The sequence below is a fragment of the Tyto alba genome, unplaced genomic scaffold (assembly GCF_018691265.1).
Source record: "Tyto alba isolate M040663 unplaced genomic scaffold, T.alba_DEE_v4.0 Super-Scaffold_9, whole genome shotgun sequence".
Classification (NCBI taxonomy): Eukaryota; Metazoa; Chordata; class Aves; order Strigiformes; family Tytonidae; genus Tyto; species Tyto alba.
In genome coordinates this window covers 27360604-27504782 of record NW_024881330.1, presented here as the reverse complement: position 1 = coordinate 27504782, position 144179 = coordinate 27360604, and the positions used below count along the sequence as shown (strand labels likewise).

General features: G+C 37.3%; 2 protein-coding genes across 2 annotated transcripts in view; both read left to right on the top strand.

Annotated features, from left to right (window-relative positions):
- Nucleotides 1-1472, top strand: part of OTUD6B (OTU deubiquitinase 6B) — a 12351-nt gene extending 10879 nt beyond the window's left edge. Inside the window, exon 7 of the mRNA XM_033005890.2 lies at nucleotides 1-1472. This exon is cut by the window's left edge and continues 765 nt beyond it. The gene's annotated coding sequence lies outside the window, so the exon portion shown is untranslated.
- Nucleotides 1473-26198: 24726 nt separating this feature from the next.
- SLC26A7 (solute carrier family 26 member 7) lies at nucleotides 26199-96926 on the top strand. The gene is made up of 18 exons (XM_042785955.1): nucleotides 26199-26440; nucleotides 39243-39353; nucleotides 44174-44346; nucleotides 52564-52728; nucleotides 59798-59950; nucleotides 61313-61395; nucleotides 63003-63150; nucleotides 65235-65348; nucleotides 68403-68480; nucleotides 69958-70053; nucleotides 77095-77201; nucleotides 79416-79482; nucleotides 84110-84247; nucleotides 86004-86052; nucleotides 88609-88709; nucleotides 91341-91395; nucleotides 91485-91588; nucleotides 93688-96926. The coding sequence occupies exons 1-18, from the start codon at nucleotides 26251-26253 to the stop codon at nucleotides 93721-93723; spliced, it is 1968 nt and encodes a 655-aa protein (XP_042641889.1). The 5' UTR covers nucleotides 26199-26250; the 3' UTR covers nucleotides 93724-96926.
- Nucleotides 96927-144179: the final 47253 nt, after the last annotated feature.

Sequence of the window (144179 nt, the reverse complement as noted above, 5' to 3'; positions counted from 1 at the left end):
AAGGTTTGAGGAGTTCATTTTTTTTTTTTTTTGCTGTTGACAGTAGTAACTGAACACTTGATGCTGTTACCAGTACTGAATCTGTAAGAGCAGCATCGTTTATGACTATTCATCATACTACTGATGCAACTTAACCGTGCTGTTCATCCTTCGTAGTCTCTCATCTGTGCATTTCGATGATACAGAAATCTTACAAACAAAAAGCTCCTCCATGTCCTCACTTCAAGTAGTGAAACTCATCTGAAATAGTAATTTATGGATCTGCTGATCTAAGCACTTCGTGATCTGAAGTGTGATGTTTTATAATGCTTAAAACAGCTGGTTGCATACAGATGTGAAAATAACCACCTGGGTTTTGTCAATAACTTCAAAGGTGATCTGCAAAAGAATTATTTTCATTGCTCCATATGATGCACGTTGACTCAAAAGGTGGGTTTTTTCAAAATGGCTTGACTTTTTACATTAGAAATGTGGATTTTTGTCTTCAAGTCACCGTAAATGTGACTCCAAAATTAGCAGCATACTGAAACCAAAGTTGTAATGCAATTGTTTTTTAACAGTAGAAGTGATTATTTTATTTTCTTTAAAGCCTTAGTCAATAACATGATAATTTTATTTTAGTGCTGGTGAGTTGGCTTGGAGAAAAGCGGTTTATGTCAAGTTTAAACACCTTTGACTTTTGATTTGAGGATTATGACCTAACAGTGCATATCTTGTAATCCTTCTGTAAAGCTAGCCAGCGGATTGATGTTCCTGGGACTTAATAAATGAGAGGGAAAAATCTGTTTTTACTTAAGAAGAAGAAAATAAGTGTTCACTTTATGGATCAGATTATGTCTGATTTAAAGCACTTTGAGAGAGAGAGAGAGGGTTAAAAAAAAAATCAGACCATTATAGCAGGGGGTTTTGGACAAGCAGAACTTGAATTGTGACTTCCTTAGAATGGTGCCTGCCAGGAAAACAAAGTATTAACCAGATCAGGAGTTTTTACATCCTTATTTATCTGATACTGTATAGCAAATATAGCTGTATTTGTAACAGCTGGTTTACTGTAGAATTTGGTTTACTGCCTTGATTGTATAAAACAACAATGTTTTTAATTTCAAACCAAAAATCAGATACAATAGTATGGAAAAGTGTCTCTATCCATAATACCACTCTGAACTTCACTGAAAATAATAATCAGAAATAGTCTGTGTTGCTTAGAATTGGTGTGATATGAAATGCACATACTGCTTTTTATAGATACCCTGTGAAAAAAGTTCTTTGGTTTATTGAGTTTTCATTCTTGTTTGATTAACTATCAGAGAAAAGATGCCAGAATTGTGGAATGCCTATACCAACAGTTTGTCCTGTTGAAGATGTTTACAATTTGTATAAAGCGAGATAATGTTCTAATATTGTGAGTGAAAGATCCTTGCTCATGCTGTATGGGACTTGCCAAAAAGTAATAAATTGGTTTATTTGTGGCAGATTTTGTGGTGGTCACTTTTAATTTTGTTCACTTCTTAATTCCTCGTATTAATAAGTTTACGCATTTTTATGACTTTAGGATCCTACTATCGTATGAATTCCCCAATGACTGACCATTCATATTCAAGCAGACAAAGCTTTACTCCTTATGAAATTAAAGTTGTTTCTATATGAATTTTATCCTCAGCATTTTGGTGGTTAAATTGAACTCTTCTGCAAAGCTGTATTTGAAAATACGCTTAAACTTCTCCATGCATAGGAATAATCGAGTGAAACTGAGACTTTTTTTTCAGAATGTAGCTTTTAACTGCTTTGTTGGATGGCATTTTCTTTGCAAAATAACACTACTTTATTTTGAGTCGATAAGTATTAAGTAGATTTTTCCGCTTTTACCTGCAATGCATTGACATCAGTTTTCAGCCACTTTTTTAAATGCTGTTAGTCGGCTTTTTTTGCAAGACTAATTGAGGTTGGCCGGGCTGGGCCTTGCCTCGCTGCCACAAGAAGCGTTTAGCGTTTGTCCCCTTCACATAATTGGTACCTGCCCTCTGCTCCCCGCCCCCCATGTCCCCAGTAGTGCTGGAAGGCAGCTGAGTGGCAGCGGGAGGGATTGCAGGCCTGTCCTAAATTATTGAAACTTTCCACTACTGTAAGGATTTCTTTATTTAAAAGATGTAATATAAAATGCAGTGAAGCAGTGATGTTCCTTGTGTGTGTGTGTGTACAGTTCTCATAACATGTTGTGTTCAGGTGTGTTAAAATACTACACCAAAGCTAAAACATAGTGAAGAAGGGAATTTGTTTCACAACCACTTGTCTCCAGGCAAAATTGTCACCAGGGGCACTTTCTGCCTCCTGCCCCTCCTCTGTCCTTCCTGTGTCTTTTTTTAATAGGCAGTTCAGCAGAAGCTGTGACAGGCCCCAGGTTAAAAACAAGGCTGAAATTTTGGGTCTTGTCATGGTTTGAGCTCGGAGGACAGCTGAGCACCACACAGCTGCACATTCTTCCCTTCCACCCTAGCACTGAGAAGGAGAAAATAAGCCAGGCTTGGTATTTAAGATAGGACAGGGAGGGATAAATCACCCATTATAGTCATGGGCAAAAGTCAGACTTGCTAAGGGAAGGAAAAAAAGAACACAGATTTATTACAGACACTAGAAACAACACTTGACGGACAGAGTAGGTGTCTTGGTTTGGGCTGAAATAGAGTTAATATTCCTTTTCAGGGACTAGATGAGTGCTGTGTTTTGGATTTAGCTTTGGGTTTGGTATGGGAAAAATGCTGATAGCACACTGGTGTTTTCAGCTGCTACCGAGACTTCAAGGACTCTCCGACTCCCCATGTCCTACCCGTGCGCAAGGGCACAGGGAGCAGGGAGGGAGCACGGACAGAGCACCTGACCCTAACTGGCCAGTGAAATATTCCATATCATGGAACGTCATGCTCACTGTATAGAGGAGGGGTGGTTGGGAAGGGGCTCTCTCTCTCTCTCGCTTCTGGGATTGTGATTGTGGGATCTTGGTATCTTGGGGTCGCCGGCCGGGAACGGGCTGGGTATTGGTTAGCGGGTGGTGAGCAATTATGTTGTACATTGCCTGTTTATATATGTCTTTTTGTTTTTCCCCTATCATCGTTATTGTTCTCGTTTTATTGCCATTATTAAACTGTTCTTACCTCAGCCTGCGAGTCTCCGTTCACCCCTCTAATCCCCTCCCCCATTCCCAGGTGGGGAGGGGGAAGGGAGGGTGATTAGCTGCGGGGGTTGGTTGCCGATCAGGCCCAAACCACAACAGTAGGACAGTGAGAAGCATTGCCACATCTTGAGAACACCTTCCCCCCACCCCTCCCTTCTTCCCGGGCTCAGCTCTGCTCCCGATATCTCTACCTCCTCCCCCAGTGGCGCAGGGGCAGGGAATGGGGGGTGCAGTCACTGCTGCTGGTTCTTCCATCTTTGTGGGGGGAGCTTCTGGAACTTGTTCCCCCTGCTCCATTGTGGTCCCCCTCTCACAGGAGACAGTCCTCCACAAACTCTCTGACGTGAGTCCCTCCCACGGCTGCAGCCCTTCCCAAGCTGCTTCAGGGTGGGACACCCCCGCATGCTTCAATCTTCCCAGCACTGAACTGCAACAGCGGGGGCTGCTTCTTCTCACAGGGTCCCAGCTGCCTTTGGGCATCGTGACTGTAAATGGTGCATGTGAGACCCTTCTCAGGCCATAAATCAGTGTCTGCTCCACAGTAGAACTTCATGGGTGGCAGGGGGGGGCCGCCCTGCCGTCTCACCACAGGATACAGGGGGGTCTCTGCTCCGGCACACCTCCCCCCTCCTTTCTTCCTCTGTTCCTCCACTGACCTTGGTGTTCATGCAGCTGCTGTAAATCCTTCTCACAAGCCTGACTCCTCCTCACCAGGTCCCTTCTTAAATATGTTATCGCAGAGGTACAGCTGATGGGATTGGCCTTGGTGCAGAGGTGGCTTTGAGAATCTTCTCACAGGGGTCACCCCTATAGCCCCCTCCCTGCTACCAGAAAACAAAAGCCACCACTCACCAGGACAGGTGTATGCAGAGCGCATGGTCTCAGCTCAGACTCGTGTCTCAAGGAAAAATAGGTGCTGGCAGAGTTGTGACTGGGCAGATCTGATACTGTGCGATGGTGTGTGCCCCCTTCTGCTGTGCTATGCTCAAGTGTAATGCTGTTATGAATTACAAAAGTGAGAATTATCGTAGCTACATGTGCTGTAGAGGCAGTTGGAGTAGGGGCATTGCCTCTTGCATTTGGTATCGGGGCTATGGGTTTTGCCCAGCTCTCCAACCTTCCTCCTCCACCAGCACTGGTCACTTGGCAGCTTATTAATCACTGGTGTGACAGTTGAGTGAGCAGAGCTAGGCAGTGTCTCTTTCCTAAACGATATGGGTGGTTGCAGTGCAGACAAGCTGTGGTGTATAGAACATATTTGGTGTATAGAACATACATATGGAGGTCCTGATCAGACATACTGCTGGATAAGTAGCATCTTCAGGGGTGCAACTGCCTTTATGCCAAAAGACTGAATGCTGAGTGCCCTGGAGATACCCCAAAGGCTGTGGTGAGAGTGGATGTCTGAATATGCCATCTGCATTGTCTGGGTAGTCTACAAGGCAATGCTTTGGTCTGTGACAAGTATCCTGTGTTGATGACTTAATCTGTGTAAGTAACTGAGGAAACTTAAAAATGGGATCTGAAACATGGAAGACATTTTCTGGCCTTTTCTTGGCTTCAGTAAGAGCACTAACCCACGAATTCCTTTGTTTTGAGAGACTAATAAAAGCAGCAGATGGGTTCTGATTAATCACTAGAGGCATATGGTATATGTACTTATGAATACAACTAAAATCCCTAGTGAATTCCTCCATATGTTATAAACAGGTATACCATAAAAAGAATTGTTCGTACACACAAAAATCTTAATGAAAATTACGAATAAACTGATGTAATCTCTACATTCTAGATTAAATAAATACATCAAGGTGTTGATTGAAAAGCTTTATCCACTTCACAAACTAGAAAACTTGGAGTGCATAATCTTAAACAGTAACAGAAAAAAATATTCCTAGGGAGCTACGTTTTCTGAAAAAGCTTCCTGAACTTCATCAGTCCTGAAAATGTTTTCTCATAATATCTGAAGAGATTAGATACATGAAGAGCCTGAACATGCTGTGTTTTTCCAGAAACAAACTTAAAGACTTTCCAGATGTAAGTAATGCTGGTTTATGATTTTTAAAAGCTTTTTTTTTTTACTTTTTTCCTTTTGGAGAATGTCTTATGAAAACTTTTGAGCAATATATCTTTTTTTTGAAATTATTACATAAGACATGAAAATGCACTTAATTGCATTCTGGATGATATTTGAATGCTCTTTTGAGGAAGCTAAGAATGTGGAGATTTTAAAATAATGTTTCTTCCTTATATACATGTGTATCCTATAAAACTCAAAATATGAATGAAACCGCAGCAGTGTAAATAGGCAGTAGTTTGTTGTTACATCCCAGTAAGGCTCAACTGAGTTGTGAAAGAGCAAAGGATGAAAGATGGTGTATTTCCTAAAGAACAATTTTTCTCTTAGCTGTGTGCAGAATGTTGGAACACAAAAAGCCAAAAGCAGAATAGGGAAGGTTGTTCCTATAACTGGGGATACCTGAATGAAATGCACAAAATTATCCAGGCTAAGAAGAGTGAGGCGAGAGAGAATATGAATGAGAGCTAGAATAGCTGCAGGACTAGCCAAGCAGAGAGATGACTAATTAAGCTAGTAGCCTGTTTTCCAGAAACAAAACATGAGCTGCACAGGTAGGTTGTGTGTTATCCACAGCATCTCTTCCTATGCTAAAAAGTATTTCTAAAGGGGGAGGGAAATGAAGGTAAGGGTTTTTGTAGCTTTTACTGCTTTTTCTAGCTCATAACTTAATATATGAAAAATATCAATATACATCTTTGTACAGGTCTTCCTTTTGTGTGTCTTTACACCTCATTTGCTTCTGAAGATTTGCAGTGTGTAACCAGCAGCCTCAAACATTCAGGACTTGATGAGCTCCCTGAAAGACAGCTGTTTTGTAGCTTCACTGGAAGACTTCATTGCACCTTCTTCACTGGTTGGTGGAACTGTGGATTGCTTCTATGAATTTTTAAACATTTAATGTGTTTTAATCTCTGATAACATATATTTATCAGTATTTGGCATACTGGGTTTTATGTCACTGATTTAGTTGCAGCATTTGCTGTCTGCTTGATCTGCTGCTTGAGTATGTTATCCATCTGCTTCAGAACATTTTTTTACAATTTTTGCAGACAACTGCAGACTGAGAGTCAACATGGAGATCTTTGAGAAAATCTACATGGGACAAGAAGCTGCGGAATGTAATGAATGAATGCTTTAAATCTAACTTGAAAAACTGCTCATCAGTAAAAACAATAATGAAAAGACTCTTAAGGAAAATTACCCTGCTGATATTGCAAACCTTTACATTTTACTTTTTATGTTTTAGTTGTGAAAATCAAGTAAAAGACTTGTTTGCTTGTTTTTAATAGAGAAGATGGTTTTAGATGTACTCTAATTTTGTTATCTATAAATGTTTCAGTGCAAGTCACAGAGCAGTTTTAATAGTAGACTGTCTCAGAAGTGAGACATGTCTTGCTTCCAGTTTTTCAAATCAAAGTTGACAAATTATTTATTAAAGAATTGTACAAATTAATTATATATTGTTAGTAAATATTAACTGAAGTGCCTTAAAAATTATAGAAGCAACTTAATTTCTAATTTTCCATATAGTACATCTCACAAACATTTGCTTTTGAAATATAGAAGCTTAGGAATAGATAACCCATAACTATACAGAGTAATTAAAGTTGTATTTTAAATTATGAAACTATGATTCTGCATGTCACTCATCTGCCCATGGACATATAGAAATATATTGACATATTTAAAAAAAAATATTCCACATATTTGGTACTTTTTTTTTTTTTTTTTTCAGTTTATTTTCTAAAGTAAAACAACAGTTAAACAAATTTCTGGAGTCAGTGCTGAACAAATTACTGACACACAAAGCACACGACATTCTGTTAATTCAATTAATGGCTTCAAGGATAGTTTAACCAAGTATTTGAAGGTCTGTACACCAAGATTAGAGATAGGATTAGATATCCTTTGTTTTTTATCTCAAGTATAATAACCTGTTTTTAAAATAGCATAAATCAAAGCCCAAGGTGGTGGAAAGTGGAGTTGGAATGTGGGTCTTGAAGCTGGGCAAAAAGTTCTTGACAAGGTTATCAGTGGCGTCAGTAACAGACGTTATAAAACTGAGCAAGTACTTTCCAAATGTCAAAATTTGATCACTCTTTTTCAAAATGCAGTGCAAAACAGATGAGTAAACATGAAGCACAACATTCATAGAATATTTTAGTTTTGAAGGGATCTCTGATGGTCCTCCAGACCAACATCCAGCTCAGAGCAGCACTAGCTTCAGATAGATGAGGTTATTCTGTCTTTTACTTTATGAGCACCGTCCTTCTGTATGTGGAAAAAGGGGAGGAAAGGCTTCTGAGAACTTTGTAGACATAGACAAAAGAGAAACGCTTGTTCTGTGTGTTTGCTTCAGGCTGCAGGTCCCTTATTCCTCTGGCCATGCTGGTCAAAAGGACCACACTTCTCAGAAATTCTTTAGCTCAGGATTTCCTCAGTTTGAGCTGAGTTTTACAGCTTCTTCAGGTTCAGCGTCCAAGGTCATAGTGAGGGAGATGTTTGTTTGGGGTTTTCTGCTCACTTTGTCTTTGATAGAGCCAGCTGGCAGACTAGAACAGCTTTAAAGGTATTTCGGGTTATTCAGTCTATTTATGAAGCTGGTGTGTTGTATGCAATAGGATTAACTCACCCGATGCATATTCCTTTATACAAGCCTTCCATTCTGTGCATTTCTCATATGAGCTATCATACTTCGGGCTCTTTAGATAAATTATCTTATTGGAAAATAGCTGAAGCATTGCAGTGATGGACTGTAGTCTCTTTCTGCTGGGACTGAGGTCTGTTGAAGTTGTTACTGAAGAACTTCACCCATTTGACCTCAGCGCTTGCCTGAGACTCCCAGAGCTCTTATCTGGATACCATGGCAGTTGTGAACATACCCCATGCAAAGAGGTCTTCCTTGGGCAGACGGTGAGCAACGCACTCTTTGTTTTTCACTTAAATTTCAGCTTGTTAATTTTAATTTGTATTTCCAATGATCTTTTTATGATTGCATCTCTGTCCAATTTAACAGCCACTTCACACCTCATTAAAGCATTTTCTACTTCTTGCACCTCATTAAATGAAGGCTATATAAGACTGGACCGGACAGCAGTAATAGACTTTGTCACACGGCATTAGCCATCTCACTCAGCAGATGCCTTGTCCTTTTGTAATGCATCCTGAGTCTAGCTATGTCTCAGAGCACTAGTCTCAGCAAGTATGGAGTGTTTCTGGCAGACTATCTGTGGCATCAAATACTTTGTTAGTTGGACATAAACCATACCAACTATTACACAGAAATTACTCATTTCATAAGCTTTCCAGCTCTTTTGAAAGAACTTTTCCATCTAACGGTATTGATTTCTCTGCACATGCAGGTCTTACTGCCTCTGCTGCGACTGCCAGCAAAAGTCCCAGCCTTATGATGTTTTTTTTCAAAATCTGGACTTCATCCATGAGTATCTGAACTCAGGCCAGGGAGATAATATCAAATAGTTTGTAGTAACAACTCTCAATTATTACTCAGAGTACATAATGAAAAGAGAGACTTGGAAATGGAAGGTCCTAAATTCCATTGCCATCTCCCTCAGCCATCCAGTCCTCAAGACACACTTTCATATACATTTACTTTCTGTGGCACTGATAATCCTAGCTATTCCCTATATCCTCTTAAAGTTACAGAATTTTGGGAGTAAACTATTTGTGTGTTGCATAATGAACTTCCAACCCCATATTAAATGATGTAATGCAGTTAAAAAACTGCTCTTGAAAGAAACTGAAGAGGATATGCCTCATTCCAAATGTGTGTGACTTAAAGGATCCTATTATGGAAAAATAAATGCAGCTTCATAGCCATAATTACTTTAGCTGACACATTCAGCTGAGCAGCAATAAAATATACATCATCTTAATATTTATTGTTAATCTTGCCAATGATTTATAACATGCAAGCTAAAATTACCTCACCAGGTTAGATAGAATGAAGTCAGTGAAAAGCAGCTAAACTTGATAATTTAAACTAGACAAAGTGGCAAGTAGCTTTTTTTAATGCTTAATATATGTTACTGTAATTTATTTAAGTACTAAAAAACAACATGAAATTATTTCCTCTTAGCTATGAGTGGTCCTGCTGTGGATGTGTTCAAACAAAGTAGATACTTTATAACAGTAAATGCACAGTAATTTATTTAATTTGGAGAGCTGCGTTGGACTATGTTAATATTTTAGGTTAAGAAATACCTTCAGCCTTGAAATTCTTTGATAACTTGTGGAAGCAAAGGAACAAAGAAGAGCAATTCTCTGTTTCATGTTGGTTTTATCTGTTTGTTTGTTTGGGGTTTTTTTTTGGTTGGTTGGTTGGTTGTTTTTTTTTTTTTGTTTTTTTTTTTTGTTTGTTTGTTTTTTGTTTGTTTGTTTTGTTTTAATTTTTTAAATACGTTTCTGTCTGTACTGCTTGGGAGAGGACATTTTTGTGTAGGTGTTTTTCTTGCTCTTTTCTCCTCTGAGAGAAATCAGTGTGGTGGTGACAGAAACTGGAAATCTTTGTAACAACAGAAAAATCAAATTGTGTATTCATCTACCTTTTCCATTTGAATACTATTATTTAGATCAAATGTAGGGCAGTTATACTTATCAGGATGTTTTCAAACTCATCAGCATAAAATGTGATAATTATATTTAATCAGCTGACAATATCTTTCTTTTCAATCTGACCTTCAGGACAATTTTTGTAGCATCATCATGCAAGATGGGCTTGTCAGTTCACTAAAGTTTTTTTAAGCATTCCATAATGGAAATCAGATCAACAGATTCATTAAAAAAATAAAAGAAGTAATTCAAACCTCAAATTTGGAGGAAAAGAAATTCCATATGTTTTTAAAGTTTTTTTGTGATTGTTTGACAATCTGTAATAACTTGGAGTAGTATCTTAGTCCAAGGTTTCAAACAGCTACACAGTCACTTAAGTGCGCTAGCACTTTCTTTGTGCCAGTCAATATAGTAAATGACAAATCTCTTCAAAACAAAGGCCTTGATAACCTACTTACAGTTACTCTTTGGTTTTGGTTATCACTGGGTTGTAAATGATGTGCTCTTATGCAAGCCCAATTTTTATGAGGTGCTGTGAATTAATGGTTGCTCTTCCTATGCTATCAGTTGAACACAGGTGCATCTTTATGCTCGTTATACAGGCCACCGATTTGCTATGGTAGATAAGGTCATAGAGGTTAAATGGTATGTCTGTAATATGATGAATTGTACAACAGGAAAGAGAATTGGGTGACATGTGAATGTGGGATGAGAAACTGAGATGGAATTGTAAATCTCTAGGAAGCATTTGGATGTGCAGTACTGAGAAACAGGAAATCCTGAGCATGTATTGTTCAGTATGAGCATACATTTCTATGGAAGTAAATGAATTTTAAAGCCGCCAAAGTATTTGGATTTTAAAGCTCTGTTGTTTTTCTAGTTCTGGATGATCCTAGATAAGAGGACTTAGAGTACTTTTAATTGAAGGATTTAATATTTTGTTGTTTTTTTTATAGAGCTGCCTCATCAAAGGCCTTATTCTATTTTGTAATTTATAGGTTTATAAAGCATTTTTAAGACATCAAATATGAATGCATTTTAGGTCTCAGTGTAGGCGATGGAAATGAAGGTTGAAGATAGTCAACACCTTGGAAAAACAAATCTCTGTGGAGCCATTTGAAAGTGGAACTACTCCCAGCCAGCAACAACAGCTGGATTTCACGACAGCTTAAACAACTTCCCATCTGGATGTTGCTTTTACTTTCATTTCTGTAGACGCAGTTAACATTATAAAAAAAGAATGAGAAACCTGAGGATTTGTTTATGGCATCTGTATAGTGCTTACCTTGTTATTACTGGCAAATCATCTTTAACAGAGCCTGGAGAATTGCAGAATCATCTCGGTTGGAAGGGATCTCCTGAGATCATCTAGTGTAACCCCCTGCTCAGGCAACTGAAATCTCTTGGTATGTTAGCTATGGATAAAAATGGAGTTAGGTTTTTAAAGATGTTAAACTGAATGTTGAATAGAGAGTTATATTAACATTATCTTGATTTTTGAAGTGAGGAGTTACTGGATGCATCACACATCTGGACCTTGACGGGGAAAGCAGGGCAGTTGGCTCCTGCAGGCCACTGCCGGGAGTCAGGGTGGTATTCCTCTGTTGTCACGCTGTTCGTCTGTCCTGTCCTGTTTCTTTAGCCTTAGGCTGTTCAGGATCAAAAGCTCCTCTAGTTATATGGGTAATCAGTCCCAGGCGGTGAAGCCAAGTGGCACAGGCTGTCTGGTGTCTGCGTTGCTCTCCACAGCAGCTTGTCCGATGCTGTGTGTCACGGCAGCTGGCTTCGGCTCTCTGCTGGACCCTGAGTGGTGTACCCATGGCTCTAAGAAACAGCCATTATTCTTTGTGTGCTACTCTCCTTTTAAAGTTTCCGAAATAAATTGAGGGCTGTTTGTCCAGCTCTCCAGGGCGATGTTTTCACAGAATGGAAGTGACGGTATGTATGCATGTTTCAGAGTGCAGCATGAGGATTTTCAGGGGTTTGTGGGATGGAAAAACTTCTCTGATATAGCATTGAAGGACTGGGTATGCAGAAAAAGACAGAACTGGTGTAACCTTATCCATACTACCTTTGGCTGTGTCTTTTGAAGTGAAATCTCCTCCAACTTTTCTCAGTTACCTGAAGTAGCCAAAAGGTCCAGGGAATGAGCAAAAAATGAAGCAGTGTGGACACTGAAGGGTCCAATGCGTAAGTTCATTTCCTGGCCCTCAGTTATTGATCAGTGTGGGTGTTGTCCGTGCAGTCCAATCCCAGTTAGTACTGTACTGCAATACAAATAATGAATTAATTCATTCTTTCTAAATTAATCTCTCACTTTTGTGGTCTCAGAAAATGTCTGTTTTCTGCAGCTACATTACTGTCCACTCCTTGCTCAGTGATGCACATGACACAGCAGATAACAGTGGTCCCTGTCCTAAGGATCTTTACATATAAGTAGTAGTCTTGAAGACAAAATTTGAGTTTAAATTGTGCCCTTGGAAGCCTTTGTGCCTTCTAGACCATTTGAAAAAAACTAACACTTCACAAGATGTTTGACAGAATAAGAATTCAGCAGTATTTGTAGTACAGATTTGTGGAAAGTGATTTTGAAATATTGGTGTTGCAGCTTTTCTTCAGAAAGTACATACAGTGTCTCTTGTTTTCAGAAGAAAATGAAAATAAGATGAAATGTAAACCTGCTACCTGTAGGGATGGTGCTGTGCTCCTACCCAGCTTGGTCATGGACTGGTTGCTGTTGCTGTGCCATAGAGCAAGCAAAGAATGCACTCAGTAGATCAATCAAACTGCTCTCTTTGGTATTGTTTACAATAATTGTTAATTAGTTTCCTAGGATAGTACCTCATTTGTGGTCAAAATAAAATGTACACCAGATGGAGAGAAAATGAATTCCAAAGTAGTAATCTATTCAGATATGTAATAATTCCTTGTAACTCTGTAATGGTGGTGGTTTTGTCTGTTTAAACTCCAGCAACAGAGAGATCAAGCAGATGACATTGCTTAAACATTATTTGGGGTTTTATTGGGTAAATCATAAACAACTGATATATGATTGCTTTTTGAGTGGCTTCATCCATATGTTGTAATATGATATTGTGATTAACATTTTTTCATTTAGAGACTCTGAGTTCAAATTTTAAAGTTGCAGAAAATATTTGGTTGTGCATAAAGTGTTACTTTTAATATGTTTCAGCATTTTCATTATAAGTCTTATTTCTAAGTTTTGAAACTGACTTTTACAATATGGTGTATAGATATCTTAATATATAAACAGATACATTCTTAAAAAAAAGAAAAAACATCAGGTATTAAATGTTTGGAGGTTTTTGTTTTTTTCTGGAACAATTTTAAATTTAAAGAGGCTCTTATACCTCATGGATAACATTGAGAAATCATGAAGTAGCTTATTTTTTGATATTTTGTATTTATACTCTGCTTTTTATGGATGATTTTGTGTTTATTGTTACTTATTTTTATGCTAAAAAACTCCTTACTCATGTCTTTTCTCTCTTCCCTGAAAAGACGGTTGTTATTTCTCACCCTTTTGAAATTATCATGATGTTACAAAGACAAAGCTGACTCAGGAAACATATTCCTAAATGTAAGTATAGAATTAAGTCAGTAATTTCAGTGGGATTTTCAATGTGCTTGAATTTAAGAATATGCTTAGTAAACTTCTTTAAGTGGTCCAAAGTTACTTATTTTGAAATAATTCTACTAAATCTAATATTCCTATAGTAGATACTCGTAGGGCTGAAGAATGAATAAACAGAAGTTCCATAAACAGGTGCAGATTTTTTTTCTATAGGTTTTCTGTTTAGAATAAAGGATTGCTGGAATGCAAACATTTCTGGAAACTTTTGACTCCGTGATGGAGCCAGTGTAGAATTTTGTCATGGTCTTTTCACTTTGAACAATGAGAATGGCTGAAAGACAATGAACTTCTTTTATACTGGGGTGCGAACTGTGAGGGGTATCTCAGTAATGCTCCATATATTCTAACACCTTTCTGAATCTGAACATTTCAGCGAGTGGTTTAAAAGCACTTAATTATTTTCTGGTTTTGAGGTAGAATAAAAACGTAAACATGGCATACTAAATTCTTATCCTTATCACATTAAGAGGATGTTAAGAAGGCTATAGGATGTGCCCAAATGTATGAAAATGACAAAATGAGAGTTGGTTGGTGGATGTTAGTTGTGATATCCCTTCAAGGTCTTTAGAAAGCAATGTTTTATGTACAATGAGATTGTATTTCCAAGTACAAGATGATCAGTCAGACTATTTTCATAGCTGCCCAGTCTAAGATATAACATCACGAATGATATAAAAGCCAATTATTTAAAAAAATTAAAGAGAACTTAAACAGATTATATTTTTTACATTCAACTAATTTATGTAATGTATATAGTGCTTTTCCTTTGGGTAGGACATAAATCCAAATCCATTTACGATGAAGAGAAAAATATATTACTGAAGTTTACACAAGTGCTGTCACAGAACAAATGTCTGTGTGGGCACTTGCACAAACTTTGTGTATATGTAGAAAGACATCCAGACATACAGGTTTATCATTTAGGAACTTCAGGAAAATATGTATACATAAAGAATTTTGTAGAACTTCAGAGGTTCTTTGTAATTTATATAAAAAAAGTAAATCCTGTCCAATGTGAGGTTTATTGTTAAATGTAAATATTCTTGTTCACACTGAAATGTTTGTCCCATTTTCCTTCTCAACAGCAGCTTACAGCATCAAGTTTCACAATGTTTCCTGTTTGATGTTATATTGACATTGGTTAAAGTTGTTGACTCTTTAAATAACACACTTTACAAATAAATGTACAAATAAATAAGGCAACATCAGAGTGGTAGATACTAATTATACATGTAGATAAAATAAGTCTTTGATAGCAGATGGGGCCCTTACCAGACACTGGGCTTTAAGATGCCTTGAGGCAGCAGAAGGTAAAAGAAGAGCTGGAAAATGGAGTCAAGGTGAGGTATAGTGGGTTCTGGCACTAACAGCTGCCCAATCCTTTGGTCTGCCAGCATTAGGTCCCTTTTATAACTTTTTAGTTCTTTATAGTCTGTGTAAAGGGAGGTCATCAGGCTTCTCATGAACTTCTCTGTAACATTTCCTCCTTGCCATTATGGATGGCCAGAGAGCATCTGAAATGCAAGAGAGGAGCAGGCACAGAGCTCTTCTGCCCATGGGGACTGAAATGGTAGTTGAATATGACAAATTGGTGTTGGGTCATGTAGGCAAAATTAGTCTTGTTTCTCATTCAAAATGTATAAGTAATTACACAAGATTTCTTTGAAGTTTGAAAGGCACCCTGAATTAATCTGTGTTTCTCCCTCTCATTCTGGTAACTAGGTTTTATGTAGAAGTTGTCCCAAGATGTGTTTTAAAGCAAGATTTTGTTTTTAATTACTTTGTCTTGGAGAAAGATTCCTCTCTCTCCAGTGAAATCCTATTACAATTTCAGCTTTGGCAAAATTAACTCAAAGTAATTACAGTTTGGAACAACAAATTTGTGCTATATATGCCTTATTTTACACACTGTTCTGCCTGATGTCTAACTTACAAATATGGCAAATTTCTGAATGAAAGATTCTTTTGAGGGAAGTAATTCTAAACTGGGAAAGTACAAAACATCTGTCATAGAAAAAAATCAGTAAACAATTGCATTGTCACGCTTGAGCACATGGGACAGGTTTTAACAGGGTGGAAGGGAAATGCCTGTATGGAATATGAGAGTCAGAACATAGAAATCTTGCATAAGAGGAGGAAAATGAACTGTGAAGCAGTGGAAGACAAAATCAACACAAGAGCTAAAAAGTCTAAATTTCAAAAACAACAATAGGAAAGGAACTATGAAGGGAAAAGGCAAAAGAAAATGGTTCATGTCATTTGCAAAAAGAAGAAACTAAACAAAAACAACTGCTAAGTACCTGAATCAGCAAACTATCCAGCCATATGCTCAAGTGCGTTTTTAACAAATCAGGTCACAGTCAATTAAGCAATCAGTGGAGTCAGGAGAAATCTTTCCGTAACTGCTATTAGTTTAATCTTTTAGACTTTTTTTTTTTTTTTTTTTTTTAATTCAGTAAAATGTAGGTTTTGTGTTCCCATTGTTTACAGGATTACAGAAAGTGAGGCTGAGAAAATGATTAAAAAAAGATTCTAAAGTTTATATGTAAAATTTTTAATGCATATACAATGAAAAGCACAGTCTTCCTGATTACTTTCCAAAATCTATTTGAAAAATTTGCGTATAATCAATCAATGATTTCATGTTTTGGCAATACATCTTAAAAATACAGGTTTTAATGTATTTAAGAGAGAGCACTGGCACAGAATAATCTCAGTTTTCTGTGCTCCCTCACTGTGACAAGGGAAGGTAGTAATTTCATAAGATTTGGACCTTAGGGCAGATCTTGATTATTTTGGAAAACAACTGAAGTTCTGCATCAGTTGTTCAGTAGCAGTGGTATATTTCTCTTGCCCTGATGAGCATGTTTCAAACTTTTCAAACATCTTAAGAGAGTGTTTTAATTGAAGGGTGCACAGTTCCGTCAAGACCAGGAATTAACCATTTCTTTTTAGCGGACCACGGCTGAAGGTCTTACCCTTTCTCCCACTCCCTCAAGCAGGACAGAACGGTGTACACTGCAGCCATGCCGAACGCATTGTCTCATCTTTATCCTCTGTCCTCCACTCTCCAGTTGGTGCCATTTTCATATTCCTAGGAAAAATGAAATATACTGTGCTCTGCGATGCAGATAATTTCCCCAGAACCCCAGGAAATAGATCATGTTTCAAATCCATAAGGCCTTTATTGAGACTACTTAATTTAGTACTATCTAATGTTAAATCGTCTAATCTGAATAACAGCTGATACTTAAAGAAATCAGCAAAATGACAGCCTTTTCTTCATCAACGAGGTCATTAGCAATCACATCAGAAAAGAACAGCAATATATCTTAATTAGCATGTGAAGCAGAGGTATAAAGACAGAATAGCTCAAGATCTAGAAGAGCTTTTTCTGTGGTAGTTACAGACCAGTAACAATCGGGACAAAACTGTCCAAATGATAGCGTCCAGGCCATGCAAGTCTGATCATACATGGGATTACTTTCCTACATAATCAGTTGCATAAATGTGCAAGTAGCTGCGTTTGGTCGAGTTGTCGTCTCAATTATTCTGTATTTTTAATGCAAATTAAAATGAGCTGTGGTTTGGGAATGGGGAATATGGATGTGTGCAGTGGGAACTTTGAATAAAATATATGGACTCGTCTGGAAGGTGTCTTTGAATGAGCAATCTCTTTTTTTATGTATATTTTCATGGCTTCTTAAGGGCCTGGCACGTGACTCACTGTGTTCTAAGTTACTCTGCACAGATTGGCTTGTTTTTGTTCCTGACATTTTAGCAGAAAGTGCTGGAGAAGTAACAACTGTTGAAATTTAGGATTTTTTTTTTTTTTTTAATAAGCTGTGGATGCATGTATGAGGTAGTTTAAAATACTTTCTTTCAAACTTAAGTATTTTGTGTGTGTCTAGTTTACTAAGTGCCAAGCAAGGATGAGACTTTTTATTAAAATAAGCAAGATATTCACTACAAATGTTTGTTGTGTGATTTTTCTGAGGTCACTATCCTTTTTAGTGGTATAGCTGTTTAGGAAATGTTCTTACGCCTCTAAATATCTTTCAGGCTTATTTCTGCAACCAGTAAAAGTTGATGTTACAATTCAGATGATTATTAGCACAGACGTTTTTGTCTTCTCTCTAACTTCTTAGCCATGAGGCTAGCATTGCGTACGATATACTGGATTTTCATGTGTACTTGCTGATGATTATCAAGTCAGTTTATCAAACACCAATTTTGGGGAAGGAAAGCATTTAAGTATTTTTGGGCTTGTGTTTGAAAAGAAAGCAGTTCTTTATTTAGTACACACTGTGCATTCTTCATGTGAAACGTTCTGTAAAGTATGCGGACTACAACATAGTAGTCTCATAAAGTATCTTTTCAGACATTTTAAATTAAAATGAGGAAACACAGGACTGTGGGAATTTGTTAATGCTTTTAGATTGGGTTTTTCAAGAACTGTTTTAGCTGTCCCACAGGCTTCACAGAACTCACTTGGCTGTGGCCCTGGAATTCCATTGGTTTGCTGTTTCCGGGTGCAGCAAGCTACTAGCAATTTATATACAAATTTTAATTATTAGAGTTCACAGGCTTTCCATTTTGAATGGCTGTATTTTCTGTCATATGTTGTAAAATCTATTACCACTGTGATTTATATTATGGATTAATGTGCTGTCTTATAAATACACTGTTAACCTAGTTTCCTCAGTGAGGTGATTAAGTATCCATTTGAGCTGGCTGAAATTAAGCCAATGAGTAAAGTATATGGAAACTCTAAAATTGAAGGTTTTTCTAACTAACACTTGCACTGAATGACGTGTCCCTGTAAAATACTTTGCAGCAGCATAGTGCATCATAAGAGTGGGTAGAAACAAGGCATTTCGAAGCTTTCACACAGAGGAAAAAGAGTGTGATAAGATTATCATGGGATGCAAAAGAAGGGATTTTTATCTGCTGAAGGGCCTGGAGATGAGGTATTACTCATTATTCAGAGAGTGGTATCTTCTCTTTGTAAGGGTGCCAGAACAAAATCTTACTGTTGAAGGAAGGCTACGTAAATTGGGATAATCTTTGATTTCATATCCATTCCTGTGCCATAAGATGACTTAACACTCAAGAAGCAGAATGTGAAAACTTTCTACATTGCCCACAGTGTTTAATGTAGCGTATGTTTTTGGAAAGAAATGGTAACACAGAAGATGCTACAGGAAAGTGATTCTTTCTACACCACTTTCAAAGCAAAAAGACAATGTTACCACATTTCAACATTCTTTTTTTTCTTACTTGAAAATTGTTTAATTGATCTATTTTATGACTATTAAATCTATTATTTTGCATGACCCTGATGGTAGCTAAAGTTTTCCTGGTTTCAATGTACTAACAGGCAGTAGAGTTACTTTGGTACAGGAGTGTCTTTCTTTTTAGTTACACATTGCTACTGCTCCACTAAAGTGAAGTTTTTTGCACTTTAATATACTTTTTGTGTCTGAAGGCTTGGAATCAACTTATGTTGTCCACTGATATAGAAGACAATTACCATTTTGATTAGCTTCATGTGTGGTATACATGGCCCTACCTGGAGTCTTTGGCAGAGGGCACCAGGGGACACCCGGGGTCTTAAACTTCCGCCACATGGGCCGGGTGCGTTGGACTTCATCTGGGTCTGTGGGTAGCCGCGCATCGTCTGGATCATAATAAACCATCTCCCGCACAGCCAGTTCCCTCAGGTATTGGATACCTCTCTCCATGGCAGTCCACTTACTTAGATGACATGTAAGATCTTCCTTGAAGGGATATCTGTCCCTCACGCCTGACAGTAGTCGTCTCCAAAGGCTGAGCGTTTGTGTCTTTCTTCCAATAATTTTGTCAATGCCTGCGTCCCTGGACAGGGATCCCAGTTGCCTGGCTTCTCTACCTTCTAATTCCACACTGTTGGCCCCGTTATCCCAGCATCGGAGCAGCCAGGTAAGGAGGTGTTCACCTGGATGGTGGCTGAAATCCTTTCTCATTTCTCGTAGTTGACTCAGGGATAGGGATCAGGTGATTACCACTGGCTCTGCCTCCTCCTCCTGTTCTTGTGAGGGCCCTGGTTCATCATCATCTTTTAGAATGCGAGGGGATTTTTTAGTGTATTTCTTCTTCTGTATGGGAGCAACTGATACTGTTGTGGATTGATGCTCCAGTTCACCCGCAGTACTTATCGTAGGGGTCAGAGTGGCTGCAGCGTCTGTCGCCTGAGTTGGAGTGGCTGCAGTGCCTGGTGGGGGTGTCAGAGTGGTTGCAGTGCCGGTTGTTTTGCTCGCAGATGCAGAGACGTCTTCCTTTTGAGGGTACTGCATAGTGGCAAGCAGGGTTCGGTAGGCATGGGCCAGGCCCCAGCATGTTGCCATGATCTGCGTCTCTCTTGAGCTGTCAGGATGACAGCACACCTTTTCTAAATATTTTACCAATTTCTCAGGATCCTGCACTTGTTCAGGGGTGAAATTCCAAAACATTGGAGGTCCCCACTGTCCTAGGTACTTGCCCATGCTACCCCACACTCCCAGCCACTCATAACTGCAACCCTGGGGTAGACCTCTGGGTGGTATTCAGAAACAGTTGCTTAACCCGAAACAGAACCTGAACTACATTCAGGAACACTACAGCTTCCAGAAACAAGACAACAACATTAATATGAGCATTCCATGGATATTTAGAGTTCTCAGCATTCTCAAGTATACTTGCAAGTAGCTTGGAGAAGGGGAAGATGGAAAAAGGTATCTCCCCCTTGGGTGGGCTTTCTGAGGAGAAAAGGTGGAGGGTATAGTTACTAACCCACTCCAGTAGGTGCCCCATAACTCCCAGGACCGAAGATTTTATCATGCCATAAATTAAAGTTACATAATACAGCAAGGCAAAAATCTTAATCCAATTCCCACAGGTAATAAGCAACAACATGGGGACTACATATGGTAGGTAAGGTGATGTATAACACAACTGCAGCAACAAAATCCATGATTTTAGGAGCCAAGCAAATGACATTATAACAGGATGGGCAGTCAGCATTATAACAAACTTGATAGTACCCACAGATCCAATCTGTTATAATCTCAACCCTTCGTGCCCCATGTTGGGCGTCAAAAAGGACTGTTGTGGTTTGAGCCTACTCAGCAGCTAAATGCCACACAGCCGCTCACCCACCCTCCCCCCACTTGGGAATGGGGAGGGAATCAGAGGGGCAAAGGGAGACTCACCAGTTGAGATAAAAACAGTTTAATAACAGTGACAGAACAATACGCTGACAGCAGTATCAACGGGTAATGTACAATACAGCTGCTCACCACCTGCCGACCAACCGACACCCACCTGCTCCCAGCTGGTGATCCCCAACACAAAGGCCCCACAGCCACACTCCCAAAAGTGGCAGCCTCTCCCAGCCCTCTCCTGCCTTTATATGGTGAGCATAATGTCACATGACATGGAATATCAGCCAATCAGGGCCCAGCCCTCCAGCTGTGCTCCCCCTGCCCCCGCACACAGGTGAGGGCACTGGGACCTGGGGAGCCCCTGGGGTCTCAGGGTGCTGCAGCTCCTCCCGCTGCCAGACCAACGGGAACGCTATGCCAGCCCCAGCCAGGACAGTTGCATTATCAGATTTATTTTTTTTTTGCGTGTTCTGCACTTGCATTTCTCATTCATTCGATGAGCTAAGAGCAGACTGTACCTGAGCATTAGGAGCTCCCATCGTTCAGTACCTTGTTAATCTCTATCAGCTGGCCTCCTGTCTTAAATATCTGACCAGTAAATACATTCGAATAGTAGTGAGTAAACCTTTTATTGATGCTATATATCTTTTATTTTTAACATACTGTGTTATTAAACTATGAGATTAATATTGTTGAGTTCAAAACCCATCATGAGTCAGTATCAGATCTACACAGTGCTCTTGGAAGCTGCAAAAACCGAAAAAAAAAAATACCAAGCAAAGCCACTCGATGTCAGTGTTGCTTCACACAGTTTTGAGCAGCACAGCGTCATTAATGGTGCTGAAAAGCCCATTTACAGAGATGTTAAAGTCGAGCCCAAGCCACTTGAGTCAGGTCTGACTTCTGTGTTGCCTGGATGTTCACCTTTATCTCTTGATAGTTCTGATTACTCTGTGACAAAGGGGGTATTAGTGTCACCATAGTTGGTCCTAAACACCCTGTGTGAAGAAGGGATGGAGATTTTAGCTTAATCTGTTTTGTGCAGGGCAAGAATCATATCTTTTTCAATTTAGGTCCACATTTAAGTATTTGATGATTGAAATCAGGATTGCTTTTAAAGTTAGGTATTACTGAAAATAAATGCATTGCATCCAACTGTGGAAGATATATTGGCAAGCTTTGGAGTTTGTGAATTATGTCTGGTTTTGATGCACCAGAATTTCAGAAGGGGAAGTTTCTTAAATTTCAGTAGTAAATAATTTGCATACTTAAACGTATGCTTCTTCCGTGACTTATTTTAATATGTTATGTAACACATGTGATTGATAACCTATTTTTTTACAAATTCTCAAAATTCAGGAATGCTATTTTGAAGATGTGGATTTTTGTCACTGTTTTTGTGTTTTTCCAATTGTCAGCACTCTCTTATCATTCCAGTAGCTTATATAATATTCTCATGTGCTGTGTTCTGTGATATACAAACCGCACACTTAGGTCTCTTTGAACTAGTATGTATTACCCCTTATTTTAAATCTGACTTCCATTCCCATCCATCTGTGCTTTGCCAAACATGTAATTTTTCATAGTATTTCTCTTGGAATTTTAGCCATCTTTCCTAAAGGCACAAGCCTTGCGTTACCAAGATTTTTGCCTGTCTTTTCTTTTTTAGTCTTTCATCTAGTATCCTCCTGATCCTTTAGCCATTGTTATTGAGAGCAGTATCAAAACTGAGTTCACATAAATTGTTGGTCAGGATGGGAGACAAGAAGGAATGGAAATTAGTTTCCCCACTGAAGAAAAAGTGAGGAAAGATCAATCATTATATATCCAGTATATATTCCAAGCTCAATCATACAAATATTCTGACAGTGACCAGCTGGCCAGAAACGTGCATGTAGTTTTGGATTAATGATAGCATGTACTTTTCCTTGCCCAGAGTAGATGAGAGAACATGAGGAAGTGACTTGGATGTGCTGGATGTTCTTGGGGAGCAAATTATGTATGTCAGCAGGAATATAGGTTTGGTTAGTTCAAATCGGTTTAATATTGGATGCTTGCAGATATTTAGTAAGCTATCTGTCTCCCCGAGAAAACTTACAAAGAGCAAGTCATGTTATTTCCATCATAGCATCTATGCCTGCCTAAGGTACAAATAACTTAACCTCTGTGAGCATATGTAAGCATAAGTATAGTTCTTGAACATTCCTGTTGGTTTATGTGAAGACTAAAATCAGTTCTCATGCCAGAGTCCAGTGATTTCCTATAAAAGCTGCTTCTCTATGAAGCGGGGATTAGGGCTTCTATTTCAGAGTTTGACAGAAATTTTTCTTTTTGAGGTCTAGGTTGGAGTAAGGTGTTAGATTTTTTTTCTTTTTTTATATATACTTTGGGGCCAGAGCTAGAGAAACAAACCTCCTACCTACACGTATCCATCATGTGTATAAATATCCAATGTATGTAAAGTTTAGAGGAGCTGATGAAAATATAGACTTCCCCCATAGAGGCTACACCAATTTTATGAAACCTATTATAAATTAGGATTGAAAAGCCCACCAGATCTGATCTATGATTCAATAATTCTGTCCTTTTACATGCTCTCTGTATTCTGAATTTTTACTTATGGGAGTTCTCTTTATAACATATTACATATGTACACTATTAGAATCATACTTTTGTGTATTTGTCAGAAAAAAATTACTATATAATCACTTGAAAATAGGCTTTACTTATATAAGATCATTAAAAGTTCTAATTGTAAAATATCTAACCTTACAACAATGTGCGTGTGAACACACTGACTTAAATGTATAAAAACAAATGTTCCTCATGCCTATCTTTGGTGTCCCAGAAAACTAAGTTTTATATGCGAGTTTCAGGAAAGGAGAGGGTCTTACAGTCCTGATAGCTCAGGTACAAGTTTTCATAGTCTGGAAGTTTATAGATTATAGGTTTATAGGTTAATGAAAGCGGCTTGATGGGAAAATGTTTAACTATTGTGTGCATGTGATATGGTATGTGTTTCAGTTAGGATACTGCTGTGTTTTAGGAAAGTGTTTTTTGATCTTTCTTTAAGTTTTGAATGTTGGACTGCTGTGTAGTGAGGTATAGGCTTGCTGTTATGCATACTTGTACATGTGTTTTCCCTTAGACATTTTGATTTCTTTGAGCAGTTATAAATGATATGTTGCTTTGTGTCATTGCTAACTAAGACTACTTTATTAATTTCAAAGTTAGAACAAGGAACAATGTTTTGCAAGACTAGTGATGTTATCAACTCCAGATTTAATGACAATGCAATTTTTTACTCATCAAAGTAATTTTTGGAGTAAAACAAAATTTCCACACAAATTCCATATCAGCATAGATATCGCAAAGACTTTGCATGTGCAGTTCTGTCTGCATCTAACAGGATTTATTTTCAAGTATTTGTTGTAAGATGTTTGCACTCCTGCATGCACGCACCTATGGAGATAAACCATCCCTTGTTATTGGTGAGGGATAAAAGTCTGTTGATGTATCTAATCCTAGGAGGTCAGATACTAATCTGGGATTGGTGAATACTGTCCAGATTTACTGACTCTGAAATTATCAGATGGAAAAGTCTCAATTACAAACATTTTCAAGCAGCTTCAGAATTTTGGTGCATGAATTTTGAAAAATGGAGAGTACGTTTTGTGTGTTCAGTGATGGTTCTTTGGTTTCATAAAGGGTTTTTTTTTTGACTGTTTCAGAATATTCAGAGCTTCTAGAGAACCATGTGGGTTGTTTGTTTTGTTTTTTGAATAATGTGACTAGTCTTTTATACAAGTACCCATATTTGGGTACATCTTTGTACACACATATCTATGTGTAGAAATGTATTTTGATTATTTATTTAAGTAGCCCCTGACAGCTGAATAACTCTTGATGTATCTAGAAGGATTCCTGTCCACTTCTGATCATTGAAAGCAGGGAAAGGTCTGTGCTGTGAAACACTTGGCAGCCATAAAAGTCTTGATTATGAAGTCCTTGAACTGCACTTTCAAGCTAAAAGCAAGGACACACATGCAAAATACAAAACCCACATTAAAAAAAATAAAAGGAATCGATGTTTAGAGGTTTATTTCAGCAAATAGAAGTAAGAAAAACCTGTCTTGTGTTTCTTCTGTTTTTAAAAAAGTGTAGATGGTTAGAAGATGGGCAGAGCAAAGAGTAATTATGCCTGAAATAGTTAAAAGTGAGGGTCTGTCTTAAGCAATCTTTTCCTGTTATTTCTTTTTTTCTTTTTTCCTATTGTACTTCTAAGGGACACAGCAGTGGATACCACCTGAATTTCACTCAGTAGAATGAAAGGTGGTGCATGCACTTTTCTCCCTATTGCATTTGGAAACAAAGTCTCATTTTTTTAAAGTTCTTTTGGATGGACAATGTTTTGGTTTTGTTCGTCTTAATCTAACAATAAAATGTAAATTAATGTATATAAATAAGATGGAAATATTAAAAAAATATTTATGTTTATTGCCTACTGCAGAATAGTGATTGAGAAGACAATTCACCCATATGATAGATCTTACATTTTAAGTTTATTTACCATCCAGAGATACAGAAATCTTAGATGAAAGCCGCTGTGTCCTTGCTTCATATCAGACAAGGCATTTAAATGTCTTATCATTTAAAGCTCTTCCATGCTCTTATCACTTTGTGTGTGAGCACTTTGTATTGTACACAAGGTGCATGACGTAATTAGAAGATCAGAAGTTACTTGGTGAAATGTCTTCATCGAGAGAGCGTTTGCTGGGTGGACTAGCAAGAGCAGAAAGGAATAGCTTTGAAGAAGAGTGGTTGTCACAAGCGTTTTTGGCACTTCCTACGTGGAGCTGATAGCTTGCAGTCCATCACTGCATGTTGAGCTTGTTAAAATTAAGTCTGAGGCTTTAGCCCGCACAGAGGATCTGTGTATGTTTTCAGCAGGACTTATTGCTACTTGATGTTCTACGTTTTCTACATACATAAGCTTTTTACTATAATTTAGAAGACAAAACATTGATGGAGTATAGCAAGTTTGCTAGCAGCAGTGTTACTGAGGACTTCATGCCTTTCGACTGTGGCTAGAAAAGCTCCCCCCATGAGAGCCAAGGCTGCTCTCCTGGGCTTGGCAGGGAGATGCCTGCTCCGTTGGGCACTTCCCTCTCGTATTAGCATAGCCCAGCCTATATCGCACACACACCCACTAATACCTCATTTTGCCACTGGACTGAAGCCAAAAGCGCAAGCATTACAGGGAATATAAAGCGGGAGGTTACTGCAAAGAATCACAAACTAACATGAGAACTAGACCAAATTTTTGCAAAGAGCAGAAAATGTGATCTTTGCTATAAACTCTTCTTGCATTTCATGTAGCTGTTTGTATGACTGAAGTGTTTAATAAGTGTTTTTATTGAGTATAGTTAGAGAGCAGCTGCAGAAATCTTAAGTGCTTCTGTTATTTTTTCTTTTCTCTGTAGTTTTGGAACTGCAAAATCTCAGAAGAAAACTGGAGGCTGACACAGATCAGGGTGATTCCTCAACTGTGCACTCTTCTGAAAGAGGAACTGCTTTTTGGGGGGTGGGAAGGATGATGGGAACAAAAAGGAAAAGAAGTGCAGTCTGGAGGAAGATCCAGACTCTTCGCTTTGAAGATATCAAAGTCTGGTGTATGAGAAGGCTGCCCATCTTGAATTGGGTGCCCGTCTACAATTGGAAGGAAAACTTGATTCCTGATACGGTTTCTGGGATGATGCTAGCCATCCAACAGGTGACTCAAGGTACAGTTAACTCATTTCAGATTCGTACTTTGAAATCTGGTCATGCTGTATTGCTCTGGTCTGTTTATTATTTTTTTTTCCCCTTTCTTGTTTAATATTACCATAAATCTCTGGTTAAAACAAGGACATGCTTATATAGCTAATGTTGATTTAATTTAAATAAAAATATAAGGAAAAAATGTATGGTCTTAACTCTTATGTATCTATAGCAGATGTACAAATTTGGATAGAAATGCCTTGTGTTATTGTGCTAATTTATATGAGCTGGAACTTTATCTCATGCCTTTGACAATTTTTCAAAGACTTCATATAAAGATAAGAAAGCATTTACTCTATTCACACAGCGTATGGTTATATACAATGTTTTATCAGTTAAATGACCACCTTTTTCCCCATTTCATATGGAAAACAAAATATATCTATGTGATAATTGCACTGTAAGAGATGTTGTTCTGGAAGAAACATTGGCATTATACAGTTACCTGTGGAAGCCCAGAGTACAGCAGGAAAAATTAACAACTTTCTGTGCATAAAGGGTGCTCCTGCCAGAGACGTTACCCATGGAGAGGATCTGCCTGTAGCCACGGCTTGCATACTTCAGCTTCTGTGCTGTTTTAATGCTGTATTACATTACCTACCACGTTTCTTTTCAAGCAGCAATACAAAGCACGGGTGGAGCTAGACTCCATTTGGCAGCTTAAAAAAAAAAAAAAAAAAAAAAAAAAGAAACTGGAAAAAGTCCCCAAAACAAAAGCCTGCACAATGACCTGCAGAAACCTAAAGTCCTGGTAATCTGGGTTTATAAAGTGATTGCTACTGGGAAATTAATGCTTCTGTCAGTTTTTGATTTGTCTTTGGTAATGTCACTTTCTTTTGGCAATATTTTATATCTGTCTCAGGAAAATCACAGCTTATCTGCCTCAGATGGACTTTAACCCCTTCCCTTATGTAAACTACATATTTCTTAACAATTTCCCATATTAGCTATACTTAACTATCATTCATGTTGTTAAATTATAAGCACTCCTTTAATTGAATTATGCTGTAGCTGGAAACAAATGATTTGTGTAAGTATTTGTGCTTTTAAAGTAATCAGGAACATCTGCATCGGCATGATTTAACTTTAAGAAACTTAATACCATAACACTGCAAAGTATCTAATTTCACTGGTATGTGCATATACAAACAATTGTAATTAAAATGCTTCTAATAACAGTATTTTGAAATTCTTCAAAAATACTAAGTTAAACAACAGTTCTGCACTGATTATAGTTTCAGCCATGATTTTCTTGTTTGAGTCTTGTACCAAGAAGTAATTTAATGTAGTAATTTAATAAGATTCAGTGAAGACTGGAAATATTTGTTTTGCTTTTCTAGATTACTTTTATGTACTCTAGAAATAATTTTATCCTTATTTTGTGCTGGTTAAAAACAAATACATTGAATGTCTTCCCTCCTGCTGACCTGTTTTTCTTTTATCTCTCCTCCCTGCTTCTTAAGATTTCAGAATCTTTTAGGGGACGGAGAAAGAGAAGAGCTAGATACCAAAGCATTTTATCATGCTTGTGGTGCTTTAGGTTGAGCACAACGTATTTCTTTACACCCTTCTTGCATTAGCTCTTTTTCTAATGTTATAAGCCTTCCAGTTACCAGGACTATTCTTTAATGTTTTCATGGAGAGGGTTATGCAAGAAAACAAAAAGTCTCATTTGTTATATACCACAAAGGGAAAAGACCCCAAATTTTGAGAGGTCTTATTACGTCTGTTTCCTTTAATTCACAAAACAAACCAAAAAGTTTTATAATTAAATGAAGGACAGAAATTCTAACAATGGTAGGAAAAAATTAGTAACCAGTGATAATTGACATGCAGAGCACAGTGTCATCTGGTGTTGCAGCAACATGTTTAAGTTAATTCAAGTATATGGAAATAAACTTGAATTATGCAAGTATACGGAAAAATCTGCAGTTGTATTCGTATGCAACACTTTTCTGAGTGGTGAAATCTGCATACTCTGGAGTAGAGAGCAGTCCAGTAGCTTGAGAATAATTTGGAAAGACCTTCCAACTGAGCTGTGTTTTTCACAATTTCCTACTGTGGGATTTCTTAATCATCTGGCATTGGCCATGTTCAGACTCTTCAGGTTGGCAGCTGCTCTGATCTGATGTAATACGTCTGTCTTCCAACTTCTAATCTAAATTTTAGATGATACAGACGACTTCCCTTTGTAAAGGAAGAAAGCAAAGAGGAAAGTCACTGTCCTTAGTGTGTTGTAGTGAATGTGACAAAAATAATGCTCATAACTGTTCCTCACAGAATTTTCAGAAATTCTTTCTGGAGAGTTCCTATGCAATAGCAGGTTTTTGTGTCTGCCTTATAAGTGAGAAAAACAAAAGAGCAAAATAATATAAGTATCAGCAGTCAATGTATGCAGATAATGTTTACTTCCAAAAAGTCATTTATAAAGGCATAGGATAATTCAGAATAACTGACCTTATGATATCTTTCATTTTGGATAAAGTCTTAAAGAGTTTTAAAGTGTTACTACCATTCATCTTCTGATTTTCAGGGTCTAAATTATTAGTTTCTAAATGTGACTTAAGCCTTCAAACTCCTGTAAGATACCTTCAAGACAGCTACTTGAAAATTGAAACACTTGAGCTCACATGTCAGTTTAGGTTTAAATGTCTTCCATCATGACACACATAAGTTAGAAATTATGGCCTGCAGTGACACAGTCTAGGACAAGAAGGCATGCTACCTGAGTATTTAATTGTTTTTACTTCCATGCACAGTGTGGAAGAAATGGATCTTTAGAAGGTAAGGTGTTACCTTGCCTAACATTGAACTAAGATAAAACCACATGCCTCTGCCTAAGGTGTTGTCCTAACTCTTTCACAATGTTGTCTAATAAAGAATATAATAATTATCAAAGAATCCATAAGAAATTATATAATAATTTCTGCAGAGAGTGAATCTTTTGACACTACTTGTCAAATGCTTTTGAAGCTTGTTTAAAACATGCCCAAGTCATATTTGACCATTTGGAGGGAATCCTTCGATCAATAGCATTCAGTTCAATGGATGCTGATAATAGAAACTCATACCTTACTAGGCATTAGATAATCTTTATAGCAAAAAAAAAACCCCACCAAACCCAAACAAAAAAAACCAAACCAAACCAGACCCAAAAATCAGCCCCCACCCAAAACCAAACCAAAACCAAAGCAACAACAACAACAACAAAAAAAACAAACCCAAGCAAATAAACAAACAAAACTAGAAAACCCCCCAAAAAAGCAAGGAAAAAAACCCAACCCAAACAAACAAACAAAAAAACCCCTCGCAGCCATTGATGGAAATATTCAGTTGGAGCTTGCACTGTCTCAGACTGCAAAGTCATTCATCCACAAATCAAAAACAATAAAAGAAATTATGCTTCATTATTTCCAGCTGTCATTTAATAATAAAGAGATCAACACCTTATTTTTCAGACATAGAATCCTTATTTTTATTCTGATATCTAAGGTTGAAAAATAACCTCTGAATCTAAATTTAATTTTGTTATACAGTTTTGAAGTTTGCTGTATACTTTCACAGACAGTCAAAAAAATTGTGCTTTCATGTTTTGGTAATCACTACCTAATTCATTTGTGTTTCTCAAAAATCTGTTATTGAAAGACTAGAGCAGGACATCTCTAAATTAACAAATAAATCTTTAATTTGCTTCCTGAACTAGCACTTGATTGTTTTCTTCTCTTTCCCTTTAAAACTTATTAGAACCCCATAAATGATCATCATACGAACATTTTTCTTTCCATTTCATTCTGTGTTCCTCACCTGTACACACAAATTCAATTGCTAGATCCATGTAGATGACTCATAAGTGCCTAATCTTTTTTTTCTCTCCAAGTTTAGATTGTGTTAATAAGACAAAGGTTCTGCACTGTAGGTATCTAATTCTCAGCAAGCTGCTCTTGAGTTCCTTGCTAGTCAATGGAGATCTAGTTGATAAGAGTTAGCGAAATTTATGGTGTTCAATCTGCTTGTGGGATGTGGTGAATGACTGCCTTTACATAACATTTTTTTTTTCTTTTTCTTTCATTAACTTACTAAAACTGTCTTTATCTTGACCCACAAGTTTTCTCACTTTTGCTTTTCTGATTCTCTGCCCCGTCTTTTGAGTGGGAGTGAGTGAATGTCTGGGTGGATGCTTAGCTGCTGGCCAGGATCAGCCCACCACAGGCATGGTTTATCTGACTAAATCTAGTCACGCACTTTGTTAAGGTTGATTGATTATATTGGTAAGATTTCTACTGTGTGTAAGACAGGACTGGGTCAGGTGTAGATACTGATGATGTAGACTTTCAAATTTAGGTGAGTTGTGTCTCACCTATTGTATCTGTGGCCTTGTGGGTAATAATCAGTTCTTGTTCAACATGGTTAAAGGGAGGTCTTACTGTTTTCTAGCCTGTAACTCATCCTTTGATCTGTCACAATAATAATATAAAAATTGTTTTTGTGGCTTTTTCATGTGACCTGGACACCATCTACTTGTATGAGAAACATGCTTTGTTTAAGTTTGCGTGATAATATTAAGATGCACTATGATGCAGTATTTCCATATAGCTAAATCTCATAAAGCTGTCATTTTTTTTTTTTTTTCTGTAGCCTTCTGAACATGTGCTATAGCCCCTCATATCTCTTCAGAATGCAGCCGCTTAGATCGTTTTCACAGTCTGTGGTAACTTTTTATTACACCAAGCAAATTATTATTCTTTACTTTCAAGGCCATTCATAGGTGATCTTTCCTGGCATCATTTATTCATTACAAAGCTGTTGATCCATCTCTCACTAATCCATTTTGCTATCCTTCTTCATCCAATTCTGTCTTTTCAAACAAATAGCTTTGTGCTTTCTCTCAGGACTTAAATTATGCAATGTATGTTGCTTGGTACATCACATCTCAGTATTTGCTTTTGGATTGCTATTTAGAATATGTTTCTTTGTGTTTTTTTTTTGTTTATTTGTTTGTTTTGGTATGTTGTTTTTCTGGGGGGGGGGGGGGAAGAACTATGCATACTGTCCACAAAGACTAGCATCTAGAAATTATGTAGGTAATGCTGCAACCCATCAGTAAGATTCTCTGACTGTCACAGACTGTAAAAAAAGTAAATATGAGGTTTTTTGAGAAAGTCTGTACAAATATACTCTGCCATGCAGCTGAGTTCATCACCAGATAAATTATCCCCAAAGTTAATCTGCTTGAATATATATATCAGTGTATGTAATTTATTTATGTATGTCAGTTCTCTCTATAGTTAGGCAACAGGAATGTATCTGAAGTATTTTGATTAGGACATCATATAGTGTGAAAATTAAGTGCTCTGCTTAACACCTGAAGTTGCCTTAGTCTTTCTGGATGTAAAATTCCTAATGTAGGTACCTAACTTCAGACAATGTCAACCCTTCCCCCTAAGCTTCTTCCAAGACCTTGCTTGAGTTTTTGATAATTGTAATCCTCTTCTGCAAACCATTAATGAAAGAGACTCCTGCTTAGACAAATAGATGACTTAATTTCTGTTTTGTCGTTCTCTGGGTGATGGGAATACTTACACCCTGCACTTTTCATTATAGCATCTTGGAGCTCTTTACACTGTCCAGTAACAGAAAAATACATGGAGAAGGAAATTAGAAACACAAAAGTGCTTTTTCTTGAAACACAGAAATGACTCATCCAATACTGTATCGAGAGTTTATGGTGTAAAGGATACAGATTCAACTGTTTGCTACTAATATGAATGTCCAACTTCAAAACTGAGTTAGAATTTACCAAAAAAACCCAAACCCACAAATAATTTTCAGCCTTAGAGGGAAAAAAAAGAGGACAAAACAAAGACATAGTACTTTCTGCTTAAGTATTTGGTCTAAGCTGAAGCCTCAATACAAAATTAGTACTTTGTCTCAGTTTTTCTGAAGGGTGATGATTTTGCCCATGTGGGAAATGATCAAGCACATGGATATGTAACCGAGATTAAACACAGAAAAAGAAACACAGTCAGATCAAGGGGTGAGATGGGTAATTGTTGTCTCAGAATTCTGAAAGAATAAGTAAGTGACATTGCAGATCCAGTAACAAGTACCTTTGATTCTGTCTAATTTGGAATGATAGTGTATGACTGAACATAGTGAGTATAGTGTTATATCCAAGTTACAAGTCTGCATTGCAGATGAGGGACTGGACCAGACATAAGCAGTAGAGATATATTTCCCTTTATTTATAATAAAATAATATTTCTATGTATAGGCATAAAGTGTAACAGTGACTGATTCTGCTACCCAATTCTGAAGCAAGGCTGTAGGAGAGCTAATGGCTTTTGCTTCAGATTTATATATGCACTCTAAAGACAACTCTGCTGATGTTTTCAGTTAAGATTAGTTTTAATGATCTGCTGGAAAATAATGAACCTATTAGAAAAAAATTAATTGTTAGGTGGGTTAGGAGCTGCAAAGAAGCTGATGACTACAGGTAGTGCTGGCTGTTGATCCATTATCTGAAATGTAGTCTGTAATTTTGGCCGCCTCTGTTTATGGAAGATGATTTCAAACTTCAAAAGGAAAAGAAAAGACTAGGAGAACGATCAGAAAAACAAAGATTATATTTGGGAGAAGTCTTAAATGGCTTGGACAGGTTAATTAAAATATGAGAAGGTTTCTCCTTGTCAGGAAAGACATTTAAAGTAAAAGATAGTTGCAGCACATGAGCAAATGAGTATAAAGTATCATGAATATGTTTAGACATAAAATTGGAAGTATCTCTAAAAATGTTCCATTAAAAATATCGGGATAAGAAGACATATCTCCTTCTCACATAATTCTGGTCATAAATGTACTAAGTTACATGTTTGCCTGGCATAAGAGGGAACAGAACACAGGGCACAAGGGAGTTCCTTCATAAGTTTATACTTCCTTCCGTATCTGCTGCTGCCTAAAAAAACTGGGAAGTTTTGAACTGAGGTGTATCTCTTAATAAGTTGAGACAAATTGTGTGGGTTTTTTTCAAACTTAAATACTGTCACTGTATTTCTGGATTCAGTCTTTATCTTGCTAAGTTCCTAGTATTTGGCTGGATTCATAAGCATTAAGCTATTTGTTTTGAAATATACATCTGTCCGTGTGCTGTGCTGCTTATACTCAATAGTTGCCCATATGGATGCATAAGGGTATAAGATTTGGGCTTTGAAATGTATCAAATTTGGGACTATGGCAGTGTTTGTAATATTTTTCATAGTCAGCTAGCACGTGGATGTACTTCGTATAGAATTTATATGTAGTGTTATACATTTGCTGCCTTTCCTATGACCTATCATGAATAAAAAATGCTTCGGATTAAGCAGGTTTTGGTGGGCTGTTTTTTGGGGAGGTTGAGAGCCCTTGAGACATATTTCCTCTATAAGTGAAATATGTAGATGGCATCTGATGAAATCAGTATTGTTATTCCTGCCAACTTATTTTTTTCATTTTGAAAGCCCAAGAATAAATCCCTGAGGATTGGTGTGTTTTGTATGTTTTAATTAAGGTTAATTTAATCTCAAGATGGATTTATTGCTGAACAACTAATTCCTTAACACTGGCTGGAGACATTGCCATTAAAAAACTGAACTATACTGCCTTCATGCATTCCAGAACTGGTGCCCAGTGTTTTGGAAGGCACGATGCCAAAAACTTATATATATATATATATATATATATATATATTTCTTTTTTCTTAGGTTTTCATGGAGGAACCCCAGCTGTGTCTTCTCAAGGGTCATGGTTGCTGGGTTTTTTTTTTCAGGCTCTGACCATAAATGTAGACATAAATATACTCTGTGCAGACTAACTGGAGCTAATAATTTTATTAAGGGGTAGAGCTGTCTTGTAAATATACATTTGGCATACAAATAGCATGTATAGATGAAATTGAATAAGCATATTTAGAAACAGGGCCAGAAAAATCTCCTAGAAACTTCATTGGAGAATCCATGTAGTTCATAAATGATTTGTGGAAGAGTGTCCAGATGAACTCTGTTATAGTTCTCCCATGCAAAGAATAATGATGTAAGCTGATCATGAAATGTGACATGTTAGTAAGTAAATTTAGGGATATCTTTCATATTGATACAACTTTACAGCAGAAGAGAAAGGCACTGATGCTGTGCATGCAATATTTAATTTCTAATGTCTATTAAAATTCTTCCAAGTTACACATGTACTAATACAGACCTGTCTGACAGACTACAGAAATGTGAATTTAGCTTCTGAATGACCCCTGAATCCTTTGGAGCCTAATATCCAGGTACACTTGTCTTAGTTTGACCAGATAAACTGCACAGATGTCTGATGCCTGTGCCTGGGTGGGGCTGAGCACCATGGACAGAGACTGACAAACCCCGGAAACTGATTCCCTGAAGGAAGAAGAAGAAATTACTTCACCTAGAATATTCCAGGTTGGAAAGATCAGGAAAACTCCTATTGCTGAGATCTTTGGTCACCAATTTGTCAAAGTGGATGCCCTTTTCATAGATTTCAAAGTCCAGTTCATCTTGATTAAGACCTGTCATCAGTCATGGTTGGTCTTTGTTTCTTCACAGTGTTGGTGCTTCTCAAAAGGCTACCTCATAGTTACCTGCTTGCCAGAAGCTTCTTAGGGATTTCTTTTTCTGTTTATTCTTGCTGAGATGCAGTGGAATTTACATATAATCTACTTTCAAAATGCCTCTTTAATTTTATTTTGGAGATGGTCAGATTCTTTAGATATTACAGCTGACCAGTAGTTTATAGAATTTTCTGTTTATAGAATATAGAATAGTTTATAGAATTTTCTGTATGATAGTTTATGAAATCTCTGTGATATTCAGATATAGTGTAAAATTAATTCTAAAGGGGTCTAAATATTTAATCTCTGGTTGTTTGTCAAGAGTCATAGCTTTTTCCTGGGATCTCCATTAAAAGACAATAAAATAATAGATATTTTTCCCTGGTTTTGGGTGTGTTTAAGCTTTTTTACATACAGGAGATCAAGGTACCTCAAATAGAGAATTCATAAATGGGTCACAGAGTCCATTTGTTTCTTCTACTGTAATACTTGCATATCCTTTCTCTTGAACATCAAGATACAAGTGTCAGTATCTGGAGATCTGCAAAGTGGCAGAATAGAAAAGTGCATTCTCAAATACACCTTTGATGTAGTTGTCAGATGGTACGCTGGGAGACCTGCACTTCAGATACTGTGAAATACTGTGAATTCAGGTACTATGACTAATACAGCTGAGATGCTTAATTCTCACTGGACTGAAGGAGGCAGATGCATGGGAATTAACTACACTGAAGTATCCTTCAAAAAAGAGAGAATGGTTGCTAACTCAACATTGTGTGGTCTCTGAAAGATTTATGGTACATTTTTGCAGATCTGTCCTCTCATCTTGTTTTTACATTCTTCATTTTCCTCAGGCTTTGAATGACAGAACTAAGGAATGATTTTAAGCTCTTGGTACTTTGTTTTTGAATAAATCAGAGAGAAGGTACAATGCAAATGTGTAGCCCCAGCAAATGGTGCCATTAGGAAACAGAGATCTTGCAAGCATGAGGTGTATGTGTGCTCCACTGAGACAACTGACACTGAGATTTCCAGTTTTTGGAGGTAAATGACATTATTTCAGAAGGATTTTATGTTAATAGTTTTTAACAAGCCAGTGTCAAAGAATCTTCCAGAATTGTAGGTTTGTATAGGAAAATTATTAGGAAATAAAATATTAAAAATGTTTTCTGTGTTGTTTTTTTTTTTTTTTCTTCAGTAAAAGTTAGCTATCCTGGAGTTACAGATTAAAGCCTGCAATATGAATCATTGGGTGTCTGGTTTGTTGGTTCTCCAAGAAGGACTGATAGGAGACTCATTAAATATGTGTTAATTCTACATTTTAGAGCATCTACAGGAAATACCTTTCTTATTACATAATTCAGCTTTGTGAACAAAGGAGGAAATTGGTTTTTTCTGAAACATCCAAGAGTGACCACAACTTCAGATAGCCTTTTGAGTGGGACAAGACATGCTAATGTCTTGTTAATTAGCATAAACTATCAATTTAAACTGAGAACTTTCTCCTATGGTAAGACATGGCCTTGTCTCTATTTGTATCAGGCTTGTTATTTTGTAGTTTACCAACATTAGTGCAACTCTTGCTTTTCTGTGTGGCATACACTTATGTGTGGAGGGTTGTGGAGGTGCTAGTCAGAGACCATGGGTTTTAATGTTTTCTTATGATAAGGAGGTAGTTAAAGCAAAGAACCACAATATTAACGTACTGTATCTGAACTTGCTGTTCATTCTTTGTTTGCATTTCTTTCCATGGCATTTATATTCTTATGTGAAAACCTTAATGTCACTGCCATGGAGGCTTCTCCATATTACCAGTGAAGATTATGTGGGATCCTTATTTTATGATCTATTTCTTTTGAGTATTATTACTGTTTGGAATTAAAAAAATAAAATGTTTCATGTCTTTTGACTGGTTCTTAAGCATATGGAATGCATTGTAGTGAAGTTTAATACAAAAATTAATGACATATGCTGAAATATACAACTGATTATAACTTTAAAAGTATTTAAACCTTTAGAACATTATATGCCTAATCAGAAAACCTGAAGTCTTTACTAATTGTGTTTTACAATGCCTCTCTGCTCTTGCACACTGTTGACATGCTTCGGTATTTGGAGCAAAAAGCTAACAGAGCCAGGACTAAAGTCAAAGGCCGGTAATTTTAGCTTTGTCCTGTCTGCCATGACCTCACTATGAAAAAAACGAGACAAAACTTCTAGAAATTTAATACAAAAAGACTGTGAAAGGTCTATGTGTAAAAGGTTAAAAGCAAGGGCAGGATTTGTTTAGATTATCTGCCTGTAAACAAGAGATATTTCTCAGCAGCAAGTCTGTGAGTAAAGCAAAATTCCTGTTAGATGCTGGGGGTTTGCTGGTCAGGGTAACCTCTTTTCCAAGGTTTTACAGGACCTGTGCCAGATGTCTGCTGGCCGGTTCTTCTGACTGTGAGGGTTCATTCAGGTTGTGTCTCTCAGCCCTGCTCAAATTGCTGAACTGAGATGTTGACACAGTTTCTGTGTGCATGAGCTAGGGCTGGATTGAGCTTCTTGTGCTTTATCTACAAAATGTACATCTTATGCTGGATCAAACACAGTCTGACCATAATTGTCAAATGTTTCAGATTCAGAAGGTTTTAGGAAACATAAAAACAAAGTAAACATACGTAGGGAAGAGAGAATTGGCTTTTACAGCCAGATGGTGACAGAATATTTTGTTGTAGCTGAACCCTTGTTTTCCTTGTAACTGTTGAGAGGAAAGAACAATGTATACTGTTCTTAATCCTGGATTAATTGGAAATATTGGATAGTAAAAGAACTGGTAGTCCCACTTCTGGAAATATTTTAGCTTAGCCTGCGATGTATTATTTTACCCTTTAGTTTTGTTTTGTACGTCTTCTAAGCTAACCTCCTCTTGAACTGAGTGATAAAGTTACTTAGGGTGAAAACCTATTAAAAAGTGAAATGTGTAGATTTTATAAGGAAAACTTTAGAGTTCACACACATATACATATACAGTAGCTTAGACTGGTCACTCAGATTGAAGGTGGACTTCAGAAAGGCACCTTGTGTGTTACACAAGCCAATCCTGTCTTCCCTACTGCACAAGTTATTCACCAAGATTTATGGCACAACTCTGCCAGACAATTTCTCATTCTCTTAGTCTCTAGGAGTAAAAACTGTGAAATGGCAGTAGAGGCTGCTGGTCTGAAGCACAGTCTGGTGAGTCTCTCTGCTGACTTGAAAGAATCAATGCAGACTTGCTTGCCATCCCAGGTATCTAAAGTTGAAGAGCAACCAAAGCTGCTGGTTTGCAGGAATGTCTCTGTTAAAAGATGATTTCTTGGCATATTCTGAGACTTTCTAAGAAAAATATGGATGCTGTCCTTTATAGCTAAGCAATGAAGGTAACTAGTAAGTCTGTAAAGTTAAATACTGACCAATTCAGCTCATTGTCCATCCCAAAACACAAGTCAAATATTTTCCATTTCTGGACTGACAGCTTTAAATAATGAAAAAAATGTTAATATCTGAAGGATTAAAAACCCCAGGCAGCTAAAGACAATGAACTCTGGAATACTTTTTTGTTCAACAAATTAGAAGAAAGCAGACTGAAGGGGCTCCATCCAAACCAAAATTATAGGTTTTGAACTGTGTAAGAAATAACCATCTGACCGCCTGGAGCCCTGGCAATCTTAAACCCATGTTTGCGAGGCTGGGGGTGAAATAGTGATGCCTCCCCCTGTGAGGAAGGTCTATTAAAAAAAAGTTTGGAGCCACTGATGTAGATGGAACCTGGAAATGTTGTAGCTGGTGACATAGATTGTATCTGTGGCCCGTATGTTTCTGCTGGTGACCGAGACTCAGAAGAAAGTGTGAGAACTTTGATGAGATACAATAGGTGAAAAATCTTCCAGTTCTTCCTGATCCTTATGGTACAGTTGGCTTATGCTCTAGCTTTTTGTAAACGAAGGTGGGTTTTTTCCTGTTCTTAATAAAGTTGTACACATTTCCTCATTAAAAACAAAACAAAACAAAACAAAACAAAAACACAAAAAACCCCACAAAACAAAACAAAACAAACAAACCAAAAAAACCAACCCAAAGCTGAGTGCAGAACAGTTTTATCTTCATATAGTTAATTAATTCCATTTAACTTTCTATAGGGTTGGCCTTTGCGGTTCTGTCTTCAGTCCATCCAGTTTTTGGTTTATATGGCTCTTTCTTCCCTGTCATTATATATGCCATATTTGGAATGGGACGTCATGTTGCAACAGGTAGGTGTCTATTTGCTAAAATTTTTCAGAAACAAGGGATTGGAAACTGAAATTTTGTTTTTATTGCTGATATAAGATGAATGGAAGGAAAATTATTTAAGACTGAACAGAAATAAGATGTTTTTGTGCTGCTTTTTACAAATATTTTTTGCCAGTTTAAGTACTTTAAAGAGCCTCATTAAGAATATATTGGAGTTACCGCTGCTATTATAATTTAATATTGCATTGACACTTCCTTTGTAAATGTAGTTTATTAAGGGCTTTTGTATTTTAACTCTACTTTAGAAATCTGCTTCAGGCTAAGATTTTAACAAAGGACTCAGCCAACAAGATATATGCAAACAGGAACGAAAAAGGCTTGGCTGCTTCTTAAACTGTAGAAAACACACATTGCTTCTCACCTGTCTAAAACACAAACCGCGTATTTCTCAGAGAAGAAGCTGTCTGCACCTTTTACCTGCTATTGTATTAAAGCTAGAGATTTTCCCAATGAGTTCAATACAACTTCTGTCCACTTTCAGAGTAATTAGGTAGGCAGCAAAAGTGCTCCCTGGCTACTGTGCTTGTAGTTATGAGTTACTTGATTACTCTCAGCAGGCCCAACAGCAGCTGCAAGAGTTGAATGACTTTGATCTCCTCATAGGTTGGTGAATGCTCTCTTTCTGACTCCAAATAACACAAGTTATAGATGGTTGCCAACTGTATCCTGGGCTGCATCAAGAGAAGTGTGGCCGGCAGGCCGAGTGAGGTCATGCTCTCCCTCTACTCTGCTCTCATGAGACCCCATCTGGAGTGCTGCATTCAGCTCTGGGACCCCCAACATAAGAAGGACATGGACCTGCTCGGGTGGGTCCAGAGGAGGCCATGAAGATGCTCAGGGGGCTGGAGCACCTCCCCTATGAGGACAGGCTGAGAGTTGAGATTGTTCAGCCTGGAGAAGAGAAGGCTCCAGGAAGACCTTAGAGCAGCCTCCCAGTGCCTAAAGGGGGCTACAGGAAAGATGGGGAGGGACTCTATCAGGGAGTGTAGTGATAGGATGAGGGGTAGTGTTTTTAAACTGAAAGATGGCAGATCTAGATTAGATATCAGGAAGAAATTTCTTCCTGTGAGGTGGTGAGACACTGAAACAGTTTTCCCAGAGAAGTTGTGGCTCCCCACTTCCCCCGGGAGGGTTCAAGGCCAGGTTGGATGGGACTTCTGAGCAACCTGGTTAAGTAGAAGATGTCACTGCCCATGGCAGGTGGTTTGGAGCTAGATGATCTGTAAGATCCCTTCCAACCCTAATCATTCTATGTTTCTATGATTTTATGATGGGAGTTGAAAATAATAATGAGATTGAACCACAAATTATTTGGTGTGTAGAAGTGGGCACTTGGTGACCTCTGAAGTTTGCAGGAATGATGAGAAAGGCCCAGCAGTAAAGCACAGTAGGACTGGATAAAGGGAAGCAGCATCTGTGGTCATCAGAAGATTTCAGCCAGGGGGAGGTATATTTTCCTCGTGGAGAATAAAAACTCCTGAAAGGAGGAAAGATGGCTTTGGATAATCACACACAAAATGATCTCTGCAGAATCTGATTGCTCGAGTGTATGCACTGACAAATGTTTTAGTACGAAGTTAGCAAAATTAACCACATATTTTGAGCACCTTTTTTGCTTATAAATATTCTGTTAAATTATTAAAAATTGCTGAACAGCTATAACTTGTCTTACATCACAAGGAAAACTGAAGGTTAGTTTTCCCTGAAGGCAGAAAAATTATTTGAGCCTTTTGATGCCTGAGAAGGATCTGTGGATGCTGTTGCTGTTAGTGGCTTGATGCTGTAATGAATGATGGCATGTACTCAGCTCATGTAAGAAAGAGAAGCATAAAAAAAAAAAAGTGAAAATTTTAAATTTGGAAAATAATTTTGACACTTAAGTAGAGATAGATAAGTATACCGTTTTAAACTTTTAAAAATTAAATATATTAAAACATGAACCTATGTTGAATATTAATGATTTAGCAGTATATTGTCAGCAGCTTGTTGGTGTATTAAGAAGACAAGAACCCATCATATGATCATATGTAGGAAAGTGAATCAACAAGTCTCTGTCTGACATAAATTCTAGTAATGAAAACAGATCATAAAATGGGTAAGTATGAGAAACTAGTCTGATGTTTTATCCTTGGTAGGGAACACTGTTCAGAGAACAATTTGCTGAGAGTTGCACTGCTCCATGGCTGCAGATTCCTGCACAGTCCCTGGTGTGGAAACTTGTTCCTTTCACAGGTGTCTATTCCAGAATTCAATCTTAAGAAAAAGAAGGAAATAAAGCAGTTCTTTTGCAGTCATGAAAAGTTTTTAAATAAATGTGTTTGGCATATGCTGTTGATCCTTTCAGGAGAAATGTCTCATGTACCCATCCCACCAGCCTCGGTTAAGGCATTATGGTGTGCAGGCTGAACTGGAGCTATACTGCCTGCCTCAGGTTCCCAAATGCTCTGTAATTCCACGCATACGTTGGTGACAATCTCTTCTCCTACCAACATTTTCTGTAAGATCAGCAGGGCTCTCCATATATACACAGGCTATAGAATTGCCCTTTGTTAGTGAAGTCAGTTATGTTTAATATGAAATGGAAAATTAATCAATGGCCCAGTTCTGTCAACTTTTACTCATTTGAAATGTCTCTTCGGTGACACAGCTGATCTACTTTTAAAAGATTACTCATCTGAGCAATTAACCTCTACACCTTTTACTTGTCTGTTTTTAGTATAATTGATATTGAAGCATCCTCTGAGACAGCCTTATCTGTCATTATACCACATATAGATCTTTGATTTCAGATAGAATTTTATGTAAACTGTTTTCAAATTCAATTTTATGTAAGCTGTTTAAATAAATAAATAAGTAAAAATTTTAAAAACAAGTTTAAAAGCAAAAATGAGCAATCTGAAAAGCAAAATAAGTACAACTCTCCTGAGTGTTGCTTGAAAAAAATGTGTTATATGGCCATGTAAAATGTGTATCACGATTCAAATAAGAAAATGTAATCCAAGAAAACCCTTCCTGGCTCAGTGGGAAAACTAAGGGGACTGTCATAGGGAAGAGTTTGACACCTGAAAAATGTAAATCTTGATTAAATAAGGTGAGCAGGAAAGCCATGGAATGTGGTAGGTTAAACATATGCAGGAAGTTTAGAAGGCTAAAAAAAGGAATTTGAAGAGTGCCATGGAGAGGATGACAAAACTGATAGTTAAAGTTTTTTAAATACATTAAAATCTGGAAGCTGGGAAAGAAACTGGTGGGACACCTTTCTGACAAAGGTGTAACAGGGATATTCTGTGACAAGGCCACAGGACTGTCAAGTTACCAGAGTAATTTCATCTGTAAGTAGGGCTGTGCAGGGAATCCTGGGAACTACAGACCTTCTTGCACCTCTATTATTGTAGACTATAGTAAAAAAGAATATCACTAAAAGATATATATAATAAGAGTCTGTTGGATAGGAGTTAATGTGATTACTGTAAAGGAAAATCCTACCTCAGTAACATCCTAGAATACTGTATGAGTGTCAGTAAGCACATGGAAAAAGGAAATACTTTGAATATAAGATATCAGAGTGGTCAAACAGCTACTGATAACGTTCCGCACCAATGGTTACTAAAAAACCTAAGTTGCCCTTGTGATAGAAGAAAAGTTCTTTTATTAATTATTAGCAGGTTAATGGATAAGAAACAAAAGATAGGGCTTATTGATAATTTTTCAGGGTGGAGGTGTCCCTGGTAGGTTCCCAAGGAATTCATGCTGGGAGGTTTACTCTATGAAGGCCAAGGGGAAAGTAAAACTGAATTTACCAGGTTCTGCAACAGTAGAAAATAAGAAGAGCTCAAGGAAACTGATGAGAGATCACTTTAAAAGACTCCTAAAGTACAGATTAAAGAAAATACTACAGCGGATGGTAAACTTCTGGAACCTGTTCCCAGAAGACATTGTGGAGGCAGAAAGTATGAACAGGTTCAAACAGAGATTTGACAAATTCATGAATGCTAGTCTATAAACAAAATTTAAAAGGGATAGATAAGGATGTACTTCCCTAAAACAACAGTTATGGATGTTCGGGGATTATGAGGGAAATGGCCAGCAGAAAGTGGCCAGGTTTGTATGCTTTTCCTGGGTAACACCTCCGATTGCCACAGCTGGAGGCAGAGTACGGGGCATGATGGACTATTGGTCTGATACAGTAGGGCATTTCTTATGCTCTTAGAGCTCTGTATGTCTTGTTCGTGCTTTTTAATATTAAATCATTATCCTTATTTATCCGTGTGTAATTAAACTTGCTTTGCCTCTCTCAGCAAATAAATGTTTCCCTCATAATCTACCTCCATTTATTAGCATGCAGACTGTTTTCAAATGTATATATCTGCTAACTATAACGGACTAGGTACTATGTGTACAGCATGAATTAATTGTCCTAGAAATTGAATGGTAAGCATTTGGGATCCTCAGACAAAAAGCTGTTTCATCACACCCAGGGTGAGTTAAATAATTTCTGATAACTTGAAATCACTGTGAATTGTTATGTTTAAACCTCTTTTGTTAATGTGTCTAAATGAATGTGCTCACAAAAAAAAAAGATATTTAATGCATATATGCAAATTGTATTTTACATGAAGAAAGGCGTGTTACATAAAAGGATTACCTTAAAAGGTGTTCTTAGCATGACAGGAATGCACAAGATGGTGCTTTCATTCATAATGGCCAAGTTTTGAAAAAGAGACCATGAGTACAGACAGATATTGAATTATTAGTGACTAATGTCTGGCTTTTTTTATAGGAACTTTTGCTTTAACTTCTTTAATATCTGCCAATGCAGTTGAGCGTCTTGTTCCTTCAGTCAGCACTAATTTCACTACAAACAATAATTCAGGAATTTTGGGCCTATCAGAGTTTGAAATGCAAAGGATTGGAGTTGCAGCAGCTGTTTCATTTCTAGGAGGAATCATTCAGGTCAGTGGCAAATACATATTCTGTATGTTACTAATGCATTGCATTTGTAACAGCTATGACTCTTGTAATAGTTTTTTTTGACTTCTCTGAGAAAAACTGACAATGGGCCCTGGTCCGATGTTCATGAATTAATGTGTTTTAAGAATTTATTTCTCCTTTGTTGAGATGTAGTATTTGTCTGTATACATGCTCCTAGGGTGTTGCAATATGAAGTAAAGCCACATTCAGTCATCTTTAATATAATATTCAGTTGCTGCTGGTGCTCCCTTTCCTTCTCCTTCAGAAACAAAACATGAATCAGCTCCTGGTAAACACTGATACATTCCTGAGGTTTTCTATTGCTCTTGGCTTGAAGAGAAATATTATACAATATTCAATAATGAGAAACAGCAGGGAAAACATCTTTAAATTCTCTATAGATTTCACATACCTATCATTAAAGCAAGACAAGTTAATAAAACAGATGTCTTCAAATGGTCCTCTAAATCTTATTCAAATGACCTTTTAATGTCTTTTAATTTTTTCTCTTTTCCTATTCTGAGAACAAGCACTGAGTTCCTTTATCTATTGCCAGTTGCTTAGGTCTTCAAAGAAGCCTTCCCTCTTTCCTTGTAAATATTAAAATGGAAGAAATGTTCCAACACTTGACTTTGCAACACCTCCTGGGTACCTGGCCACCTGAAAGAATCTTGGACCCCTGCACTTGATGCTTTGGATCCTCTACCATTCCAAGGATGAGCTAAGGAGCCCAGAACAGGATCTCCAATGCCCTGCAGGCTTGGCAGGAACTGGGGCATATGCTTATGTTAGTCAGTAGGATATATTAAGAAGCATAGTAATTTCTGTTTCATTTTATTCATTCTTCTATTGGTTACAGAATTATGACTTGGGGTAGCAGCACGAGGGAAACTCTATGAACATACAGAGTAGAGCTGATGCTGATTGTGCCTGGCTGCTGCGTGAGTTGTCCCACTGCACCCTCATGTGCAACATGACACTGCATTGTGTGCAGGGCACTTATAACAGGAGAGTCTTCTGAGCATACACAGAGCTCTTCACATGGGAGTGCTGTGCTCACAGCCTGGCAATCTCTTACATCGCCTCCAGAAAGGCTTGAGTGTTAAAGACCAAAATGTCTCAAGGAGGAAGTTGGTGCCTGCATTTGACCTAATTTCATAATCTGATGCAGAAATTTCTTGCTTAGATGCTGCAGAATCCCATTAGGTGTGTAAATTCTCTGGACCTCTTACTCTTTCATTCCGAAAAGTTCTGCTTTTTCATATACCTTCAGTTGCACCAGCTGACTTATCTCAGCCTATGTCTTGTTTAAGCCTGATTGGAATGGGAACAACTAGAAAATCCTCTGCCTGCATCTTCAAAGCAGGCCTGATATGAAACTGTGCCATGCGCATGGTCTACTCTCCCAGGTCAGTAATGTCAAATGAATTAGAGCCATACTAATACAGCTGGTGCTTGTAGAGCTGCCACTAGTCCTTTATGTGAGTTTAATGGTCAGAGACCAGATTAAAATACTTATTTCCTAGAGGAGTGCCTTGAAGATATTGATTTGTGATATTCAAGTGAAAGTCTGGATCAAGGCTGTGATTAAACTTTGTCATTGTCCCAGATGCTGTTAAGTGTAGGAATCCATGTTTCTCATCATGATTCCAGTCTCCTGGCTAATAGCACTGCAATTCCCAGATAAGGTGACAAGGAACATCTTTCCAGTAATAGAGAGCTCAATCAGTGACCTGCTTCTACTTATCAGGCTAAACTAAAAGTTATTGAATAACCTGGAATAGATGAGGTACTCTGGGACAAGAACAACAATATGATGTTTTTTGAGGCAGCAGTTTTCTGTTGAAGACATCTGGAAATACAAAGTAGAATTGTCAGTGTAGTTGGGATGGTACTCTGAGAAAGGAGCCCATAACACTGTTTATACTAAAAAATAATAAAAATGCAGTGTTCTAACTAGCCACTAATTACACAAAAATGACTGATGCTTTCACTATTCCATACCTTGGGCAGCTTCCACAGAAAGAGTAGGTAAAGACCTGAATCTCCTTGACCAGAAAAGCAATTTGATACTATTTTTCCAGTAGCCTGGCTAAGTACTCTAATTAGCAAATAATGTTAAAGAACAAAAAGGAAAAAACATATAAAATAAAGAGTCACAGAAGGAAGGCAAACTGCTTTTGTCTGCTCTGTGTTTTGTGAAGACTGTGAGTGTGCATTTGTGTGCGAGGCAAGCTCTGAGCAGGCTCTGTGAATCTCAGTGCCGTCAAGACATTAAATAAGTTGGGTTTAGTTTCTGATCACCAAGAGCTTATGAGATTTGAAATTTGGGGCTTAGCTGCCTAAATTTTTAAAATAATTAATTTCAGATTCCTGAGTGTTCATAAAAAGAAGATATTTAGTTATCTTAAAATGCATCCTGATGAAGATAGCATGGTATTTTAAAAAAAAAAAAGTAATCATAAAACAAAAACTGTGATTACCAAAAGCGTCTAATATAATGCATTCACAGAGACTATTTCATTTTTAAAAGCAGAATGGAAAGTATAATGCAAATTTTTGTTTTTACGTTTATGTAACTACTACTCTATAAAAATAAACAGAGCATAGAAAGCTAATCAGGTTAATGGAATTATTCCCTGATATTAAACACCTCAGAAGCATGGATGGAGAGAGGAAATGATGGAACATAATAGATGCCTATGGAATGATTTTGTAATTACAATTGGGTGATGCCTTTCCAGCATCAAAAAAATCTCAAAAAAAAAGTTTTTAGGTAAGATTTTTTTTTTCCTACTTACATTATATGTGCAAGAATGTTTTCATAAATATATGTGTCTATAAAAAAAAACAACATACTAAACTGAAATTCAGCGTTACATTTGCTGAATAAATAGAGGAAAGCTGCTTAAAGCTCAAATTGAGAAAAAAATAATTTTTGCCCTAGAAAAAAAGGTTGTATTTTCTTAAGAACCACAGTACTACTGACTTCAGTTGTGTTACTCTTCTGTAAATGAGAAATGGCTGGTTATTGCATTCCAGTCTTTTACATTTTTACTGGCAACTTTTTCAGCTGCTGTATTTTAAAAACTTACATATAATTAGTTGCTGATGTACACTATTAGAAAAAAAATTTCTGGTTATCTGGAGAACAAGTTTACATGGTCTATTTTTAGTTTGCTTAATAATGAAGGAGCACATTTTTCTATGAATTGTGTTTTAGTAAAGCTAATATTCTTGTCCTGAGCTTTGTTTCCTGTGGGGAAAACTACGCTGCACTGCTCTATGTTATACATAATTATTCATGAGGTACAAACATGATTACACAGTGACAATCATGAAGAGAGTTCATTTTTCTTTCACAGTGGAAAAAGTTAACTTCTTGCAGGCTCATATTCTGTATCTTGAAAAGGGCAACTAGGCTGGATGGGATTCCTGGTTCCCAGAATTACGGTACAGCATGCTACCTCTTGGTCCAGGAAGACCACAAAGAAGTCTTTTTCAGGTCCTGGAGTGAGGAAAACTCACTCCACATACCATCAGAAGCTACTAAACACTCTTAAGCCACCCACAGTGAATTTAAGAGCTGTAATTCGAAAGACCAAAAGGCCCCAATTATAATGTCTATTGAAACAGGCCAAAAAGAGTTTTAAATTGGTGTCTCAGTCAAGCTGAAGTGTCTGTGTCTGACAGCTGGTGTCCAGACAGCCTATAGATGTCCTCACTTTTGCAACCTCCAATTTTGAGATAACCAATAAAACATACTAAATGAGAGGTTCACAGTCTGTACTGTTTCATTCCAAGACAGATTCCCTGTGGCTGACCTCATCTTCCTAGCTCATGCAGCAAATGATCAGAAAGAGTACCACCACTTTTTGTTTGGTTTAGTGGTGAAGAAAATCTTCACCTTCCAGCATGTGGAGTTTTGCGGGATTTCAAATTCATTCTCAAAAACTGAATTCATGCAGCAGATAAACATTATATCAACCTTTCAATTACTGTGGATAGAAAGTTTGAGATTAGTGATTTACAAAAATGCCTGTTACATGATAAAAATTTTTACTAGCCATAAATTTAGAATGACTACACAGTGAGTGGCATTTTAACAATAATAAACTGAGTGTGTTGTCATGGGAAGAAAGTATGGAAAGTGGACAAGAACCAAAAGGGCTTAAATTAATGAATATCAGAGCTTTGCTTTTTGCTTTTACTCATCTCTCTTCTCCTAGCTAAATCCCCATTCTCTTTTTCTACTTGTCAGGGTAAAATTATGGAGCAGTAAAGACAGCTGCAGGAAAAAGTTCCTCTTGTATTATCTTTCTTCCATTCTCAACTTTGGTTATAATTCTTTTTTTCTATTTTTTTTTTTTTTTTTTTTTTTTTTAGAAATCCCATCTTCCAACACTTCTTTCTAATCTCTTGGTTTTGTAATTTGTTTCCATAATCTTCTCTCCTTTACTTTGCATTAAGACAAGGCTGCTTTCCCTTACTTTCTCCTGTGGGTTTTTTTCCCTTCTATGACAGGTACCGATTTCATTCACATGAATGTAATCAAGACTGTATGCCTAGTGAAAGCAAAATTCATCTCAGGAAAGCTATTTAATGAACCTTTTAACGTAGTGTAATGTACTGAAAAAGCTACACAAGGAAACTGTAGCCATGCACCTTACAAGTAACTTTTATTATTGCAATTGTTCTCTCTCTTAAATATTCCTTCATCCCTTAAGAGCTAAATTTTGAAAAATGAAGAATTCTGGAGGCAATCCTAAAATATGTGAAAATTTTGTTCCTTTTACAATTTAAGAAAATCCCAGCATTAGTACGAATAATGAAAAGAGAAAACTCTTTGCCTTTGGCATTTTTTGGTAATTTATATTTTTGCTGTTCTGACACTTCACTGTCAGATTTCCCTGTAATTTTTCTGAATCAAGAAGGAAGAAAAATCATATAATATATCATAAAATAAAATGGGAAGCCCACATCATGACCACAACAAGTAGATTATTAGAAATTTCTTTAAGAATATTGAATTTTCTCCATTTTGGTTGTTACTTAGTGGGTGAAAGATATTATGACATAACACAATGTGATGCAATTGTGTGCTGTCAGTTCAGCTTAGTTTCAACTGGCGTTTATGCAAAAAGCAGTGGCAGCCAAGCTTAGAGCTGTATGTCTGTTCCTGAGCATGGAGGGTTAACTGAAGAACTGATCTGGGCCTGTATAAGTGCTAACATTATTAAGTACATCTGTCAAGAAAACTCACATTCAACTAGATTTGGGAGGCTTGTTTCAAAACAACATTTTGCTGCCTCTTCATCTAAACAGTTTCTGTGTATTGCTCATGTTGCAAGGACAGCAGGAGTTTCCCATACTAGCATATCCTGAAAATTACACCCTCCTCTTGGGATATTTTCTTTTCTCCTTGCTTCATTGTTAGATCTTCTCCATGGAAGATATATAGATGTACATTATATCTATTTAACTATAATGTACATAAAGAGTAGGATGTATATGCTGATAAAGCATTGCCATTGTTTCTCAAAGTCCTGAGCTACCTTCTGCAGTAAGAGACAGGGGACCCACGTAGGCTGCTGCTTGTTTAACTGAGTGACTACAGAAATTGTCTACCTGAAACTATACTCACGGATTGGATGTATTTTATATAACTCATGGTTATAAACAAACAATAAAAAGTATGCTTGAAATGTGACCTTTTAGTTACTATCTGTGAAATAGGGTGACATCCCCCTAAAATGTTGGAGATTTAAACTAAAAAAAAAAAAAAAAAAGTAAATGTGAGAGTAGTGTTGAAATTTCTAAGTTCTGTAATTGTGACACCATTTCCCTGTAATTCACCATAATAACTTTCTCTGCAATGATAATATTAACTTACCTTTCTCTGTGATACGTATTTCACAGAACTGTCTCCATTGTTTTGAATCCACAGCTAAATAAACATCTGTCTCATTCTCTGGGAACATAGCTGTTACACAGTTAGAAATTTCACATCCATACAATACAAACTGATTTTAGAAAACAAAAATTCACTAGGGAAGGGAGAATTTGTTTCTTATTGAACTTTGCTACTGTGAACAATATTTTAAATACATGAATAGGCACATTGTTAGAACAAACAGCTAAACAAACTAATGAAGTTAGTAATTATCATTTTTAGGCCTGACTAACTAAATTACTACTCACTGAGGGTATAACAGTAATTATCATTATTGGGGTCCAATCTTGAATGGCAATCAATGATTGTTCGTAGTACAGAGCCATTCACATACTACTAGTGGGAAATAGAAAAAAAAAATCTCAGATTTAATCTCTCAGATGGAAGAGGAAATTGCTTACTAGAGGTTTCTGTGGTAAATTAAAATCCACTCACTTTAGTATTTTTATTTCTTTTGTCCTATTATAGCTCACTGCATACAGGTGAGATATCTGGTGAAAAAAATAAATGGTGTTCAGGCACAAAGAATGATAACATTTGGAAAATATTCTTTTAGCTTCAGAACAAAACAAAATAAAGCAAAGGAGGCTGTGATATATTCCAAAAGGATATTTAGTATGGTAAACACAGAGTAATCCTCTTAGAAAATAAACAGCTCTGTGCCAAGAGAATGTAACTTTTCAGGCAGAAGGATAACAAATGCAAAAGATTATAGAAGTACGAAACTGATTTTTTATCTAATAAATCTGCAGAACTCATTGTAAGGGGAGATAATTTAAATGTAACTTAATATCTAGATATGGATCAGAAAAAAAATAAGCGTTACGGTAACCACAGTAGCATTTGTAGGTATGTAGAACTTTGTTCAAGGAATTAAGACCTGTCAGGTCTCATTTTTCAGAGAAAAACTGTGATTGCAGCCTGTGATAAAGGGAGAAAACACCATAGTACACAACAATACTTTGGGTATTTGTCCTATATTCCTACAAAGTATCTACAATAGTTGTAGAGTCAGATGTAGTCCAGATTCCTGGATTAGAGGGGAATATTATTCTTTCATTATATGCCTTTACTCTGAAATAACTTCTGTAGAAATTGCAACAAAGCTCAAAAAATCTTCAGGGTTAAATATAGTTGAACCAAAGTCTACTCTTTTTTCTAGCAGAGAAATCCACTTTGTATATGAGATTGTTCTTATGAAATCGGTTGTTGAATTTTTCTTAATGTTTTAAATATTCTGGTTGTATACAGGTATTCTACTCTAAGTCAGTTCAAGTATTTTGTCAAATGCACAGGAAGTAGATTTTAAAGGTTTTAAAAATAGTTTACTTTTACTATATTTTTATAAAATTTGTTCATACAGAACACATAGCTATATAAACATCCCTGTTTCTCTGTAAACAAGGTAAGTATTTTTATACCCTCCACCATCTGAAGCAACTTCTGTTTGTTCCTTACCTGAATACCTGCAAAACCAGAAACCCCAACGTATGAAGCTGATGTAACTAGGGGTAGTGGACTGGCAATACTTGACCTATTTGATATTCTTATAGTGTAGCACAAGAGCACCAAATATCACAGTATATTGAACCATATGCACAGGGTCAGGGGGATGCCAGGGGTCTGAGGGTCCACGGGAGGAGCAAAACAGTTGTGTGACTGCGTGGGAAGGGAAATCTGATGGTGCATCAGCCTGGGGCAGGGAAGGGCTCTGTGGGATGATGGAGCTCTCACTATGAGACTCATCTCTCTGTAGTGTTAGCACCTAATAAATTTGGTAGCTGTTGAAATTACTAACATTGGAAATCCTGATATGGACATGTTGGCAATAAGTAAGCTGGACCAGGATGTGGCCCTTTGCATACTCAGGCTGAATAACAGTGGAGTAGGAATGAGCCTTAACACCACCCTCACCTTTTGAGTTTCTTTACTTCATGTTGTTGTGTTGAGTTAATGTTTTTATAGTGTTTAATGTGCTCACATATTTGATCAAGAAAGAATACTAAGCACTGAATGAGCACAGTTTCTATGAGTCCGCTTTTGTTCCTAAACTAACATTAGAGTCTGGTAAACTGTTGATGTGAGTAAGATAGTGAAGGTAAACCCACAGAGCTTCAGTGGGTTCCCTTTTCAGCTATAATTGTTCTTCAAAGGACTTTTGGTTTTAGTCTTTATCTGACTCGTTGTCCTATCACCAGGAAGCTGCATTTATCATAATTGCTGATACACATGCTTTTGCCTCTTAGGTAGCGATGTTTATGCTGCAGTTGGGCAGTGCCACTTTCTTGTTAACAGAACCAGTGATAAGCGCAATGACAACAGGAGCAGCTACTCACGTTGTGACTTCACAAGTGAAATATCTGCTGGGAATGAAAATGCCGTATATATCGGGACCACTGGGCTTTTTTCATGTGAGTTCAGTAAAAGAGCTGGGTTATTCCATTAGCTAATATTTTCTTAAATAAATATGCTATTTGGCTATATATAAGTGTAAGAAATTTGTTATGAATGCATGTGAATGAACAGAAGTTGTAATACCAAAACCTTCACCTTGCTAGGTCTGTTTGAAAGAACAGATTAGGAAAACTTGATGAGGAATTAGAAAGAATGGGTCTTATTTGAAAGGATACGGTGATAAATTTAAAATATGTGTACTTCAACACCAATAATTCTATTTATTATCCCGAGCAATTATGCACTTGTACAAGGATGATCTTTCTGGATCATCATGTAGGAAGGATATATCCAGTTATCATTCTAAACGTATTTTCTTCATGTTTTGAAGAGTGAAACTTCACCATCATTGTGGTAGAAGGAAAATTACCCATGATTTGTGCATCTACTATGCAAAAATTACCCTAGATATGTTACTTATTGCTTTATGACATTATATTATTTATCCATAAGCACAGCAAGTGTATGTCTTTAAGGTAATTTTTATAAAATGCATACAGCCTTTCATACAGTATCATGGTTACTTCCTTCGGAAAGTAGATATTGTTGGCTGAAACCTTAAAGGGAAAAGTTGTATAATCTTATTGCATAAAAGATATGAGAACATATAGTTTACAGTAACTTCTTCCAGCGAACCCTAAGTTTAGGTGCTGTGAGCATAATCTCTTGGCAGGAGCATTAGTAGTATTACAATAACATATGTCAAAATCATATTTTGCTCATAATGAAACTTTATTTACTTCCCAAGGTGATATTTACATTGCACTGTTAGCAGTAAATGAATTGATTACCAGACAAAGTGAGGCTTCATCTAATTACTCACTAAATCAGGACAACTTATTTAAAAGCACTGACTATATTTTCTTGCACTGCTTTGCTCTTTTTTTTTTTTTTCCTATTATTTTGAGGAATTTGTTAATGTGAACTCTGTCATAAGAAGATGCTGCTTTTTAAAACACTATTTCATAATATTTTATAAATTTGATAATATTTTGTATGGATAATCAACTGTTAAGTTTTTTACAGGACTAATTTATTAATGAAAATTAAGGGCACATAATAAATGCACATAATTTATTGGTAGGGACATAAATAAAAGTGTTATAGCCATTTTATAAGTTGTCAGTTGGCCTGTGAGACTATTACAAATGATTCGTCATATATATTAAAAGAATTTTTAAGTCTTTTTTATAAATACTTCTTAATATAAAATGTGACTAGCTTCTTTTTCATGGAATTTCCATGGAGACTATACTTACATATAGGAATATTGTCATCTTGTAGAGATGACTGGTGTTAAGTACCTCAGCCAAGACATAATCAAAATATACATTATGAGCAATAATAAAGAACAGCAGTGATATGAAGAAATATTTCCACGTTGGTGTGCTGATGATATCATAAATGAGGTCATTGAAATGCTTTGAAAGAAATCTATTCCCTTATCCCTTGTATTTTTTTAATGTATCTGAAACAAGTTATTTGCCCTTCATTTCACTTTTGAAATCAAACCGCTTTGAAAATTTTCCAAATAAAAATTTTCCTGATTTTTTAAGGTTCTGAATTGCTCTGTAGAATTGTGTGAAAACAAATGAACAAACAAAACCCCTCTATAAAACTTAAAAGAATAATTAAAAACTCTCCATATTTAGAAGGAATAATTTTACCATACAAGTACTTAAAAAGTTTCTTGTATCTGTTCAGACTTATGGGTTGCTTTAAGAAGGTCCAGTATCTCTGTCAGAAGCGCCAGATTTAGATTCTAACTTTTTTTTTCTTTTTTGCTGTGGTGGTAGTTCTATATGAAAAATATACTAATTAGATATCTGTTGCTGTGCACATGTAACTAGAGAGTAAAAGACAAATTTGGCATGTCTTTCTTGACATGTTCTTTACTCTAAATTCTTGAAACCCAAAGACTGGTATTTTCACTTACTTTTTTCTTTCTCCACTCCAAAACACCTCCCACTCACAAAGCCAATTGCTTCGCCTTAGGCAGCCTTTGGGTTGGCAAAGCAAAATAAGAATGTTTAATAAAGTGTGATAGGAGAGTTGAAAGTAAAGCAAGCCAGTGAAATGGATTCTTTATAGCAAGTGAGATCATGATTAAATATGTAAAAATGAACTTTGCATATGGAGAACAAATCTACTACACTGGTGTTGAGCCTATGGGATTCTTTGTGTTTACATAGAGTTTATGTAATTTATTAAATTTCATTTTCCCTGTACATGGTTTGTAACACTGCAATTGATCTGCACGCTGCCACATTAATTGGTATTTTGTGAATGAGAAAGGCAAGGTGAAGGTGAAGAAGAAAAACGGTGAGGGAAGACTACATGTGAGATCTAATTTTTACAAGGGACAAGAAAAGCGTCATCAAGTTTTTCTTAGTATCTGAAAATAGAAAAACATATCTATATTTGCCCTTTATTCATGTGTAGATATATTTATCTTTCCACAAGTTTCTGAGAAAATGCAGCACTGCAAAATGAACTGCAATGTAACAAAACTAATTTGCAAAAGGTTTTTTTGTGGTTCTGTTACAAGCTTATTGCAAAATCCTTGTGGTAAGCTTCAATTAGATGAAAAAAACTTTCATGTTCCCTCTATCAGTCCTTGTTTTTCCTTTTTTTTTTCTCCCAGTTTGTTCCCTATACAGTTCTCAATAGGTGCCTCTACTTTTTTCCCCCAGTGTGATGTATTTGTCCAACAAGCATCAGAATGAAACATTTTTGAAGATGCAATGATGTCATCTACACTTAAACTGTATCAGTGCTTTAACTAGTATGTTCCTTTAATTCTTTTGTTTGCTTCAGCCTCAACACTCATTTTAGAACTAAATTTTTGGAGTTTCATGTATACATTAAAAAAAATATCTCAGAGCATTTTATTAATACATCAGAATGCACATATTTTCTAGAATATAAATGATTACATTGTATATTTTTACCCTATGAAAGTATGAGAAAATATAGTGGAAATCAAAGACATTGATTTCCCATAGGAATGGGGAAATTCAGTGTCTGTATATGTATGTGTGCAAAGTTATAATATTGCTTTTTTCACTTATGTGCAAATTTGCACTTACTGACAAAAGGTTCGATTCCTCATAATATTGCTGGATCTTTCCCATTAAAAATCTTTGCACAAAACTAGCAGTAAAAAATAAAAACTAAGAGACAAACAGCTCAATATATTATTGCTGTATTTTTAATTTTTGTTAATTGTATAATGACACAAAAAATTGCTTCGTACAGTGCAATATCAAACAAAATTCTACTACATAGTTTCTAAATTCTTTCAGTAAGTGCATCAGCAAAATATGTAAAATACTGAATTTGTAATGATGTTTGTGATGAAAAAATTTGTAAACATTTCTTTTGAAACAGATGCCAGTGCTGTTACAAGCTTGAGATTTAGGTGTTTACATTTAGTAATGAGTATGAGTACAGTAACTGACTGGACAGTATAACATGTGAACTGTATAGTGTGTGGTTAACATACACTATAGCCATCTCTCTATACTATACAGTTCACATGTATACTGTCCGGTCAGTTACTGTACTCATACTCATACAAGTCTACTGTATAGTATGTGATTGTGTCTTGAGTGTATGTTAAAAGCCACACGCTCTTTCTTTCTGAAAGCCCAAGTGGTTTGTGAAGAGGCCTCCTGGATATGCTGGTCATATCATGAAACGGGTGTGTTCAGGTTTTCAGAGAATGGTCACCTGGGAACAGAGTAGTCAGTGGAAACTCTTCAGTCTGATGTAGTAATTGATTTAATATTTATGTATTACTGTCAGAATTGTTTCAGTGTGCTACAGACACTTTGAGGATAGGACTGTTGGTGCCGCTAAACTCATATGAGCTATGAAGAATTGGCAGTTTCATTCCTTCTCGTTTATTGGCTGATGTAGGCTACGTAGTGAAGGGCACAATTTGAAGAGAAAGACCAAAGAATACACTAGGCAGTTCATATAAAGCTTTTGTGGCAAATTCTGAAAAAGTTGTGACAAAGGTCTATAAGATTTGACTATATACTTTAAAAATTAAATGGAAGATTATTATTTAGTCAATTTGTAAAGAAAGAAATTCTAAAAGCTTATGTATATTCCTTTGTCATCTTTCATTAAAATTATATTTATTTACGAAATCTTATTTCTCACTTTGTCTAAGAAAATTAAATTAAATGCCATAAACACAGATGGCTAATGCTGACACTTCAATAGACACCGTTCATTTCAAAACAAGCCAACATCTCTTTGACTTCGACAATTAAGAATCAGTCATTTTTTTCCCTTTTCTTACCACTTCACCTTAGATCTAGCTCAGCCTTTGGTGAGCTTATGGGCACAATTCACAATATAGTTTTCCAGATTGCCTGCTTTTGTCCTAATTAATCACAGCTTCTGCTTGGGCACTGAGCCAAGTCCTGTCCTCTCTTGAAATTGCATTCTTGGAAAAGTATAGGTACAGAGACTAGTCCCAAGACACTCAAGACACAATCCACATATTGTCTGATTACAGTGGGGCAATACGTGGTTAAAAACCATGGTTTAATTACCATTCTTCGGATTTATGACATATATAGATCATATTATTTAACATGTTGATTTTAAAATGTTTTCCTGGGTTCTGAGAAATGTTTGATTTGGGTTATGCTATACATCCTTAATCAAAAGTCCAAGGGCTAAATTTCAAAGGACTGGACTAAATTTTCCTCTTTATGTCTCTTTTTCTGTAACCATTTTTAGTTATTTTTTTGTTTGTTTGTTTTAATTTATGGTTTTTTTTCCTTATTGATTACAAAAATAGAAAGTGCGAGAGAGGAAAAATCAGGAAGTTAATTTAATCATTCTTCAAATTGAGCATCATCTCTTCAAGGAGTGACAGAATCAGATCAGTATTAAAAAAAAATATCATCATATTGACCACCTTTCTGCTAGAACAGGGTTCTTTCTTAAGATAATTTCTCTAGTACTTTTTCCTGTCCAATATAAATATCTGTACTTAAACTCCAAACTGTCAAATCTTGTTAGCAGTATACACGTATTTGAGAATAGGTTTTCTGGGACAGAAAATTATTAATCTTTATTTTGATAAAAATACAAGTGTCACTTTTCATTTATTTTAAGGGTAATCATAGTCATTGCCAGAGAAAATACCTTATATATATATATATAATTATATATATATTATTATTTAAAGCCTCAGCTGCTTGATTTTATTATCCTTAATGTTGTGGTTTAAAAAGAAGTTACTTGTGATGCAGTCTAAATCTACATCCTAGATTTTAACTTCTGTTCTTTCTATGGTTTACATTTTAGGCTACACAATAGTTTCCAGAATATAAATGCAGGATTCAAGGGACTAAGCTTACCTTTTTTTTTCCCCTCCGCTGTAGCTTTACTAAACATTTGTATTATATCCATTTTTGTGCTTCTCTGTTCCTCCAGGCAATAGACTGTTGTTTTTATTTCTGAGTCCTGAAAATAACTCGTAATAGGGATTTGATTATTTCTTTGTTTGTCAGGACAGAAGTTCCCTCTAACTAACTTCTTTCAACTCTTCTAACTGTTCTAGTAAACCTGTAATTTTTTTTTATTACTTTCAGTTACTTTGTTATCATACTGATTTATGCCTCATTTTCTGGATCCTCAAATTCAGAGTGGAACTGGAATTACAATTCACTGTGTCATCTATGCTGGTGTGAAGGCAACTGCATTCTTCTGAGTCTGTTACAACATTGTGTTCATCATCAGAGACCCTTATTAGTCATCATCATTGGTCATTCTATTCCTAATCCATATTTCTATTCTATCTTCCCTGTATTCAGTACCATATTTCATTTCTTCATCATAGACCCAACTATATTTTTCTAACTATGTTCTCACAGCATGTTGCACCACACCTTAACCTTTGAAAATCTGAAGGCTTCCCATTTGCAGCTCCATAGCTCTACTCCAGTCTCCTCTTTCTCTTTTAACACTGTAGTCTGCCTCTTGTGCAGTGATGTAGCCTTTCCTCAACATCCCACAGCCAGCTGCAGCAGGACTCTGAACCTCATGGTCCACCCCCCCCCCGCACCCTTGAACCTGCAATTCCTGCACCTTGATGTGGAGACTTTCTCCTGGAAAGCATTTGCCACTGATGTGTGAATCACCCTTTCTTCCCCTACCCTCTTTTTACCTCTTGCTTTGCAGCTTTTAATTTATAAGTTTATGCTAACGAAAGAAACTGGGCTTAGTTGATAACATTAGTTGTTTGAATAGACAATAGCATGCGTACACAAGCTTGACAGCTAATTAGTATGGGCTGCATCCGGACCTGATCAAAGCGTGCTCCATGGAGCACTCTTTCTGTAATGGGCAAAAGCAGCCAAGAGGGAGACTGAGTGTGTCCTGCTGAAGCTATACAGTTACTCTGGAAAAATATTTGGATGGGCACCCTCATGCACTGGAGAGGAATACCTGAAGAGGATGATCATCTAGGAAGATTGCTGTTGCTTCTCTTCCCATCCAGCTATTACTGCATTTTTCTTTTCCTTTTTGTTATTCTCTTTCCTTCTCTTTCTCCCTCTTTTCTGTTTTTTTAAAGTTTTTCCTCAGAAGTAATTTTTCCTATTAGAGTTGATGGATATTATAAGCTACGGACACTGAAGATAAATCTGCATGGAAGCGTCTCTCAACATTTTTGTGCAACGTTCATTTATCTCACTGAATTTAATGAGACTGAATAAGAAAAGAATACATATCACATTTACTGGAATTTTCTTGCTTTTACCAACAGAATTTTGTAAATTCATATGTACAAATATTCTCTGCATTTTTTGAGTTTTCATAAGTCCCTAGTAATAGTAAATTGTCAAATGACTCAGATCCTGTAGTACTGATTCAGATCTCACAGGTTATTTATCATATTTGAAGTTGCGTAGAATATGCCATAGCATGTATTTATATATTTATGTATACGTAAAATGGTGTATTTTTTGACCTGTGATTGTTATTTGCTAATCACTGTAGATTTATGCCTACATATTTGAGAATATCAGATCAGTTCAGGTGGAGGCTTTACTTCTCTCCTTGCTGAGCATTGTGGTGCTTGTACTTGTTAAAGAACTGAATGAGAAATTTCAGAGAAACATTAAAGTTGTTCTACCCATCGATCTATTTTTGGTAAGTACAAAATCAAATATCTGACTTTTTGCTTACAAAGCTTTCAGTGGTTCAGTTAATCTGCTGAATTTTACTGTGTTGTCTACAGTTACCCACAGCCACACCTGCCACTTATTAAACGGATAGCTAATTTTCATGGCTGTATGTTAAATGTAAGAACAGGAAGGAGTTTGGCTAAATAATTAAGAAAGAAGTGACATACGTTCCCAATTTGTATAATATTTTTCATGTGTTTACTACTTTTTACATAATCGAAGAACATGAAGCCTAGAATGTTAAAGTGTAAGAAGTCTGAAATAGAAAATGAAAAGTAACTGGCACGTTGTAACTCCAGGCAAGTCTTGTGGGGGCAGCTGTGGCTTAGATGTTGCTTGTTATTTATTTGCAACAAAGTTAAATAGCTATGCTGTTGCTTTCTGTAATTTTACTTACAGTTTTCCTTTCACGTGTCATAGGCTAAATTGAAATAAGATTTTGTATTGTAAATTCCTGTTTTAAGGATTAAGATGTCGTCAAATAATAAGAACCAGGACGGAAGATATCTGTTTTTCTCTAGACCTCTAAAAAAAAAATGAATGGCAGGTGCTTTTCAGAGTGGATCATCACAATCACTCTTCTTTTGCTGGAAAAAGTTACTTACAAAAGAATGATTTTTCTTGGGAAAAATGCTGGGAAAGGAGGTTGTGTGTTTCTAGTCCCTGCTCTAAGATCTGTTCCTGTGTTACCTTTTAAACAATACTAGATAAAATGTACCAGCCAGCTGAGGATCATGGACTGGACCCTGTTCCTGTTCTATTGGGATTTGTGTGTTCATCTCATAAAAAGAATGGGAAGTGAGTTTGAAACTCCTCAGGGCCAAACTTTCCTCTCCCTCAGCAAGATTTATACCTGCTAGAACACAAAAATAGGAAGCAGCCACATATTCTGCTGTGTTTTGTGCCAAAGTCAACAGAGAACATAAGCTGAATCAGACCATCAGGAGCACCTAAACTATGATTTATGTTAAGCTGTTCCTGTCAATGGCAGTGGTCTGCATAGAGGCAGTTTGGACACTGGCAAGGTTCCTGAGGTTTTACAGAGACTTGTATAGATCCTTTTCATTAACATAGAATGTATAAACTCCACCATAGTCCTTCTTCAGCCATCTTTTCTAAATTCATTATTGTGTCCAGATTTTAGTTTCTTTTGACTCTCTTCCACATTTGCAAAAATTTTCGTAATGATACTTCCCTGTCTTACTAGATTGATTTAAGGATAAATGTATGAACACTGTCATGTGCTTAGGTATGGAAATAATAGGGACTATGTGAGAAGCTAAAAGCAATAGAAACATAACATCTTTTTTCTGTGTTGAATCAATAGATAATCACTGCATCTGTTGCTTGCTACTATGCTGATATGGAATACGTCTACAGGCTAGAAGTTGTGGGACATATTCCTAAAGGGTAATGTGTTTTTTATTAGGTTGTGGCTTTTAAATATGTTTACTTCTGAGAACAGTCTCTGAAGAGGTCAAAGTAGTTTTCTGAAATAAGAAATGGCAAAAATCTATTATGTACACTTCCAACCTCCTCAAATACTGTCTCACAATTCAACTGCATGTTAACAAGGTATATCTGTGTAGATATCATCGTAAAAATGCAGACTTTCTTGTACATTTTCATAGTTTTTTTATTACTTTATGGAATAAATTATGGGTACTAAATACCTGATGATGGCTGATGGTATGACAGTAGGGCAGAGCACTCTCTACGAGATTATTGCAACCTGCTCTTTGTGTGCTGTCTTGGGTTATTAGCAGAAAGGACTTGCAAGGCTTGTAGATTACTAAACTTTGTTCTTCTCCACTCACTTATACAGTAATTTTAGAAAATGTGGTTTCTGATGAAATGTAAAGGATTTAGATATGCTTAATCTATAAAAGAGCATTCTGACTACAGATAGTGATATATTTTTCTCCATGACTTTGAAGAGAAGGAAAAAAAAAATATTCAGTATAGTTAGCTGGAAAGAGAAGTGAGATTAGATGTCAGAGAGAATGTTCAAACTTGGAGGGTTGGTAAGGAATAGTACAGCTGCTGTGTAATCTTCCCTTTGGAAATTGCATGGTTTCCCTAAATTTCACAGAGTACAAGTCCAAGAGAGCATGAGTGCATGTGTGGCAGCTTGCACTGACATAAATAAAATAAGGAAAGTTGCTGAGAAATAAAATTGTTTTTATGTATTTAGGACATTCTATTGCATGTTATGTATTTGAGATTAAAACACTGCTAAGTGTGCCCTTTCGATATGTGTTATGAACAGTTAAATTATATTCATGCAGCTTTAATTAGGAGCTTATATTCTGTCTAACCTCATATGAGAATATTCTGTAGTATTGAAAAACAGAAGCAGAGCCTGGATCATCCCTATGTATTTTTAGGTATTTACCTGAAATAAAATAAGTGGAGAGCATTAGAAACAATTTGGCTCTTAGGAGGTATGGTTTGTGTTCTGGAGTGACAAGTCTTTTTGTGGAGTACAAAGACAATGTAGGGTGGTTCAGTTCTTAACTGAGGCATTTCTTTGCAGTCCCCATTAGAAGGTCTCCATTAGATGGAATAAATGTCCATACTGTCCATATCCTACATGCATACTAAATTGTTTATAAGGCTTAAATTAAACATTACGGGAAAGTCAACTATAGAAAAGAAAAAATATACAGCAGAGTCTCTTTTATTGACTATTACAAAATTAGGGAATGTTTGCTGATTTTATCTCTCAATGAGGGAGCTAATTTATAAGGATCCCTTCATAATTTCTCAAATTGAATTTCACAAATGGAATACTACATCTGAAACTGTTTCATCACCTACAAATTCTCCTCTGCAGTTCCCCACCAACTGAGATCCTGTTAATCTAAAATATTGAAAAATGTCACCTTAGAAGTATTACAAAAATTAGCTGTGCATGCAAAGATTTTTTCTCTCATATTTTCATGAATTGCGGGTATATTGAGGCTATGTACCAGGCTTTGCAAAAAGGACTGAAGGACTGTCTTTTTCTTTTATAGGTTACCATCACCGAAAACACCACCCATGAATGTCCTGACTGAAGTAGTCACTGAAGCTTTTGGAGTAGCACTGGTTGGTTATGTAGCATCACTGGCTCTTGCCCAAGGCTCTGCTAAAAAGTTTAAATACAGTGTGGATGACAACCAGGTAAAGTTCTTTCTTCTTACTGTCAGTAAGCTTTGAAATTGCTTCACCATTTTGGAAATGTGTTATAGATGAATGCCCAGTAGGAAAGGGCATGTTGCATATGGCATCCTGAGGCCTCCTGGTGATTACAGTAAAACCCAAATCTAGTCCAAATCAGCCCTGCAGAACACCCTGGTTGGTTTTGCCGCTTCTTCTGGTAAAGCACTTCCTTCAAGATAATCTCGTAATGCTGCATTTGGTGTAGTGTTTGGGTGTTAATAAGTTTTTCAATGCTCTAAGACAAGACAGCTTCTTCTCTGGCAGCTGAGCTCTTAAAGACAAGCTGAGATGTTAAATCAGCCATTGATTAAAGAAGCAAAGCAGTTCCAAAAACAAACCAGGTACTTGTAGCCCCAGGACATATCTGATTTTATAAAATGAAGCTTATGCAAAGAAGTCTCATCTGAAATAAAGGTTTATTTGTATAAAAGAAGCAGGATAGGTTCACAGAGTGCTGCCAAATCTTCATCCATAGGAGCTTTCTGTGCAGAGTTCCACTTTACAGTGTGCATGCTTAAATGAAAGTGGGAAGTTACTTTCTGCATTACCCCACTGTTTGTCATGGTAGATGGGTAATTCCAAGCCAGCTGGAGATCCATGGAGACCATAATTCAAGCACTGTGGTAAAAAAAAGCTCAATTTTAGATAACTGACTAGTACTGAGTGGTGAAAATGCTGTCTCTACCTTTTTCTTAAGTGGTTTGGGATAAATGATGCAAGGTTGCATAAAGCAGCTGAAGGTCTATTTGGACACCTATCTAGACAGGTCTTACTACGTCAGTTCATGTCCCTTACAGCTCTTATGTCATTGGAAAATACAGTGGGAATATTCTTGTTTACTTGGATCTCTCAAATATTTTTCAGAATTAATACATTGGGCCATGAATTTCTGTTGATGCTTCAGAGCCATGTTTTCTAGGGAGCAAAGGGAAAATGCTTTGAGCTTAATACAGGTCAGACTTCAGGGCAATATACTGCATTGTCTCAAGGGAACTAAACGGAGCACAGCAATCTATATGTCTCTGCACCTTTGGAAATCTGGTAGCTTACACAGCTTAATTGCTGACGTGTTGGAAATGATGTGTATGTCTGCATCAAATAATGGAGCAGAAGTGCAAAACCTCCATGAGAGCAGAGACTACAATGGCAGCAGGGTGGTGTAGCTGTATGGCACTCAGGGGCCAGGCATAGTGCTCTGCATGGTGGCATGTGGGTGTGCAAGGCTGGCTGGGGAGCTTTAAGGTGGTGCTGTCCCATGCTTTGAAGACAAACTTATGTTCAGGTGTTGCCCTGGCTGGATACAACACCATTTGTGTCCTAGGCACTTTTAGCAGTACTGAGGTCTTTTCTTACACATTGCCCTCAGCAGACAAATGAACTTCTTACAGTCTGGGGAAGAAGACTGATGGTAGGTAGCCAAGTTGGGCGTCTGTCTTAGAAGACACTGTTCAGCTTAGACTGAAGATACAAGGTGGCTTCTCCACTTTTTCTTCTATAAATCTTCAATCAGATGTGTCTGCATTTTGTCTGTTAGTAAACACCAAATACATCTGTAATGAAAGACAGCATGCAGATAGTATTGCTACCATGCTTCACTTTCACTAAAGCACGCTCCAAAAGAAAAAAAAATCAGTGGCTGTCTTTTTCCAGTAGGGTCATAAGCCAGAAACAACCTGGATGCTGTCCAGATCCCACTATTTGAGACTCTGGTCTGTTAAAAAGCAAATGTGGATCAAGATCTAAATATTTTGGTTGAACTTCATCTTCAGAACTTAACAATACCATTTATTCTGTGAACAAAATATGCCTCCTGCTTTTGATGAATCTAGTTCAGCAGCTCTATTATTCAAATTAGTTCTACGTTGTGAAAAGATATATTCTGGTGGGACATCTTTTATCAAATTTGTATGTGATTTTTTTCCCTCAAAAAATATGGTCATCCTTTGTCATTGATAATATTTATATTGGGGGCTCCTTTCTTGGCAAGAAGAAATGAAATGACAGAACAATAGGAGAAAAACATATTCTATTTAACAACTTTACAGGAATTTTTGGCTCATGGCCTCAGCAACGTGATTCCTTCATTTTTCTTTTGCATACCAAGTGCTGCAGCGATGGGACGGACAGCACTTTTATACAGTACGGGCGCCAAGACACAGGTAATGGGTTAGAGTGAAATATGTAGAAGAATTAAGGTTATGATACTGCTCACTGGAACTTGTACTGATTTATCCATTGTAATCCCTGTTCTGCCTTTTTCTCTGTCCCAGGAAATTACTCTGCCCTGCTATTTTTAACAATCTGCATGGAATTGCATCTGATCAGCAACTGTCTTACTAGAAAAGCTAATGGTTCCACTTCTTCATTTTTATCTATTTAATTCAATATAAACTCTGAAGTCTGTCGCAGTAGTGAAGTTAGGAATTTTGTTTTCAGACTGCAGGAACATATACACAAGGTGTTTCTGTTTTATGTGAATTTGTCAGCACTGTAACAAAAGTGCCATCTAATGGTGTTTAATAGATTTAATGGTACAAGCTAAGCTGAAGTTTTAGAAAAAAGTCAGATTTAATTTAGTGCTTCTATTTGATTTTCAAAATACATTGAAAGTAATCGTAAGAGCTTCTTGTTAAAAAAAAAACAAAAACAAAAAAACAAGTAATCTCCCAAATTCTGACATGTGATATGGTGTACTTGTTCTGTCCTTCAGTATACACTGAGCCCACAGAGATGTCTCAGATTTTTGAGGAATTTTTGGCCTATTTCCTACTGTTGGAAACTGAACCCACAAGTTCTTATTGCAGTAGCTCAGAAAAGAAGGAACCGCAATTGCCGAAAATGATAATTGTGACCCTGTGAGGCTGTTACCTGTCCGGATAGTGCTCATGAACAAGAGGGGTAGCACACCACTCATCTGTGAGCTTTGCGTGTGATGGCACCACGTGGTTCACTGCAGCTGGGAGACCCCAGGGCAGCCCCCTAAGCACTGCCTCTCCCTCCTTCCTCTGAAACTCAGGGGTCCACCAGTGGCATCCTGCCATATAAATGTTATGTCCTTTGGAGTTTGTTGCTACTGTCTTTTTATAACTGTTGCTCTTGCCTGTGTAAAGAACATTAATTGCAAGGAACAACCAATAAGGCTAAGCACAGTCTATAGGTACTGTTTCTTCTTGACAGTGTCCTACAATTATTTCTTATGGAGATACCACAGTACTAAGAAATGATACAGGGCTTTATTTCAAAACTCTACATGTTAATTACTTGGTAATTAGCCTACACAGTACTCGGAACTTGATTAATCATAATGAATATTTTTTTCGATAATAATCTTTAAGAGCATATATCTGCAAACAGTTTAGCTACAGCTATCAGCTATTTCATATCTTCTAGTTGGATTCAATGTCATGCCATGTGCCCTCATCATCACAGACATCCTCTTCTATTCCCTGTTCACAACTGCACAATTTGCAGTTGTACCGCATCATGGCTTTTCCAAGGAAGCTTTAAGGTAACCTGAAGACCCATACCTGAAGGCCTATACCCTGAAGACATAGAGGGTATTCGAGAAATTTGGCTCTGATACATGTAGGCAAAGGCCTCAATAGAAGGTTATTCAATATATAAAATGGGGAAATAAACCACCATAGTTGGATTTCAAGGTAGGAAGTGCATGGTAAAAATAACAAGTGTCTGCTGAGGTTTATCCATTGGTTTCACAGTATAGCAGAGCCTGCATCCAAAAGTTGCAGTGTGGCCATGCGTAAACAAAATTCTCTCTCCTACCTTCTTTTTTTGGAAAGCAACACATCCACTTAATCCTCTACTTTTGGGGCTGTCTAGGCAGAACAAAGAGATGAAAAGAACACGCTAATAAATGTTGGTCAGATCATAGGCATAAAGAAGAGTGAGGGGTTGCTTTGACTACACAGAGAGAAGTCAGTGTACTTTGACGTACATCATGAAAGAAATGCAGTCTTTCAGGGACTCAGAGCAGCCCTTTTTTTCTCCAGTGGCTATACCTAGGATTCAGTGATGTCATTTATTCCTCAGTGATATCTTTTCCTGGGATCACACAGAAGTGTGGGACTGTATCATGAGCTAGAAATGTTCTTCACATAGAATCAACACTTTTTTTTTGTTTCTTTTTGAGAAGGCTAAAAGAGGGAAAAGTTCCTTGTGACTTTACCACAGATTTTGTGTCCCTTTTTCTGTAAACACTCTGTCTATCCTTCTTGATGGTATTTTTAAGTATTCCATGGCTTTAATTTTCTAGTGTTTTAACAACTTGTCTGGTTTTGTTTTTAACAACTTGTCTCTTAAAATGAAACCTAATTATTTTAGTAAAGAAACATATTATCGATATAAAAATAAAGTGAGCATCTGTCTACTTATTGTCAAAAACCTTCTGTGAATCTGGACTGTATCTTAATGAGACCAGAAGTACTCTACTTTATGAGCAGTCAGAGTGAAGTAGGAGTCTGCAATTTCACTGTAGTTTTCCATCAGATTAATACCATATAATACTGTGAAGAAAGATATAATTCTTAGACCATATATTTGTCTGGACTTATGTCACCTGCATTAATTATGATTTTTAAATATATATTAAAAATAGTTACTACATTTTCTGAAGTGAAGTCCACTCTAGTTAACAGGAAATCATTGTGGTTTCTGTATTGACGCAATAGTTTCCTTTTAGTGTTAATCCCAGTAAAAGAAGTTAGAAATCTTGTGCAAAAATAATGACATGGTTCTCTATATATTATTTTTGCTCATTGCTATGACAGACGTGTTATTTAGTGCAACATAGAGTGCATGGCTATAAATATACAGAATATACAGAATGACAGTGGGTGCTGCAAAACCTGTGGGATGAAATATTGCACACACATGCTCCATTTAATAACCAAATGTGTAAGTGATGTTGTGATCTGTGTCTGTGCACGGTCAGCAGGGTCAAGTACAGGTGTTGAGATCTCTTACTATGTTTTCACTGTAGTTGTCTGAAGGTAATCACCAGAGATTAAAACTGAAATCATATGCACCTGCAACCCATAGGTATGATAATAGCTAACATCTTCAACATCTCATTCTTGACTTTGTCTACAATATTTGATAATTAGTCCTTTTCACACATTTTATTGTTTGGTTGTTTGTTTGTTTTTTTTTTTTGGTTAGATTAAATGATCTGTTTTTCTTGTCTATTGTTTTAGGTGGCTTGCCTTATCTCTTGTGTATTAATTCTTGTGGTGATCTATGCAATTGGACCAATGCTGTACTGGCTGCCTATGGTACAGTACTTCTCTTTTAAAGATTATGTCAAACATTTTTTAATTACTTGTTATCTTTAAGGGAAGGATAGTACTACCTCTAAAACAGTTCTATTTAATTTCAATGAGAGAAAGAATAGAAAGGTCACATCAAGTCTCAGAATCATAAAATACAAAGGTGACAACATAATACACATAGATTTGATACATACATAATTGCATATATAGGCTATCACATAAGTATATAAGAAAGCATTTCTCTTCTACTTACTTTTGGCATGTGGTTTATAAAGAATATATATCCAGATTACTGTGTATTTGTAAATTGACAAACTGTGGTAGAAATTAACGAAGATCCACAATTATTCTCTGGTTACACATATGATGTATGACTTTGCTTTTCAGATAAATTTGACACAAATGATTGTAGGTAGTGATCTAAACTTAATTACAGAAAGTTTATGAAGTATTCTTATATCTCCATCATGGAATACATCTTCTGCACTAAGACTCTGTAAAGCAACAAATGTGCTTTCACATAAGCTATATCTAGCTTTTGGTAATATAAATTAATAGTTTTAACTAGAGGCATGTCAAAGATGCAAAATAAAGCTCCAAAATTATCCATAATTTTGCCACGTTTGTACGTGAAATGTTATCACAACTGTGTTTTAAATTTACTTTGTGTTATTGTTTATATCATGTCACATGAAGGTTCTCACTTTTCAAACACAGATCCTTTTATAGTTAATTTTAACCATGCAAAGTAAGGACACTTGAAGAGAGGTACACGATATGTCCTTTTTCTTACTATACTGCTTTCCTCCCTTCATTTTTTATATGGATTATGTGTAAATTTTGACTGGATTTCTGTATGCTTTTTTTCCCCGTATTTAAAAAAAAAAAAAACAAAAAACAAAAAACTTTCTGTATGTTGCTTTATTGATATTGTATTTATTTTCTACTATGTTTTTACAGCCCTCTCTGACTATGCATTTTAAGTCCATCTCTTTGTACTCCATCTTATTTGGCTCCAGATGGCTTTTCCATCCATCTCCTCCCCCTTTCCAATTTGGAGAACAATAAATTATTTTGTTTGCCTCAAACTTAATGTTTGTTTTTACTCTAGAGGCCTTCTCTAGGTGGTGAAGAAGGGGAATTAAAATTCTTCGCTTTGTAGAAGTTGAGTGCTGATTTGCTTCTGAGTCCCACAGACTATGGCTGAATGTAGTTGGTCTGTGACGCATGGACAGTCTTGGGAAGTCCTGAAGTTTCTGCCATTTTTCTCACAATTAGGTGGCTTATAGATTGCCTTCAGGAAAAAAAAATGCATTTGATACTGTTACATTGTGTCACAGACACCTGTGCTTATCCCAATTTTTAAACACTAACTTATTTTTTTTGACAATTTTTATAATATTGACTGATAAATTGAAGAAAGAACACTTGTTTTCAGTACCAGTTCTGCAAATGGCTTTTGTTTTTTATTTCTTTGCAGTGTGTGCTAGCAAGCATTATTGTTGTGGGCTTGAAGGGGATGCTAATGCAGTTCCGTGACTTAAAAAAATATTGGAATATGGATAAAATAGACTGGGTAAGTGAAACTTAATCTAGGAGGTTTTCCTGAGACCTGCTAAATAAACTTTAATAGTTCTGTGGCCCCAGAAGAGATAAATACAAGCCATTATTATTAGGAGTTTTTGTTGGCATTTTCTGTCTCAGAACAACAGCATCTGTAATGTCAATTGTATTAAAATAATGGAATTTTAACAAATGATAAAGAATCAATTTCATGCTAAAGATGTGTATACAGACAGGTCAGGTTAATCTGAGCAGCTGTGTATCTAATTTTGTATGCCTTCTCTAACTGGTTAACATGCTTTTGCTATTGTAGCGTTATTGAAGAGATTCTGGTATCTTTGTCCTCTGGGGATGTGGAATGACTGTACAGGACAAACAGAACTGGAAACACTACACATCCTAGGGTGCCTTAACTCTTTCAGATTTTGCAAACAGAGTATCTATTCTTTGATCATAATAAAAGATTCTGCAGTATGTGAGGAAGAATACATCAGAAAAAGCAGATAGATGGAAAGAGATAGCATGAAAATCTAGTTTAATGCAGTCTGAATAGTCTACCATATATTTGCACAGAATTCCTAGCAAAGATTAAAGATGAGTCCGTGTTTAGGAAGACTTCTAGATTTCTCTTCTGAGGGAGTTTTTGAATGTATTAGACTATTAGTGAAACCAAAACCTCTACAAATATTCAGAATGGTATTTTGGCCATATCCTCCTCTGTGGTGGGAGATATAGGTTCCTGGAGGTAATATTGGACTTTGTTGAACTCACCAGTGACAGTATTCTACAGCAGTAATGGTAAGTATAGACTGAATAAAACTTTTTTTTTTTTTTTTTTTTTTTTTTTTTTTTTAAGAGAGTAATGGATTTCAATATGGAAAGCAGAGCTGAGTAAGCATCATCGAGTTTGTCTGTGTGAGATTTTTCACATTTTGTCACAAAAGACTAGTTTGTTGGGGGGTTTTTGAGTCATCCAGAAGAAAAGCTCTATCTTTCATGAAGTCTTATGTTCCTCAAGCAGCAAAGTTCTGAAAATATTTTCTACCACTTGTACTGTATTTCATCTTCAGTTTAAGTCATACTGCCAGTGACACAATTTGTGGATGATGTGGATCAAGAATTATTTCGGGGGCAGTGGACTTAGAAAATTGGTAGTTATGGGAGAGAGAAATAGCTTCTCTATCAGTGTATTGAGATAAGTAGTTAAGTTTTCCAGCAGGATATTCTGGAATCTCACTAGACTTGATGTATCTTCACAGATAGACTAGTCTGATTGATTTTTGCTTTTGTGGTTTTGGCAGAAAAGGATGGGTGAGTAGTTAATTATTACATCTCTGACATCTGTTATTATTTCTAAGAAACGTTATAGAGAGGGGGAGTTATCTGGGTTTGTCTTTTTTGCTGAATATACTTGAACAATGATTTATTTTTAAGTAGTTGTACCATCAGTCCTTAGTCTGACAGGGTAAATCATCTTGCTTTGAAACACTGATCTTACATTGCTGCCTGGTCTGAGGAGCCCCACCAAGCCCAATGATTTGAATAACTACACTGGTGTTGATTTTGGCCCCAAAAGAGTCACACCGGCAACTGACAGCACATTAGAAGTGAATCAGTTCCTTTACCTAGGTTATCCAAAGTGTTTTGAAGATAGACACTCAAACAAAACATTTGGAAATAATTAGCAGCTGTCTTTTCTGGAACTGATTCTTTGAAGGGTGTGTGTCCTGTAGCATAGAAGTCAGGTTTGTTATGCTTATAGGTCTGGCAAATGACAGTGCATGGAAACGGAATATTATGGGCTTTGTTACCTTGTTCCTTCACAGTTCTTTAAGCATCTCATTGAACACAAACAGGATGAGTAATAATTATTTGTTGATTAGTTCTTTATAAAATATAATCTTTTAAAATATAAGAGGTACAGCTTTAAAGGTACAGCTCAGGAGGTGGACTAGATGATCCTCATGGTTCCCTTCCATCTCAGGATATTCTGTGATTCTATAAAATCTCTCCTTTCATCAATGAATTACTTTTTCTTCTAGATTTAATGTTTAGGAGCAGCTGAGTTCAAGAGGCAGCTAGGCTGACAAACTTAAGTAGCTAATATTAAATATTATTAACTAAATATTATTGTATATATTTGTTTTAGTTTTCTTTCAACTTGTTTTTTATCAGCTCTCAGAAATGTCCTGGTTTTACATCCTTCCTCTCAAATCATATTCAATTTATTTCCAGCTAGGACCCCACTGCCCTTACTCCAAAGAGCCCTTTCCTGTCATTCTCAGCATTCATATGAACTTCAAAGGTCTCTTGCTTCAGTTAAGGTCTTTTGTAAGTCCCTACGCCTTCTTGGATGACTTCAACAATTTCATATTAATAATTGATCTATTCCACTATATATGTAATATACATATTTGTATGCATAACAGTATTTGTCCTCCCTCTGCTGTCTTCATCTTTCAGCTGTTTCCAAGGTGTCAATTCCTGTGTCATCTGTTTTGTACATTAACCTCAGGATGATTTGTCTTGAGTTTTTGCCTCCTGTTTGGGAACTACCAGGAAGTTGATCTGGAATTTGTCTATAAGTGTATTTCAGTTTCCAGGTCCTCAGATCAAAAGCTGATTTCCATATCCTTCCTGCAAACCTAATTTCTTATGCAGGCCTACTTCCTGACTAACTTCCCTTTTCTATTCTCCAGCTTGACAGTGCACTTTCCTAGTATCAGTAAAAAGGTCAGTGAAGTTCTTGTTAACTCTTGTTTTTAAGGCTGAGCATGCCAGATAAGCTGCAGCCATTTAATCTAGGCAGACTACTGCCTGGTAATGGAGTGATGAAGAAAAATTTTCTTTTTGCTATTAATAGTTGGACATGAAGATGACCGAAGAAGAGGAAAAAGTATTTCAGAAGGTGATGCTCTAAGTGAAAAATGACAATAGAATAAAGATTATTTTAATTAGTTAATTATATAACAGGGACATGGGGTATTCAACAGAGAAACACTATGATATTTAAAGAGAAAAAAATGTTAAAAAATTGTACAAATGACTTGGTGAGGAAATGACTACAGCTGAGACAAAGCTAAGTTGTATACCTGACTTGTAAAGCAGAAAGAATGACAACAATTTATGGTTAAATTTACATATTCCTAGCATGGTGTTGTGATGTGAGAGGCAGTTATGGATATATGAATTGTAAGTGTATACACATATATTAATATGTAAATATGCAAGGAATTATACTAATTCAGCAATTAAAGTAGATCCAACAAGGAGGGTCTCATTTTTGACAGTTATCCTCCAAGACCTTGCCAGTGTGAGTTTCTGAGACATGGATCGATCACACTGTCCATCTATTTTGTCAAAATAGTTTAGAAGAGGGGGCTCAGGGAGGGTCTTCCATGGAATTTTGGAGCACACTGGTGCAATTTCATGTATTTTTAGAACTTTTTAACATATTATGCTGATGAGGGAGGTGGTCTTTTAGATTTGTTTAGGTATTCATCATATAGGGGCCCTGATTCATGAGGGGGCTCTGAGAGCTCTGAGTGCTTTGCTATATAAGCAGTTTTCCACAGAGTAGGAAGCCATCTCTTCTATGATAATACTTTTACATGAATGCTTCTAGCTTATGACATCGTAGGAAGATTGTCTATCTTTCCTGTATTAGTGAATATGTTACCCTGAGCTATATTACTTTTGCTGTAGTTAGACTCAGTGGAGTGGGGAGGAATTTACAAATGCTTAATCCATTGAAAGAATGATTGTCATATAAATTATTTTTTAAAGAATAATATTTATATCAGTCCAGCTGTCTCCAGGGTAGTTTGCAAACAAATACCCTCTAAACCATTGTTTATGGGATGCTTGTGAAAAATTATATTAAAGAACCACCACACCACTTTACTATTAAGCAGTTACTGCTCTATGGCTGTGGTGGTCTTCACTTCAGCACTTGAATTGTAAGTTTTGATGAAGGGTGCCCTGAAGTTATATGCATGCATCAGTTATTTGCCTGCAGAAGGACGTGGGAGCACAGTAATGCTGCTCGATCTACTTGCAGCCAGAGCCTCCTCCAGGACTCCAGCATCTTCCCTGCCAAGGCAATCTGTGAATGAACAGGACTTCAATAGGATTCTTCTTCTGGCTACTTGCTGGTGACTGCAGCATGGGCCTCTATTTGAACAAGTCACCACATCCTCACTTTATAGACAGTACAGAGCTGGTCAGTCGAGTCATGTTAGAGGGTATGATTCATCTCTTCCTCAACTAGGCACCAGCATAATCAGTTAGGAGTTAGATGAACTCTATCCTGAATTTCCCTCACTTCGATAACCAAATATCCACTGATTATGGTGGGAATCTAGCCAACTCACCCAGCTGTACACATCTGTGCTATAGATAGTTAATGCCAAGTGAAAGGACTCCTACCCATTCGGACAATAGCTGAACATCTCCTCAGTTTGCTATGGAAATGGAAATTTATAATCTAGTTTCAAAGTGGTACAGAAACATTTAGCATCACAGTACCTTAGTATTGCATTGTTTAGCCATTGGCAGAGAGTATTCTCCCACTTCTGTTTATATGTTTTTTCCTACCAAGTTCCCCTTTCAGACTCCCCTCAGTGGTGGATTTGTAGACTCTATGAAATTAAAAAGGTCTAGATGGAAACACACTGTCCACAGAGTTTTGGAGGCAGCTGCTATATATATACACTCAAGGTACCTTTCAAAGCCTCTGATACTTTCTAATATACACAGGATTCAACATAAATTCATATATTCTGCTTATTTCTTTTCTCCCTCTTTAGGATTTTTTTTTTATTATTATTAATACAGTACAAATATACTGTGAAGGTGGATTTTGTTTCGACTTTTGAGAATAACACGTGCCTATCACACATTATTGCTAAGATTTGAAGATTAGATTCTATTTGTTCAGGAGTATATAACAGCCATCCTGAAGTAAGCTGGCAAAGAAAACTTTGATATTTTTATGACTTCTCTGTTGAACCTTGCCACAACCCATGAATTAAAAAAATTTCTATCAGATCAACATAACTTCTTTCTACAAGTTTGATGCTACCCTACCTAAAAAAGTACTGACTCCAGGCCAATACAAAGCACTGAAAGGGTGATTGACAAATGAGAATATGACTGTTTTGGCTCATCCTCCACAACAATGGGATTCTCTGGTTACAGTTAAGATGTAAGATACTAGGCTTCTAAAGTGGCACTAAACTAACTTTCTCAGTACTCGGCAGTACTTAAACATTTTTGGCTTTGATTCTTCCTATATAGACTTCCTATTTTTTTTTCATGCTTTCTGTTTTCTTCTGAGACAGAAAAGTTCTGCAGGTCTTGCAGCAGTGATTTAGTTAGATGTGATGAGGCTCAGATCTGCAGCCGAGGTGGATGGCCTGATCTCAGGTGTTTTCAAGGGCTCAGCCTTATCAGAACGGGCTAAATCTTGATCCTACCTGAATTTCAGGTTCATGGTTAACCCCTTTATGTCCAGCTAGCTCCTTTATAAATACATATTGGAGCTGTAAATCTTAGAATTACTTTCTCACTGATTAATTAGAACTCAGTGGTTGTTGCTCATAAAGGTATTATTTGCAAATAGATACACAACAATAAGAATACACAATAAGAAGTCATTTTAAAATATAACTGAAGATTGATCACTGTTTCAGAGAAAGAACTACCTCTTTACTTAGCAGCCATGCCGTTAAAGAGACTGAAAAATCTTTTGCAGTATTTTAGAATTTTGAAGATGAGGGAGGAAAGGGTTTCTTGGTAGACTCATGTAACACTGTCCTCTGTGAAGCACAAATTAATACGGTATGACTTACATTTTATAATTCATAAAATAACAGTTCTGAAATTTGCTCAAGCAAAATTCCTGTGGTTAGGCTGAAAGTATTCTATTGTCTCTGGCTTTCCTGAGCCAAGTGAAAGCATCGGAGAGGATAATTTTAACACTGATTGTGCCATTGTAATGTGATCTGTTCCTCTGCTAACATTAACAAGAATCATGGTAATTGTTGAAATGGGCACCTGTGGAGATCAGTATATCTAGAGGAGTGAAAATACTTTCCATACTTCTTTAGCACTTTAAATATAAAGATTAAGTGGCAGTCTTTGCTTAAGTCTCCCTCAAGGAAAGAAATATGTGATGACATTAGGTTGGTATAAGGAATCATATAATTTGCACTTTTCTTCTTTTAATTGTAAAATCTGGATATCTCAACCATACACATCACTATAGTATGGAAATATAAGTGATCATTTCTGTTCAGAAAATAGTTAAAAAAAATGGAAATGTTAAAATATTTTTGGTTTTTAATATTTTAAATCCCTTTTCAAAGTAACTGTTGTTTCAGATATGAGTCTTTTTATTTTTAAAAAATTGTACTTAAAATGAATCCAAATATTTTTATTAAACAAATATTTAAAGATTGGTAAGTATTCTGAACTCTAGCCATTTCCATATGAAGAAATTAATTCCCCAATAATTTTTATTTGTTATAGAGTTGGTTTAGTCATCTGTACTCTGATAAATGCTGCTTTTTAATTAAAAAGAGTTTAATTACCTCCTTACAAATTATGATTCCCACTTACACAATTAGTGGGAGAAGAGCTCTCTGTATGTGGATTTTTTGGTACCTCATTGTGTGAAAGGAAAGGAGGATTTTAAATGTGTGCAGTGAAGACGATGACAAAAACTTGCAATATAAAAAATAAAATACAGATTTTACAAAACAACTGAGTTAATTCTGAATTATGCTGTGAGTGCAACTACATATGCTATTTTAAGTAACTGAAAGGAACCTCTGTGAGCACTGGAATGAGTAGTGCCATGTTACCTGTGTTCTCCCATGGGGAGGCATTCTTTTAATTGATAATTCAGCCTTCAGTATTTGCCAGTTCAAAGATCCAAATGTTCACCTCTGAGACACTATCTTCGTTTTAAAAGTCTTTACTTCTGATTCATAAAATGCACATTGTTACAAAATTTAAAACTAATCACCTCTTTTTGTTTCCCCTCTTAAAGAGCATATGGGTTAGTACCTACGTGTTTACAATATGCTTCGCTGCTAATGTGGGACTGCTGTATGGTGTTGCCTCCACTATAGTAATTGTGATTTTCCGCTTTCCCAGGTGAGAAACAATTTATTGAAATGTTCTAGTAGCACATCACTATGTCTTCTTTCTGGTGTATTGCTTCACAGTCAGGATAGACATATAGTATACTAAATTTAACAATGAAACGTAAGGGTTTTAGTTGCAGAAAATTAGAAGATAGGACAATTCAAAAGGAAAAATCACACCTGTGCTTTTACTGTAGGCTAAGGTTCTCTAAAAAATTTCGTACTGTGAAGTTATTTTGTGATTTCTCTTAGTATTTCACATCTGTATGATTCATTAGGTGAAGGTAGCATAAGATCAACAGAAAGGTCAATAATATAATTCTTTTTCCATTAAATATTTATTTGCTCTTTAAGGATAAATTATGTCTGGCAAGCCTTAGTACTAAGTGCTTTTATATACTAGATACTATGTTGCACAGGAGTTGATAGTTGACAGTTGCACTGTTAATATATATTAATGAAACATAACTACAAATACTCTAATGTCTAATGAAAGGTATAAATTCTATGTATGAATTAGAAAAGTGAGGACAAAGAAACTAGAGCTAACACAAATTCATATATTCTTTCACATATATTAATATCGATTTCTACTTTGGATCATGAGTAAAAGTTAAATATCAGCTGAGGTTCATGATCATTTTGTACTACAAAATTAATCCATAGCTCACTAGTCCTGGAAATCACTTGCTGCTTGCAGGCAGTTGTTTCCATGAACATTGAATCCCACTGAAATTAAACACAATATAGACATCTGAATTTAATGCTTGTTAAAGGTAATGGTGTTAGCCATTTCTGCACAGCTCTGTTCTCATAGAATAAGTTGCAGAACCAGAGTGAAAATAACTCAAAATTTCAAGGCAATTACAAATTATGGAAGATGGTTTCTGCTTGGATAAATCAGTACCTTTTTGGTAACCTTCTGCTACTCAGCAAACTAAATTTTTGGTAAATTCTGCTACTAAAGGAAAAGGCAAGTTTTCATGTTGTTTAAACCCTGTTTCTGAATGTGAGGTTCTCCAACAGCAGAAAATGAGGGATATCTGACACAAAAGAGCACAATCCTCTGTTATCTGATCTAGCAGAGACCTCAGTTTAAACTGGCACTAGTTGAAGTAAATAAGAGTCTTCCCAGTGACTCCTTTGATCTTCAGTCAGGTTGCACATGATTGTCCATGCAATTTAAAGGCACTGAACAAGCTAACAGCCTTAAAATATGTACTGTGCAGATGAGGTTAGCAAGAGAACATGTAGTAAGACATCCAGTTGTGGGCAAAAGTGTCAGCAAAAGTGAAGCAAGAAAAATACCATAGATGATTTATTGTGAAGTTCCTATTCAAATGCCAGAGTACTGGATGTGGAACATGTATCACAATGTATTAAAACCAGCAGCAGCTACAACTCAATTTATGCAAACAGGAGAGAACAGCTGAATTTTGCAAGCCTCATTTAGCCAACCCCAGTACCTGCAAATACTCCTTGCACACTGATGCATCTAATAAATGTTTGTATCCTGGGATTATGTCCATTGCTTAACTTTAGGCATAGAGCTTATATGATAGATAGTTTCATGGTCTTCTTGTTCTGCAGTTAAATGTCTTCCTGCAAATGATGTATTGAAGCAGAGAGTCCTACACTGAGCTGCTTTTTCGAGGCAGCTTTTACTTTTCACTGACTGTGTAGAGAGCATAGGCATACTGGCTTTTCTAGTTAAGTCCCCCACTTTGATAGCTGGAGTGCAGAGTTCTGCTTCATCATACAAGGATACGTCAATTTTAATGACAAATAAAACATCCTTAGTTTTCATGACCAATACCTACTTGATATCTTTTTTTTTTTCTCTTTTCCTTATAATATGATTTTGCAGGTAAAAAAACTATTAAACCTCTGTACTTTTGAAGTTGTAGTTTATATACTATCTACTTTGACTTGAGAATAACTCTCTGGCTAGCTACAAAACAGTAATGAAACTTAAGATTTTATTTACCAGAAATTTTCATTATTTATAATTTCAAAGTGATATTCTATAATTTTAAGATGTGCTTTTACTCTTTAACTGGATCATTATCACAAAAATAAGCTCTATATGCACAAAAGTACATACGGATTGCATCATCGCAACTTTAAACTTCTGCATTGTAGTTTTGAGGGTGTGTCTCTTCCTGTTTCTGTTCAAGACTGCTAATGATTTGCCTTACAGATTTTCTCTGTGTGTTGATTACAGAGCAAAGACACTGAATTTGAAAAACATGAAAGAAGTGGAATATAAATACAAAACAGAAGATAATTGTGTAAGTTTATTTTATTTTGTTTTTCTGTGTTCCACTAGTTCAGATTTGTTTATTTTCTCTAGTTGGTTACCAGACTGTAATCAGTGAGTCAAGGGAACATTTTTATGATATGACCACTTGAAATCTAAAGCCAGTATGATGTAATAAATACAAGACTAGTCTGGGCATCAGAAATTGGAATGTTTCCTGTTTCTGCTGCTGGTCTGCAAGGTTAAGTTAGGCAAGTCCTCTTAGATCTGTCTATCTTACTTTATTTGGCACTTTTAAGTTAGGATTTGCTTTTGTAAAAGTTTCCTAATTCCTAAGTCTAAGGAAATCTCTTGGCAGCGAGGGCAAGGGCCATCTGAGCAGGCAATAGCTGTCTCTAAATTCTTATCAGATTTCCTCATTTCCTGAAAGTCCTTTGATATTTTCATCATCCACAATCTCTTTTCTGACTGGTCTTCTGCCACCAGTCCCTTGTAATCGGACTGTTCCAGAGGACACCGTGTGTGGCCGGGGAAGGAGGGACAGCAGCATGAAGTTGTCACAGACTACTCCACACATCTCACCACCCTGTACCCAAACAAGGGTACCCTCATGAGAAAAATAGATGGAAGAATCTCTCACAAAGACTGGGCTTTTAAAATTTTGCTTCTTAACAAAATTAAAACTACCAGTCAGAGATTTTAAATTCCTTCAGTTATTCTCATTACGATTATTATCAAAGTTGCTTGTGGTCAGGCCCATGGTAAGAAGAGAAGGGTAATGACCCAGAGAGGTGAACTCCCTCCTCCAATATGAAATGGTAGATCAGCAGCCAAGAGAGAAGTAGAACCATGTGTTCTTTCAGCACTGAGTCCCATCACTAGGACATGCTGACTTCTCAGCTGTGACAGTTTCTACTATGTCCTCTTTCCTTTCCTAATGCTTATGAAGGGTCTTATGTATCAGTAAGAAAAGTGCTCGGCAGTTATTACCTCACCATTAAGAAGCTCTCTAAATAATTTATTTTTTCTGGCAAAAGTTTTCCATCAGAGCTATCTTGGGCACAAAATCTGAACTTGGCTTAGGAGTGTTTACTGTTTTGGCATGCTGAACAATGCTGGAATGTGAAAGGTACATGAGAATGGGGAGGACTCTGTAATATGAATTGAAAACATTGTTGTTGAGGCTGGCCCAGCTGTCAATTATTATATCAATTTTCATTCTTAAGAAAAATGCTGGAGTAACTTTGTCAGAGATGGGTGACCAAAATTTGATTTGCCTTCTTTTTTTCATATTAGTTCATAAGATATTTTGTACAAATCCCTATAAGTCTTTTTTTAAAACTAACTGTTCCCCTTCTTTTTTTTCCGTAATCATTAAGACTAATGCCAGTAACCAAGTAATAATAAACTAGTGTCTGCAGACAGTGGGGAAAATAACATTCTGTTAAGAAAGCAAATTGCTCAAGAGCTTATTACACAAAACAAGGAAGGAAAATATTTTTGAGATTTAGAAAAATGCCTTTAATTGAATTTAGAATCACTGGGTTGCAGCAGGCATTTAGGATAATTTTTAATGTATGAATGTTAGACTGATCCAAGTTCTCTTGGTAAATAAGAACTTAGACATAAACAACAGGACTTTTAAACATGAAAATATGCAAACTTAATGATCTACCCTACCATTAAGGTCTGTGGATTTATAGGCGTTATTTCATCAATAGGAGAAAAGACACTTTAATGTGGAAAAAGTCAAGAGGGTATTTAGAATCTTATGTGAAACACATTGCATCACGGGCGTTCACTGAACTGAACTCTTACCCAAGCATAGATGCTGCTGTGCAGAGTGCACAAGGCAGTTGCCAGTATCCTTCTAAGTGATAACAGGGATAAGCCGCCTGAGATAATTTTATTTCTTTCTTAGCAAGGACACGACAAAGAGGAAGTCTGTTTTTCTCAGAACAATTCTTATCAAGAAAAGAGCTAGAACCAAAACAGAGCTAGGAATAACAGCCAAATTTGGCACAGTTGTCCTTGCCCATCCTGGACAAAAGATTATACCTAAATCTGCCATCTGCCTGATTTTGTCTTATGATTTAAGCCTTTCAAGTTCTCCACCTTATATTTTTGGAAGCTTATTAGATTCTTTATCATCACAGGCTTTAATCTTTGCACATGAGTCTTCCTTTTACTTAGTTTTCATCTTCAGATTTGCCAGTTCTAGTATGACACTGAAGTGCTCAGTTGTCTCCACACCAAGCTGTGTAGAGCATAATTTTTATGGGAATCTGTGGAATGTCGGAGTATTTCTCCATTCAAGCATATATTGCCCTCTGTTTAGCCCTTATTTTAGAGCTTTCTTTCATACCATCTTAGCCATTTTAATTGCCAGTTAGGCTTTGCAACTTGACTGACCGAGGTATGTTGGTGATGTGATATTTACCACAGTCACATTCATAGGTAAATTGTGTAAAGCCCCTATACATAGTCTGGGGTCCATTGCCTCAGTTTTGGATGTTTGAAATATTTCCTTAGTCTGTATGATGGTTGCTGCGGTGGTGTCCGAGAGATCGTCTGGTTCCCAGAAGTCTGAATAGCAGTCTGCAATAAGGAGGTAGCTTGTGTGGTTTGTGGTGAAGATTTCCATTCCTGTTTTGCTTGAAGATCTGTTGGGAAAACTGCGTATCCTCAATGTAATCCCATGTAATTTGTTATTACTTGTCTTTGAGTGTGACTTTGTTACATGTCTCTGACTTCTGTTGGGAAGAAGATAGGCTTTTTGAGCCTATATTCTTGTGAATTCTTGGGGTTTATTTCCTGTTGCACGTTGTCACAAGTTGTCCATTTTTGAGAGCTGATGATCACATAAATCAGATATTCCATTTCAGTAGTAAAAAGATATTTTCTGTATCCAGACCTCTTTTTGCACTTAGTGATAGGATAGTTTATTGCATATAGCATTTTTGTGGACTGAAATCCTTTTGGAGAAATTTTTGGAATCTGTTGATCTGCCTTCACAGCCTGATGCTGACCTGCTGAGGTGTTGCCACTGGCAGTATTTGTCTATTAAAATCAGCAGAATGGTATCTCATCCTGTTTTCATTCTTCCAAAGTGGGTAAATTTTTTTATGAGGCTGCTGAAGTTGACATCCAGTGATATTGTGTTTTGCATGTGAAAATACCTAGTGGGAATCATTGCTGTACAGCACATTCACCTAGAAACAGAATGCTCTGAACTTCCATGTGTAATCTAGAGATTGCCAGCCTCCATAAAAGACATGCCAGAAAGACAAATTAATCCTATTACTTTTTGGGTAACTGGCACTTATGAACAGTGTTACTGTGGCTATTTAAGATTCTGTAGTTGCATGCATGCTTGCCAGGTGGAAAAAGGAGAAAACACTACTGAAAATATTGGTAACTTCTACAGGCCACACATTATCCTGCTTATTCCTATTTACAACTCTAGATGTATAAAGCTTAATATACTTATGTATTGGTATATACAAAAAGAACTTTATAAGTAGATGTAATATCTTTTACTAGTTCAAACAGTACAACTGGAAAAAGGATAAGATCCTAATGACCGACAGACTTTTCCTCGGTTCTGAAATAGAAGCAGCAGAAATCAAAGCAACTGTGCTTCACACTGAATTTAGTCTGTCTCAGATCAAATTTTCCTAAGGAAAAGAGAGACATGGTTCACAACCTGTGGAAAATGGAGAGCTTGGTAGAATTAACTTATTCTTCCTATCTACAAAACCAGTATTTCAACTGAGCTTGTGATTGATTATATCCAATATATTTTTATGCAAATATTAAATTTCTTACTGATTTTGACGGTGTTTTATAAGGTCACCTTGAGTTTAAAAGAAATAGTGCTTGTTTTGTGGGTAATACTCCCCACTGGTGCCTGGGGGTTTCTGACCTTTATCTGATGTCCTTCAGAAATTGTTCTGCTGTTTAACATTTATGTTTTGAGCTACACAGTTTCATTGAAGCTACCCGGTGAATTGGTTGAAAATTACTCAAGGTAATGGAGAGACAGATCAGAGGCAGATGATGATTCTAGTGTAGATTATTTATTGTGTTGGTTGTATATCTGTGCTGGCAAAATTTTAAATGTGTTGCTCAAGATTGGTCTGGTTCCACTATGTATTTCCATGGAGAAATATCCCTGTTGTACTGAAGACATCTTCAGATGACCAAGATGAACATTTTCAGTGTTCCTCAAACCACCTGCAGTGTTTTCCCCATAACTGCATGTACTTTTTCCAGTACATGTGTTTGTCTAATAAAAAATATTCCCTGTCCGCAAACTTTGTGTTGCCCATGTTTGGGGATCATACCAACTGAAACTATGCTGCTATTATTTGTCAGATAACAGATCTTAGTATTATATATCTTAATGAATATGATTTTTCTTTCATACTAACTTGAATTAAACATAATTTTCCTTATAGTTTACTTACATTTCCTTTTTAACTTCAGTTGTGTTTGAAAGCTGATCAAGAGAGCTATCTGTTCAATCACTCTCACAATCCAAAGCTCCATTTAAGTTGATTTACAGGAATTTACAGGATTTTTAAAGAAATTGGTTTGGTTTTTAGTCTCCAAAGCCAAGATAATCTTTTCAACATTATGTTTATTTCATTCCACAGGAATCATTAAAACAGGTAAAAATAGTTTCAGTCAACAGCCCGTTAGTCTTTCTGAATGCCAGGAAATTTCACGCTGATCTGATAAAGATAATCCAAAAGGATAGCACGAGCAGCCAGGCATGTGAAGATGTAAACAAGGTAGGATGTGCTATATGCTTCAGTAATCATGGTGACAGTTTTGAAGATCATGATTGTTTTCCTTGCATTTCCTAGAGAATGCAATCAGATACTGAAACAGATACAAAAAGGTAATATTTCAAATTATTAATTTAGAATAGAATAAAGTTAATCTTTATCTTAATCAGATTAAATATGGATTCTTTTCTTTTTACTGCTTGAAAAGAATATCTCTACTATCTCTATATATGAGCCTGTAAGAGACATTAAAGTACTGATCCAAAACTCTTCAAAATTTCTGGCAGAACTTACCTTAGCTAATATAAGGCTGTGATTTTAAAAAGACAATGAGTAGCTGCAAATCTACTTGAATAAAATATTATTTTATTGCTGGAGGTGAGTTTACAAGAGAAAGACACTTCATTTCTGTTTCTAACTATAAATAATTCCAGGAAAATTAAGAAGAAGATACAAACTGGCTAAAGTTTTTCTCAGAGGTAGTGCTTCTTTTTAATTTTTGCACTGTTTGTATTAGAAACATAAACAGTGTACAAATGATATGTAACTTAGTTGTACAGAAATTCTCCATAAGTATAGTATTTTTTGAGTTTATCTGCACATAATTACTACAACTTCCCACAACACTCCCTAAAAGGGAAAAAAAAATATTCTTTTTCTATCGTTACAATGAAGACATTCCGATACCATACAATGCTTACTGTAGGCAATTGCATCCAGTTTGGCAAACTGGGCTAAGAAAATCACAGCCTTTTCTTAGATCGATTATTAAGACAGTGTTCAGCAATCTCTGCTGTCTCTTGCCAAAGAGCTGTGCTATCCATACCTACTGTGATGGGTGGCTTCTCCTCATCATTCAGAAATTCAGCTTGAAAATTGAGCTACTTTTTCTCCTTGGTTCTGCTAGGCTAACTGATTTGGATTAGTATGATAACAAACCCCCAAACAGAGAGAAATTATTTAGGTTTTTCATGGAATTAATTTATGAGTTAATTTAATAAGTGTAATAAGTTAACAAGCTAATTTAATAAGTTAATTTATAAATTACTTAGGAGGGAGATTTTATCCTTTGTTTCTTCTGTAAGGTACTTGTCAGTACAGCTGCCTGAAATATTGTGCATAACTTTTTTTTTGGTGGAATAAAGGTCTTTCTGCAGCACATAATGGGAATGAAAAAAATTGCACTTTGGATTTTTTTTTCTATGCTGTATTTCTGGTTCTAACTCATATTTTTACTGAGAACTTAACATTCTTATTGAAATCATTATAAAAAAAATTCTCCATATAAGGTAATTCTTTTATAAATCTACATGTCAAAAATGTTCTCGCTAAAATATTAGTGTAACAGATGAGATTGCAGCAAGTAGGGATGAATCAAAAGTTAATCTTATAAAATCACTGGCTAGATTTTATCTTTTCAAGAACATCTTTTCCATCTTTTGATCACTTTTTCACCAACCCCTGCTTCCCCAAAAGTATTGTGTTCATAATATGCTTTCTAGTGTATCCATACATGACAGAGGTTGAGTCATCTAAAGAAAAGTAAAATACCAGTTTGGTTAACTTTAGAAGAATACTGAGAGACGTACTCTACAAGAATTATATATCCAATAAGCTGTTGCACAGAACATGATTTTGGAGAAAAGGAGATAACTTCGATATAGAGAAATAGAATTTTTATGTATTGCATTGATTTTCTCTGTTTACTATGCATTGGACTAGTTTTCCTTGGTATGTTAATAGTTTGTTTTTATTTCAGTGTGAGCAGAACACATTGCTCTGTTCATTTTCCAATGGAAGCTGTCATGGTGAGTTTATTATCTATAAATGATATTAAACCCATGCATGAGTGCTAAACAGTGTTAAACTCTGTTAACCTTGGCCTAACGGGTCCTATCTTTATTCTGTTATTGACAGACTTTTTAAGATTTCAAAAGCAGGGAACCCATGAAAATAAATTTTCTGCATCAGTCCCTACTTGTTTCACAGGAACCACTGTGTGCATACTGAGACAGGTACACAGTGGGGGGAACAACTTCCCTCATTACTGACTGGATTGTTCTTTGGACAAAGGCTGTTTCGTTAAACTCCAGTCTTGGGTATTTTTTGCATTCACAGTGCGACTTGACTATTAGTATGCAAACATAAAAATAGGGTAAGATTAGAGTCATGTTGTGATCATTGTGATCTTTAAAGACATTTAGGAGAAAATCTCAGAAAATGTCAACTGAATTATCAGTGATATGATGGCCACTAGTATTGTATAGTATATCAGTACAGTATAGAATAAAGAAAAAAAAACATAAGTGTTTGCTTTCAATTAAGGATTAAGCTGGATAATTCCACTCTTTCAACATTTTATAACACCTAAAACAAACCAGAGCACATTCCCTTGGGAGAGCTGCAGCAACCTTTTGCAGAAGATACTTTATACAGATGACTTAATTGTGGATGGAAGTAAAATACTGTGTTTATTTAAAACACTTATAAGCATTAAATCCACAGTAGAGAATCTGATTTGGAGGCTGTTGACTGAATGTTTGCATTTATTAACTAGACTTGTGACATTTTTATGATACTGCAGTGTTTAGATTACTTGGGGGTGAGAGAGTACTTTGCTGTAACATATAGCAACATAATGATAATGGCTGCTGAAGACTATACAGAGTTATACTGTAAAATACTAAAAGAGTGCACAACACCTTATGTGTGAGAAGGTCTTGCCAGTACATATTTCAGCCTTCTTTTAGGTGAACTGATTTTTCATTTTACAGAAGTGACAGAGAGTGCAAGGCCTCTCTTCTGGCTGCTTAAATCCTGACTTGAGGACTTAAATGTTCCTTGTATGAACCAGTCTATGATGACTCTTCTTGGGGGCTTTAAAATAAAAACCAGAGAGAAAAAAGAAAAATATATATTAAAAAAAACAAAACATGTGGCTTAAGTTTTCAGGAAGGACATAATCCTTAATCCTTACGGCAGTTGTCCTGGAAAGCATGACAATTTACATCTTTGTCAAAATCTTTCCTTTCTCCCTCTGGGTAATACTGATTTGCCATTGGTCTGTATCAGCACCAAATTATACAGCTGCTGTTGCCTTTGCCACTGGTTCAGAGCAGGAGCAGGTCTGTACCTACCTCCCCATTTAGAAGCCAAGCAGCCTCTACTGCAATGCAGGGTGCCAGCTGGGTGGGAAGGTAGCAGGAGTAAGTAATAGGGAGAAAGACCAAGTTCTTTTGTTTTGGAGGCAGAAGAGGTGCATAGACAGTATTATGGTGAGCAGCCTAGCAGATCTCACAAATCCTTTCTGGGTTTCCATCACAGTAATGTCAGGCAGGAGGTTTCCTTTATATTTCTGTATTTTTGTTTGGTTTGTATCTATTAATGTATGTTGGACAGTACAAAGACAGTAAATCTCTGCAAGTGCAAGTCCAAAAGGCTCTGGCTCTCAGACTACTGTCAGAAAGGAATTAGCAGCATGATAAATCTACACCTTGGGGAAATTCTAAGTCCCCTCAAGAGTTTAAAATCTTCACCTCTGCTCTGTCAAAACCATTTAGTTTAACCAATCTTTACATTAAGAATTCCTTTTCTTCAACTCTTTTTTTTTTTTTTTTTTTGAGTTTTGTGCATTATGATAACTAACACTTGTTCACAAAGCAATGTAAATAAGATGTGCATTATTTTCCAGGTTTCCCTTCATGAAAGTCAGGAATCGTTTATTTATGTGCTAGTTCAGGACACATTTAGTGTGCTTAGTTTAAGCACCAGATGGCCTGAGGTTGAAGAATGAATGTTAGACCTTCTCAGATCTTACCAACATATTTTTTCTCTCCAGCATCAATATGCAATAATATATAAAAAAAAAATTAACCAAAAAACCCCAACACAGTAGAAAATGAAACACTTCATTTTACATATTTTATTTTCTCATGGGCAGATATTATTTAAGCCATAGACAAGCGTTTAGGTACTACAGAAATGCATGTCAGATCAGAACTTAAAAGAGAGATATATTCTCTGTGTATCTCGTGCAAAATTTTCCAAACAAGCCAAGATATTATCCTGAATCATTTAGAAATTAAAATCTGAAGAAACAATTCTTTCATTCTTGAGAGACTATTCCTGTCGAAAACTTTTCACTAATAATATGTTCTGTCCATCATCACTTCATCCCATCACTCTAAAGGTCATTCATTTGTGCTTCTAAAATATGTCATTTGCTTGACTGGTACCCAAGTACATAATTGTAAAATTTTTATTGTGATAATTTGGGCTTATTTTGTTGAACTATCATTATTCTTATGCACATTTATTGACTACTCTTCCTTTTAATGAAAGTTTTACATTTATCAAATTTGTAGGTGACGTGTTGCAGTCATGTCACAGTGAGAGACGTGTTTTGGTATTAGACTGCAGTGGATTGAATTTCTTTGACTACACTGGAGTCTCAGTGCTGCTTCAGGTATTCATGACATCAGACAAATTCTGTACATAGAAATATAATTACACATATGCGTTACTGGGGCCAGCTAGTAGTCATCTCACCTATATAAGTGGATAAACATGTCACTCGTGGAAAAGATGAACACAGATTTGGTGTTAAACTCAACAGTGTTTATATATAAAGTTATATCAAAAATAATTCTAAGGATTTTGGGTGATATTCAATGCAAATGTAACTATCTGTATGTAATGGAGATGAGTTTCTGACTTTTTTTTTAAATTATTTTAAAGCTGTTTTAGATCATGTTTGACCCTGTCATGTTAGTTGTAGTGGAGCCCTTTAAAACTGTCCTGCTTTCTGCTAAGCCAGAGGTCTTAATGATCTCCGTGTTTTCTCCTGTGGGTTACATACCTAACAGGCTGGGTTTCTCAGGCATTGCAGGAGCACCAAAGATCTCTGAGAAAACTAAACCCAGCAACCACTTGTTACTGTGGTGAATGGAGTTAAATCCAGCTGGCAGCCAGACATGAGTGGTGTTCCCCTGGGTTCAGTATTGGGGCCAGATTTGTTTAATATCTTTATCAATGATCTTGATGAGGGGATCGAGTGCACCCTTGGTAGGTTTGCAAACGACACCAAGTTGGTTGGGAGAGTTGATCCGCTTTAGAGTAGGAAGGCTCTACAGTGGGATCTGGACAGGCTGGATCAATGGGCCGAGGCCAGTTGTACGAGGTTCAAAAGTCTCAGTGCCGGGTCCTGCACTTGGGTCACAACAACCCCACGCAACGCTACAGGCTTGAGGAAGAGTGTCTGGAAAGCTGCCTGGCGGGAAAGGACCTGGGGGTGTTGGTCAACAGCCGGCTGAATATGAGCCAGCAGTGTGCCGAGGTGGCCAAGGTGGCCAAGAGCATCCTGGCTTGTATTAGAAATAGTGTGGCCAGCAGGACCAGGGAAGCCATTGTCCCCCTGTACTCAGCACTGGTGAGCAAGGTAGATAGCGAGGCGAGTGTCGGTTTTTCTCCCAAGTAAAGAGTGATAGGACAAGAGGAAATGGGCTCAAGTTGCACCAGGCGGGGGTTGGACTGGATGTTAGAAAAAATTTCTTTACCAAAAGGGTGGTCAAGCATTGGAACAGGCTGCCCAGGGAAGCTGATGAGACACCACCCCTGAAGGTATTTAATGATGTGTAAATGTGGTGCTTAGGGACATGGTTTAGTGGTGTGACTTGGCAGTGCTAGGTTAATGTTTGGACTTGATGATCTTATAGGTCTTTTCTAACCTAAATGATTCTATGATTCTGTCATTCCACATAATGAGCAGTTCTATACAGTTGATGAAAAAATATCTTCTAAGGCTATATCTTACATTTCCATTGGGTCTGTCATTTAATAGTTGTGTAGTGGGTACAGATTTCAGTGGGTATCCAAGGTTTGTTCCATATAATTTTTCTGAGTGGGGTAGACTAGAGTTGAACTTAGGTCTCAGCCCAGGCCTTTTCTGATCCTAATCATTTTCTCAATTTACTGCAGTGATTAAGCAGTGAAGTAAGTGCTGCCTTAAAAGTGTTCAATTAAAACCACATATATAGGTGGGGATATGGTCAAAAAGAAAGCTGTAAGGAAAGGTTAGTGGGAGTTACTCTTTGTTATGTCTCCCCTCAAAATATAGGACATTTACTAAAGCATTAATTAAAAAAAAAAAAAGTGAAAATTATTTCCAAAAGATCTTGGAGACATCAGAACTACAAATTATGTCCAAGAAGTGTTTGACAAATTTCTGAGAGGTAAGTCCATTATGGGCTGTGAAGTGCACAGGCTGGGAGTGCAGTGAATGACTGGTCCAAAACTGAGTTACTCAGAGGAACACACTCAACATGTCCTTGTTGTTACACTCTTTCCCAAAATATCATCACTGCTGAGTTAGAGGGATTTTTAGACCGAGTCAGGCTTTTGGTTTATTTTTAAAAATACGTTATTCTGATGTGGTTCTCATTGAATCTCTTCTCTAAGAATTCGTCCAGTTTACATGGATTATTTAAACATTATCTGAATCAAGGGCTGTTCCACATGTTCCTCATTTGCCAGAAAAAGACCCTACTCTTGGTCTAGAGTTATTTTCACTTTTTTTTTTTACTTTCTAGTTTATTGAATATTTAGTGTCTGTGAAGTTGCACAATTTCAAAGAAAGAATAAAGAACAACTTACTGCAGAATGTGGCATGATGGTTATGGTGTTTTTCTGATAGACTGCAGGAAGTCTCAAAGTTTCCTAGATTGGATTCCTTTGGTTTCTGTCTGTGTAGACTGGTAGGTAAGCATATGGAGAGGAGATGGGAAAACTTGCTGAAAAAGGAAAACTGGAAAAAAGCCCTGAAAATATAGTAAAAAATGCAAAATTGTTATCACATTCAGATTTAATTCTCAGCTGAGCTGTAGAGTACTTTGAGGAGGTGGGAGGAAATTAGTGTGGGTTTGTGGTGTTTGCATTATAGAAGGGCTCACTCTGGTGGCTGCTGGCAGTATAGCTTCACCAGCATGCACTGCCTGCTTTGAATATGTTCTCTTTTTTGTGTGTATTTTATTCCCTGTTGGTATTTTAAACAGGGTTTTTTTATTTTTTTTTTTTTAATTTCATGTTTTCACACATATAGATTTACACGGACTGTAAAAACAGACACATGGATGTGTTGCTAGCACACTGCAAAGGCAAGTATCAGCTTACAGGAAAATTTTTAACATGATGGTTTATATATCCTCACTACCTTATCAGTGCTCATATGTTTGTTTTATTGCAGCTTCCTTGGTAAAAGCAATGCAGTACGGTGGAAATCTTGAATCTGAAAATCCTGTCTTCTTTGAATCTATTTCTTCGGCAATTGATGCCATTCAAATTCACAGGGTGAGACTTACAGCAGGGGTAGGTGAAGTCTGGTGGGCTTCTTGTATTCTCACAGCAATTTTTTAAAGTCTGGGGAAATCTTATTCACCCAGTGAACCCTCTGTGTAGAAATATTTCATTTGTCTATTCTCTACAACTGGTGCTCAGCCTCTGGACCGCAGTTACCAGGTTTTTCCTGCTAGCACTCCCTTCCTGTCGACATCTCTCCTTTAACATCTTCTCAGTCTCCTATGCTATAACCAGAAGCTCTGTGTTGTGGTGCATTAATCTGGGTGCATTCTCCACTGGAAAGTGTCATGTCATCTAGAAACACCTCACATAGCTTCTCAATGAGGCAATTTAACTCATCCCCAGGTCTGTATTACTGAAACTACACTCTGTTCCTCAGCCTGGGTTGATTAAAGTTACTTCACACAGCGCTGCACTGTTCTAACTGAAATGCTTCTGGATCCTTAGCAAATTTTTTTTTGAGCTAATAAGCTTGTCTCTACCCTGCGCTGTAGTTTGTTGTGTTGGCTCACTGGTAGAAAGAGGGCAGAGGAATTGCACGAGGTGGAAGAGAGAGCTAGAGGGAGAAGGATGGCTTTGTTCAGAAATTGAGGCTTGAGGCTTGAACATGCATTTGCTTGAACATGTATTTACTCGCTCAATAATTGTTGCATTCCTTGTTAAAAAGCTGTAAACCTGGGCTTTCATAATAAACAGTGTGAGCCTTTTCCATTGTAATCCCAGTGTAACTGAGCATGCATTACAAGTAGTGTTCTTTCCAATGGTTTTATTTATGATTCCAAACATTGCTAGAGCTTGGCTAAGAGCCTTCTCCAGGAGACATTAAACTCATAATGGTCTGTGGTTTTGTTGTTTTTTTTTTTTAGTTCACTTTATATTTTACTAATTAAATTAGAATTACCTATGGACAAAATCACTTTCCATTGATTTTTCCAGGTAAGGTGAGTTCACACAGTTGGTCTAGTGGATTGACCAGAAAAATACGTTCTCTTCAGAGCTTTTCAACATTTTTTATTTTAATGCCCTGCAAAAACCAATTTACTGAAATGGTAACTGCAGAGCAAGCGTAATGGGGATGGCTATTTTATATTTTGTCTGGGTCTGATTGGATGAATTATGATGATTGTTGTGTTGTAAAATGTCTGCATTCTTTATAGACATTAATTAACCTTCCTAACATTCTTGTAAGATAGGTATGTACTAGCATTCCCATTTTATGGAAGTGGGACATGGACAGACCAGGACAAATGTTCAAAGTAAAAAGGGGGAGTTAGTGCTCAGAAGCCCAGTTTTCTAGGAACTGATCCCATGTTTCTACCAGAGCTGCTAGGCAAATCAAAAATCTGGATAGTGTCTCAGCAGATTAGTCTGAAAGGCTTGCATGCAGACTCAAATTTTAAATGTAACTATGAACAGTGTATATGCTGCTGATGTTTCTTCAGAGTATTCAAAGTATGTGATCTGTTTGGGGTTTTTTTTTGTTTGTTTGTTTGTTTTATGTGTTCTTTTCATTTAACACCTGAAGATAAGATGATCAGGAATAAAGAGGCAGGGTGACCACCATAGCAGCACCACACTGTAACTAACAAAACCTGTCTGTGTAGACTGCCTATGCTTTTTTAAGATGCTGAGGTCAGTAGAAATTTGAGGTGTTTACATGACGGGAAAGTGCCAGGATAGGATGAACAGGATAGGATAGAAAACAATAGGAACAAGGAGTTGGAGATTTACAGAAAGTGATTCATTCTGATTTACATTTCAACATCTCCTCACAGCAGGAAATAGTCTTTCACTGTCAGAGAGGTAGAGGCAAGAGGGCTTCGTGTTTCCTTTTTGTCTCTGCCACTATTTGAAATGCTCTTATCTACATCCTCCAAGGATAATGTTGTGTAATTCTCATTTTTGTGATGATAAATTAATAAGAAACTCATCTGTTGCTTTATGCAGTTCATCTTCATCATAAATAACTTTTTCATTTTTTAGTCGCTATAGCGGTGACATTTTCAAACTAGCATTGCTTCATCTGTTAATTTTATGTTATATTCTAGAAAAACTTTATAATACATTTTTTTCTGTTTCTCCCAATTTAGAATTACAGCAAGTTCAGTGAACAGAGTGAAGTGTGATGTCAACCCGTTGAATATGAGTAGTTTCAACTGTTCATATTCAGAATGAAGTACACCACGGTTTCTCCTTAGCTTTTTTTTTCTCCAGGAGATCTCATAGATGATCTCTTGTATGCCATATATATTTACTACATTCAGTAAGGACAGATCTGCCATTCAGAAAAAAAAATCTTTCATCTGCCATCACTCAGAGAATGTTCATGCAATTGTTCTATAGTGGTTTTATATAATATTTTTATATACATTTATCTACAAAGTATTTGAAGCAGACATGAAGTACTTACTGTGTTTAGCAGTGAAGTATATTCTTTTAGATATCTTCTATTGTAACATTAGTTGTAATATGCATCTGTAGTTTTGTGTATGGAATAATGAGATATTATGAATTCTAAAAAACAGTGTGTTATAACTGATATGATATATACAGGAAACCATATACCAGTGCATACGGTTTCTAGTGGCTTTACTTACCCTTTCTTCTATTTGAGACAGCCATTTGCAATAACAGCATCCTATCGCAGCTAACATATGCTTACATTTTTTGTACCTGGCTTTGTATGCTTTTTAACAGCTACCAAGTGGGAGCACTATGTATTCAGAGAAAGCAGATGTATGTTGGTTACATGCACTGCATTGTGTTCCCCTCTAATAGTTGTCATGAGTTATTATTATGGTTTGCTACATTTTCAAAGCCACAGGTATACTTTAGCTCAGATTGAAGAGGAAAAACTGGTAATATTTTCCCCAAACTTGTTCTTGTTTTGAGCATAGAGTAGTCTGCACTTCCAGTTTGAGCTGTGATATGTTTGGTGTTGAAATCTTCAGCTGTGGCAGCTGAGAGATGGCAGTGGAGAGAAACATAAGGTATGTGCCATATTTCAGCCCCAATCCTGATGTGCAGTCCTGTGTGCAAGCACACAAATGGGGTGGAGGAATTCACGGGTTGAGTTATTTGGCTTGTAATTATGGATTCCCAGCACTCACACTAGATTATGCTATCATATCAGTATCATGTTATGTGGCAACATGTATGACTTTTTTCCTCTTGCCTTTTTTTCCATACATGAACACTAGCAGTAAAATGTGAATTGAGCAAAAACTAGTTGAAAAATGAGGAAGGATGAGGAAGTACAATTTTTCCTCACTGACTTAAAAAAACTGTGGAAGCTAAAAGGTAAATGAATATGGCACAGCCGTAATGGCCATCTTAGAACTACAGAAAAGAGAGAAGTACAAAGGTACTTTGTGCAGCTGGAGTATATAGGCAAAATCTAATGCTAAGCATCCTGTTTTTAGCAGCAGTTACACATGTACGCTTGTCTGGAGACTCCTTGCTCCACCTGCCCAAAGCAGCTGCCTGCAGTAGATGAGGTGGCTCATGGAGTGAGTCATTTCCACACCTCTGCATAATTCTGTTGAGGCATCAATAGGCTTTTCTTCTGGTCTTGGAGATTCCACACTACTAGAAGACAATAGGAAAGAACCATGGGGATTTTTACCCTTTCAGCTATAGGTGACTATTTGAGTTATTCCCCACTTTGTCCCTGGATGACCAGAACTGTTCTGTATGCGTCCTTCTGAGACTGCTTTAAGAATTGCTGGGCAAGATGTTGATTAGTAACTGTGAGAAACTTGACATACACAGGAGAAATAAGTTCTGTACATTGTCACAAGCACATTCATTTCAGATGCTGTAGTTGATTGCATATGATCCATTACATCCTCAAGCTCAATAACAAGATATAATATTTGATTAATAATTTCCTCAAACAATTTTAGTAATTTATTAACACCTTATAAACTATTTACTACTATTTACTACTTTCATTGTAGAAACATCAATTTTATGTCACAGCTGAATGAAGATCTCTACTTAAGTGCAAAGTGAATAAATAAACGGTATCTTTTCTACTAAGTTCAGTATTTATTCTTTGATGGCTAAATGTTTTTTTTTTTTTTCTGAAAATTTATAGATGAGTTGATCAATGAAATTTTTTAATATAGGCTCTTTAGAAAAGATAGCATCTACCAGGATACTTTCGGTTTTGTTCTGAATAATCTTGTAAATGGAACAACACAGATACTTCTAAAATTCTTTGTAGTATTAGCCCTTGATGAAACCCTCTTCACCTCTGCATTAAATTAATAATTCTGTAGTACTAATAAAAATGTCTTCCAATTTCCACTGCTTTAAATACGAATAACTTTTTCACAGCTAAATGGCTGGTTTGGGATGGACAATTATTTCCCATTAGCTCAAAGTCTTGTGACACACTGTCATTTTTAAAAGTGTTTAATCACTGTAAGGCTTCAAATTCAAAATATCTTAATTCTGTGATTACTGCTTGATGGTGTCTCAGGGCAGAATCAGGGATGAAATATATTTCTTCCCTTAAAACATTTAATCATAACTTTAAATTTCTGAATATTCCAACATTGGGCTTTGGGATACTTGTAATATTCCTGTAATTTAATTTACCATATATAATTAGCCTGAATTTCTTTCTATTTCTGAGAATATACATTGTTACTTAGATTCCTTTTCTGGCAAGTGGCACCACTTTGGATTGTTGTTTCTCAGAAGAACAAAGCATTCAAGGGACCCGTGAAGGTAGCTGCCCTTTCAATTGCTTCTGAAGTACCTGTACTTTGTCAGGCCAGAACTACTTTACAGAAGCATGGTTAGTGGGGTGTGGGAGGGTCACTTCTTTTTTACCATTGACCTAGGAGGACAAATTGCTTCAATACTGTTACAGTTTCTGTTTCTCCACCACTACTCCTCTGAGCCATTCATGTTTTCTAAAACTGGTAATTGCACATTGGCTGTCTTCAGATGACCTGGATGACATGCCATCAGATCTCATGCACCAGTGACTGATCGCCTGCAGATCACCGGTCGCTCTGCTGGTGGGCTGAGAGTTGCTTAGTGTCTTGCCGGAGTTGCTCTGCAAATCTCTGGTGATGTGTTTGCTTCACTTGCAGAGTCAACTGACAAACAACTGCTTGATTCTTTGGTGAAGATTTAAGGAAGCACCCTAAACCTTCTAAATTAAGTTCTGGAGTTTACTGTCAATTTCAACCCTTTCCTCAGTGCTTCTTTGTATAGACTGTCCACTGGCTTCCCTCTGGCTCTCAGGAAGAATTACTATAAACCAAATCATCCCAATTATCTTTAGAATAGAATAGAATAGAATAGAATAGAATAGAATAGAATAGAATAGAATAGAATAGAATAGAATAGAATAGAATAGAATAGAATAGAATAGAATAGAATAGAATAGAATAGAATAGAATAGAATAGAATAGAATAGAATAGAATAGAATAGAATAGAATAGAATAGAATAATAACATAGTTCTGTTGAAAGGGACCTACAACAATCATCTAGACCAAATGCCATTATTATAAAATAATAGAATATTATAGAATAGAATAAACCATATTTATTCTTCTGATTGAGAAGGGCAAAGTGAGCCAAACTTGCCTGTGACAAAGGGACTGCACAAAGTCCATATCTCCTTACAGTGGTGCAGGACTTGGTCTTGTATCCACACGGAGGTGATCACAGCCAGTAAGAATAAGGATTTGAGTTATTGTGCTCTCCTGAGGCAGACATCCATCTTAGTACCTTCCAGCCTTATTTACTTGAATGTCCCTTAGGAGTTTTCAGAATATTGTGAAGTTTTATTAATTGTGCTTGCATGCATAACCTTGTGCATCATTGGCAATAAGGGCAGAGTCATGAGAAGTGCGGATCTCTCTCTGTTCTTATTGATTTCTATAGGTGTGAGAGAGAAACTGCACCCTCCAACAGAGGCTCAGGAAAGTCTCTCCTTTACTAATGGGTTTCAACTAATGAAATCAATGAGTTTACTACTCTGAGTAGTAAGCATTCTGAAAACCTAACCTTTCACTTTGATTCCTATATGTATACTTGAATGCTCAGATTTTACATTCCTAAATTCAAAATGTAAGAATTATCCATCTTTTGAAAATCAGTGCTTCAATTCTGCACACTTTTGTGTATTCTTCACTTCATAGCGAAACATCAGTACAAGATTGTTTCCAAGAGGTGGGCTAATATTTTCAGACATTGTATTTGCTTGATGTGTTCAGGAATTTTTAGTTATCTTTAGGAATTAATTCTAAATGTTAGAAAGTGCATTATGTGAATGAAGTTTTCTGCAAAATTTAAGATGTTCTAATCAGAGTATATTAAAATGGGGATCTGATCATATTCTTCTTACAGAATTTGTTTCACACGTTCCAAAACAAAGTGAACAATGAGGAAAAAAAAAAGAGTGCAAACTGATGTTAAGAAATTAATATAGTGACAATTATAAATTAGGCATAAAATATGTAATAAGGAAAAGACTGTTAACATTATATTTATGCAAATTAAATGTTTCTAATTCTCATCATATGTCTTTCATTTTAAAGGTTATTTTCCCTGATTCTATGATTCAAGTGTCACAAGTTCTGACTTTAGATGCTTTGACATAATTTACTTGACAGCTCTGTGTGTCATAAATATATAATGTAATAAGGAAAGGTATCTTCACTGTTGAATGAAAATATTAATGCGTCAATACTGTGTATGAATACTGTTTGACATTTACTAGTTACAAAAATAAAATATACAGTATGCCTTCAAAATATGGCACTCTTATTTTTGGAAGATACTTTCTTTGTCTACAGAAAGTAGTGTCTCATAAATAAATGAAGGAGTGCAGTTCCAGAGTGGATGCTAAATGGTGCTTTCATCACTAAGATGGATTTTTAGCAAAGATCACATAATTTGTATGTTTCCATATGTTCTACAATGCATTTAATTATTTTTTTCTTGTTCCAATTCTGTGTATTAGCATATGCAACAATAAATTTATACGGAAATAAATTGGAATATGAGACAATTTGCACATAGAAGGAGGAAAATGCCCTCATTATTTCAATACTTAAGAGCTTTTTTTTTTTTTTTGCATTCTGTATTAACCAGACTGTAATGAGATATGTTGCCTTCTCCAACCTCAAAATGTATTAAATCTTAATAATGAAAGAGGAGAAATTATATTACATGCAGAAGTTTGACTTCTTCACAGTTCTTAGGGGAATATGGCATCTAACAGATGTTTTTACTTCTATAAGAGATACAGAAATCTTGGGCCAATTTTTCCAATATTGACCCTATGCATGTGCAGTCATTTGAGTACTTATTTTTTAATTGTTATTTGCATCTGCAGATGGTACACCTCATATCCAATTTGTGTATACTGATGGTATTGCTTATACATGGTCCATGGCTTACTCCAGTAAAGAAGAGATGAGGGGTAAACCCTCTCACCCCTCCAATAACTGTGGTGGCCTTAATGGAAAATAGATTGACATATCATTAAAAGTTTGGCCTCAAAAGTAGCAGCTTAATTTTTCAAGCCTAGTAATTTATGAAAACATTTGCCTTTACCAAAATTAATGCAACTTCAACATTTTTGATTTTACAGTGGTTTGCAAACATATAAACAATTTGGAGTGCCATAAACTCCTAGATTCTATACAGTTAAATATTTTTAATGCTTAAGGCTATATTCTAGAGTTATGTTTCTCAATCACACTCACATAATAGTAAGGAAACCACTTTGAAGAGAGGTGCTGAGCAACATCATTCTTTTCATTCCCAGAACAGGCACATAAAACTCCAAGATTGACTTTCACTGGGGACTTGAAAGGTAACTTGAGGAGCAACTTCTTTCCTAATGGAAATCCTCTGGCTCCATGGCATTTCTGGAGAGCATGACATGGAAAAGCAGAGAAATGGCTGTTTGGTTAATTTTTTTTTTTTTTTAATATGTTTTCCAATAAAGAGGTCTTTTGAGCTGAACACATTCATGTGGTTAGTAATTAATTATTAGTCCACAGAGTGGTGGAGTGTCACAGTGGATGAGCCATATCCCTTGGATGGCTTCAGATTTGTACCACTTGCAGCTTCTGGGTTGATTGATCCAGTAAACCAATAGAAAAAGTATATGATTTTAGAAACAGAGGACTGAAAATGACCTGTTCCATCACTGAGTTGCATTTTCCATGTGATCTGGTAACCAGAGTTTATAATAGCAAAGAATGATCTTTAAACTCATGATTGCTTGGGATATGACTTGTTATTTCAAACATTTGAAGCCTGAACAGACTATAACGATTATAGCAGGAATTCATTTGGGGTAGTCTATGGATGGAGAGATTTTTCAGAAATGAAAACCCTAACCATACCTCTCCACCTTGAAGTACCTCATACACTTCCACTTGCAATTATCTGCCTTATTCCTGACTGACTTTCATATATACATGTTCCTCATGCAACCTCTTCAACCTGTAAACCGCTGGGACAGACTGTGAATGGGCCTATGAGCTCTAGGAAACAAAATCCCTGTCTTCTGTTCTGTAAAGAAGCAGAAAGGAGCAGATGATATTAGCTAATTCAGTCTTGAGAATAAAGTAATTGTCAGATCACATCCATCCTGCATGCTCTCTATGACAAAGGGAGAAGTGCAGTATTTTGTTAGTCCTGCAGTTTTGAGGACTGTCTATTTCAATACATCGTGCCTCAGACACTGAACATCATGTTTGCCTTAGGATCCAGGTCATCTGTGGTATCAGTGGTCATTATTTTTCTGTAGCATTTATAGCTGATTTTCCATTCTGCTTCTATGGACCTGCTGTGTTTACACATATATTGTTATAGTCCTTCTAAAATATATTTTTAAATGACATCATGACACTTCCTGTTCAAGAGAGTTTAGTAGTCACATTACTGGAATTGTTAGCTGATACCCTGCTGTGTTTAGTTTATACCCCAGAATAAACTAATAATTTCAAATGCTCTCAACATTTTGTTTCAAGTTCCTTTTTCTCTTAGCTCTCTCTACAACTGTTTTCAAATGTCTGGAACTTCACTCCTTTCTGTTTTAGCTTGGTTCCTAAAGCCAAATTCATAATTCAGAGTACCTCCATAAAGGAAGACATATTTTGAAAGAATGAGAGCAATCCTAACCGATAAGAAAAAAAAAAAATGCACTTTTTTTTCATGGAGTGCTTCCAGATTTGAAACAGGTTTTGGAATATTACATTTGCAATCTGCAATTTGTGATCATTTTCATTTTATTTTCAGTAGTAAAACTGTGTTTAAATCTACCAAGCACAGCTCAGGTTCAGCACTGACCTGGTTCCACTGTTGTCCCCATTTCACACATTTCCAGTATCCCTCTTCTCTTCAGTTCCCAATCCCATGAAACAGGGGTGGTGACCTGTGGAGGACCCGTGATGCTCTGCAGACCAGGGGATTGCTTGCTTCTCTCCTTCCTCTTTCCCACCCCCCCTATCAGGAGATAGTCTGCTCTACAGACTGCATAGCACAAGTGCTGGTGGGTGCAGTGCTGACAGAACTACACGTGAGATGGTGCAGATGTGGAGCTGGAGACCAGCTCAGATGCTGGTGGGCTGTGAGGCTGTGGTGCATGGGAATGGGAGGAGAAGGGCACTGGGATGTGCAGCAGGGTGTGGGAAGAGGGTATACGGGGGCAGAAATCTCAAGCGAATGGGATTGTGTGATATTGCATATGGATGAAAAAGCTGAAGAGCACAGGGTGAAGCTGGCAAGTCGGGCTGCATGGAGGCACTGGATGAAGGAGTGGCAGACCATAGAAGTTCAAACCAATTGCTATTGGCAGGCCCTTGATCTGCATGTGAGGTCATTTGTTACAGAAGTGCAGTTCGCCTCACACAAGGATAGTTTCCCCACACTGCCATTGATCCTGCTAATGTGGTTTTAATAGTATTTCAATTACTTTGTATCAATGAAAGAAGGTTGTTATTTTGGGGGTTGTTTTTTTGTCGTTTTTTTTTTTTGTTTTGTTTTTGTTTTTTTTTTTTTTTTTTTTTTTTTCCTAGAGTAAGTCTCCTTTTTCAGACAAAATGCAGCTTTTATAGGTGTTTCATCCATATAAGCATGAAATACATGTATAAACAAGCTCACATCTGCCTCTTTTCAACCTCACAGACTACACCTTTTCAGAGACAGGTGGTCCATAAGGAGGAACAGGTGTATCCTGAGCATTACCACCTTCATGTTATGGACAGTCATTTGCAAACACCACACAAACATTTCTCCATCAATGTCACCACTCAGATACTTCATCAGGAACCAGCAGGGGCAGTGGCAGCTCCATTCACGGCATGCATCCAAGAAAATTTAGGATAGGACTAGAAGTGTGTTAACCAAAAAAGAAAAAGTAAAGGAGAAATACTTTCAGTCAAAAGATTAATTTGAAGCCTGGATAATAATTTTATAATAACCAGTCAGTTAGGACTAGTCAAAAGCTAGCTATGAATGATGTTGATAGAGTTTCACAGGGACATGGCACCCTGTGCCTTGGTGTGTGTTGTCACTCTGCCCATGCATGGGAATGCCAAACCAAGTGGTGCAGTAGAGAGATGTTTTTAGTACCCTCCGTGCACCCTCAAAACTGCACTGAGGTACCCTGGAGATGTGCTAGCACTACACAGAGGACTACTGTGACCCACAGCACAGGGAAACCAGGCATCAATGTAGCCAGAGGCATTGCACTGTTTATCAAGACAGAGATATCCATGTGGGTTTGGACAGCTGCTGAAACTGTCTTCTATATGGTCTTCAGATTAGAAAGGCAACATCATGCCTGCCTGGTCTGTGTGCACCAAAGTGTGGTCTGAGAGCTTAAAATGAGTATTGCCAGATCACTTAAATCTACTGTGCCCAGATCTGGGCTCCCCGGTAAAAGAGCTGGCCGTATTGAAGTGAGTTCAGCAAAAGCCACGAAGCCTGATATAGGAGGAGAGACTGATAGAGCTAAGGACTGTTCAGTCTGGAGAACACAAGGCTCAGGAGGATCTTATCTGTGTGTATAAATACCTGATGGGGGAGTAAAGAAGATAGAGACAGACCCTTCTCAGTGGTGCCCAGGAGCAGGACAGGAGGCAATAGGATCAAACTCAAGTACAGGAAATTCAATACAAACATATTTTTACTGTGAGGGTGTTCAAACACTGGAGCAGGTTGCTCAGAGAGGCCATGAAATGTCCAGGCCTGAAGGTATTCAAAACCCAATTGAACATGGCCCTGAACATGCTGCTGTAGCAGACCCTGCTCTGAGCATGGAGGCTGGTCAAGAGACCTCCAGAGGTACCTTCCAACCTCAGTGACCCTCTGATTCTATGTGCTTGGGGGACTGCTATGACTCTAACCAATTAAATTCTACCTTTCTGCTACATGTGCCAGCTTCTACCCTGCCTCTTACCATCCCCTGTACAGGCACCCGCATGGCAACCCTCTCCCATCTCCAGACAGGCAGCAAAGGCTGATGTAGCTGATACTGTGGCCTTAAACACTGGCTATCAGCCAGTATGGAAACAAGCACACAGGAAGATGAGGTCTGGACAACCTTATGTGAATTTTGCTGAAATATAAAACACATCCTGGGTTGTGGAAGCCATGGTGCAATAGCTTCCATTTTACAGTCCCAGCTTCATGAAGGTAGGTACTGAGGATTTTCTCTTATCAGAGTAAAAAAATCTCACTCTTTCCCTTTCAAAACAAGGCTAGAGAAGGGCTTAAGCTTTATGTGCCCTTTTACATGTTGTCATGGTTCAAACAACCTCTAGAGAGCTGAGTTATCCAGACTTAATCACTGTTTCTGGCTGGATATTTTCAGCCACACATTTCCGGTTCCTCCTTCAGGAAGGCGCCTTAAGTTTTCTATGTTTTCTCATTTCTATGGATGTTATTCTGCTGCATAGAAAGACGGCAACAAGACTCATTGGAACTAAAGACAAAGGCAACAGAGGGCACGAGCTGGCAATCTAAGGTGAAATTCCTGGGATCTGGTCTTTGTAGTGGTGGTTTAACATTAAATATATAGATTGTCCTGGGAAGAGGGATTAGTGCCCAGTTGCTCCCCACTCATATGACTTCCCCAGACACTAAAACAGAGTTTCTCCTTTTCCCAGACTGCCCAATTCAGGATTAAACATTTATTGGTTTAGCTATGGTGGAAGGTATCCTCATCCATCAGTGGGAAGGCTATTTCCCTGAAGGTAAAATGGTAGATTTGAATCTTACCAGCTCGAGAAGGAGGTTGTTTCTGGATTTCTCATCTTATATGGTAAAAACTGGGCGATTCTATTGAAGGAGCTGCCCTAGTTTATGGGGCACAGCTATGTTTTGTTAGGTTTCTGCTGTCAAAGTGGTGGAAACACTGAAAGATTGATGGAGGAACATCTTTATATTTATGCAAGGAGTAAGGGAAATGCCTCGCTGCTTGGCCTTGTCAGTGGTGGGACAACTCTGGTGCCATAAGAGCCGCAAGCCTGGGCACCAGGTAAAAGAAAATAAAGTGTTCTAATACTACACCCCCACCACCCACCACCACCTCCCCAAAGTCAAAAGCAGCTGTCAAAACCTTTAGCAAGCATTGGAGGTGCTGCCTCTGCCCATGCACTTGTCAAAAAGGATCTTTCCACAGAAATACTATTTCCTTTAGCAAGTACCAGCAACAAAAAAAGAGTGATGTTTAATTCTGTAACATGTAAAGTGTGTCTGCATCAGTGGTTTCTTCCCCATGGAAAACAGCAGGTAAATTTTGGTGGCAGTCAAGCTTAGGCTTTTTCTTTTCCCTCCAATTTCCTGGCATTTGTAATTTTAAGATAGGTCCTTAATGTTATATTAACAGATTTTTATGTGTCAATTAACAGATAAATTCATTATGAAAACTCATTTAGGAAAGGGCTGACACTAGACAAAGCCTTGAGGCAGCTGTGGAGTGCCGTGATGCAACATCTGCTCCATCAAATTGCACTCAGATGCTCCCATTCCTCGGCTGTTTGCCGCTGTTCCACGGTGTCTCAAGCAGCTACTTACCTCCCCGGGACATACAAGTTTGGACACAGATCCACAAAGGCCAAATGTCTTTATTAATTCTCCAAGGCATAACGAGCTAAAGAAAGTTGTCAAGATATTCAGCCCTTTGACATTGTGAAAGAAAAAATCTGAACAAGCTACATGCCATGTTCATTTGTCATGTGAGATTTGCTTTTATTGATTTATTTACTCAGTATTGAATTTGACATCCATCTGAAATATTGAATCTATCTTTGGAGCCCACCTATTTACTATGTTATGATGAACATCATTTGGTAATTTAGCTAATGTAAAAATGCCTTCCATTACTAGTGGTGGTGCTTCTCATGACATAACAGAAACTGACTCAGAAAGTAGCATATGCTGTTATCACCCATAATAGATCAGCCACATCTCAAAGATTGGAAGCCAAAATTACCATTTGGCATGTCTGTAAATTCAAATATACCGTCTGTCCCAAGTTGAAAATTAATGGAATTTTATCTATTTTTTTTATATATATCAAACACTTTGTTTTCATTACTGCCATAAAAGATTTTTCATTTAGTATTTGTATTATAGTAACTCTCCATGGGTGTTTAATATTGTTGAAGAACTTATCAGGCTGCAATTTGTAATAAACATCCCCTTCTACCTCTCTGCAGACTGCTTCCTCCACATCAAGGTTCAGTGCTTCCAGAAACACAGGGCTGGGAGAAGGACCCTGAGAGACACTTTGTCTATCAACCTGTCCAAAGGCAGCACCCACTAAACCATTCCCAGTGGGTATTTGTTAACGAAATTAAAAACAATACTAAAATATTATACATATATACATATACACATCTCTCCATATATGAATAGTCTATGTCAAAATTTCCTCCATATGGGCTGGCATTAATTACCTTTAGTTTTAAAGGTCTGATAATTCAGAAAAGGACAATTACTGAAGAGGAACCTTATCTGCACACTTTCAGAACAGAAAACTCCCTGACAGCAGGCAGATTTCCATGCATACACATGGCAGGATCAGACCTTTCATGGGTAGCTCATTTCTGTACCTATAGTTGTGGTACATTTTCAGCCAGCACACAAGCTCCTTTTGAGGGTGTGTGTTGGGGTTTTTGCCCAGTTGAATTCACAGACTTTTTTTTTCCAGGCAGCCTCTGCCACTCAAGTGTTTTTGATGAAGGCTTCATTTCGACAGCTACAGTTTCTAAAAGGGACAAATTATGCGTCCAGTCCTGCAAGCCTGCCTGCAATGAATGCCTTTAGAAATCAGTGGAGCTTTCACATGGCAGATGGCTCCCTAGGATTGAGCTCTACATAATTTTGCGATATTTTAGCTAGGGATATTTTAGTGGCTTTTTCCCTATGCATGACAGCATGATTTGCTGGCTGCTAGAAAATGTCATCAGACCCTTTCTCATTCCACAGTGAAACCTTTGGAATTTTTTTGAACAAGTAAAAATGTTTTTTTTCTCTGATGTGCAGGACACTTCTATCTGATGAAAAAATATTTCACGATAAATACAGTGAGAATAGAAGGGTAGAAGGGCAAAATAGCTGTGTTATGTTTCAAAATAGACCTAAATCCAAAAGAACTGGGGGGATGTTTTTCTAAAAGTCTTTAAACAAAGGTCTTACTATTAAAAATACTTCTGTCTCTTAAAATCCTTGTGGAGGACTCTCTCATGATTTCATCTGTGGTGTCACCTGATTTCTCCTACAATATAATAAATACAAAATGTGATAAATCTACCAGGTTGAGCTTTTTTACATTCTCGCAAAAAGGGTAATTTCTTAAGTGTAAATTCAATGGTTATGGCAAATCTGTCCACAGCCAGCGTGCCTCCTACAAAAACACAGAAAAGAAAAAAATCAGTGCAAACCTCTCTCTGCTTTGCCAGCATTTGTCTTGGTGCCAGAGAGAATTAATTCATTATCCTTGGCCAGGCCTATATCCTTATGCAGAGACTGCAGTGGATTACTTTGCACTGGTTTTGTCAATAGAATTTGTAGTGTAGATACTTCTCCTTGAAGTTGGTCACACAACTGGTTAGTGGTAACAAGACATATTCTAACCAGCGACTAAAGTGATTAAAATGAACTTGCATGCCCAATAGATATTTAAGTTCAAGACACTAGTTAGTAAGTGAAACAAAGGTTGTCTGGATCCCTGGGCGTAGCAACCGTATTCAGACAGTTTATATTTCCCAGTGTGTCATTGCCATTGAATGTACATACAACTGTGAGTTACTGGCTCTGGCTAGTAAGATTGATTCTGTCATCAATTTTTCTGAAGGTAGGTGTAATTCTAAGCATCTATATCTGAACTGTAGACAAAAACAGGTAATCTGAATACATCCCAATCCTCCCTAGATTTACTAGTCTGTAACATCATTTACAGCACACAAAAATACACAGTGTCCTTTGTAGTTTTTTTCATTCTGCTGTTTGTGAATAATTATTTCATTACAATATCTCTACTTGTTTTCATTAGACTTTCATTTTTCTTTGACCCTTCACTATGATGGGTATTCAACAAAGTTAAAATTAATGTGACTTCCTTGTTTCCCTCTTCATACAACAGTGTAATCAATGACACCAGCTGATATTTGGAGACAAGAACTGCTAGTTAACTTTCCTTGCCACTCTTGGCTGAACAGTTGCCTAGCTTTGCAGGTTGTCAGACGTTGTAAATGACATAAAAATAGTGGCTATCCTTAAAAGTATGGTGATACAATGGTGATATTAACAGCATGATGTTTTGATTCATTGTTCACATTCATTGTTCATATAAACACTTCAGGATTTGAGTCTGGGCTATTAAAATTGGTTTTTTGTTAAAAATTATTCTTAACTTTTGGACTAACAGTACTCTGAGCCAGATACTAGATCAGAAAGGTCTGGAGATTTGGAGGAGTATTCAGAACATGGACACCTGAGGTGTCCATGCAGATTTCATGTGCCACCCTGCCTGAACCTGGAAATACAAATGGGAAAAAGCCTCCCAAAAATACAGTACTAGGCATGATAAGGGATCAGTCTTTCCTTTGCAGGATGATACTGTATAAAATTGACAAGAGAAAGTTATAAGAAAGGTGAATGTATAACACATAATTTGCTTTGGCAGTTGAGAATCATGAATGTTCTTTGCATCTGGTAACCAGCACAGCCAGGAAAGGAAGCATGCTCATTACTGCATCAGTGACAATGAGTCAGTACATGAGGAGTTAAAAACCCCATGTTTAGAAAATTAGGGAAATGGGACCTTGAGGAAGCACTCCAAGGCATAACATGCAAAGCCATTTTTACTAATCAAAGAAGCATTGCAAACTTGGCTGGCATTTGCCTCAATGAAAGGCTTTCATTGTTGTCCAGATCCTCCACAGAGTTCAAAACTGTGTAGCTGAACTCCAAATTGACTAATATTTTGTGCTGAAGGACTGGAAATCTTTTGCCAACAATCAATGGATTATGAGTTCCAATTTTCCAAACTCTAGCCATCCAGTGTGGGTGACCTCTTACTTGTATTCATAGACTTGTAGACCTAATTTAGTTTATGAGAATGAAGAGGGAATTAATTTTGTTATAGGATGAATACATCAGAATTAACATTTTTTACACAGACTTACTGAACCAGACCAGTTAAGGTCCTCTATACGTTTCACTTCAAAATGCCCACTATTTCCTAAATACTCAAGCACTCCACTCTGTATTTTGGAGGAACCTGTTTATTGATATCTTAACATATTGTCATCTACATAGTAACTTTCACATACACATGTGCTAAGAAATATTCCAGAAAAGAGGCAGTGTCTTAGTCTCCTTTTATATTTCAAAACCTAAATTACATATCGGATTATAACATCGACACTGATATATCCATTAAAAATACTCTCTGCCAGGGATCCTTAAAAAGCTTAGTTAGGGAAACTTACATCAAAATTCAGTCACAAAGAAGAGAAAATAAGGGATATTTATTAACACAAGTATCCTTTTTTGGAATTGTCATAATTTTTATAATAATTAATTTTATAGAGTCACATCTGGAATAAAGATCATAGTGTTGTCTTCTCCAATCTGGGATTTGAGGGGAACTAGTCCTTGTAGTGGCAGAAAAAGAGAGCATCTGTGAGACACCAAGGATCAGTTCACTGGTCATCAAAAAGTATCATTGAAGAGGTGCCGGATTCACAGATTGACCCCTGAAGAGGAGTTGATGTACCTGAGATATATCCTGCCCTGTCTAGAGGGTGAATTCTGACACTACCCAGCAACATCATAAAAGAGAAATGGTTAAAGTGAAGGTATATATGTCAAAACAAATTAATTCTTATATTTTATTCTAAAAGAAATCTTTATTTTCTTTCTTTTAGAATGGATTGAGGAGAGGAAAGAAGCTGTTCTGATAAAAAAAAAATCAACTTTGTTCCACCAGTTATATTGATTTGGTGTCTAAAACATGAAAGTAGAGCACTTCTTGTCCACCAGTGACAGAAAATACACTTAGATTTTCCATTTTAATTGTTGTACCATTAATTAAAAGGACGAACATTCTTGAATTCTTTTAGTAAAACTCTCATGTTAATTTCAAAATCATTTTTTCACAGGGGAAAATATTTTGATAGAAAATTGTAAATTTAGCCTGATGTAAATGAGAATTAAATCCTTCTACATTGGTGAAGAATAACAATGATGTAAATAAAATTATAATCTACTGGGGAAAAACAAGTTTAGTTTTTGGGAAGCAAGAGCCTCAGTGGCTGTTCAGCTGAAAATCCTTAACATCCTTCCAAAGGCTCAGTCTGAATTGCATCCGATGTTTTAGCTTTTTACGAGATCCAGATTTTAATTCAGAAGAAGAAGCTGCCTTGACCAAAACTTCTATGGTGTTGTGTTTCGAAGTTGTTTCCCATTCCAGAAGATGCTAACAGGGGCAGATTGTGAAGGGCTGATCCATGTATTTCATGGACTGTCAATATTGAAGAAAGATGAGTTTTGGTCAATATTTTGCATTTAGTTCTTATTATCATTTCAACAACAGACGTGTACAGATGCTCTGCTACATTGATAGTGAGTTTGAAGCAAGACCCGGTATATTTGGACACTATTTCCAGGAATGAAATGAAAAATAAAAATACTCTTAATCTATGAACAGAAACAATGTCATTTGATTGTTTTATTTACACTAGATATTTACAACAGTAATACTGATTATACAATTCATGCGTTATTATACAATCATAATTAATATTATTGATTCCATTAATTTGTTAGTGTTTAAGTAGACTCCTGGTGAAAACTGTTCACACTTGATCTCTGTTTGAAAATGTTTAAAAATAGTTGAACTAAAACTGAATAACAAACTGTATGGGAGTTTCACTGACTAACCAGACTTGCGATTGGCTATCTAAGAGCAGTACTGTCTGAAAACACTTTATAGAACAGCTTCTTGATAAAAGTGCAGTTTCATTATTTTCAAAATATTTAATCTATTGATTTTGAAAAAGTGTACCATGAAAAAGTAAAACCAAGATTTATTTCTTCAATTGGTTTAATTTATTATCCTATTCAAATGCATTTAATATTGTATTATATGTAATGAACATCTTAAAATAACATCAAATCCAAACAAAATACCTAAAATGATAACTGAAAACTCAGAAATTTTACAATTTAAAGTTGAGGGATTTTTATGTTATTAGATGATATTGAAGTCAGAACAAAATAACACTAAAAAGATTGCTGAAATATATTGCTTCAATGAGCATGTACTAAAATATTCTGGAGCTTTTATTCCATCAGAAATTTAGGAATTTCAGCTCACCATTTCAATTAATTCAGAACAGAGAAAAAGGAAAATATTACTCAAAATTGACTGGCACTGCACAACAAATGGAATTAAAAACTATGAAATAATTAAAATGGAAAATCCTGGTTTGTGAGGATGCATTTGTATGCACAAGGACTGAAGTTACTTCTTATATTAACAGATCTGCATGTGTGCATATGTTAAATGAAACCAAGGATTTTGACATGACAGTTAAAATATTCAGGGGTTCATTGTCTGTATTACCTTAGCTTGTAGAGTGTATTTATCACTTTTATGAGGACACATAATTTATACCTACTCTTCTCTTGACCCAAGCCACTAAAGCAAACGGATTACTATCAGTTCAGGTCAGTTTATGCAAAGACTCTTTTCACTGACAATGCCCTGCTCCAGCACAATAACCTAACAAAGACCCCACATAAAAGACTTTGTAGTGTATTTTTAGGATACTTTGTATAATTTTGATCTACTTCAGTATACATTGAATACCTTCTCTGTGTTGATATTATTTGAGTTTTAACTACAATGGACTTTTTACAAAACTACAGAGGAACCAAGCAGGGAATTAAAGAAAAAAAAAAAAAAAAAAAAAAAAAAAGAAAAAGAATCCCGTCTATTCTTTCATTTGTGGTCAGTCACCACTGTACTCCCTCTCATTTCTTTTGAGATTTGTAGCCAAGAGCAGATCTATGGCCATCTGTTTTTAATCTGCTATTCAGAATGATAGTCTGTGGATCAATGAACTCTACTCATAGTCTATAGAGAAACTGCAAATCTTTTTGGGATAATTTCCAGAGGATAATAATATTCACAAGAGACTTATTTTGCCTTCCTTATCTCAACTACAGTTTTTCATAGAAGAATGGTGTCATAGCTGCCTGTTCCAACAATTGCTTCTGTCATGATGCATTATTGCCAGCAAGCTAAACAATTGAAGTCATAAATCTTTGAGCTTTTAACTATGCTACCACTGTCCATAGGAGATTTTGTGAGACAGAAGTGAGCTAGAGTCAAGTGACTAAATGCAAGAGGGTGAAATGGGACAGACAAGCTTTCCTTCTAAAATATTGTTTGATTTTCTTGCAAGAACATAGCATGAAATAAAGTTCTTCTGCAAGTCTAAAGTTAAACAGGGTGCACTTGCTTCAGTTAATGCCCAATAGACACTAACCATACTGACATAAATGAGTAATTATATTGGCTGTACGTTACACTGAGAAAAACATTTCGGCAGGAAATAAAAACTACTGCTTGCTGTCCTGGTGCTCATTGACTTTTCATCTGATGAAAATAAAATGCACAAATGCATATGCTAAAAAGTGCTAATCTCCCTGACTATCGTACGGTTCACCCGATTAGCACACCTCCACACACACACTTTTGTGCATGACCTGCAGCCATCCTGACAAAGCAAAAAAAAAAAGGTGGCTTAGTAAACCCCTGAGAGAGGTCTGCAGTGCTTCTGCTTCTCCCCTCCCCATCCTGAAGAAAAAGTAGAGAGAGTTTTTTGAAGTGAAGGAGTTACAGGTTCTCCACTCCCAAGCTGAATTCAGTTCAATACTGCTGGACAACACAGTACTCTCCCCAGAGTTGACTGAAATCCCTTGACCCTGAAGACGCTCATTAGCACATATGCATTACCATTCCTTGCAGAGGGGCATGAAGGCATGACAAGTCAGCCTACAGAACTGCTTCAAATAAAAATGAATAAGCAACAGTCCTTAACCATTTATTCTCCCAACATGTTTTGTTATTTCTTTCAGAAATCTGTCGGAAATGAAATCAGCATAAACTCAGGAATCTTTTCTGATCTGAAATGCAGCCCTCCAATCCGAATTGCATCACTGTACTTAAAAATCCTTGTTGATGTGAATACTCATCTTTTCATATTATTGGTATATACCATGTGTAAGCTGCAGCATTCTCACGTCTCTTGATAAAAATCTAAACTGACCATTCTTTCAGGTTCTTGAAACATTATTTAAGTATGTTGAGATTCTGCATTTTAAATATGAACAGCTGAATTCTCCCCTTAGATACATAAATGCAATTCCCACTGAAATCAATTAAAGCTATCTCAAAATCTCACAGAGTACCCAAAGCTTTATGACCATGTATATCTTGGAAGTAATTGGAGATATATCATGTGAATTGTCTAATGGAATGATGAATCACTTCCATTTCACTATCTGGAAGGAGAGTTTGAATAGTTGATCCACAGCTTTTCACTTGCTGTAAATTTTCAGAACCGCAGCTTCTCAGTACACTTCCATTTGTATAAATTATTTCAATTTCATGGTGCTAATCCTCTTTTTTTTTGTGAGCCTTATATGGATTTCCTGCCAAGAGAGAAAGAACTATAGGGAAAAAACTGTATTTTGAGATTTAACCAAGGTTACTGTTATATAAAATATTTCTACTCTATAATATTATGGAGAAGATTTTACAACAAAACAGATTTTATAAGAAAACAGAAAGGCTATGGTATTAACCTGGGAAGTATATACCAGGAAAATTACTACAATAATGGAAATTCAGAATGTTGGAGAGTAGTGCTTGCCCCATCCAGGTCAATACACTGTTTGCCACTGATTTTTGTGCTGGGCAGGATTTTACTCTGCTCAAAGGGTGAGACTTCTCTCTTGCCAGCGGAATCTTTAGAGCATCTGAGAAAAAAACGGGAGGGAAATTTCTTCCAAAATATTATTTCAAGAGTGCCTTGAAACACTGATAAGTATGTTGCTGATTCTAAAATTACTTTTTACTTCCAAGCTGTCTCTTTTTTCTACTAATATAGTAAGGATTCTAATCTTATACAAAATAATTCAAATTAATTACAAAACATTTTGTCTGAAGCAATTTCTGAGAATTTACTGTCATTGTTTTAATAAAAATATTTTATTGGTTTTAATGTTTTTAATTTAGATTGAAGTAAAATTAGGTTGGGGTGAAAAATATATTTTTCAAGATATGTCTGACTGGGAGATATAAGTACATGTCAGAATCTACCAGTAGCCCTTCTAGACAGCTAGTGCAAAGCATCTTTGATGAGAATGGGAGTGTGAGGAGTCATATAACCAGAAGGTAGCACCTGGAGCCAGGGTCCGAGAAAGCAGCTTTTCTGTCTTCCTTTCATTTCTACCAGAGAGCTAGTTAGCTTCATCTTTCCATAAAAAATTGCCTTCCTGACCATACTTTTAATAGAAGAGCCATAAACCTTTAATTAAGAGATAATCTGAATGAAAAAGTATATTTTCATAGAGTAATAATCTCCTTCTGTCAAGCAGGTGAGGTGTTTACTGAAATTAGATTTATCTTCAAAGCTCAAGATATCGACCATGTGCTATTACAATAACAGTATTATTTTCTTTTACCAGGTGATTGATGGTGATGCAATGATTTTGACTGATGGATGTCAGTACACAGGAGAGACAGTTGTTCAATGTGGTTACTCAGTAGCAGACCTCTGAATAGTTCAAATCATAGTTGCCCCTTCTGGGGTTCAGAAAGCCAGGAAAATTTTAGAAAACAGTGGATATTGCTTCCAAAGAACAGATTTTCCACTTAAAATACCATATGATTAGGATAATTCTTAATCAATGGGCTTATAAGTACTTAATTACAATAATTTAAAATACTTTGAATAAATGTTTCCTAGCAATAAAACAATTTTACTAATAAAGCGTAATAAAGAATGAAGAATAATGTTTTACATTCATCCTCAGAGTTTCACCCAAGTTTCGTGAAGTGTTTCTATGAACATGGAACACACCTGCTACAGTCACCCAGTTGTGTATTTTGGGGTGTGACGTTATTTGTCCATGAATTTCCTACTGGGGTTTCTGGTTCCCCTCACCCAGGGATGTGAGAATGTGAATTATCTCTGAAGACCAGTGAGGAACTGTGTGTGTTTGTGTGCATGTATGTGTGTGAGGTGGAGCAGACTCTCCCTCCTGGTCATCACTTCAGGCACAGCCCTGCCTAATCTTACCAGTGTGATCCATTTTCCCCTTAAAAACATCCGCATTTCATTCATTCTTTCTCAACATATACAGAAAGTATATGAATATATATTCTTTTAAAGACAGGTGGGAAAAAGAAGTTTTCTTTTATGTTGCCCATTTTGTGCTGAAAGCTGTAGGCAGGATATCCTTTTCAAGAAAAATAGTAGGAACTCTAGTTATGGTTTCCCCTCTTTTTTCAATTTATTTTATGTCTTGTTTCGGAGGACTTGGTATATCTCACAAACCACTAAATCTGACCTAAATATTGTGATTTATTAGTTTTCCAAAATTTTGGTCCTTTCTGACCTGAACAAAACTATACAATGATATTTGTTAAAAGTGCTTAAGCATTTTTATCTTTATTTCTACTTCTTTAACTCATCTGCTGGGGTCTTAGCATCTGTGGGAAAATGTTTGTTTCTTGTAGCCTGTTAGATATTACAGTGGGTTAGGAGCCTTGCAGAAAAGAAGAGAAATTACGCTCATCTCCATTTTCACAAGTTTATTTGGTTGACTCCATGTCCTCTGTGCTTTCAAAGAAAAAAAAAATATATATAGGTATAAATAGGAATAAAACATTTTTAAAAGATTGAAAACAGTATTTTGTAAAAGATGGGCATAACAGATCTGGAACTGTCTGCCAAATGTAGATCTATGCTGTGGGGACCTAGTGAAACAGTCCTGCTAAGCTCAGTGCTTGTATTCCCTAAACAGTGGACCAGGAGAGGTAAGGGGCTTTGAAGATCTCCAGAGGCAGATTTTTTCTGGCAAGTTGTGGCATCTAATGAGGAACAGACTCCCCTCTGGGGCCCTTAAGAGGCATCTAGGGTTTCCTATTGATTATACAGGACGTTGTTTTAGCCAGACAGACTGTGCAGGTGCCCATCTTTGGTGACACTTTTGACCAAATACTGCATCTCTCCTGCTCTTGTTGTAAGGAGGGAAGGACAAGGACAGGGACAGGGTGCATGCACTGGAGTTTTGGCTTTCACCAAGCATTGTCTTGTCACACATCTTGCTCTCTGTGTCTACTCTGGTATCGACCCCAGTGAGTGTGGGCTTGTGTTGCCACATAGTAGCTACGCTCCAGTGGGATACAGGGAAGTACTGAAGTTTAGGCACAAAATGAGGAGCTGGGATACAAGTGAGAATGAATACGGGATTTCCCTTCTATTTTTAAACCTGTATTTGTTGTCTTGCTGGGTAGGACTGAGCAACTCTGATTTTTCAGAGCCTGAGAGCTTCGTGTTTTACCTGCCCCCTTGCCTGGCTCACTGAGCTCTCCCCCCCAGTGACGGTAAGGATGCTGCCAGACTGCAATGGGGCTTGGGCAGCCGCCTGTCCCCTGAAATCCCACAGCCATCAACCTTGTCCTGCTCCTTTCATCCACAGGGGAAAGGCAAAGCAGACAGCTCTAACACCCTCAGGGGGCGGTGAAGGCGAGCCCCCTCCCCACTCCTTGGCTCCTGCCCGGGCAGGGGCCCTTGCAGCCCCCACCACCTCCCGCGCTGCCGGCTGGGAGCAGCGAGGGGCATGTAGAGGCTCTCGCCCGGCTGCCTGGCAGCTACACCGGCTCTGGGGGGGCCGCCGGGCTCTGCGTGGGGGCACAAATGCTTCCTGGCACCCTGTCGTTCCCGTCTCCATCGGCGCCGCCGGGCCTCTCCCTCCCCAGCCTCTCTGCTGCTTGCACTGCAGGCGCAGCTTGTCCTTCATTTGAATAAAACCATCATCAAAACCATTCGGTTGAGTCAGCTATTAAACCACTTAATTCCAAAATCCATACCATGGGTGATTTAGAAAGGACAATTAAAAAGCCAGAGAACGGTCTCTATGGTTTTTTTATTGTGAACTTCATCAGCCCGGAATGCCGCCTGCCATCCGCTTTGCTAATAAAAGTGTTGATACACAAATTGAAATAGTGTTTTATAGGTGCCTGCTTTGCTTCCCCTCCTCTACCCCAGTCTGTCAGAAAATGCTTTCTTGGATATAAATCACTATTTTATTTTATTTTATTTTATTTTATTTTATTTTATTTTATTTTATTTTATTTTATTTTATTTTATTTTATTTTATTTTATTTTATTTTATTTTATTTTATTTTATTTTATTTTATTTTATTTTATTTTATTTTATTTTATTTTATTTTATTTTGTTCTGAATACAGATTTAGGGCTAGATTAAGAATGGCCATGACATAATCAACAGAGAGAGAAAGACAATGAAACAATTACCCAGTGGGAGCTGTGTGGCTCTTCACAACTGGGTACAAGACCAGCCCTGGCTGTGTTGTGAGCTTAACACCTTTCTCCTGGTCAAAGTAAAGGAGCAGCAGGGCTTGGGAATGAGCCAGATCCATCAAAGCACTGCTACTGTGACAGCAACCCCTGAACACAACCCCTCCTCAGGACCAGGACCAAGGATTCAATCTCACCCTTGCCAGTCAAAGGCAAAGAAGGTAGGATTTATATCTGCAATTAAACTGGACAAAATTCTGCTTTAATTCCAGAGTAACAAAGCTGAGAGAAGGGCATATAAAACAAGAGAGACACAACAGGATTAATCTGAAGTTAATTTTTTGTTCTTATGTTGTCCTCCTGGCTGCTCAAAAAAAATCTAATATCATGCTAGTGTTCCTTTTCATAGACTCTGCATGAAACTTGCCTGTTCGCATTCTGCAGTGTCTGAACAAGAACCTGGCCCAGATCATATGTTCTGCATCTCCATCTGTGCTGGTGGGTCAAACTGCTCTGTGAAAAGAGCTCTCCCATATCTCCTCATATTCAGCTAAACAAGAGAGAATCTGAAGTGCCAGGAATTTGGATAGGACTCAGCTTTCCTTTTGATTAAAAAAATCCAGACAAATACACAACTGAAAACTTCCCCTCTTTCCCCAGGTGAAAAGGAGGGCGAGTTGGAGCAGTAAGTGTCAAGGGCTTTGCCCTCGCTGCTGGAGCGGAGTGTAGGGGGACGTAGCTAGAGCAGCAGGAGTGGGGGCTGCCTCTCATGCCTGAAGTGAAATTTAGCAGAGAGAAGTCCCCCAAAAGATCTAATTTAGCCCACAACAGAAATCCCTGTGATGAGTCCAGTGTGTGGGCCTCTATGAAGACTTTCTCTTGTGCTCTTCTCTTTGACTATTTGCCATCCCAGACAATTGCCAAGGCAGTGCTCCTTGCTGGATAGCATTAGTGGAGGTGTGTTTCCTTGCAGTTTCTACAACCGTCTGGTTTTCTACTTCTCTCCCCCTTTCCGTTTCCTGTTGGCACTGCATCCTAAACTCCTAACCTCTTACACACATGCACATTTTTTTTTCACTTGCTGGGAGGTGCTGCACAATGAGATCCATGTAGTGAGAGTTCAGTTGCTATATGTCGGAGCACCGCATATGCTAGCCAGTTTTCTCACCCACACCCTTCTCCGTGGGATTTCTCAGCACACTTGCTTCCCAGCTCCTGCACTCAACATGTGGTGCAAAGTGTAGTGAAATATCCGGGTCTGAGGTCCTGCAGTGTACAGGAGGACTCTTCCTGACTTGTATTAATATTGCTGCCAGTGAAATCTGTGGCATTTTGATTGCTTTGGAGCTCCAGTGTCGAAACGCATTTCTCTCTGCTTACCCATATGACTCTTCTTTCAGCTTTTTGTCTTCACATGAAAGAGAGGGCAAAAAAATTCTTTTGATGTTTTTGAGAATATTGCAAGATATTCTCAAGAAAACACCATTTCAATTGCTCAGGCTCTTGTTCATACAGGCTTTCATGATTTCCAGGATTGACTATTTTAATTTGTTCCTGGTGGTGTTCCAGATTGTTTGCTAAACTGGCTGCAGATGGTTTTGAATGTTGCTGCTGCCAGAATTGTTACTAGGACTTGATCTACAGATCATATTTCTCCAGTCTCACGTTCCCTCTACCCTGGTGCCTGTTAAGCAGCATATGGCTTTAAAATTCTTTTACTGACTTATAAAGCTTGCACTGGCCCTAATTCTCTTTGCCTTCTTGACCTTTTAACTCTTCAGACTTTGGCTTAGGCTCACGGCTTATATGATGTAATGTCCACTGACAGTTCAGAGCCAGCATCCAGAAATGAGAGTCAATTATAGTTTTGGGTTTTGCCTCTTGTGATGTTTTTCTGTAACTTCAGTGAAGTGAAGAAAGTGGGTTAATTTTTTGTTTCTATTGCCTAATAATCAAATTATTATCCCAAGCTTTACACTAAGTTTCTCTACATAGATTTACATACAGACACAGCCACACAAAAAGTCAACATATAAACAGTATGCTGCTCATTTAAAACTTAAAAGTGCAAGCAAAAGCAGTTTGATTCCAAGCTGACGTACAAGAGAACTGGTCTAATAAATTCTGGAGACCCACTTCCTGACTACACTGGGTGAAGAAGGAAAGCTCCTTGTATGTTCATGGCATGAAAAAATCAGGAACACCACCTTCTTTTATTTGAGTGCTCTTCAAGTATTTTGATTGCTGAAAGCTCAGGAGTGTCATTCAGCTTTCTATCCATTTTGTGTCACCTCAGATGAAAAACAGGTCTGCAAAAATACTACCAAGCCTGGGTCTATTTCATCACATGGTATTTGGTTCCCCCCTAACTAGCTAGACTCTGCTGTTGGTTTTCATCCCTGCCAGATGCAGAATCAAGGACAACAGAAGGGAACTGGGTTCTTTTCACCTGTAACTGGATGTTCTCATAGAGCTTTTATTAATAGTGGTACAGCACAAATGCACAGCCGGTGAAATTTTGTATTTACTGAAATTAATGGGAATTTTGTTGGTGGCTTTGCTACAGGCAAGGTTTTAAGGAGTGAGGTTTAGAAGCCACTTGAATTGCTAAGATTGGCAAGTATGTGGAAGGAGTTCTTGCTCCCAGTAACCTAAGTCAGAATTGCTCTGGGGGCCACTGAGATGCAATCAGAAGGTGTCATAGTTTTAGAGCCCCCTTCCAGAGAAGAGCCACTCTGCAAGCCTAACCATGGGTATTTATTCTTCAAGGGTTAGTTCAGGGTGAATTGCTGTCCTCTTGCTATCTTTGAGCCCCTCTGGAGCACTGAGATGTTTGTCTCCATCTGGAAGGAATTCAAAGTGCTCCCTTCTGTTCCCACCTTGATTTGCAAGACCAGACCAGGGCCCAATGTATTCCATTCCTCTGCCTTCACTGACTGCAACTCAGTTATTTCTGAGAAGATACATAAGAGTTTCTTTCATCTGAGTAGCTCTGACTTTACAGATCTCTTTTTCTTGTTAGTCTCCCCAATTTGATTCTCTCAGTGAGTTCCTATATCTTTTGTACTTATTCCTTTTTATTCTGTCTTTCTACAAAGTAGAACAAAAGTTCTACTTGCCCCATGGAAAATCATCCCAGACTTTTTTTTTGCTTCTTCTAGAGTTGATCATAGTTGCATATTGTATTATTATGTAGAAATTTTTAAAAAAATAGGAAAAATGGAAAAAAAAAAAAGGAAAAAATAGAAGAATTTGAGAATTTATCTCCACTGCCGTTTAATCTGACTGAATTTTGGCTGTTTTGTTTTTGTATTGTTCTGTCAAAAAAAAAAAATGGGGAGAAGAGAGAAGAAAGAATGGACACATCAGCACTTCTTCATAAAAATCCTTCTCTCCAAAGAATTGTATATTTTATGGGAAGAAAAGTCAAAGTTCAGATTACTTTTTGCAGTATAGAATATATTAAGTTTATTCCTGTATGGCAAATCCGTCAAGGGAGAATTGTAGTACTCTATAAAAAGTTAGAGTGCCTTAGTAGAGTTTATGAAATATATGGAAAGGAACTGTAGCTATAAGGCAGGGAACATAAGACATAGGACATGGAAACTCATTAAAGTTCATGACAATTTACTGCTGTAATGTTGAGGCCAAATAATTTATGAAGTCCCAGGTATACACATAGGTCAGCGATAAGTAGAAATTAGGAGTTACTTTTCTCTTGTGTGTGCACTGTAAGACTAATATGAGCACATGGCACATGGGACTACAGTCAGATTTTTAAACAAGATGTTGAGCAATTGGAAAAAAAGAGTAAAGGAAAATGAAGACAAAGAGTAAACAAAATTATCTGAGAGCTAGAGAAGTTACTTTGCCTTTACAGACTTGAAGCTCAGTGTGTTTATTCAAGTGAAAAGATGGATGTTGAAGTAATCTTTAATCAAACAGATATGACTACAATAAGAGTTATGGCTGGAAGCTCTGGCCAGATGAAGTCAGAAGAAAACATGAAACATATTCTGAGTAGCAAAGGCAAGTAACTGCTGCAACATGATACCAAAAAAAACCAGTGATATTGCCTAAATAAGTCTGAATGCTTTCTGGAAGACTTGTGTTTACTCAACACAAGTTTTACTTTAGTCACACATATTACTGAGCTCATTCAGTATGTGAAGACTGGATAAAACATTGTACTCTGGGATGTGCAGGAGAATAGACTAAAAGAGATGTTGGTCCATCCTGACCTTAAAGTTTAGAAACCTGGGAGATGACTTTCTGGGTCAGGCCAAGTTTCTGTCACTCCTTGCTTCACTCATAAAGGTGGAAGAACTCCAATAAATTATTTGTCTTTGTTTATAAAAGGAGGAAAACATTGAATACCAATCTTTATACAGAACTAGTTAAAATGTATTTCAGTAGATCCTTTCAGTTCCTTTGACTGAAGTTAAATTCCTTAACATTAAAAATGTCTAATTTTGTTTTGTTGACTCAAACATTTTAGTTCAGGAGTAAGAGGGACTCTGATTCTTTGTAGTTCAAATGCAGCATTCCCATTTTTCCACTGTGGTTTGGGGTCTTCAGCTCAACAGGAACTTGTCTGATGTTTCAACTTCAGGAATGTCTATGGTGTAGCTCAGACAAGGAAGCTTTTGCAAAAAGAGGTGGAGGATGTATTATCTGGACTAAACTCCTGTGTGGCATTGCTATGACTTTTGTTACCATGAGGTAAAGTCTAACTGATATGGTCTGAAGTGTTTTAACTAACCAAAATGTTTTCCTTGGAGTCAGCATTGCCCAGTGAAGATTCAGAAACTTCAAGGAATATTATTAATATTTCCTCACAGTAAAGTCCAGTTTTGAAGAAAATGCATTTTCTTTGAGAAAATATTCATGGAAATTTCCTGACTAGTTTTATTTAAGGACTACAGAACCAGCTCTTAATTGAAAGGGGGAGAGTGCCAGATATTAACACCCCCAGGGACAGCAAAACTGATTAAATACGTGTCTAATGTTCTGTTTTTAATCCAAGGGAAACTGCATCAATGGCATACATGTTGTTTTAAGTTTTTTTCATTTTCCTGAAAAAGAGTCTAAGTAAAACAGCATGTTCTTTATGCTGGGGTCCCATTCCCTCGGGTTACTCTCATCGTGCTCACGGCACATAAGCACTGCTCTTTATTCTGAGTGAACAGACACGCTAGCGCCATGAGGGCTAGAAACAACAATGAAGAAAACACTGAAGTGGTCCTTGTGTGCGCCTGACTAACTGCTAGGTTGTGAACCACAGTGATCTAGAGACCTGAGCTTTCTTACAAAGGCATGGTTATAGTTTTCATTGACTTCCCACACAGCGCTCACTCTTACCTCTTACAGTGCTGGCTGTGGCAGTGAAACAATCAGACCATGGTACGGCCACAAAAAGATAATTGTCCTCAGTTGACTTATCCCTTCCCAAAGCTAAAGCTCTTATGAACAGCCCCACCTGATGACTAAAATGAATGGTGTGGATACTAAAAATGGCAAAGTTTTGCTGCTGAAAAATTCAGCTTTTTTCAGAATCACAGAATGCTTGAGGTTGGAAGGGACCGGTGGAGGTCATCTGGTCCAATACCCCCTGCTCAAGCAGAGCCACCTAGAGCCAGTTGCCCAGGACCATATCTAGACAGCTTTTGAATATCTCCAAAGATGGAGACTCCACAGCCTCTCTGGGCAATATGTGCCAGTGCTTGGTCACCCTCACAGTAAAAAAGTGTTTCCTGATGTACAGAGGAAACCTCCTGTGTTTGGGTTTGTGCCCATTGTCTCTGTTCCTGTCACTAGTCACTGCTGAGAAGCGACTGGCCCCATCCTCTTTGCACTCTCAGGTATTTGTACACACTGATGAGGTCCCCCCTGAGCTTTCTCTTCTCCAGGTTAAGCAGTCCCAGTTCTCTCAGCCTTTCCTCATATGTGAGGTGTACTAGTCCTTTCATCATCTTTGTGGCACTTTGTTGGACTCTTTCCAGCATGTCCATGTCCTTCTTGTACTGTGGACCCCAAAACTGGACTCAAGACTCCAGGTGTGGCCTCACCAGTGCTGAGGAGTAGGGTCACCTCCCTTGACCTGCTGGCAATGGTTTGCCTAATACAGCCCAGGACACCATTAGACTTCCTTGCCCCCTTGGGACATTGTTGGCTCATGTTCAACTTGGTGACCACCAGGACCCCCATGTAACTTTCCTCAAAGCAGTTTTCTAGCTGCTTTTCTAGCTCCCAGTGTATAGTGGTGCATGAAGTTGTTCTTCCCCAGGTGCAAGACTTCGCACTTGCCCTTGCAGAACTTTATGAGGACTTCCTTATAAAACTGGTGTTGCCAGATAATAATCTTTGCTGGACAAACACAAATTGCATTAAAATATAGTAGATAATTTAAAGAAAATCATTCTGATTGTCTATCAACACTTACTCCTTATGTATCCACCAACAATATTATTAAAGTCATTAAAATATAAGATCCACCTTTTCCAGAAAATGTGCATGTCATTGATCAATATACTCCAACAGTGATGAAAATCTAAAGACGTGGAGCTACTGAGACTAACTTTAACACTGAAGTAACATTACTAAAGCTTTAAAATCTCTGTTGCCAAGAGGAGAAAACAAACATCTTGGGTTTTATCCCTTAACTTATTACTATTGCTTCACATGCTGAGAGGCACAATGTACCATCTCTGAAAGCAAATCCACATCTCTGTCGTACAGACCCTTAACTTACTGAGAGTGATCAGATGGTTATTGCAATACAGCCAGGTGACTCAAGGAGATATGGATCACAGTCAAGATTGCCTTGGTAGCTCTAGTTTCTCAATGGTTTTAAATTTGTAGAATGAGTTATAGCGATGTTACTGTAATAACTGTAATATCAGCTGTCAGGGCTTATTAAGTCATGTCAAACTGCATGATTTTTCTTAAAATATATTGCGTATTTATATACATATGTGTGCATCTGCAGTTTTTTTCAAATTTAATTTGTAAAATGGCCAGCTGACATAAATCTAGATACAGTGCTACACTCTTCACTGGTACTTATTTCCTTGAAACACTGATGGATAATGGTAACTCTGGTAAATATATTTGCCTAGGTGACTAAGGCTGAAAGTCATCTTTATAATCTGAAGTGTTAAATACCTTTTAAGAAAAAAATCTCATCTAAAAGTCACATGTAAATGTAGACAAAGGTTAAATCAAATCTGAACCTCTTTTGTAGTACAGAAATACAGAGCTGAGGTCACATTGAAATCACAACCAGTTCTGCAGAGAACACCCTGAGTAAAAGCAGAAATTCTGAGAAAAAGTCATTCATCCATAACAAGCAGGTTCTTCTCATCAGTAAGCACAAAAGCAGAGAAGCAGAAAAGGCCATCAAAGCATTAGTTTACTTTTATCACTAATTTGTGGATGACTAATTGGAGAGCACTGTGTGACAGAGAGCAACAAATGCTCAGTGTTTATATCAAGTAATCCAGTGAAATGGTCAAAGACAAGCCAAATCATTTACAGGAGGCTTTCAGTGTGGCAAAGGGTTTCGGAGTGGCTTTGCCAATACACAGCTAAACTCTGCTGGAGATGTTGTGTGTAACTGATTCTCATCAACTGATCCAGGTCTCCACATACAAGAGTAGTGACCATGTCTGCATAAAAGCATTAGGTTTCCGGCTGCTGCTATCTCTCATATGGATTAGGAACATGGAGTTGGAAACCCTCCCTGGCAATGTCAAATACAGTCCCTAGCAAATAAATGCATTAAGTATTTCCTTTCATAAAGACACCTTTAAAACATGATAGAGAACTAATAAATTGTGAAGTCGCTAAAATTTAAAATGGGAAAATTAAGGAAACCTCTTGAATAGCAACATTAGAAGAAAGGTAAATGTAACAGTTCAGCGTGAGGTGGACAGGTAGCACATCTCTGATCTGCACTGGGGAAGACATGCCTAAGGGAGGAAGCGGAAGAGCTGCAGTGATTGGCACTTGTTTCCAGATCTGCTCCTGGATTAGATTAGGACTGCCGTATTTGTGACAAGGGTTTCCTGGCCAGAAATACGTGTGCCTGCACCACACAGATGGCCTACACATGGACTGGAAGTGCATCCCAACCTCAGCATGTCTGATGTACTGTGCATGTGTTGTGCAGCTGTGCACACATAGTCAGTCAGATGGCTCCAGTACACACTGCATTTACACTGTCATCTATACAGTCTATAAACTACCGGGGGAATCAGGCATATGGCACATGTACAGAGTGTGGGATTTCTGGTTGCTTTTGGACTTCCTACATCCTAAGATTCATCATGGGGGTATAAAGAGGACATGCCTGGGACAATCCAGACAAATGGGGAACATTCTTTCTTACATACAATTTACCCAAAAGGTGATTTTGTAGAAGTTGGAAGATACCTGTTGTGCATTTATGGACTGAGACAGACAGTATGAGCAAAACCAATGCTTTGTTCATCCAGTGAAAGCAAGTGTTTAATACATGACTCCTGGACCAAGCTGAGAGTGAAATAATATCAAAGCAAAAATGCACCATTCAAGCAATGCAACATAGCTCCCAGATGCATAAACCTCTGGAGTAAAATAAAACCACATGATCCCCATTCATAAAAGCAGCCTTTGGTGGCATTTGCTCTGCCTTTGACTTGCAAACATTCAAGCATGAAAGCTTTTGTTCGTGAGGATATCTGCAGGGTTGTGAATGCTCCTGCACGTACACCGCTGGCATTAAAAAGTATATATGTATGGAAACCTCTGTGTAAATAGGCATCTAACGTAGTGATTATCTTGAATGCTTCTCTTAATTTTGGGAGTCAGGAAGCAGGCAGAATATGGTTTTGATGAGCAAATGCAAAGTTGGTAGAACAGAGCAGTTCATATAAACTGCTATTACACAGAATTATTTGAATAAATTTGTGAAAATTAATTCTGTACTTTGGTACAGGAATTTGGTAAAGCACTGTCTAAGAAAGAGAATATAATGGAGATGATACATTGCTCATTGTGATAGGTGTGCACAGTTTTCAGCTGTGTGTAAGTTAAATTTTATTGTGCACAAGGAGAGAGGCTTGAAAGATTTACAAAAAGGAAGTTCACAATAAAAATGCAGTGAGCATTTTGCCAATAACCAAGCCCCTTGCAGAATGATTCTTTCCCTTGTCGTTTCAATTCAAGACCTAAATGTTATTCACTGACACACAAACTAACAATGACATTTTAAAGCTTGCACAGTGCACACACCTCCAGCTCCCCTAGGAAAAGTCAGGCAAACACCTGATGCCTGCTGGGAATTCCGCTGTGGGTGCCAGACAGCTGCTGCCCATCAGTGTTTCCAGGTGTGCTTATTCGGTTGGGAGGTCGCTCCAGCTGCAGACGCAATCATAGCAGGGACCCAGGCACGCTGCAGAGACAGAGGACATGCTCAGATTTTGCTGCTTGGGCTGCCTTGGTTTTGCCCTGATTTAGAGCACCTGGCTTGTTGCAGGATGCAGATGTTTGCTCTGTTGCCCAAGAACCAGTACTTCATTCCCTTTATAATGAGCACTGTGACCTGGGGGAGTTATTAAATCTCTGGTTCAAAAGAGTCTAGTTTTCCTCTCTTTTTGTTTCTCAGCAGACAGTCTAAAGTTCACAAACAGATTAGTGAAGGAGTATATAGAAATTAAAAACTTAATTTTCAAACTCCTCTGAGTCAAATCTAATTGACAATTTGAATTATAGCCTGTGCTGTTCTTTGTTTTAATTTTCTTTTGGGAAATCCCTGGTTATAGTTTTGCTTTGTCCTTTACTATAATTTTACAAGCCTATATTTAAAAATTATTCTGAAGCAACATCTAGAGTCTGAAGCAATTTTAGGACTACTGCAGTGCTAGTGTGAAACCAGGCAATATTTAAAATTGAAGAGATTATACCTTACTCGGGAGACTAGATACCTTTTTTAAGACCATAAATTTAATTAAAAAACACAGGCACTATATTAACAGCGAGCTTATGGATCACCATATGCCAGTCAAACATAATGAAATACATGCAAATGTTAGATGGCATATTCTTTTGTCTCTGAAATTAGCAATCTCAGTGAACACTTTCCACACCATGTGTGAGGATTTTCTTATTTATTTGGCTTTATAATAAAAAAAAAGTCCCTACCCATGTGTGTACGTTTTGAATGATAAGATAGTTTATAAATAAACCACTGGCAACAATGCTTTCTTTATAGCTTTTGGTTTGGCATTCTCACCTTCCATCAGGGATGTCAGCATCCCGCACAACACTGACGTCAAGTCAAAGTGCCTCCTTTTCTATAAGCATGTTTTTGCCTTTGGAGGTTATTTGCATTGAAGGGGAAAAAAGTAATGAAATTGAAGCCCTGGAGAAAATCACTTATACTCAAGAAACACATTTCAACCTTTCTGTCTGAACAGGTTTGTTTTCTTTTCCGACTTCATTCTTCATCATTGTCACCCATCCACTCGGCCATTTATATTTGGGAAGTCAGGGACAAGAGAACATTTGCTCTTTGTATTGCTGCTTCTGTCAAGAGCTGTAGCAGAAACTGGAGTGCCATGATGTAACGGTTCCAGTGACTAGGACTCTGGGAATCTTAATAAAAACCCCTACATTTAAGGAAGGGACAACCTCACAATTGAGAAATATGCAAACAGCACAAAATATATTGGGAAAAAAATGCAGACTCTGAATCTGATATAAGAAAAACTGCAGAAATAATCTTTCTGATGTAGAGATCTGAAAGGAAAATAGAGTGTTAAGACAAACTTTTAAGGATATCACCAGTATATGAAATTAAATTAATGCCAAGGGGAAGGAATTCTGCCGTTCTTTTCTCCCACAGAAATATGATTTTGATACTATTGCAAGGTCTTTGTGGAATTCTGTTGGAATAATTTTTTTGTACATTATCTTAAATTGTTACAGCTCTGTCTAAAGATACAATTTCCATCAGTACAGGATCATCAGAAGTTCCATAATGGCCAAAGTAATATAGTTTAAAAAGGTCTCCTGTGAGGAAATTAACTTTTAAATCAATGTATCAGAATAATTTCTTTTTTTTTTTTTTCCATGAATATGATATTCTTCACTTAATTATTACATTTGTTAGTGCTCTCAGCTTACCCTGGAGATATGTCAACATATTCTGATTAAGGTTTATTCCTTCAAATACATTCTGGTAACAGTGGTAATCAAAGTATTTCCAAAGATGATAAGTCCTAAAGGCATTTACAAAAGAAAGGGTTAGGTTCTAGGCTCGATGTGACTTTGTTTTTCAAAAGTCACTTTTCACATTGATTTTAAAATTATTATTGTCTAAATTATTTTCTATTATCTATTTTGAAATAGCCCTATTCTAATTAACATGAAACTGAAACTAAAACTAAAATGTCACATTTATTAAATGTCTTCAATTTCCTGATGCCTGTAATCCTATTCATACAGAAGGCTTATTGCACTTGTACTGTTTGGGACTATCTAATCAATACTTTTTTCCATAGCCAAAATTTATATAATTCTTGTTAAATTATATAGAAAAAGTGAAATTACATCCAAGAAGGGTAATGGTAAAATAATACACTTTTCCTGCAGTTGAACCACAGGATGTCACTGTTTCTCTTTCACAAGAAACAAGCTTCCAACGTGAAAGTAGACCAGATTCTTCTAAAAATGACAGAAAGGCACAGAAATGACATAAAAAGCACAGAAATTAAGTCAGACGTTTCCTTTTGTATGTGTGAGTCAACCTAGGCAATGTGTTGCCTATGTAGAATAACAATTTAATATTCAATTCAGTCTCATAATGTACCAAGATTGATATATTTTTGGTACATCCCTCCAGACAGAACTGACACATATCAATATGTCCCATATTGCATAAAGAGTCAGGCAGAGCTGAACAGAGTTCAAAAGAAAGTTAATGTAAGACATTAAAACTTCTTGTAGCCTTCCCTATTTAGCACTGAATTTCTAAAATTTAGCACCCTTTGCTACCACAAAGCTGGATCTTGACAAACACATGCTGCCTCTTGAGATTTAATATGATCCCTCTACAAGATCCTTGGTTTCCTTCGTATCTAGGGTTGCCCATCCTAGATGTCCCAGTGGGATGCTGGAAACTAACACAGAGAGGCTTTAAGAGGGTGGTGTGCTTCAGGCAGTATTTTTCAGGAGTCTCTGAGGGAATTGCAGAGTGACGTCCTTTCCACACCATCATCTTGATGTTTCCTTTTACACATGGAAGTCTTTCCTCATTACACTATGTGGGGGAACTCCCTCACTCTTTCCAAATCTCCTGCCAAATTACCTTGTTCAAAACTCCAGTAATATTGATATCCCAGTTCACACAAACCAAAATGCTGTTTATTTACTTACTGTTGGCTGTTGATTAGACTTTTAGATTTCTTTGGCTTTCTTGGGGAGCAGTCTTGTTCTTTCTGATTTTTTTCTCTATACTGAGTGCATTGCTTACACAGGATAAATAATGAAGGCATTGTATTGGTATCATAGATTTTTGTCATAGCCTAAAATCTAATGGCATAGGTTTTAAGAAATATTGTGTGTGGGAGACAACTGCTCCCTGTTTTTTCTGGGATGGTTTGTGTAAAATGGAGGCATTCTGGCACACTTTACTCACCTCTCTGATTTCTATCCTCTTCTCACAGCTTCAGTAAAAGGGACTCTTCTATTTTCATTCCTTTTGTGGGATGACATGTGAAATATATGGAAAATGTGTAGGAAGATTTTTCACAATCGCCAATTTCATCCTTGCAACCCACTGAGATCTCGAACTGAATCACACCCCATCTTCTACATGTCTGAAATAATTCCCATGTTATTCTTTAAAATGGCAGCCAGGAGTCAGTGAGAGGCGGGTGCAGTGACATGAAACAGAAGAGAGTGCAGTACCTGCAGAAATCTTTTTTCTGAAGTCAAGGACTAGATCATCTGGCATCTCCCTCTGAAGTCTAAAATTTCCTATCACTGAGGAGCTGCTAAAAATAATTATGCTTTTAATCTTCATTATAAACAATGAGGGTACTTTGCATGAATCAGTCTCACTAGTTCTCCTTCCAAAAAAGAGAGGAGCTAGCAGTCTGGGGTGAGCGATTGTGTGGTGGTTAGCAAGACATATGGTGTGCAGCATAAGGACCATACTGGATGCAACTGAAGGCAGTAGCGAAATTCCCACCCACATCAGCAGATCCAAACCTGGCCCATAAACGCTTCTTTATTTGACAAACCATAGTATAAATGACTTTCTATTTTATAAATGGACTTTAAGGAGGAATTGTGAATGCCATTGAGCTCTCCCATGCCAATGGCATTCTCGTTGCCATAGGAACTATTGTACTTAAAAGGTGGGGCAAATGTACGGAGATTAAGACAGGCTTGTAGGACAGGTACCTATACCAAATACGTGGTGACAACCATTTCCTAAGAAAATTTCCACTGGGGAATATTTAGCTGAATTAGGCAGAGGATAGAGATATGGTATTTTATCTATTGATGAGTTGGCTCAATGACACATTTGTTCCTTAAAGTTTCCTGTTTCCACAAACAGCAATGAAAACTGCCTCCAAACATTAAATCTGTGCTCCCACTGGGTCAGCATGTGCTACTCTTGCAGAGTAACCGGAGGTCTGACAGCAGTGTGGACAGACACATCTTCAACAGCCTCAGCAAGGCTAAAACATAAAACAGCAGAAAGGAAGATGCAGCAGCATGGGCATCTGCATAGGCTACCAGCTAAATTCTCTTCTTGTATGACAAAATGTAACCCATGGTCTTCACTGCAGTATTACTGGGACTGGTTAAAACATGGTATCTTTGCTGCAGTCTTTCCTTTGGGCTCAGTAGTAAATTGCTCTGTGACAGCACTTTCTTTGGAACTTCTCTCCACATACACTGTTGGCAGAATATGCAAACAAAAACACAAACAGCCCTAATTCACTCCAGACAGTAGAGTTATGGCAGCGATATTTTTTGCCTTTTCCAGACCATGTGTCAAATTTTACTTTGCTCTGAATGAAAGGAGGATTTCCTCCAGAAGAAAAGATAGAGGAGATCTTATTAGATAGAAGATAGAACACCACAGGGAGAGTTAGGAGGTTACAAAGCTCTCCAGTGTCTGCTTTTTAGCTGTATTGATTTTTTTTTCCTAATTTTTATTTAATTTTAAATGAATAAAAATAATTTGTAGGCCCTAGCACCCTCAGGGATACTGAAGCCTGCAGCAAATTCAAGCATTCTTACCACTTCAAAGTGAACTGGGCTTTCTCTTACAACAGAGTAGTTAGTATTTCAGGGGGAAAAAATCCAGGATATTTCTCACCGGAGATGACTGTGGAGGAAATATACTTGGCTTCCAGCAGAAATAAGATGGTTTTGAAATGTAACCTTTTTTTATATAGGGCTTTTCCCTTTAATATCTTCTCAATCCTCCGTTGTCCAAATAGTCACAGCTTCAGTCAATACTGAGCTGCAACATTCAATATCTCTCCAAATTTGGGCACGGGGACTCTCTGAGGGCTTTCAGATCCAATGAGTTCAGCTTTTGGTAATCTTAGGGATTTGTGGAAAGTTGTTCTGATTTGAATGGAAAATTACTATAGGGATTTTTGGCATGGCTAGCAGGTCCCAGCAGAGATCTGTGCCCAGCTGTGCCATGTATCTCTCTGCGGGGACAGATAGTAGGTGTGAGGTCTTCATCAGAAAGGGATTGTCTGAAGCCATGTACTTAGGGCTTTCTGCATTGTTTACATATTGTTCTGGTGGTGGTGCAAATTAAGATCTTGGATGGAAAATCCTAAATTTAACTCATAGTCTAGCTGAGATTGATGTCTGGAAAAAAAGATTTAATGGAGTTTTAAGTGGCTGAAATTGGAGGGCCAAACCCCCTTTTGGGCAGCTGGAGAAGTGATACACACCAAGGCTACAGGTTATTGATTGCTTCTTCCGTGGGGAGTTCTGCCGGAACTTCAGAGACAGAAAATTTATTTGTCACTGACACAGCATGTCAGCAATTCCCAGTGTCAGACACTTAGTAGCCTCACTACCTCAGGCACCTCCCGGATAAAGCAGCAAATGAGGAGGAAGTCTAAAGGAGCAGAGATAGGTGCCAAGTCCCTTCATGACTCTACCTATAACTGAAAATTTCACAAATAATTTTTCCCGACTCCTTTTTCTCCAATACCAAGACTATACTGTATTTGTAAGTGGTGTCTTAAAAAATATGATTACTGTTTAAATCCGTCTGAATATCTGAAAAAATATCATTTCTATTGTGCTGAATGAGATCAGCTCTAAACCAGGGACAATTAGCAACGAGAACACAGTGAACATCTTGGTTCACTTCAAAATCCATGGTGAAGTCATATCAACAGTTTCTCATTTTCTCTCCACTCAGAAGTACACAGGCTACATTTCTGAACATCAGAACTTCACAGGCTTTCTGAAATAAACAGGTTGCAGAAGCGAAGGAGAGAAAACGGGTGGCTGGAGACTAATGTCCTTCTTGCTTAAACTAGCAGGTCTCATTATGATTTTGCATAACTTTCAGTTAACTCTGAACAAAGTCCAGCACTCACTGATATTGTGCTCATTTATTTTATGAGCTAGATCTCTGTGGGCTCATAAAACAAGGACTGGATAATGCTTATTCTTAGATTTGTTATATTTCATTTTCTAGTACAAACGTACAAGAAAATACATGTAGTACTCCAGGATTCTTTGTCGTAAATCTAAAATAAAATCAACCTAAACCCCAAATAATTTCAACCATCAGCAAAAAATATATTTCATTCATTCTTTCAAGGCCTTCCCTGCAATAACCCCCAAGTCTTTAAAAGCAAGTACTGCACTGGGAGGATCATTAAAACACTTTTTTTCTTTTCTTTTTTTTTTTTTTTTGACCAAGTGGAGGAAGCAGGTTCAAAGGAGAAGGCTTCCCACAGAGAACAAATTATTCTGTGAGTATCTGAACTACTGGAGTCAGAGTTTCTACTAAGCTGTGTCTTGAGGTTGACTTTGGTGTCTGAAAAGGTGCTATTTTGATTGACATTTGGAGGAAAATGATCTCTTGTTTGTTGGGTTTTTTTCCCCTTTATTCCCCTGTAATGAGAGAATCATGAAGATTCTCTCCAGAGTAGATTGTGGAAGAGTGGCAAATGGGCAAATAGATGGAGGAGGTGAGCTCCAGGAGGAGTATCTCAGGGCTGAGCATTGTAATTCCCTGCTCTTAAAATTACATCCAGCCCAGAGTGACCTGTTTTGAAGCACTTAAAAATGCAACTGACTGGAAATTGCTGAACAAAACATGTTATAATGAGTGTGGGTGTTTCATTGAGGTGATAGACATGTTGCACTCTGTTTTGTCTACTGAGTAATGCCTCAGTTTAAGGGACAGGCATCACATCAAACAAACGAGAACAAGAGAACTCAGTGGCAACCCCCACTCACGCCAGCTGTGCTCTCTTGGCTCTGTACTGAACATGGTGATCATAGGCTGGCAGAGCTGTTGTAGAAAATGAGATCTGGAACATTTAAAAACATTTTTGAGTGAATTCTGTTTATTAAACACCACTGAGACCTTTTATATTAATTTTCAATCCTTTCAATAACTTGTTTTGCAACAGCACTAAATCACCCACCTCTTCTTCAGATCTTAATTAGGCCGTCAATTAGGTAAATCACATCTGCTTGTCCTTTTCAACACAGTTCCCCATGTACAGTAGCTCTGGATATTTTAGAGTATACATCCACATTGGCAAGGCAAGATTGGCATTGCTCCCACTGCTATTGCCACCCACCCTCTGTTTTCGCAAGGGTGCGCACAGATGCAGCAGGGTTGAGGATCACTTCTGCTGCAAATGAGTTGGGTTTGAACAAGGGAGTTACTCTTGGCTGAAAACCCCTTAGTATACGCAAGTATAAACAAAATCAGCAATAAACGTGATCAGTTTGCATGACTGTGTATTTAGACTAACGATGAAATAGTTGCCTGGGCTTAAACAGCTGCCAACTGCTGCCACTCTGCATATTCCACGTTGTGTACAACTTTTCCATAGCATGGAGAAGCAGGCACTGTTTCAAAGAGGATGCAGGTGTGGACTCACACCTGGCATGTTAGGAGGATTTCCCTCCTTCGTCCTGCAGACCCACCATAATGCTGGCAGATGGAGTGTCATGAACAACTCCTTCTGGTTTCTCAGTCAACATACTGTATTCTAGGTGCTGGGGACATCCCTGCAGAGCAGGCACTTGGTTTTGCCTGCAGCCGTGTTGCAATTTGCTCTTGCTGTTGTTTCAGGGACCCAACCATTTGTCTCCCTTATTGGCAATGGGCTGAGCCCACCCAGGGTCCTTCATGAGTTTATTAGTCTGGACCAGGCTTACATAGTGTGTCTTAAACTCTTGTTGGTGTAGATGGTATCAAGAGATCTTGAATCTTCCTGGACTGAATCTTTCTCATTCATCAGACAGCTTTCACTTCAGTACCTCACAAATTCAGGTTTCTTACATTAGCGGACACAACTGTGGAAAGAACATTTAAGTGGGTTGAAGTTGCAAAATCTGGCTTTGAGGTCCTGACTCTTCTCTTCCAAGCTCCTTATAGAGTCATTGTCACTAGTATGGAGTGGATGTAAACCACTACTACTCAGAACTCCTCCCTCGGAAAGAAATGTACTTATTACACTTCCCACACTTGGAAATTACTCACCTAACATGAAAGGCAGCATGTAATTGGTCCTTCATAGTTAATTTTCTTGTGGAACATAATACTAGTGTGCATATTACTGAAGAAGGCAGATTTTTCAAGTATTCCTTTAGCAACTTAAAACAGTTGGATGAGATATTTTAAAATTATACTACACTTCTCAAAATCCAAAAAATAGGTTTAAAATTCTAGCTTTCAAAAGTTAAAAAAAATACTGTATGAAGATTGCATCTAAGACTATTTTGCTGCTATGTGTGTGCACTTCAAAGCAGACTACTTATATGAACTTACAACTTCTCTGCTAGATCCATTGCACTTGATGAGCAGGATCACATGCTCTGGTGTACAGTTATGGTGCTGTAGTGAAGGAGGGTGCTATTAGATGGAGGATCATTGTCAAAGAATTTGGGAATCTGATTCAGTGGGTTGCAGGCAAAGAAATTATTTCATCATTAGTTTAGTGAAATGTAAATTTAGAGAGTTGGATCCTAAATCTATCACACAGGATTCCTCTGTGATGCTAGACAAGTCCTGTAAAACTTTATTTTCCTCTGATGCTCACTAACCTGTCTGCTTTTTCTTTTCTGGACTCCCAGTAAAAGTTTATAAAGGCCAGGCTAACAGAGATACCAAGTGCTCATGAAGGTACGACTGGTGGATTGGAGTCATGAGAGAACATGTTATGGGTTAAAAATTGCTAATTCATCTGAAATACCAGGACTTCATCATCTTCAGTGTTCATCCAAAGGAAGGAGCTTGGACTCATCTGTGATTCATTTTCTCAGGGGTTAAATAGTTGGTGCAGCAGGAATGCCATGTAACAGGTTGGTAATGTCTGTAGAAGAACCAGAAAGAAGACCTCTGTGAGAACTAGAGCTGTATTCAGTATCTAATTTGAATAGTCCTGGTAGTGCCTGGCTATGGGGAACACTGCAGGTACTGAATGGGATCTTTCAGAGTGAAAACCATGTGGCTGCTTCGTTAGAATGCTAAACCTGTGCAGTGAGGAACGTCACACCTTCATGGGCAAGATAGACATCCTTGGTGTTCCTCTGGGCAAGATCCACACCTCAAAATCATCTGGCCCTGAGTAAGCTAGGGAATATCTAATGCACTACCCAATTTCTCTTTCTGAGATAAAAGAATGACACACATATAACATATGCCAATCACATCACTCCGTCATCTTCTGGAAAGCAGCAGGAGATACTGGGATCGGGGAATGAGCTCCACTGGGAGCTGCAATGCACTAATGGTCCCAGGGATCATGGCAGCATAATTTTGGTGATTAATTAATCTCTCATTTTATTCCATGTTTCTGCCTTGCTGGTTACCACCCTCCAGTCTTCCAACTCTTCTTTTGTGATGGAATAGATAACAGGACCAAAACCCACACACAATGGGAAAGTTACCAACAGGTGATATGGCATCAAAAATGCTTTTCCTTCCTCTCCTTTTAATAAAAGAAGCACATTCCCAGCAATCCTTACCTGTCTCATGAGGGGGCTGTGAGGACTCTGGGAACATCCCCCTCTGGTGGGTTTGGCTGCCAGCTGAGGGCTGGCTCAGATATAAGGCAGCCTCGGGTGGTCCATTCCTTTGGTGACACGGGACAATGCTCCCAGACAGCCTGAACTTCTGTCCCAGCCTTGGCCATGCCCTGTCCCCAGCCTGGTGCCCAGGTCTGGGGCTGCCCTGGCTGCTCCCTGTCCTGCCCTGCTCCTGGCTGGGGTTGGGCTGTGAGGGAGGTCCCAGCCCATACAGTGTCCTCACAGAAAGAGAAAATTTTTATCAAAATATCTTGCTCATCTCTTCATGGGTTTTTTGTTTGGTTGGTTGGTTTTGGTTTTGGTTTGGTTTGATCTTTTTTTTTTTTTTGTTTTTTGTTTGTTTGTTTGTTTGTTTTTGTGTTTTTTTTTTTTTTTTTAATTAGATATCCATTTTAAAATACCAGTAAGAAAACGTTCCGAGGGTGCTCCCAATATATGTAACATACAATTAGGAGCTAAATGTGAGAAAGTAATTTTCAACAACATTGCCTCAGTCTCATTTTCTGCACCCATGTATAAAACCAGTGTACAAATGTTGACCTTTTCTGATAAAATTAAGTCTTTTTTCCACTCTAAATCAATTCATCACGCTCTCCTGAGCACAACTGTGTCTGGATGAGCTTCTGTTTGCAAAACTGGACACCCTGAGACCATTTATTCTTCTGGTGGCGACAGCATTCCCCAGCTCAGTGGCTTGCCACAAAAGTTCATGACTGTGCAACAAGAACCATTCAAACCATAGCCTCTCAAAGTTAAGCCTAGACTGCTGCACTCTTCCTAGAGGGGGCCACAGAGTTCTCCTATCTCCAGATCAGATCTTCCCTGGTGCCATTTAACAAGCATTTTTAAAGAAATACAATTAGCTTTAAATGCTTTCACCTTCTTCCCACCAAGCTCTCATCCTCATCTGTCTGCCTCCTTGACCTCACTTGATGCAATGGGCTGTGGGAGAGTGATGTTAAATCAGGAGAAGGATTCAGGACAAAACACACACACACACACACACACTTCCCTAAAAGATTTTTAACTTTTTTTGAACTCAAATTCTTCCCATGAGCCCCAAGCTGGGAGCATTGGCTTCAGCATAATTAGTGTCACAACCACAGAGATGTTGCCTTCTGTAGTGCCGTAAAGTAGACTCTGCTATGCTCAACCATTAATTGCCTTCTTGTGGTCATGTATGAGACAAGCTCCCCCAAGAATCACTTCCATCTAGTGTTAAAAACCCTCTGCAGTAATAATGGGAAAAGTCAGGGCTATACATAATATTCACAGAAGTGCTACAGTCTGTTCTAACACCCTTCCTTCACTAACTAGTTATATGCTCAAGCCTTTTTCGTCCCTTGCCTCAGTATTTACTCTACTTTCCAAATGTTAGAAGTTATGAGTTGCACAAAACCAAAATGTTTCTCCAGCCCAGCTGCTTGAATTCTCCAGAGGTTTTTCCCTGGCCTTTCTCAGCTGCAGAAGGGAAGACTGTCTCTTCTTTAAATTCCCAGATGAGTCATGATAAAAATAGTGTGACACTTGTATTTGTACTAATGCACCTGCAGTATCATCTGTCTCCCAGCCATGAGGCTGCAAATTTCTGCACTTATCTGTGCATAAGTTAAAATGGTTATAACTCTCTGCCAGAATAAAACGTGCCTGCAACTCTGCAAGCTCTGCAGAAACTGTGCAGAGAGACAGGAGAAAGTGTGTGTCCTGAACAGTCCTGAGTGATGGGTAATACATATAACATTATACAAATTATTTAGATTCATATTATTAGATTTAGATTTAAAATCACACGATTTAAAACTTTTCAGGCCAGTCTCCAAAATATTTTTATGCTCATACAATGCTAGTTCCAGAGTAATGAATTAGTTTCAGTTATTCTTTCTTTGTTTGCAATTACTTTGTTCTAGATCTAATTTGTCAGTGTTAACTCTATTTTCATCTCCAGTAAAAATATTTAATTATAATTTTTATAACATTTAAAATGAATTTTCAGTCCACTGTGACACAGTAAGACATCAACCATGAATATGTTTATTTAAAATGTAAAAATACGTAATTGCTGAAGTTTGCATTTGGTTTGATTCTCTCTAGTCAGTGATGCACTTGTTCTTTCCCATCCCCACAGGCCTCAGGCTGATGACTGAGGTTCTGTTCCCATTCTGGCAGCTCTGTGCAGCTCTCTCCCTGGGCCTGTTAGCAAACTGCTTAACTTTTGTTTCTAGTACACAGGTTATGCTTCTGGTGGTACTTGCTAACTTAAATGACATGCTGGTTCTGGAACATATTCTGAGGACATTTTCAAAACCACTGTAAGTTAATTTGGAGCCTAAGACTAATGGGAAATAAAAAAAGAGTTGGGCAGTTCTGAAAAGTCATTTCCTCCTTTATCTTCTAGGTAATCTTACTGCTTGCTTCAATGTCTCATGTTGTTATTGAATCTTGATACATGCAGCAGAAGTGGATGTGGTGACAACTGGTGGACTCAGTAAGTGTAGATCCTGCTTACATAAATGAAGATTCAGGGGGGAAAAGACAACCAAAAGCAGCTTGGGGGGCACTTTAAATGTATGTCACGATCTCACAATCTCCTCCAAGTTAACAAATCGCATTTTAGAGCTGTGTTTGGTAATTATTGCATTCATACCTCAGAAGTAAGACCCAGGCATTATGGTTGGTTGGAATTCATCTGAATAAATAGCAGTTTGCCACATTCTTAACAAAAACATTATTCATTAGAACTATTACGTATTAGCAGCACTGAATAACATTTGGCAACTGCTTTGGGTATACATTACTAAAAGGTCCATAGATGCATACAAATTGCTCAGTGCGCTAATATAAAACAGGGGCAGTAATGAAATAGTAGAGTAAGTATTAAGCTCCAGGACTGCAGTTTTATTCTGCAAAATGTTCCTCTTGCAATTTGTAAACATCTTAGAAACTTGAACATTTTTAAGCTATTTAATGATTGTTAGTCATAAGACTTGATTTGTATTTGCTGCAGGACCCGCCTGCACCTTTTCTTCTGCAAAAGGCATTAGTCACAGGCTGAATTGGTCAAATGATTTTCAGGCGTGACAGCCATAACCCCTAAGGTCTTTAGAGTTTTTTCAACACAGCAGTTAGTTATCATAAAAAGAGGCTTTGGAGAAAATAGCCAAATGGGTGCTACGGTTAGTAGTACTGACTGGTAGAGTAGTAGGAAGTACATAGATATGATGGGAGACTTTCTTGGCAGCTCCTTAAAAAGAAATGGCATCTCTACATATCATGTGTGATCTGCCTCTGTTCCTGTGCATGGCTCTGGATTGTAGGAAAAGGAGAAGAGAGTTCCAAAGAGCCAGTAAATGACTACTCTTATATGAAGTTTGTTTTTTATCCCACTCAAAAGAGGTGTAGCCAGGAAAAAGGAGTTTTTCTGTACATGCAGAATTCTCTATATCATATACAAACATAATTTCACAAAAAATTAAGGAAGCTCTTACAAAAGAATTTCTGGGATCTCAGTATAGTATCTGGACACTTCTGAAACTCTATAGAATTTAACTGTAAACAGTGCTGTGAGATGGCTCTACTGTCCCAAAGAATAGAAAAAGCTAGACACACTTTCTCAAAGGTATTGGAAATGCTTAATTTCCATATCAGTCTAAATTGCTTGCTCAAGATCTTGCAGAAAGTCTCTGAACAAATGAGAAGCTTGATATTGTTACCTCCAGTTCTAGTTTTATGGCTTATGACTCCAATCCAAGCACTGAAATCTGCACATAATTTATTAACCAAATAAAGGCTCCTTCCTTTATTGAAATCCAAATGGTTTCCAAAGCATCTGCTTCCAGTTCTGTCAGCAATCTGGAGGATAAATTGCAGCTACTTTAAGGCAGAAATAAGGTTCAAGAGTCATAGATTTGTATACATGTTACCCATCACTGTGACAATGTATGGGAAATGAATCTGTAATGGAGCCAACTTTAGAAGTTGGAAGGAACAATATATTTTCTATAAGAGAAGAGGACTAGAAAGCAGTTTCTTATGGTATCCATTTTAAAATGTTTTATAGAAAGTTAAGACTTAACTTGATTTCTTAACCTGATTTCTTAACTTGATTTCTGATTCATTGGTAAGAGATGATCCTTTGAGTGAAGGGAAGGACTAGAGGAGGGAACGTGGAAAGAAAGCATAACCACAACCAATTGTTTCTTGTGTTCTGGGTGATAATGGTCTATGGGCATGGACTTGTGGAAATGCATTTGGGAGAACAAAAATTCCAAGAAAGAAATCTGAACTGAGAGTGCTTTTCCTCTGGTGTTTGTAACAGTCTTTTTAATATATGTTAGGATGCTTTCAAGACATCCAGAATTTCCTTGTTCTTAAAAGCAATGTACCACTGGGGCTTTGGTGTCTCCAGACCAGTTCACAACCAGGCATCAGGAAGATAACATTTATTACAAACACTTTCTCCTTTATATTGGAAGCTATGATTTGCTCTTATAATCAGTAGAATAAATGGCAAATGCATGTGTCTGTGTACATTGCTCTAATTCCCTGATGCAACTGTATTGTTTGCTTACCATCAGCATATTAGGAGAGTGCTTAACAGAATCCAGAAATTCGCATTTCATAACCAACACTTGATTTCTGTTAGGCTTAAGAAATATTTTTATAAGGTTGTGGTAACAGAAGACACTTACTTAGCCTTGAGAGAAAACACATTAGTTCCACAGCAGAACAGTAATCATAAAAAGGGATGGGGGTGTGATAGAGAGCTGTAATTTATTGCCTTTGAGCATCTACTGTGAACTGAAATTAGCACATTCTTATTATGGTTTCCAGTGATGAAGTATTTAATTACTGGGAATAGCATCACCTACCTATATTTTAGAAATGGACATAAACTTGCCTTCTGTGTTTAAATTATTTGAAAGGCTTTTTGCTTTCTAGCAGCCAATTTAAATAGGAAGAAGAATCTACAGTTAAAGGCTGGCCTTCTCAGTTCTTCACAGGAAGCCAGTGGCTTCACCTGAACTTTTGCACTATCATAATTCAGCTCTAATTCACATGTACAATATTATACACCCTTTTATAGTTAGGCCATAGAATCAACAAAACAAATTTTAAATGCAGTCTTGAACAGAAGAGCCTCACTGGCTCTTGAAAAGGGGAGAGAAAAAGGGAAACTGCTTGATCATATGAGACTGCCCTTCACTTCGAGGTGCTCTTTGGAAATGGATATGCAAGGCAAATATGTGACACACGGAGCTCAACTCTCATTCCCTATAGTCTTGGGTAAGCAGGCTAGGAGAATCACAGGTCAGAGCTGCTTCCAACAACAGCTGGCAAAGTCATTGCTTATCTTTTTTTAGCAGGGGCTGACAGGTTTCTCTGAGGATGAGCTCGTTCATTCAAGCCTCTGTCTCTGCTTGTTCAGTACCACAACACATGGGAAAATGGGAGCCTTCCCTTCCTCTCCTAGGTGGTGATAAAAGTACGGCTGGAAAGCGGAGATCTTGGATTACATGCACAGTAAAAATGGCAAAAGGATCATGTAGTTTTTCTGTCTGGTGAAGATTTATAATTATTGCTCTGGGATCCCGTTTTATTTAAGGAATAAAAAAGTACCAAGAAGAAATGCTATTCATGATATTAGATATTATTTCTTTATTATACAACATTGTTAAAATGTTGGCATTGGAATTCATTTAACTGAAGTGTGGTCATTTAGAAAATTCTGAGAAACTTGAGATTCCACTTAAATAGTACTAGTTACATGCATCTATATTCAGTAAAATTGCTGGTAGGCATATTTGTAGCATATATAACACATCACCACTGAAAGACTGGTAACCGTATAGAGAATATGAACAAGACCATCAGTGTATTTTCTCTCACTGTACTGTGAGGCTAAACAAAGAGCATTGTGCTGCATTGACTAATGCTTGAAAAGACTCTGGGTTATATAACAAAAGCTATATTTACTGAGTTTCAGGTTAACATGGGGCATCTGAAGAAAAGGATGATCACAGGCTTGCTTGTCTTTTTGCTGTAGGTAAGAGGGCAGTAAAGAGAAGGCTGCTTTCATGCTTTTAGCTTGAGTATCATTGAATTTAATGAGAGATGAGTGGCTAAAATCTCACGCAACACTTTGACAACACAGGGGTCATACTGTCTTCTAGTCTGTTGAAATGACTGATAAACCAGCCAGGAACTATATATAGATTTAGAAACAAGTAAATAAGTCAGTATTACAGTAACAATGGTATTTTTGTCCAAATAAATAAAAATATTAGGGGAAATTAATTATGCAAACATAGGGTAAATTATAACTGACTACATGACAGCTGAATTGAGCTACTATAGAATACTTCTGAAGACATCTCCATCGATTTACAGGATGACAATAAATGAAATGGCTTGTTTAGATGTAAATATGATATTAGAAAGCACCTATCTGATGTGCCCTTTGATATTCATTCTGGACAGAAGTTGACAATGTGTGTTCACAGGCCAGAAAGCCAACCATATCCTGGGTTGTATTAAAAGAATCGTGTCCAGCGGGTAGATTTAGACTAGATATAAGGAAGAAATTTTTGACAATGAGGATGACAAAACACTGGCACAGGCTGCCCAGAGAGGTGGTAGATGCCCCATCACTGGAAACATTCAAGGCCAGGTTGGATGGGGCTCTGAGCAACCTGATCTAGTTGAAGATGACCCTGCTCATTGCCAGGAGTTTGGACTAGATGACCTTTAAAAGTCCCTTCCAACCAAACAACTTGGCAACAACATAGTGGTGCTGACCAATAAATAATTACTGAACAAAATGTTCTGACCATAGATTAGAGCTATCTGGTTATCAGTCTGCCCTTACCTTCTCACCTCCCATCTCCGACATTCTTCAGGTGGCTATTTAACTAGCTTGGCTGTGCCTAGAAGCATTCCCAGAAGCCAAGAGACTCAAGATACTCAGTACTTGCCTTTGTAAACAAGGACAGTGTCAGCTGCTGTATTTAGGTTGGTTTTGCCTGGAGGAGGAACTTGAAGCTGGAAGGGTGAGTGAACAGACACTAAATATATATTTCCTATGAAAATGTTCTTCATAACACATGGATAAAGTGCATGAGGAGTTGAGAAGGTTGTTGGATACTCTTATATGGCAGAAATTATTTGGTGTGCAATTTTTTCCTATGAACATTGCTGTATATGTTATTTTCACTTAGAAAAACCACCCAGTCTTGAACTTCTGGTTGGCTGGCACAATTCACTGTCCTTCACCCCAAAAGGGAGATTTGAAAAGATGAGACTTTCTTGGTGCACCAAAGTTATTCTGCTCTGAAGAAAACATATTTGGCCATTTGTGTGTGTTGAGCTTGAGGGTTTTTACACAATACTTCTTTGAGTCTTGTCATTAACTACTATCCTGGTTAAGCAGAAGTAGCCATCAGCATCTTAGTCCTGCATTAGTGTTCATATGAGCAGGTTCTTGACTATAAAAAGGTGGTGAGGGATTCACATTTATTGTGCCTGAGTGACTTGAATGACATTTTCTCAGTTTAGAAGCATCCCCACTTACAGACTCAGCTTGGGATCTGAAAGTCAAGCTGTGCATTTTCTGGCTCATACAGCTTTGCCATTAAAACTTCATTGCATCAAATTCTGCTCACAATTAAACCATTGCAAATAAATTGTCCTCTGAGCTTCCAAAGGAATAGTTGGGGAGGCAGCATTTGGTCCTGGAATGGGAAAGCATTTAGCAAATTTTTTGGTGATACATGAGCCAGAACAGAAATCAGCTTTTTCTCTCATACCTTTGTCAACACTAAGAATTGAAATTAAAAAATGTTGTAAAAAACTATTTTAGTACTAAATACATTGGATAAAGTACAGAAAAGGAATAGATAAATTGAGTTCAAGGATGAAATTTCTTGACAGTTGCTTTTCAGAATAAAGACACATTTTAAGAAAGACACAGGTATGTGCTGGAATAAAGAAATTTCTTTTATATATGAAGGTGAGTCAGACTGTCTTGGGACATCTTTTGCTTAACTGACAGGCAGAACATACAATTCTGACTAGTACTGCAGCTCCTCTAGTGTCATATGGGAGTTGAAATTGAAAGTAATAATAAACTGTAATGTTAATCACTCCTTTATT

Excerpts from the sequence above, each read along its gene's own strand:
- SLC26A7 (XM_042785955.1), top strand. The coding sequence starts at position 26,251 with ATGATGGGAACAAAAAGGAAAAGAAGTGCAGTCTGGAGGAAGATCCAG. Across the intron at positions 68,481-69,957 it reads TGCTGTACTGGCTGCCTATG|TGTGTGCTAGCAAGCATTAT; the intron begins GTACAGTACTTC and ends ATTTCTTTGCAG. Across the intron at positions 91,396-91,484 it reads GTTGCTAGCACACTGCAAAG|CTTCCTTGGTAAAAGCAATG; the intron begins GCAAGTATCAGC and ends GTTTTATTGCAG.